Source organism: Squalius cephalus (genome assembly GCF_949319135.1).
Source record: "Squalius cephalus genome assembly, chromosome: 9".
Classification (NCBI taxonomy): Eukaryota; Metazoa; Chordata; class Actinopteri; order Cypriniformes; family Leuciscidae; genus Squalius; species Squalius cephalus.
In genome coordinates, this window is record NC_137130.1 from 40,082,105 (window position 1) to 40,226,283 (window position 144,179).

Here is a 144,179-nt window from a genome sequence, read left to right on the forward strand (position 1 = left end):
GAGACAGCTCTCATTAGAGTCACAAATGATTTGCTCTTATCATCCGATCGTGGTTGTATCTCTCTATTAGTGTTACTCGATCTTAGTGCTGCATTTGACACTATTGACCACAACATTCTTTTAAATAGACTCGAACATTATGTTGGCATTAGTGGAATTGCACTAGCATGGTTTAAATCATACTTATCTGACCGTTATCAGTTTGTAGCAGTAAATGAAGAGATGTCTTATCGATCACAAGTTCAGTATGGCGTACCACAAGGCTCAGTACTAGGACCGTTGCTGTTCACTCTGTACATGCTACCATTAGGAGATATCATTAGGAAACATGGAATTAGCTTCCACTGTTATGCTGATGATACTCAGCTCTATATTTCTTCAAAACCTAACGAAACTTACCAATTCACAAAATTAATGGAATGCATAGCTAATATAAAAAATTGAATGACTAGTAATTTCCTACTACTAAATTCTGAAAAAAACAGAGATTCTAATTATTGGACAAAAAACGTCCTCACGTAATAATCTAGAATACTGTCTAACACTTGATGGCTGCTCTGTTAAGTCTTCGTCGTCAGTTAGGAACCTGGGTGTGCTCTTTGATACCAATCTTTCATTTGAAAGTCACGTGTCTAGTATCTGTAAAACTGCATTTTTCCATTTTAAAAATATATCTAAATTACGCCATATGCTCTCATTGACAAATGCGGAACAGTTAGTTCATGCGTTCATGACCTCAAGGCTAGATTATTGTAATGCTCTACTGGGTGGTTGCCCTGCACGCTTAATAAACAAACTACAGCTGGTTCAAAACGCAGCAGCTCGAGTTCTTACCAGAACCAGGAAGTATGACCATATTAGCTTGGTTCTGTCAACACTGCATTGGCTGCCTATTAAACATCGCATACATTTTAAAATATTGCTGATTACTTACAAAGCACTAAATGGTTTAGCTCCGCAGTACTTGAGCGAGCTCTTAACGCATTATAGTCCTTCACGTCTATTGCGATCTCAAAATTCCGGCCAGTTAATAGAATATCAAAATCGACTGCTGGCGGTAGATCCTTTTCCTATTTAGCACCAAAACTTTGGAACAGTCTTCCTAACATTGTCCGGGAAGCAGACACACTCTGTCAGTTCAAAGCTAGATTAAAGACATATCTCTTTGACCTAGCATTCACATAACACATTATAGACTTCTATAATTCAATGTTAGGCTGCATAGATTAGGTCAGCTGGAACCGGGAACACTTCCCATAAATCCTGATGTACTCGTTACATCATAAGAAGAATGGCATCTACGCTAATATTAGTGTCTTTGTTTATCCCGAGGTTTTCCCGCAGCCTGCCGGATCCAGACCGTATCCAGATCTGACAAAGGACTTTCGCCTGGACCCGATGACAACGCAGTGCTGAAGTGCCAACTAGTCTCTCCCTATGGAGGATCCCTTTTCCACTCTACAGATAAAGCATCGTCGGGAAAATTCATTTCGCGTACCTACCCCGAAGTGACAAAATAAAATAAAATTCTGTATCAAAATGTATAAGGAAAGACCAGTAATTTGTTTAGGATTGGTTTGTAGGGAATTACAAACCTGCGTACATATATTCAAACGCACATAACTATAGAACCAATTCTTAATGCGCATGTGAACGCCATCAGCATTTATCACAGGTTCGCGTTTAAAGTCTGTGTAGAGAGAATGGTGTCGTCTTAGTGGCCCCTAATTTAATAACAAATGATCGTTGCGACGGAAGCAAATCAATCAAAACTAACTTTAGCTGGAAAATAACTTTATTAAAGAACCGCTATAAAGCCAAAACAATCTCTGTTACCTTAAATTTTACGCTTATCTCTGTAAAGCTGCTTTGAAACAATCTACATTGTTAAAAGCGCTATATAAATGAAGCTGACTTGACTTGACTTGACTCTTACAAGGTGGCTAATTCATACGAATTTGTACAATATGTATGAGATGCCATGAGATCGGATTTCCCATATTTATTTAGTGATCATTTTGATGTTAAACCCACTATTGTTTTATATAGAATTGTTTTAGTTTATACCAGTGGTTCTAAACTCCAGTCCTTGGTTCCGCTGGTTCCTATTCCGCTGGTTGAGGTTGATTTAGAAAGTAATAAATAATGAAATACTTTCTAGAGAGAGTAATTAGTACAGTGATCTAATTACACTGTTGAATAGGTAATTAGTAACTACAACAAGCTCTCGTAGGTTGAATACTGGTAAAGTGGGACAATGGGTAAGAAATGGGTTTTACCAGGATGGGTAAAAGACATTTAAGCTTCTTAATTTATATCTTTACATATGCTTTAATTACTAAAATAACTAAATCAACACTGAGCTCATCATAAGTATGTGATAAAAAAAAAAGGTTTTGTGGCTATGACATCACTTCCGGGGGTGGGGCACACCATATTCAACAAACTTTCAGTGAACCGTGATTGTAAGTAAAATGACACAGCATTCTGAGATGAATAATGTTGAGGTTATAAAAGTAAAAAAAAAAACCTCATGGATCGTTTATGATTGTTATATATTTTGTTATAGGATGTGTAAAAGTTTTTTTTTTTTTTAAGCGATTTTGACACTGTCCCAGTTTGCTAATAGAGCATTGTTAAAATGGGACAGGGTATTTATGGTAAACTGGGACAACCATTCCAATAATTCTAATGGGGGAATTGAGTTCCCTTGTGTATCTCAGAAAGTGTCACATTACCAGAATTCTGTCTCGTGAGGCGCTTGACAGTAGCTGAACACCATGCCTTCTGTAAACGCTTGGTTAGCTTGTGTCATGAAGTCGCTTTTCAATAACTCATGGGTAAATTTCAATGATCAGCAGCCATGTGCTGAACGGCATAGCAGGCTAACCATGGCAAGGTAGGAAAAAAATCGGGAAGGCACATTAGCAACAGCCATCTTAATGACCAACGATAGCGAAAAAATGCCTAATCTTCGTCATCAATTTGTGGTTTCTGACAGGAGTTAATAAAGCACACTTCATCTATCTTGTTTACTCATCACTTCAATGGTTCTGACTTCCTCTTTGAAAGGAGAATAAAATCCTACCCACAAACACAACAAAAGACCTGATTTTTTACCTCATACAGTAGTTTTCTGGGTCATAACATGTTAAAGAATATCAAAAAGACATTTTTGTAAGCTTGTTTACTGCTGCAATAAGTTATGTGTTGGAATGTGAAAAAAAGAGAAAAAAAACGTTTCTTTAACTTTGTGGGCCCTATTTTAACGATCTGAAACGCAAGTTTCAAGCGCGAAACGCAAGTAACTTTGTGGGCCGGTCTTGGGCGCTGTTGCTATTATACCGGTGGGATAAATGACTCTTGCGCCCGAAAATGGGTTGGTCTGAAGTAGCTTCATTACTCATAGGTGTGGTTTGGGCGTAACGTGAAATAAACCAATCAGAGCATCATCTCACATTCCCTTTAAGAGCAGGCGCGCTTGTTCCATGGCGGATTGCTATTATAACAGCGGATTTGCCAGACGCTCGCCAGGAGCGGTTCACAGCCGAGGAGGCCGACGTTCTCGTCAGGGCCGTAAAACACAGAGAAGTGACATTGGGGATGGAGAAACATACCAAAATTAGCTCCGGTTAAACAGGTGTATGATAATTTGGGTAAATGTGTAAGATAGATCTATGCCTATTTTTTCACATCTTCATGGACACCACAATGATTTCCCTCGTGTGTTAATATTTTTCCTTGTAATAATGTATGGTTTTCTAAAAATGAAAACTGCTGCTTCTGTGTGTAGATGAGATAAGCAAAGTGTGTTCGCGTTGTGCACACGCTAAATTGATTATGGCCAAGCATGCGCCTTTAAAATAGCATATGAATAACATGCGCAATGCACCACTAACTTTAGACTAGGTTTTTCCTGGTCAGTGGCGGAATTGTTTTCTAAACCTGCAAAATAGCATCAGGGAACGTTTGCGCCGGAACACGCCTCCTCTTTTCGCTGAACCGCCCCCGGGAGCGCAAGTTAATTTCCTAATTTACCGATGTGCGTCTGTGGAGGGAAAAGTCCGCTGTGCGCGGGTGCAAAATAGGAATGATACATGCGTTGCTGTACAAAGTCAATTGCGCTGGGTGCAAGATAGGACCCTATATGTCACATGTTCACACTTTGCTTTCTGTTTTCATTTAACTGGTGTGTAAAAACGAAACAAAAAAACTGGTGTTCCTACACAAAATATATATAAGATATTGTCTGGGATTACTATGTGTTTTAGTTCTTTGACATATTTTTCAGTTTGTTGCTATGGTTTCTCTTTGATTTGGTTATGTGTTACACCTGTTTTTAATGTGAGTAATGTATGTGTCACCACAAAGAGTTTTAGACAATACAAACTTATTTTTGCAGTTCCTAATAAAATTACTGGCCAACTAATGAAAAACTTTGTTTTGATTTTCTCAGCAAATATTTTTATTCATATACAGTGCTTGGTAAAAGTTAAATTTAGACCCTGTGTACAAGCCAGTGAGGTCAGATTTTGTCATTTCTTTCCTTCTGTCTCATTTATTTCTCTGTCCATTCTTGAGCTTCACATATTTTCTTCATTGATGAATCCCCATCATTCAGAGCTCCAGTAGTAGGTCAGCAGGGAAGAAGCCCAGTTTACGGCCAGTGCTTACTTTCAGATATCCATTCACCTCTTCTCCTTTCTTCACCACAATCTACAAAGCAGAACACAGTTATAAATCTGAAAAATCAATCGGTGATCAGTCAATAAACTGCCACTTAAATACATTTCGATTCGGTTCCTTTACACTTAAATACAAATATTAAATAGGCAGACCAGATTTTTAGATTATCAAAGGGGACATACAGAGGTATTCCAGTTGAATTATTCAGGGGAGGGGAGAGGAGCGCATAAAAACACTTTTGCCATTTCTCAGGTTTAGCTTGCTATATAATTTGAGAAGCTTTTTGCAGTAAGACCTCAATGTGCGCTAACTCTCCCCAACACTTTATTAATAATAGTGATCCACATGGCAATCACTCATCCCTCTTCAGTCCTCACCACACAGACACACACTGACCTGATCTTTCTTCAGGGTAATCTGGCCCATCTCTCTGTTTCCCACGAAGGAGCGTTTCACTTTATATACCCTCTCGCCTGCTCGCACCCTGATGATGTAATTCATGGGCAAGTAGCCTGTCTTCTCACCAATCTTACCCTTTGAGACACACATAGACACAGTTTAAAACTAGTGGGCTGGTGTTTACTTTAAAGCCTAGGTCTGAAGCCCTGCTCACATACCCCTTTCCACCAAGGCAGTGCTGGTGCTGGTTCGCTTAAGTAGCACCAAAACATTGCTGGGCTAGAAGTAAGAACCGCTTGCGTCAGGGGCTGGGGGCGGGGTTACCGTGACCAACAAGACGAAAAGAAACTTGTGACCGCCATTTTTTAAATAGCAGCTAATCGAGCTAATAGCAGCTCGATTGTAATCTCCGTCTATGCAAGGGTTCGAGCTGCACGAACGCGTTGGATTCGCTGTGTTTGGATGCCGATGTAGGTTCGCAAAGCCATGAGCATCAATGGTAACGCAACGACTACGATTGTTGATGGAAGGCTTGTTCGAGATGCATCAGAGCAGCGCAGACGACCGGAGGTGCGGGAGTGTTTGGAGAGCACACGACTCCTTGTGCTTTTGGATCACTTTCGCAGTGCTTTGATGTCATGCGCCGATCGGTCTGCGAGAAGCCGAACCATCTCGAACAAGCCTGATGTGTTTGTGTTTGGCGCTGCCATACTAGCGTTGCTGGGCAACATGAGATGTATACAGTGATGTAAGATCTGGCTCTGTGGCGGCTCTCTGGCCTGTGGAAAGGCAAACCGGTTCTTAGAAAGCTTGTCAGTCGAACCAACACTGAACTGGCAATAGCTCTGGCTCTGAACTAGCACACGGTTCTTGCTGGTGGAAAAGGGGTAATAGAGACCCAAATGTACTGCAGAGTTTAGTTCCAACCCTAATCAAACACACCTGAATCAGCTAATCAAGCTCTTCAGGATCACCTGAAAAATCACAGACAGGTGAGCTGAAGCAGGTTGAAAACAAACTTTGCAGGAGTGAGTTTCCCGAAAGCATCATTAGCCAACTATGGTCGCAAGTTCCGTCGTTATCAGCATAGTTTAACAAGTCTGTGTTTCCCGAAACCATTGTTCCAATGAACATTTGCAAACAGCATTGCAAAGTTGTGTGTTTGGAATGACAGCTCTCGACCTGTGGTTAGAAGCAGTTTCTTGTTTGCATGACATGTGGACTCAATAAATCATTATCTTAAGAAAAATAAGCAAGCTGACATTCAGTACAATCTATATTTTATTTCGAATACATATATATTTTGTATCTTTTATTTTGTAAAAATATTTAAAGCACAGTTTTTGATGAGTGTGCATGTGTGCACGTGCTCTAGTACGCAAGAATGAGCCTATGATTGAATCTGGAAATAAAGCAAAATAATAGATAAAAATGAGAAATTGTCCTCATATGCCATGTCTGTAATTTATAGCAAAACATCTAGCATTAATTCGATCTCAAAGAAGTCATTACTCCACAACCTGCATGACATTATTACCAATGTGGTTGAATGACAAAATTGCGACAATATACAGTTTCGGGAAACAAGCGAGACTCAAGCGAGATCATTGTGGTTTGCTGCTGCAATGATCTCATGTGAGTGACAGTTTGCCCCGCCCTTGCACCAGTAAACACTTCATTAGAGAAGAGAAGTCACTCCAAGAGGGAGGGAAAGTTATTTTGATTGAAGATTACAAGGGAACATGAATTTTTGGAAAATTATGTTCACGGATAAATCATTTATAAAAAAAAAAAATACTGCACTATTTCAACAACAATAGTCAAATTTGATTTCATGATGATTTTAAAAGGTTTCAAAAGCTTTAGGTTACTTGCGTAACCCTGGTTATCTGATAACATGAGTGAGGTATCTCAATAGTATGACGGTATGACGAATCATAACAAAACATCATGACAACACGATTACATTTTTCTAGCATGATGCTAACATGATTACTATGTTGCTAGCACATTTTTACTTGTTTTTTATCATGTTTTAACCCTAAGCTAATTGCTATTAGCATGTAGCTATTCACTGCTAGCATGTGTAGCATGTTGGAAGTCCTGTTTGTTAACTTGCGTCAAAAGAGCCAACCTCAATCTCTATTGTCTATGACAAATTCATCAGAATAGGAAAGGGCTTTATTCATTTTTCTACAAAACTTATTTAATTAAAAAAAATAAAAATAGGACAGTAAGGTTGTGTCAGAATAAACATTTACATATTATGAACATATGTACAGTATTATGGATAATATGAATAAAAAGGAGTGAATTTACAAAACTAAATAGTGGGAGTATTGCACTAAGAGAGACATTGGGAGGCAGCTAACTGTTGAAAGAGGAGATTGCCTGTAGGAAGAAGCTGCTCCTGTGCCTAGCCCTTACGAAAAAAAAGTATACTTCAAGTTCATTTTATGAAGTATACTTGAGTAATGTTCAAGTATATTTTTAAGTATACTTTATGTAGTAAGTATACTAATGTCAATATGTACTAGTAGTAAACTTGTAAGTGTACTATTTTAATACCGCTTGGGACTAAATTGGCCCACTTGAAGTATATAAAAGTATATGTTTAAGTGTACTATAAGTGTAACAGTAGTAAACTTTAAGTGCACAACTAGTTCATAATTACGTTTCTCATTTGTACTGCAAGTGAACTTATGGGTATACTAGTAGTTCACTATTGTAATACTTGTAGCAACTTTGAAGTATACTCTCAGTAAACTACTAGTTTAGTAGTTTTATACTACAAGTTTACTGAGAGTACACTAAAAGAAAACTTTCTAGTATACTTGCGGTATAAAACTACTAAAACTAGTAGTTTTCTTTTAATGTACTCTCAGTAAACTACTAGTTTAGTAGTTTTATACTACAAGTTTTCTTTAAATGAACTTAACATTATACTTATAGTTTACTATTTATATACAATTTTTGCAGTTGCAGTAGGCCTATACTACTATGTTCAAATGTTATTTTTTATACTTGAAAAATACCTTTAACTCTACTTTAATTTTAAAAACATTTTATTAGCTTGCATCCTTTTTATCAACAATTGAATGTCGGTAAGTTTCATAAAGAAAGGCAACATTTTAAACAAAATAGTTGAGAAAATCAAATTTTTGTCAAAGACTACACGCCTTGATCAGATCCAGAATGGAGTAGATCGAGTCCGACACCCCCACAGCTTCTGTCGTTTTTCCTTCATGGTTTACGCTTCATTTCATTTGGAAACATTAAGCAGTTTTGATTTACAAGCTGTTTAATGTTTGATGATCACATTATTTTACATTTGAGTGAGCAATCTTCTATCGCTTGTTTCAGCTTCTTCTTCTCCTGTATTTTGATCCGGAGATTCTGTACTAGAAGATGTGTCATAGCGCCCCCTAACGTACACCAGTGAAAACATGGGTAGCTGGAAAATTCAGTCAATGGTGGGGAAAAGTTGAATTAAAGTAAATTCCTATGTACACCAGTGGACTAAAATCCAGATACGCAGAATTAGAAACATATATTTTTTATATAAATATTTTAATCAATATTTTCAAACAAAGTTTCATAAGACTGTATATGAAAAACAATGTAAAAAAAGTATATTTAATAGGCTACTCGATCAAAAGAGTTAACACAACTACAAGCCAAGTATACTTTGAATAATTAAACTTTTAAGTATATCTCGATCAAAAGATTGAGTACAAGTATAGGCCAAATTTGGACTTTTCTCTCAGTAAGTCAAGTACACTTAAAGTAAGTGTAATCAAGTATATTTTTGAAAAGTATATAAAATGTAGACTGAAAGTATGCTTTCTTCTTTTTAGTTGAAAAGTATACTAATAGAACAATTGAATAAACTTATTTTCCATGCTTATTTTATTTGCTCTATAAGCTCTTCCACCCGAAAGTTTGTTACTATATAAAGCTGAACATGTTAGGCTAGTTTATAAGACGGTGTGTAATATTATGTTTTTTAAAAAGTATTTAATAAGCTACTCAATCAAAATAGTAAACACAAGCACAAGCCAAGAATACTTAGAATACTTAATTATACTTTTAAGTATATCTCGATCAACAAGTATAGGCCAAATATACTTAGACTTTTCTGTCAGTATAAGTCAAGTATACTTAAGTGCAATTTGAAGTATATTTCTGAGAAGTACATAAAGTATATTTCTGAGAAGTATATAAAAAGTAGACTAAAAGTATACTTTCTTATTTTTAGTTTAAAATAAGTATACTAATAGCACACTTGAATAAACTTATTTTTCGTAAGGGAGATCAGGGTTCTCCAGCCTACAGAACGGTAGCCCTCCAGGAGCAGTTAGAGACCCTTTCACACAGCGCGATGATCCCGGCAAATTGCCGGGAAATTGCCAGAACGCCTTCTGTGTGAACGCAAACACGACCCGGGATTGATGCCAAAACATTGCCGTGTTCAGTCCCGGAACGTGCGCTGTGTGAACAAAAGCCGTAATAATGCCGTGTCGTAGTGATGACGCTGAAGCCGGGATCGTTCGCCAGCTAGAGATACGGTACGTAATGCGCAAGTTTATGATCAAATCAGAGAAAAAAATTGCACAAGCGTGGTTTCTCAAGAGAGAAATCGCAGCTCATAAGCAAACTTAAGACGCTGCTGAGACATTACAAGTCACATCAATGTCACGTGTCTTTATGGGATTTTTACGGGTTGTGTGTGAACGCACTCTCTGATTGCAGAAAATCACTGGCAGTGTGAATGAACCAAAATCAAACGAACCCGGGTCAAATCCCGGGTCACTTTATCCGTGTATTCTCCGGAATCTCTGTGTGAAAGGGGCTTTAGAGACCCCTTGCCTCTGTAGTGTGAGAAGAAATTAAAATGGGAGGGTCTGAACGAAATCGAACACAAGTGATCACAGGAGATGAATTTGAAACCTTAGTAATAATAATATGAACCAATAATGTTCTAGCACTGCATGTTTCTTTGATAAGGCTCTAAGAAACGTTGTACTATGTGTTGTCATTAAACTAGGATTGGGCAACTCTGGCCCTCAAGATCCATTTTCCTGAGTTCAGCTCCAGCTCTAATCAAACCCACCTGAACAAGCTAATCAAGGTCTTCAGGTCTACGAGAAAGCTACAGGCAGGTGATTGGGATCATGGTTGAAGTTGAACTCTGCAGGAAAGTGGATCTCGAGGACCAAAGTTGCCCAGCCCTGCATTAAATGTATGGAAGAGAAAAACTGTACTCCTGACTCACTCATGTACTCCTGAACTAACCTTAACTTCTGATAGCAATCCACCACAATGAACTCACCCTCCACCACTCCTCATTAGAGTCATCCAGCACTGTGATGCGATCTCCTGGACTGAAACACACACACACACAACACACCTGATCAGGTTTAGAAATTAAACCAATTAATGAAGCATTTATGATGGTTATGACTATGCATGAATGCTATGACTGAATTGAAATATTAACGAATATGTGAATAGACTCACTGGAAGTCTAGGTCATCTTTCTCAATGGCTTTGAAGCGATACAGAGCCATATAATAGTGAGACTGACTGAACGTCTGCTGCTGCTTCTTGTTCTGCGAATCAAACACAGTCTGTTAGAGGGTTTTATTTGCCTCTTTCATGGACAGCGACAGAGAAGTGGGGGTGAGATCAGGAACCAGATTCAGATTCGGTTGCAACCTGTTAAAGAGTGTGCACTGCATGCCAGAGCACATGTCCCACAAAGTCTCTTGCAGTTAAACGAATTTAATTGGATTTTTCCCCCCAATGGAACTAAAAAATTAGGTTTCATGAATTTTTTTGACAGTGAGATGAGCGTCTACTGTTTATACACAATGCTGTCAAACGTAACTAACCTATCAAAATATGCATTTAGCTGTTTTATTAATTATGCAGGAAACATTAAAGACATATCCAAATACAACAGTCTTGTGTTATTATTCCTCTGCATTGTGGTCAATAGAAGTCTGGTTATGACATGGTTGTCACAACAGTGTGGGAAAAACTTCAACTCCACTTAAACTGTTCAGTGAAACTGTGCATAATTTGTCTCAGATCATCTTTAGACCATGAAAACAGGCCAGAGTAATCACGTCTTTGACCACTAGATGGTGTTGGTCCCAAGCTTCTCAGTTTCCTCCAGGACATGATGGCCATGTAACAGAGAAAGTTTTCTAATAATATGCCAGTGTTTTATGGCAAAATACAGGATTTTAGAAATCAAAATGATCTATTAGAGACGCTAAAGGGTTTGAGAGATATTTTCCATGTTCTCTATCAGTCTGCCTTATTTCAATGATTGACACACAAATTACATTTAATTTAAACAATAGAAGCTTATGCACAAGAACAAAGAGGTTTGTTGAGCAAGGAACAATCTTCTGTGATTACCTATGTGATGTCCTATGTGTGTCATTCTTTGTTTAGATTAAAAAAAAAAAAAAAAATCTTTGTTTAGATGTAAATAAAAACCTGTTCATCATATAAAGTGATCATATCTCTTTACAAGACTTATATTATATTAAACTGCTCGATACATTTGAATTCATAACCTTTTTGGATCTGGTAGGTTTTGCTTAGCTAGATTTTTAAAGCCTCTCAGGTTTCATTACAAAAACTTTCATTTGCGTTTCAAAGATTAACCAAAGTCTAATGGGTTTGGAACAACATGATGTTGACATAATTTTCATTTTTGGGTAAATTATCCCTTTAAGTCTCTATGAAATTCTGGTCTCTAGATTTGGCTCAGGTTTATAGGATTTTTAGTCTTTTAGAAAAGAAATAGCACACCTCTCCTCAACAAGCCACACAATTTGAGGTACAAATCATGCCCATAGCACAAATGTTGTAGTGTGAGTTATGCACTATAGTTTAGTACTAGGGGTGTGTTCAAATCCTTAACCCATCATATAACCAATAGTATTAGTGATACATGCTTTAACAAGCACCACTATTGACAACTAAAACTACCCAACAAACACCATATAACAGGACAATCTGAACAGCACACACATATACACCCGAACTCATAAGGGAATCATAAGCTGGAACTAGAAACTTTGAAAATGCTGCATAAAGTTGACAAACCAGTCCATGCAACCTTTGCTCCTGTCCTTACAACGTTTTTGACATTAGTACAGCAGTATTTTACCTTGTCATCTGCTGCTGTTTTGTCTTTCTTGTCTCCATCTTGCTTTCCTAACAATAAAGGATGAAGTGTGCCCATTTAACATGTCTTTTTTTTTGGTTTTGATTGATTCAAACTGCCTTTGTTTCCCACAAAAGAAAAAAAACAGAATTAACAGGCCAATCTCATATTGTGTCTCATGTTAAGTCTTATGAATTTAGAACGACATCAGGATGAGTAAATGGTGACTTGTCATTTTTTGGTAAAAAAATCCCTTTAATAATTAACAGAAAAGAGGGATCATATAAAATTGCATGTTGCTTTGGTAACACTTTATTTTGATGGTCCCTTTTGAACATTCATGTCAACTAACTCTCATTAGAGTATTAGAAGACTGTCTGCTTAATATCTGCAAACTATTGATTGTGATGATCCTCCAACAGACATTCAATTGACTATGAGTAACTTTGCAACTACATGTCAACTTATTCTAACCCTAACCCTACCAGTCTACTAATATTCAACTAATACTCTAATGAGAGTAAATTGACATGTAGGTGCAATGTTCACACCACAGGAACTAGGAACGATTTTATTTCTAGGAACTGCTTTTGGAGGAAATAAATGAGCTCCTACTTCAGAGTCGGGTCTAAACCAGCACTATAGGAACTATCCGTGACATTAGTGTTCGCTGATTGGCCGAACGCACACGAAACACCAGCACCCGACACTTTTTAAAAAGCCTTGTAAACACACAGATTATAGCCTATATGTTTACTCCACAAACTAACTCTATGAACATGGAAAACAGTGATAGACGAGCCTCTCAACCTTTACTCTGAGGAGAAAATCCAACACCACTTTGGACCAAGCAAAACATGTATGTCTCCTCAGCTAGCAAGACTGGAAATGGTAGCTAGTTCCTATAACTGAGTTCCTATAACTACCGGTGCAAAAGCCCCTCATCTCAGGGAAATAGCAGAGAGACTTGAGGTGGAGATGAGCTGGCCAGAGGGGCATCAGAGAACAACACTTGGACCGTTTGAGGATGAAGAAACACTGAGAGAGCACCTTCAGTCAACTGAAAAGAGATTTTTTCCTGCACTGGTCACACTGGATTCTCACACATGGAAACCCATGTGCTGAATGGATTCCTCTACTCCAGGTACTAACGCTAAAAGACGTTTTGTGCCTCTAAAAAGTGCTTTTGACCTTCTTTTTGATCTGAATGGTATTTGGAAAACACAGATTTGTCCCACCGTTATATTAAGCGTGCTATTTGGCACAGGGCCTAAGTTTTAGCCCGACTGCAATCCTCTCTTGCCCAGGGACTAACACCCTCTGACCTCATCATGGACCCTAGACTATACTTACTTACAGACCACATATATTCCCACAATACATCCTGAAAACTTCAGTTTCAGCTTGGCTGCCTTTTATCTATGGCCCTTTCCCAAATGGCACACTTCATATGCACTTTGTTCTAATGGACTTACAATGGCTGCTGCATACGTGTGTCCATTAAGTCCACAAGAGTGTAGGGTGTCCCATTTGTCATTTTAGTTTTCAGAAGAGCGCCCACCTTTGCGGTCAATATGCGAATCCCTCGATGCGCACTTTTGCCGAGCTTCTTCCCGACAGTCGAAGCGGCATTACATCACGAAAGTGTGCACTCGTAGGAAGACCGCGAGTGTTTGGGGTGCCATATGGGACAGGGCCCTTGTACTCAAGGACCCGTGCTGTGACTGTTTTGAAAGAACAAGAACATTTGTGTCTGTCGTTTTAAGAAAATCATTTATATTATATGTATGAAATGAAGAGAAAATTAATCTGTTTAGGAACATCTGACGTGTTGAGGAGACATTACATGTTTTGAGAGAACATTCCCCAGTCTCTGGAGAAATGTGTAAAGAAAACTACACAAAAAATAGTAAACTCCCCTTCGCAACCAAGATTCCATTTTCAAGGAAGATATATAGAGTATACCAGCATATAAATTCTACAATGTAAAAGCCACAAAACAAAATTGATTTAATTTGCCACCTAGAGACTGCAGTTTCAGCAGTAATTTAAATGAATGAGTTATTACCCTAAATTACTGTTGCAAGCTTGATGCGAAAACATTTTTCTACTCGCATGTAATTCGCAGTCCCGTGGATTCCTAATAAGATGACTGCATTTCAACCACGGAATTTCGCTGTAAAGGTAACAAACAATAAGCAACACCTGGTTTAACTTACCCTCACCAACCTCTTCATCCTCTTTCGGTTGTTGAGCTTCCTCTTCCTCCATCATCATCATCATCATCTAATGAAAGGAAGGATGTTCATTACATTCTTCATAGAAGTGAGGGCTCAGGCATATGCGGGATTATTCTTAAAAGCAGAACACGTCACTTACGTTCTTTTTGTCTTCAGACCCTTTCTTCCTCTCTTTGTTGGCCATGATCACACCCACTCTCAGTGTGTCAAACACCGGATCAGTGCGGTTCTGCTGACCTACACGTGCAATTTAAATTCTGTAAGTATCGTTTCAATGTGTTCAGTTTATTTTTAATAGATTTCATCATACAGTCATTTTAACAGCATTTACCTTCACAATAATCTTTAAACATTGTACAATATAGACATACGTTATTTTTATCAGACATTCAAAGATTTAATTCTGTTATGTGTACCAAATTTTTACAGAAACATTCTAGACTTTCTGACTAGCACATAATTGTCTGTGCTAATGTAGGTTGTTATACTTTGTTTGTGTGTTATATATGCATGCATCTGAGAGCTCTAATGAAACCACTAGCTCTGTTCCCTAGCTAATAAAAATATGTTCTAAAAAAATGTTGGCCTATGTTCCCATTAAGTTATGAAATAGTTATTTCTGAATGTTCTCTGAACGTTTAAAACTTACCGTTTTTTTAAATGCTTTAATAAACCTTTTTTTACTTGGTTATGCAAACTTTAAGAAAACATTCCATTTTAGTATTCTTTAAACATTTTGGGAACATTACTTTTAAATGTTCTATAAACATTCTGAAACAAGTAGTAACATTTAAAAACGAAACGAGAACGTTCCTGTTAGCTGGGTCAGTTCTGTGTTCAGAACATGCTTGAAATTCCCCAAATACTTTGATTGGATTATTTGTTTCCCTTCTTTGTTTAAACTCTGCTTGTTTAATTAATTATCACCAAGAGTATTTTCATGTCAAAAAATAACTTTCATTATACATTATACTCACCGGGGTTATTGATCTCTTGATCATAGAGAGGAGAACTATATGCCCGTCTGAATCCAGGAGGCTGACAGGAGGAGAGATATTAATGAAAAGATGAAGCTGACAATGTGATTGTCTCATATATGTATATTAGAAAGCATATCGAATGTCATCTCACTATTTTTCCAAAGCATCTCTGGAACTGCACATATGACTGGCACGAGTGGTGAATGTTGGTCTTGCAGTTTTTGCAGCGCAAGGCAAATTTATTATTGACTGAAAGAAGAGGAACAGGAATCAGTTAGATCAGTAATTATATCACAATAATATCGTATCGCGAGTTCAGTATCGAAATCTTGACATGATGGTATCGTTACACCCGTAGTTTGACTCACACCCGCTTCCTCTCACTCACTCCGGCTGAATAATGTTGGTGTTTATGTCCTGAATTTCAGCTCGGGGTTGCGAGTATTGTGCATTATTACAGTCATTCCCGCAGGTTTTTCGCTCACACCAAAAGCACGCGCACCGCTGATCTATATAAGTGGCGCGCACATAAAGCTGCTTCTCAAACAGCTCGCGAGTACCAAAATGATTTTTTCAAGGTATCAAAGTATTGACAAGCCTATAGGCATTACATTAAAAGTGGAAAATTGTGTGCATATTTAAAAAATATATTTTTCAAATATTTTTAATATTTAAAAATGATTTGCAAATAGAGATGAATACATCAGCTAAGATTGCCTGCACAAACACAGATCATCGCCTCGTTGTCATAACGACAGATAGAAGAACTGCATAATAACATTACCTTCCAAAGTATCTCAATCTCAGGAAAATGGTATTACATTAACTTAGCGAATGTCTCCGGAAGTGTGGATTCTTTGGTAAACCAGTTTCAATTCGACACAGGCACAAACAGATGATAACAGTAAGATATGGACCAGCTAGTAATGCCATAATGTATAAGTAAGCATGTTAACATACGTGTCCTTTATCCCTTTATCCCATTGGATAAAGACACGACTGCTTTACTGACTCCAGTGGAAGCAGAATATACAAGAGATAGAAAAAAATCACTATACGGATATTACACACATACAATTTCTTCTTGTTTTTGGAGAATATTTCAATTTTATTAGCAATGATGGAGTGAACTGTGAACTTACGAACAATCATTCGTGCGCAGACGTCACAGAACTTGGGTTTCTTGCAGTAGTGGTCCTTAAATTTGTGCGGTTTGTCATTGATCTGGATCACTGGCTCAGGCGTTGGAGGAGGAGGAGCCTCTTCTTCCTCCACCTCTTCATCATAGACAAAATACACCTGAGGAGGACAGAACGTGAGATGTGTGTCACGTGACACACACACACACACACAGAGAAACTCACACACGTACAGTGTTGTCATCCTCCTTTACGACATTGTCTGGCGCCGGAGGATTATCATGAATATCCAGCGAATCTTTATCCTCGAGTCTGAAACACAAGCAGGATTTAGATAGTTACACACTTATATAATGTTCCTGAAAGACGATATAATCTGTGGAAACACTCACTGGTCATATTGAGCCATAAATACAGCGTCTTCAGTCCGTCAGCAGAGCTCAGCACCTACACAACCATGACACATTAGCTGGTTTTATGAATAAAACTTTCAAAAGTGACGATATTAGTAGTCAAACTCAGTGGTGGAGAGCAATAAAGTATTTTAACGTTGTTACTGACTGTAAATTTTTACATTAAAAGTTTCACTTATCTACATACCAAAGTAAAATATCATACTTTTTACTCTACTAAAAGACATTCTTAACGTAAGTTTGGGAGGAGCCAAATCATTCAGTCCTGTCAATCAAAAAAGAGAAAAACACTGTGAAAACACATTAACATCTCACTGAATGAACAACTTTATTGAGCTTCATGACATAGGCCCACTCCCGGTTTGCTCACTATTTTCTGGTTATTTGTGTTTATACATGTCTAACTCCACTTTAAATGAGTGATCAGAAGAGAGAATAAACATTCTGAATATTACTGTGTAATAAATATTTATACTCTAATATTAAAGGGGTGATATAATGCCCTTTTCACAAAATGTAAAATAAGTCTCTGATGTCCCCAGAGTGTGTATGTGAAGTTTTAGCTCAAAATACTCCACAGATATTTTTATATAGCATGTTAAAATTGTCACTTTTTGAGGGTGAGCAAAAACACACTGTTTTTGTGTCTGTCCCTTTAAATGCAAATGAGCTGCTTCTCCCGGCACAGGGGGCGGAGCTTCAACAGCTCGTGTCCTTTTACCTCACACACACATGCACTGAAAATGTCAGAAACTGTTTCAGCCTTTTATGTTCAAACCGGAGTCAGACAATGATGGGGAAGAAATGACAACATGTAGAAGCAACAGGACATTTCTGAATGGTTAGTTGATGAATTTAGGTAGATTATGTGTAGTTATCTTCTAGTCATTGATAAGCATATTCTGTCTTGATAATCTATAAATCTTGTTCCAGGGGGCGGGGTTTATGTAAATTGTAGGGTTAGTGATGTCACTAACCCGGGAGGAATGTTGTGTAGTCTCTACCAGCCGTTTGTTGTAGTCCTTAAAAAGTGATTTCTTTAAAAGCAAATCTCTCCCTTTGCTTTGAACTTTGAGCGTTGTAACTTTGCAGATATTGTTTATGCTCAAACAGCAACATTACACACTAACTAAAGTTAGAAAAGTGAAATCATACTCAACCACCCCTTTAATACTCTAATATTCTATCTTAAAAATACAGTGGATTAAAAGTTTTAAAACTTTAATTCAGACCAAGCCAATCCGAGAAAGCAATGGATGGTTAACACCGTAACTGCATTTCACCATTACTCTTCATAACGGATGTCTTTAGCAAACATTTAATCGCAGATCATAAAATCACAGAAGGTCCAAAGCTATGAAGTGTGTCAAAGAAACAACTACACACTTTAAACACTGCAATGTTAAAGAGAGGATTGAGAGATCTGACGAACACACACATCACCCTTTCGTATGATTTATTAAATGGATGTTTGAATCTCTATTTTGTCTATTTGTTTCATTGACAAATATCACTATATCACTATATGTAAAACGTAGATGCAATGCTGCCAATGATAACAGGGTGGTTTGAAATTAATTAAATATGTTTAGCAGCATTAAATATATTTTAGCACAATTTACGTCTCTTCTTCCAATTTGTAATTTTTATCAGCTGCTTAATTTTTAATGTGATTTAGTCAGAGTAAAAGCACGGCTAACTTGTTAATAAATTAAATCAATATTTGACATTTATAATAGAAAAGTCATTGCAATTGTATGGTAGAATTAATCATCAAATAGTTTATTGTTTTAATCCACTGACCTAAAAAGTAAAACTTAATTAATAAATCTCTGCTTGTAGGTGTGCTGAACGTTGTTACCGCCTGTTATGACACAATAATTCAATCAAATTCAATTCAATAAACTTTATTAATCCAGAGGGGAAATGTACACGTCACAGCAGCACACACCACACAGTAATTATAATAAATAAAAAATATTCACAAAAACAACCATTATTTTCCAGTATCAGTTCAGCAAGGCATTATGATTATATACAACCAAAAATCCAGTGTCATGTTCAGTGTATAGGCTATTTTAGCATAAAAAATAAAATAAAATAAAAACATCTGTTTTTTATTTTTTTTATTTATACTATATGTATGTTGTCACCACATGTTTACACAAATTTGTATTTTTTAAATCATTGTATGGTATATTTTGTTATTTTTACTTGTTGCCCACCTGAATGATCAATAACTCTGATATTTTAGATAGCTATCAGAGGAAAATAGTGTAAAGTTACAAAGAGATTTAACTTTACTGTCTAACAGCAAACTAAAGTCTGGCTTACAAGTATCAGTTATTTATATATTTATTCATGGCTTTCAGTTGAACTTTTAGGGTCCATATCTCACTATTAACAATGACTTCTGCCTCAATAAACCCCTTATTACTGCTTAGTTAGTAAGGTAGTTGTTAAGTTTAGGTATTGGTCATGAATGTGGTCATGTAGAATAAGGCATTAATCTGTGCTTTAAAAGTACTAATAAACAGCCATTATCCTAGTTATATCCATGCTAATAAGAAATTTGTCAATAGTGAGAATTGGATGAATTGTTACTGAACTTTTCTTTCATTGTAATTGCATTCCTGGTCATTAAATGTGTGGTAATTGTTAGTTGGTAAACATTACATTGTTACATTATTTTGCAATAAAAAGTGGTTTTCCCTCAGAGCTTCTTATGCTCCTCCATAACTGTATAGACAACAGACAAGTACAGCATATTGCAGAAGTTTATGTATCATAACATAATGAAATATTTGTCCAATCAAATACACTAAGCATTTTAATTTCACACACACACTCAGTTTCTATTTCTGGGCTGGAAACACTATCTGAGTCCAACAAAATTAGTATCTCACTAGGCAGAGTTACAGAGGAAAATATGACGGATGTTTTCTAGGTTGCATATAGCAAATATATTTCAATAGTCACACTTAAATGCACACATTCTCAAAAGAGGAGTGAAGCATGTGACCTCAACTAAGATGATTAAATATACATACCTGTTAATGATGATTTGCTTTACTATAATCTGATGTCTTCAATGAGTTTTCAGCCAATGAGATGTTGTCCTACAGCAAGTTTGCATTAGATTTAGAAGTTAATCTGAACTCACTAATAACCAAACTAGTCTGAGCTGAGGAACAAACACTTGTGCATGTACGTGTGTGTGTCACTGTGAGTGTTTTAAACAGATGGCAGATGACGAAGAGAAATAAGACCCTCTCTCTCTCTCTCTCTCTCTCTCTCTCTCTCTCTCTCTCTCTCTCTCTCTGACAGACATGCACAAATGTAGTCAGTTCAAGTCATTCACAGATTCACTGCAGGCCTGTGAGTTTGTATGTATAACCGGAGCTGTAACAGAGAGGCCAGAACAATAACAGAGAATGTGTTATATATATTTAACATAAAACAAAACAAAAAATGCACTAATAGATCAAATCATAGGTTTTATTTGAAATAAACTAATTACAAAAGTCTTTAATTTTGTTACAAGCAATTTAATTCATTGATTTATTTTAGTATTTTAGTTCTATTTTGGTATTTTGATGCCTTCATTGGACAGGACAGTCAGGAAAGCTCGGGGTGGACGGAGAGGGGAACTCGGGTCGCCTGAGGCACAGCTGCGCTATATTTGTCAGAGAGCACTAACTTTTTTAACTTATACTTTCTACAGAATCAGAAATGTAGCATCATTTGTAATTATACCTTCATCAATACACTGTAAAATTAGTTAAATGTTAAAATTACTGTAAAATAACGGCAGCTGTGGTTGCCAGAAATTTACCGTAAAAAATACAGGAGCAATATTTTATGCTTTACAAAAAAACTTATTTAATTATCTGATATAATGTTAACTTCCCAACCTTTGAAGTACTGATATATGTTTTGTACCTTTGTAATACACTGACAACCAGCAAACACAGTTATTCACCGTATATAGTACGGAAACTTTCTTTTAATCAATTAACTGTTTTTCACCATAGCATTTTTACCTTTAACATCATGATAAATGTTCTTTACACTCAAGCCAAAATGTTACATAATGTAAATCAATTTAGTAATGTTTTTGAAATGTCACCATAAAGACAGCTAAATTAGATATATGACAGTACAATTTTCACAACTATATCTTATCATATCATATAGGTGTCACGTGGTGGTTGCAAGGTAAGTACCAAATGCAGCAGTAAAAGGTGTATCAACAATGAACTCAGGAAAACACGAACACGGAACAGAACAACCATCCAAACTGAACCAAACACAGGGCTTAAATACACAGGGACTAATCGAGGAACGGGTGACATTAATATATATGTATGGGCAAAATGTAAGCTTAGACATTCCTGGTCCATCACCACATTTCCTTTGTCCAGCGAATCCAGACTTGCGCTCGATGTAAAAGACCAACAGCCTGGTGTTCTTGTTCACAATAATCAGTCATGAAATAATTTGGATTCCAGGCATCATTACATTTTTTAATTAAGGCCTCAGAGATCGCCATGGTGGATTCATTTTCAAAGATGAACTCTGCAACAGGTTTGTAGCCAACATTTGTCCTGACAACAACTAAAAAAAGGGGCAAGGTTTGGTATGTGGCATCCAGGAGAACCATGTCTCCATGACGTTTAATAAGTCTCTGCTGTTCTTTTGACAGATGTACAAATAAAAATGTGTTCTGCATGGTGGACTCATTTTCTTCACTTTTCACACAATCACCATCTTGGGATACTTTTTTATTGTCTATGATTTGGGCCTTTTCTGAAATAAAAATGTGCAGTCGGGTCATTATCTTTCCATTTCTGCAGCTTTTTTTCCAAATTAAGCTGATCAAGACCAGAGTACCTTCCCGCTGCTAAAGCCAAATGCACATGGTTTTGAATGGTATGGCTAGTTGGAAAGTAGCACTGATCATGTGACTTTGGGAAGTGTTCAGTGTTCACAAACTGCCAAAGCACCTTTTAAAGGAAAGTAATTCCTAATAACAAATACTCTTGAATTTCTTTCTTCTTAAAGAGGGAGGATATATCTTGTGTATCTGCTTTCTGCTGGAATATTGTGGTGTTGGTGAGGGTCTCAAGTGGTAAGCTGATGTGAATTATTAAATTTTTCTGTAGAGCCATTTTCAGAGTCTTCATAATGATTTGTTTCCACACTTTTGAAGCTCCTTTTTCAACTCTTAATTTGTTAAATCTGGAAATAAAATAAATGCTTTGTAGGAACATAATTAATTGCAACAGTTGCTAAACAAACAAAAAATCCTAGTTGCAGTTATTGAAGGCGGGATATTAGATACCGTGGAAGAGATAAAAGATCATTGAGGGAGTTTTTCCTTTCTCCGCATCATCTTAAAAATAGATGTTTTTCAATGCCAGCAACCATCGCTTAATCATTAGGCTTGAGATAGGCATTGAAAAATCAACATAGCTGTGATCATTTCAGATTCAGTCAGTGTATTTTTACAATAATGAAATTGTAGCAATATTTTAAACATTTGTACATGTCTACTTAATGCATGATTCAAGTAAACTCCACTCTGGACAGAAATTCTTTCCTCAGTGTCAACTCCTGGCTCTCCCAGGAAGGAGATTTTCAAGGGATTGACAGGGCTTTCTGTTTTTTGACGTTTCCACAGCTTCAGACCTCTCTCAACCATGTTGTCTCGTGACACACCGATTTCAAATGTCTTTGTGGTGTTTATCTGTCCTGCTGCATGACGATCACATCCTCTTCACTGTAATAAAAAAATATATATTTTATGACCTTTCAAAGCGATGAAGTCAGGTAGGTTACCATGATATACAGGTGCATCTCAAAAAATTTGAATATTGTGGAGAAGTAAAACATTCTTTGTAATTTAATTCAAAATGTAAAACTTTCATATATTTTATATTCATTAGACACTGCTGAGGTGTTGTTGAAGGCCAGGTTGCTTTGATAGCAGCTTTCAGCTCACCTGTATTGTTGGGTCAGGTGTTTCTCATCTTCCTCTTGACAATGATTCTCTATGGGGTTCAGGTCAGGCGAGTTGGCTGGCCAATCAAGCACAGTAATATCATGGCGAGCAAACCAGTTTGTAGTAGTTTTGGCAGTGGGCAGGTGCTAAATTCTGCTGGAAAGGGAAATCGGCATCTCCATAAAGCTTGTCAGCAGATGGAAACATGAAGTTCTCTAAAATGTCCTGGTAGACGACTGCGTTGACTTTGGACTTGATGAAACACAGTGGACCAACACCAGCAGATGACATGGCAGCCCAAATCATCACTGACTGTGGAAACTTCACACTCGACTTCAAGCAAGTTGGATTCTGTGCTTCTCCACTCTTCCTCCAGACTCTGGGACCTTGATTTCCAAATTAAATGCAAAATTTACTTTCATCTGAAAAGAGGACTTTGCACCACTGATATACAGTCCAGTTCTTTTTCTCTTTAGCCCAGGTAAGACGCTTCTGTTGTTGTCTCTGGTTCAGGAGTGGCTTTGTTCTAGGAATGTGACAGTTGTAGCCCTTTCCCAAAGACGTCTGAGTGTGGTGGCTCTTGATGCACTGACTCCAGCTTCAGTCCACTCCTTGTGAAGCTCTCCCAAGTTCTTGAATCGGCTTCGCTTGACAATCCTCTCAAGGCTTGCTTGTGCACATTTTCCTGCCACACTTTTTCCTTCCAGCCAACTTCCCATTAATATGCTTCGATACAGCGCTCTGCGAACAGCCAGCCTTTTCAGCGATGACCTTTTGTGGCTTACTCTTCCTTGTAGAGGGTGTCAATGATTGTCTTCTGGACAACTGTCAAGTCAGCTGACTTCCCCATGGTTGTGGTTGAGAGTACTGAAGTTGACCGAGAGATACACGCTATTTATACTATATGAATGGTAATTTAATCAAGTTTGAAATTAAATATTCTAATATTTTGAGATAAGTTTTTTTTTTTGTTTAGTTTTTTTTTTTAGCTGTAGGCCGTAATTATCGACATTAACATAGAAATAGGTTTGAAACATTTTAGTTTACATGTTTTTAGTCTAGTATATATTACATTTTCACTTTCTAAAATAACTGATAAAAAATGTGCACATTTTCAAGATATTCTAATATTTTGAGACGCACCTGTATGATCCAAATCTGAGCACAGTAGTTTTTTTCTGGCACTCCATCTGGGCTAAGGTTTAGAAAAGCAAAACGATATTAATTCATGTATACAGTATACTCTGGGTTTTAACACACTAGTTTACTGAAACACTTCAGCAATAGTGTAAACAAAGATTAAAGAGATATTACACCCAAAAACAGTCACTCAACCTCATGCCATTCCAGACCCAGAGAAACACAAGTATTATTATATTGTATTATTAAACACTTTATTATATTTTGGCCTGTTCTTCATATAGTGATCATGTCACTTTTAGGTGTTTTATAAGCTTTAATGCGAGTCACTATTGCATGCAATTCTAATTCTGAAACTGGAAATGTTCCTGTGCATTTTGGGCACGGGGCCTCAAGTGACTACTATTTTGTAAAACTGATAATTGACAATGTTCGATTTAGCTTTTGCTTGTGTACAATCTGAGAGTGATGCTTAACATTGGATGATGTTGCATCAGTTTAAGATCTAAGGTTTTGCCTTGAAGATGTTGCCTCCTCTATCAACGCCAAGGGCCCTATTTTAACGATCTGAAACGCAAGTATCAAGCGTGAAACGCAAGTAACTTTGTGGGCGGATCGGGATAAATGACTCTTGCGCCCGACGCTAATCTAAAATGGGTTGGTCTGAAGTAGCTACATTACTCATAGGTGTGGTTTGGGCGTATTGTGAAATAAACCAATCAGAGCGTCATCTCACATTCCCTTTAAGAGCAGGCGCGCTTGTTCCATGGTGGATTGATATTATAACGGCGGATTTGCCAGGCGGTTCACGCGCGTGATAACATATGCGCGTGAACTCGACAATCGACTACTGTGGACTTTGATCGAAAACAGGAAGAAAATACAGGTATGTGCGCTGGCTGAATTAACATCACTTTTATTAATATCTTTCACATCTACTGCAGTCAGATTCACCGTGTTCACTCTGAAGGAATCACTCACGTCCTGTGCACTTGTAATGACACATCAAGGATGTTAAGAGGCTAAAAGCAGGTTTAAAACTTGCCCCATTGAAGTCAACAGGGTGCAAATTTTAAAAAGAGGATAACACGGTGTAGGCAACACCGATTTTTGTCGTTGTTCTCTGTACTGACAGCACTCCAAATTTACAAAAAAATGAGCTCAATGTTAAAATTGACCGGAGTTCTCCTTTAAGGACAGGGTCCTCTTTCCTAGACCTGCTCCAGCTCTTCAGATAGAGATGGGGATGAAAAGGATTTATAGCCCAGAGAAGACACAGAAAAATGTGTCAGAGAAGACACAAAGGTTTTCTGTGCTTTTGCCATACTGGGTCATACTTTTTGGTCATACTGGGAAAAGGGTTTAGATGCAAAATGATAATTATTAGATGATTAGATGCTACTATGTGCATGCTGTGCAGTGTGTCACCCCTAAGCGCTTCGGCGTTCAGAGCAGATTTCCTAAAAGAGCAAGCACGGGCACTTTTGTTTTGTGGTCGCGACTCTCCTTCTTTAATACAGAGATACGAGTCCCCTCTGCTGTTACCCACCCTGGCACCGGTTCTCATAGCAGAGCCGTGGGTGTGGTTAACACTTTAAGAGACCTGAGGGTTACAGAGGAAGCTCTTCCGTCGGGCCAGCCACCATGGACCTCCCACTCCTTTAGCGTGCCATGTGCCATTGAGTTGCTGAATGATGACGAGGGTCCCTCTCGTAGGGCACCTTGTGTCTTGTTCAGAGTGAACCCTCCACTGTTCCCCCGAGCGCTCGCGTTGGAGCGCCCACCGCCTCCACTGTTGTTTTCTGTTTTTATAAAAATAAAAACCATTGTAAAAATGGTTGGGAAGAACACCACTCTGCTCCACTGCTCTGCTCATCCAGCACGAGTTGCCATCACACACAGTGCAGCAGGAATCACAGTTCACTGATCGCGTGACGATGGCATAGGATTTGTTGCGCAACAGAACCTTAGCGTCTGATAAATGTATTATCTTGTAGAATGCACGCTCAACAACGCTGCTCCCTATTCACAGAGTATGATCACAAATCCCAAAGTGAAAGTAAAACACAAGCTCCCTGATGTGCGCAAATTAGGCTGCATACAATAGCCTTTCTCTCAATATCAACCCTATCTCTGGACTGTGTAGTTTTGACTCTGGTCTCTGTTTGCACTTTGAATATTGAGAGAGTAGTGTAACGTCTGAAAAATGTCAGACAAGGGAGGCTCCGTTTCTGAACTTTTAATTGGATGCAAGAACAACTGTACACAAACACACCAGCCTAACTCACTCCCTCGTTTCGCTCTACCCGACCTTTCCCGAACTCACCGCCAAAAGTGCAAAATAAAACAGCAATTTCACAACAATTATAAAGAGTCTGTGCGCTACACGACTTTATGGTTTATGGTTGCACTTGCACTAATTGTTTGCACTTAATAAGACTATGAGAAAACTGTTTTTGTTATGTATACTGTTTTTATTTCTGTTCAATTTGTGGAAAGGAGTTAAATTATGAGGTCACATACAGCCTCAATCAGAAGTTCTGGAAGCTCATAATTCATGTACAGTAAGGTCTGAAGAGACTCATGTGAAATCATACAGGAGAAAAGCCAGTCAGTTGAGTTTGTGGCAAAACCTTTTACAGTGCTTGTATATTGTTGTCTTTCAATGCATTTTCATACTCATAAAGTAGAACTGAAATTATATTCATTAGAAGATTATAAATTAAAACATTTTTAAAATGCATCTGCAGACTATTTTCTAGTCATGAATTTTGTCATTGAGGATTTCTATAAAATATTGTGCCAAAATCTCGTCTCGTTCTCGTGAACCCAATCTCGTGTCTCGTCTCATCTCGTGAGATAAGCGTTTCATCACACCCCTACATATCATTATAAGGTCCTCCCCTTTGGACTGTCCCTGTCTCCCCGCCTCTTTACCAAAGTTGCGAAGGCTGCCCTTACCGCGCTCAGGGAGGTGGTCATTCGCATCTTGAACTATCTCGAGGACTGGCTCATTCCAGCTCACTCTTGGGATCTGTTATGCAAACACAGGGACCTGATGCTCAGGTACCTCAGCCATCTGGAACTTTGAGTCAACTGGGAAAAGAGAAAGCTCTACCTCGTGCAGAGCATCTCTTTTCTCTGTGTGGAGTTGGTCAGTATGACAGCCCGTCTCACCAGCTAACATGCACAGTCGATGCTGAACTGCCTGAATACATACAGCCGGTAGACAGCGGTTTCACTGAAACAATTTTAGAGGCTTCTGGGTCATATGGCATCTGCAGCCACAGTAATGCCACTCAGATTGATGCATATGAGACCGGTTCAGCACTGGCTATACGGCTGATTCCCAAGATGGGCATGGTGCAGCGGCACACTCCGTGTGGCCATCACACTGAGCTGTCACCAAACATTCAGCCCTTGGTCAGACCTTGCCTTGCCTACGCAAGTATGTGTTTTATCCAGTGAGCCTGCTCACACAGACACCGTGCAAGGTCAGGTAGGAAGAGGAGCAGGTCTTGATGGATGCACCTTACTGGCCCACCAGGATCTGGTTCTCAGAACTGATGCCCCCCTGCAACAGTCTCTCCCTGGCGGACACTATCACTCAAGCTAGGGCCCCCTCTACCGGGCACACTTATGCTTTGAAGTGGAGTCTGTGCACTGAGTGGTGTTCTTCCCAAGGGGAAGATCCCCAGAAATGCCTGGTCAGCTCTGTTATGGCAGGTCACTTGGGAAGCACAACCTGGTCAACAATTACCTGAGAGGCGCTAGAAGGTTAAATCCTCCCAGACCACGCCTCATCCCCTCCTGGGACCTTTCTGTGGTCCTTTCCGTTCAACAGAGGGCCCCCTTCGAGCTGCTTTTGTCAGTCATGCCTACCTACAATCCTGTCTCTAAAGACAGTGCTCCTGACCACTCTTCACTTTCTTCAAGAGGGTTGGGGACCTGAAGGCATTTTTGGTCAGTGAATCATGCCTTGAGTTTCAACTGGCCCCGTCTCCCGACTGCATGCAGAGCTTCGGAAGTTCAGAGCAGCACGGTATCTGTTTGGGAGATCAGCAGAAGGAAAAGGCCATCTCCAAAAAGAGGTTGGCCCACGGGATAGTGGAAGCCGTGCCCCCTTGGGGTGAAAGCTCACTCCACTTGCGGCCTTTCTTCCTCCACGGCACCTCTCCTGCAGACATCTGCGGATCTGCAGGGCTGAGCAACACCTAACACATTCACGAGATTCTACAATCTCCAAGATGAGCCGGTTACTTTCCTTGATGCCCATTTTCTGCGATTTCCCCTTGGTTTCTCCCCATATGTGTACTGTCCACAATAAGGTTTCCCTGTCGGTAAACCCGTGTCTTTCTGCTCTGCCCCATATCTGCATCGGTAGTAGCTCCCCCCTGGCTAGGCAGGACCTACCGCAGAGATCTTACACATATGAAGCACTGCCCTACCGGTCAGTCCATATGTGTATACATTACCTCCCTTTAGGCAAGGTGTGGCGTCCGTAGCGTCCCTTTCTGTTGGACTGGTCACACTTTCCCAGCATTAACACTGGTCATGGCTGAAAAGCATGGGAATTGAGGTCCGAGGCACTTTTTCCGGTAAAATGTCACGATTGAGGAACAATAACGACGACTATCCCAAGTCCATTCTATTGCTTTGGTATGGAGGACAACTGTCCTTGGGCTTATACAGGGCACTGGGTAGGTCACGCTACAGCTTGCCAGCATTTGCGTCTCCGACACTTGTAACAGTTCAGTGGTTATGGTGCTTTTCATAGGGACTCCAATACATAAGTTATCTCACTGGCCAATGTCCATTGGCTCGTTTATTTACCACTTGGAGGTGATTGGGCTTACAGGCGAGACCCTGTTACATTTATCGACATAACAGTATTGACATAATGTCTCTTTCAGGGAACAGGGGTTACATTAGTTTCCTAGACATTCAGCCGCTCTTTTAAATAGTCAACTTATTTTGAGATCATCAGGTCAACAAACTCTGTAAACACTGGTCACAGACACAGAGATGTATCATTAATTTCACCAAGCTGATTGCTCACTAAAACCACGTACACATTCATCATGTTTTTATAAAAATTTCAAGTTTGATTTTGGTGTGACAAAGCAATTATATTGAAGAGTTTTTTTACTTTTTAATGTCTTATTAAAACCATAATTTTGTTCATTCAGAACAATGAACACAAATTAACATTGCAAACACGCACAAAAATAAGAGGTTGGATATATATACACACACACACACACACACATCAAAGGTCTATAATTTTCTCAAATTAATTGGAAGCATCTTAATTTATTTGCTTTGATATTTTGCTTCACTAAAATCATTTAATCAAGGCTTTTGGTGCAAAATAGCTGGACAAAAATTAATCATCACAAATTTACGAACAATGACGCTTCTGGGTAGTCTAAAATGAACCACAGCGCCATGGGAGACAGCAGTTTCCAAACGGAAGTTATGGCAGATCTGACCATCACTTATAGACAGATTACCTAAGCCTGAAACTAAGGTATCTGCAGCTGTATACTCTTGGGGGCTCTGGCAGCTAGCTATACTGTTGGCTAATCAAATCTATTCAGTGGTATCACTAACTACAGACTGGTTTAGATGGGAGAGCATATGAAGAGAGAATAATTCAGTTCACTTGTAGCTGAGTTTATGATATTAAATTAGTTCTTAGCCAGTAAATGACCTGTTGCACGCCATCGCTGGCTCTTCTCTCAGACTAGTGACGGCCATAGCGGAAAAATGTAGTGGGTGTGACAGGTCATTTAGAAATTCCTTTTTCATCTTGGAGGGTAGAGACCGCCCAATGACAGGCAACTCACAAACAAAACTTTTCAACTCGCAAGCAAAAGATTTAGACCCTCAAAAAGACAGCAGAACAGAGCAAAATTTGTGGGTTAGTGATGAAAAGAGTTTGAAGAGCACAAAGAAAAATAAAGATTTTCAAAGATTACACGCACTGCAAATAATTTGATCAACTTCTTTATTTTTGAGCCTTAATATATATATATATATATATATATATATATATATATATATATATATATTTTTTTTTTTTTTTTTAGTTACAAAATATTTATATTTCAAACACAGTATTTTGGATTGAATAAAACAGACACAAAGGAAACTCCATATGTCAGCTCTGTCTGAATTAATCCTTGCTGGAGTATGGACACACACATTCATATGTACATGACAAAAAAGAAGTGAAGGATGCAACTAAAATAATTATACATTGACAAATCACTTTTGATGAACATGGAGTCTTGTAGGAATGTCACCTGTTCAGATGAGGATCTGACATTGGCCACATTTAACTGCGGTGTGAACGTATCTTCAATTTCACACAGATTTTCTGGTGCCATTTTAAACTGCTGGGCCATTTAAAACTCTTTCTACAAAGCGAACAAAAATATGGTCTCACATTTGCATGAATTTTCATGTGTATATGCAAGTGTGATAACAAAAGAAAATTTTGATTGCACTGATCACAATTAAATTGCCTTCCTCCAGAGGGTTTTAAATTGCTCTTTTTCATTAACTTCTTACCACACTCAGAACCTTGTAATTTCTTTCCAGAATGAGTTTGCAAATGACATTTCAGGTCTCTGTGATATGTGAAACTCAAGTCACACTGATGACACTTGTAAGGCTTCGCTCCGGTGTGAAGCCTAATGTGAACCTCAAGGTTTCCTTTAGTTGCGACACTTTTTCCACACTGAGGGCAGGTGAATGGCTTCTCTCCAGTGTGAACTCTCATGTGAATCACAAGGTTTGCTTTTGTTTTGCAAGTCTTTCCACAATGAAGGCACATGTGAGGCTTCTCTCCAATGTGAATTTTTACATGATTTTTAAGATGTGTCCTGTCTGTGAAACTCTTTCCACACTGATGGCATATAAAACAGTTCTCTCTTGAGTGAATCCTCATGTGGGTTCTAAGAGTTTCTTTACTTCTGAAACTCCTTCCACACTTATCACATGTGAACGGCTTCTCTCCAGTGTGAATTCTCATATGAATCTGAAGGTTTTCTTTTCGAGAGAAGCTCTTTCCACACAGATTGCAGGTGAAAGATTTATCTCCAGCATGAATTCTCATGTGGGTATTAAGGTTTCCTTTTTGAGTGAAACTCTTTCCACACTGATGGCAGGTGAAAGGGTTTTCTCCAGTGTGAACTCTAATGTGGACTTCAAGCTTTGCTTTTTGATCAAAACCTTTCCCACACCGTTGGCATGTGTAGGGCTTCTCTCCAGTGTGAACTCTCATGTGAACCTCAAGGTTTTCTTTGTTTTTGCAAGTCTTTCCACAGTGAAGGCACATGTGAGGCTTCTCTCCAATGTGAATTTTTACATGATTCTTAAGATGTGTCCTGTCTGTGAAACTCTTTCCACACTGACCACATACGAATGGATTCTCTTCACTGTGAATTTCCATGTGGCTTTTAAGGCTTCCTTTTTGACGAAAACTTTTTCCACACTCTTGGCAAGTGAATGGACTCTCTCCAGTGTGAACTCTCAAGTGGACTTTAAGGCTTCCTTTTTGAGTGAAACATTTTCCACACTGTTGGCAGGTGAATGGACTCTCTACAATGTGAACTCTCATGTGGGCTTTAAGACTTAGTTTTCGAGTGAAACTCTTTCCACACTGTTGGCAGGTGAATGAACTCTTTCCAGTGTGAACTCTCAAGTGGACTGTCAGGTTTCCTTTTAGATTGAACCTTTTACCACATTGTTGGCAGATGAAAGGCTTCTCTCCAGTATGAACTCTCATGTGGGCTTTAAGACTTGGTTTTTGAGTGAAACACTTTCCACACTTTTGGCAAGTGAATGGCTTTTCTCCAGTGTGAATTCTCATGTGGACATTAAGGTTTCTGTTTTGAATGAAAGTCTTTCCACACTGTTGGCATGTGAAAGGCTTCTCTCCAGTGTGAACTCTCATGTGGGCTTTAAGACTTGATTTTTGAGTGAAACACTTTCCACACTGTTGGCAAGTGAATGGCTTCTCTCCAGAATGAATTCTCATGTGGACATTAAGGTTTCTGTTTTGATTGAAAGTCTTTCCACACTGTTGGCATGTGAAATGATCTTTAGTCTTTTGAGCTCTTCTTCGTGATAAAGTATTTTCAGTCTGTGAGCAACTGAAAGGTTTTTCTTCAGTTATGAAATCTGGATGTTTCTTAATCTGGTATTTTTCTTCTGTTTCATTCAGTTCTTGACTCTCTTCTTTCAGTGCCTTCAGGTCTAATGCGAAAAAAGACAAACAACCCCAGTTCAATGGCACAAAGCAACAGACATCAAAACCAATGTGTATGCTAGATCCTATACACATTTAGCCAGAATCACTGAATCACTTGGCTTTCTTTAGGACTTGAAATCACAGATATCACAGAAAAGGAGCTTATTGAAGTTACAAATTACCTGCTTTTGGCATATGATCATGGCTACATCTCTTATAGTGCTATTCGATTTTCAACAACACCAAGGGATGGACACCATCAGTCCTGGGAGGCCACTGTCCTATAGAATTTAGTTTCATCACTAACCAAACACACCTGTTAATAATTTTCAAACAATCCTGAAGAATTAAGTTAGATTTGTGGATCTAACCACCTGATTTGGACAGCTGCCCTCCAGGAAGGTATTCCAGAAACTAGATTATGCGACATACCCAGGTAAGTTTACGTATAAGTAAACAGATAACCTCAACTTCCAGTAACAAAAACTGGGGGGGGGGGGAACAGCTTCAGAAGTATTCATACCCTTTTGATGAAGCTCCAGTGGGCATGACAGCACAGGATCATATGTGAAACAGGCGTTAGTGTGAAGAATATCCCACACGTGTGCTATAAGGATCAAATGAGTTCAGCTTTGAGAATGAAACTAACCTGTTTGTTCCTCAGTTTCTTCATGTTTCACGCGGAACACTTCTTCAATCTTTATGTCTTCATTCTCCTCTTTAATAAATGCCATCTTTATAATAGTGTGTCACGTGGATCTCAGATGTTTCTCCAGGAGTTTTCCTGTGTGTTTGGACAAAGTCATGTTTAAGAAGAGACTAATTAAGAAAAATAATTGTGTAATGCTGTTCATTTGATTTGGCATGAGGAAATATAGATTAAAACTGTAAATATTAACAAATATGTCCTTTGATATTTACCTTTGATAGGGTCGAATGGTCCTATCTTTTCAATGTTTTAGAAAGATTGGGAATTATACCACCCCTTTAAAGCAAATCAAGGTAATGCCCTTACTAGACCCCCACATTCATCTTTGACAAAGGATATTTTGAGAAAGCTATTAGGCTATATCTGAATTGTATGGGTTGCTGACATCTTATTCATCTGAAAGTTCACAGTACAAGTTGAATGAATGGAAGAAAAAAATTTCGGATGAGGATTGGAAAGCAGCTTGTACTAAGGTTCACACTACGTCTATAAATACATGACTTAAATTTATCCAGTATGAATTGTTAATGCAGACTTATGTAGCACCAGTGGAATTAAATAGATATAATAAAAACTTACCAGACATATATACAAAATGCATGGAAGATAAGAGGAGCTCTGTTTCACTGTATTTGGTAATACAGAAAGATTAAATCTTTCTGGGAAGATAGTTGGGGAAAGTTAGGCTTTTTTTTTTTTTTTTTTGCCAATCTGCAAAAACAACACTGGACTACCTTCTGAAGTTTGTCAGCTGCAACTGTGCAGGGGACTGTGACACTCTCAGGTGCTGCTGTAAAAAGCAAGGCGTCAAGCGTATTTCTGTTTGTGGGAACTGTCATGGTAACTCTTGCCAGAACATCAACCAGCCAGATGATAACAGGAGTGAGGAAGATGCAGGGGAGTTGGATGAGGTTTGTTCAATTTTAAATTGATTTAGTAAGTTTTGTTTTGTAATTGTTCAATAAAAACACATTTTATGGATTTTTGTATGGACTTGGAGTAATTTTTACTCAAAACTAATGGCTGGGATAGATTCAGCAGCCCTAAAACCCCCTAGTTAGATATCTCAAAAGGTAATATTGGTTAAAAAAAAAAAGAAAATCATTATTTTTACCCAGACCGTCTGGGCACACCAACTTTGATTGCCTCTCCAGGCATTCCCCGAGGATTTGGCCGTGGATTAATTGGGAACACATGGTAAAAAAAAAAAGCTATTGGTAAGAATTTTTTTTGCAGATTGGCCAAAAAAATGCCTAACTTTCCTTAACTAATAGGTAAGAGTTATAATTGAGAAGATTTCAAAACAAATTTTACTGGACCCTAAGCTTTTTCTGTTGCGCTTATACCCAGAGAAACAAAATTATAGTAGAAATGAGTGAGCTTATGCTCAACCAATGGTGAAGACTATTACTAAATTATATAAAGCATTGACAGATTTACAAGGAGATTCTTCTCAAGGAAAGCAGTTTGGTAATAACAATTTAGGATTGGGGTGGTTCTTATACTGGAAATAATTTTTCTGGAAAAACTTTTTTTTATAAGTCCTAAACAGAAAAAAAAAATGTAGGTAGCACAAACTGTTGGAGACAGTGTGGCTCTCAGGATTACAACCTATTTCACATATTTTGTGATTGCCCTAACATTAGATGTTTTTGAAGAGATATACACAGTATACTAGAAAAGATTCAGAAAAGATTCTAGGCACTTCAATTGATTGCAGTTTTGAGGTACTTTATTTGGGCATGTGGTACATTTTCCCCTACGCACCTGACTTAAGTTTAACCAAGTGTCCCTGACACCTGCAAAATTATACTCGAGTGACTTCACCTCTGACCGCGTTGGTTGACGCCTAAGAATTCTGAACCGCATAAAATGCCTAAGAATTATAGTTACCTGACCACAATCCAACCCCACCTAAGAGTCTCACACTGAGTCGAACGACGTCTCGTTCCTTTATGAACACTATCACTTGGGAATAAGGTATCTAGTGTTTCACTATTGCTGCGCAGCAATAACTAGACAGACTCCAGACAATGCCTTTAGATATGATTTAATCACGGCTGGAGGATCTCAGACCAATTTCAGAGAGAATCCCACCAGCAAAAATAATACAACAGTTTTTAATAGAAAAGGAGCATGGCAAAGCAGACATGATACAATTTTTTGCAAAAGATATTTTAACCCCTTGTCGTCATTACTCATTTAATTAATTTGTCATTTGAACTTAGTGCTTTCCTGATGCGTGGAAACAACCCATTGTTACTACAATGTTTAAATCTGGAGATCATTATGAAGTTAGTTATTATAGACCCATAAGCATACTGCCAGTACGCCAGTAGGTTACAGAGAAGGTTGTTTTTGAACAACTGACATCCCATCTTAACACAGTTAAGTCTGGTTTACATCGTATGCAGTTTGGTTTCAGAGTAAATCATTCTACTGAAACAGCTACTTTATATTTAATAGAGCAAATCAAATGGATTTGAGGATTTGTTGGTGCTATATTTTTAAATTTGCGTAAAGCCTTTCTAAAGTTCTCCTTTCTAAACTGTCTACATTTCAGTTTTAATCTGAAGCTTTAGCATGGATATCTATGGGATTATTATTGTGCCTTTAAAATTTAACGTAACTTTTCAAGAAATTAATGAAAATATAAATTGAAACTTACCGTATTTTCCGCACTATAAGGCGCACTTAAAAGCCTTTAATTTTCTCAAAAAACGACAGTGCGCCTTATAATCCGGAGCGCCTTATATATGGATCAATTGGTTAAAGGGATAGTTCAGGATTTTAGACATGAATCTCTATAGCTTCCCCATAAGCAGTGTGGTGCATTGACCATGACTCACCCCCGACAGCGTCCTGTGAGCCGAGCTCCGGTCCAGTTTTGGTCAAGATGAAATTAGTCCGGCAAGATTGCTGGGGTCACGGCAATAAAGCTTGTTTCTTCTCAAATCAATATGTGTTCAAAAGAGTGATATATTTGCGTCACTAAAACGTTGTCTATGGAGAGGTCAGACCTCGTAATGGCTTGGCACTATTTTCTCCCCTGTCATATCACTGCGCGCTGCCGCTACCTACAGCCAGCTGCGAGCTGCGCAGGCGCACACCACTTTTTCAGTTGTTCGGCAGTGTTTACAGCAGTGTTTACGTGCTCAGAACAGCTACACGAACAAGCTAACATAGCTACTCACCAAGAGCGATCAGTTTGTACAAGCTTTATAGAAAATGGTGCGGACTTGTGACTATCCGGACTGTACAAACAAAGATGTGGCGCTTTCTCCTCACACATTTCAAAGATTTCCTGTGGCAGATGTTGCTCTGAGGCGACTTTGGCTCATTGCTCTGGGCTTCAATGTGAACACCAAACTGGCGAAGATAAAGAAGCTTCGTAAAGATATCCTTTTGGCTGTGTGTCTAAGTCAATGTTGTCATCGTCGCTGCTGTAGTCAGACATGTTATCGTTCTCTTTACGAGCTGTAAACAAAGTGACACGTGCGCGGCTCCCAGCTGGCTGTAGGTAGCGGCAGCGCGCAGTGATATGACGGGGAAGAAAATAGTGCCAAGCCATTACGAGGTCTGACCTCTCCATAGACAGCGGTTTTGTGCTGCAAATATATCACTCTTTTGAACACATATTGATTTGAGAAGAAAAAAGCTTTATTGCCGTGACCCCAGCAAACTTGCCGGACTAATTTCATCTTGACCAAAACTGGACCGGAGCTCGGCTCACAGGACGCTGTCGGGGGTAAGTCATGGTCAATGCACCACACTGCTTATGGGGAAGCTATAGAGATTCATGTCTAAAATCCTGAACTATCCCTTTAATTGGTTGATCCATACTGGTTGTACACGGTGCTCAAGGCGCTCTGTCAAAATGTTTCAGTATGAAAAACCAATAAAAACAATTTAATAATAATAAAATATTTCAGTACGACTGGTAAACTACAAAGCCGCACCGCTTGCAGCATTACGGCTACCGTAGTCAGTAAACACCGGTACTGTGCTTACTCACAGTCCCACACCACTTGTGTGTGTATAAAGACCCGAAAAAGGCACCTTTCAAGAGACACGCTTACGACGCAGAGTTCAAGCTCAAGGCTGTCGGTCACGCAGTAGAATATGGGAATAGAGCAGCAGCGAGAGAATTCAACATTAATGAATCAATAGTACAGAAGTGGAGGAAGCAAGAAGATGACCTGCGCCAAGTAAAAAAGACTAAACGGAGTTTCCGAGGGAACAAAGCAAGATGGCCACAGTTAGAGGACAAACTCGAACAGTGGGTTGTTGAACAGAGAGCAGCAAGTAGAAGCGTCTCTACAGTCACTATTCGAATGAAGGCAACAGCGCTAGCACGGGACATGAACATCGATGAATTTCGAGGCGATCCTTCTTGGTGCTTTCGTTTTATGAAAAGACGTAATCTCTCCATCTGCACACGAACTACCGTCTCGCAGCAACTGCCAAAAGAGTACCAAGAAAAGCTGGTCACTTTCCGTGCGTACTGCAAAAAGAAGATCACTGAAAAGAAGATCCGGCCAGAGCACATCACCAACATGGACAAGGTTCCACTCACCTTTGATATTCCCGTGAACTGCACTGTGGAGAAAACGGGGACCAGTACGGTGTCTGTACGCACCACAGGGAATGAGAAGTCATCCTTCACTGTAGTTCTCGCCTGCCAGGCTAATGGCCAGAAACTTCCACCCATGGTTATTTTCAGAATGAAGACCTTGCCAAAAGAAAACTTTCCTGCTGGCGTCGTCATCAAAGCTAACCCGAAGGGATGGATGGATGAGGAAAAGATGAATGAGTGGCTGAGAGTAATTTACGTCAAGAGACTGGGTGGCTTTTTCCACACAGCTCCGTCCCTATTGATCTACGACTCCATGCGCGCCCATATCACCGATGCTGTCAAAAAACAAGTGAAGCAAACTAATTCGGAGCTTGCTGTCATTCCGGGTGGATTAACTAAAGAACTCCAGCCGCTAGATATTGGTGTCAACAGGGCGTTCAAAGCTAGACTGCGAGCTGCGTGGGAGCAGTGGATGACAGAAGGTGAACACACGTTCACCAAGACGGGGAGACAGCGCCGGGCGACTTACGCCACTATCTGCCAATGGATCGTGGATGCCTGGGCTGATATATCAGTCTCAACTGTGATCCGAGCTTTCACGAAGGCAGGAATAATCTCTGAACTGCACTGATTCGGATAATGACGAGAGGGAGCCGGGCAGGTTGGATGCCGTAGTCGCCCAACTGTTCAATTCGGACACTGAAGAAGAAGAATTCGAGGGATTCGTGGACGGGGAATGAACCGAAAAAGTGAGCTTTACGTGTTATACGTAACTGAACAATGTTGAGTTATGCACTAACGTTTGATTTAGTGGTATCAGACTGTTTCTTTTACTTCGTGTTTACTGAATTAGGGAAAAGTTCCCCTCCACGTTTGGGAGAAGAGTGAGCAAGGCTGGGAGATATTGTTAATATGCACATCAACGTTTGAACAACGTTACCATGGGAGTGAACGGAGTTGTCAGAACGCTTAATAAAGTTTGACTTTATCTGACTGTTTTGTTGACATTCCCTTTAGCACAGCTCCATCTAGTAGATGCATAACGCAAACCCAGTCAAACGTTTGACTGCAGTATCTTCTATTCTATGCGCCTTATAATCCAGTGCGCCCTATATATGAAAACAGTTCTAAAATAGGCCATTCATTGAAGGTGCGCCTTATAGTGCAGAAAATACGGTAATAAAATGTCTTTGAAACCAAAAAAAAAAAAAAAAAAAAAAAAAAAAAAAAAAAAAAAATCGCAGGCAAACATTTTGACTTCATTTTTAATACACTGCAAGTTTCACTAACTGTTTTCTCTTTTTTCTTTCGCTGATCTGTACTTATAAATTGTACTTAATTGTTTTCTTACTGGTGTAACCCTCTGAGTCTCAAAGGACCATAGTCTGCCCTGTAAATGTTATTTGCATTCTGTAACGAATACAAATTCAGGCAAACAGGTTCAAATCCCACCTTTCTAGTAGGCCAACATGTGATAAAATGTAAAAGTTTTTTGTCCAAAAAAACTATAGTAATACTATAATTGCACCTAAGGGAACATTATGAAACAAAAACAAAAACCATGTCATGACCCCTTTAATCTAGCTCCAAAGAAATTAAAATATTTGCATTATATCCGGTGTCTGAAGATCAAGATCCCAGTCATTCAAAAGTGATGTGTCATGTGTCTGAAGAAAGTAAGATTCCTGTCTAATGGGGACAGTGGATCTCTGGCAATACACCACTCCATCCTCTGGGTCAGCATCAGAATTTTGATTATGGAAAAGTTGCTCAACTCCCTGCAAAATGAGAAAGGAGAAGTATTATACTATTCTAACAATACAAAGGGCACATAACAAATTGAAGACTTAGTTTATCGATTAGTCTGTTTGAAAAGGATTTTCAGGCTACTAAATAAAAATAGATAAAAGTTATTAAAATGTCACACATGATAATTATATTATTAATTACTGAACCTCCCTATGTTCTTAGGTTTTGTACCTATGAAAAAGCAAACATTATGTAATCGAAGAAAGACTGTAATTGAATGCAGATAAGGTTGTGTAATGATTGGGCTAAATAAAGACAACACTGCCGTATAATGTTGTGGGCTCTCAATGAGCTCTAAAATATCTCTCCACCTTTTTAATAAAAACAAATTACTGACTTACCGCGAGTCTACAGCATCTCCATTATCCTGATAACGACGATTGGAGATGATATTATTTGTCTGTGCTAATTCTATGAACTCATCTCAACCATGTAGTGTAGCAGTAGATAAATACAGATACAATTAAAAAACTTTAAACTTTATATCACTAAAATTAAATAGGAAGCCGCTTACAGACGCTCACATGTAAACAACACTGACGTCTTCACTTCCAGGTCAAGAATCTGTCTATCAAAAACTCAGTAGCCAATGATAACACATCGCTGTTAGCCCCGCCCCCACGAGAGTTATGTGCCTGAATGGCGAATGAAAACTCAGGGATCGTAAACGAAAACTTCAGAAGCGTAAATGAAAACTCTGAAAGCGCATTTGTAAGTACAGATAAGCGAAAGAAAAAAAAGAGAAAGCAATTAGTAAACCATGCAGTGTATTAACCCTTTAGAACCTGAAGCTAAAATAAGTGTTTTTAACATATTTAGATTTTTTTTACTGTAAAATGCTAAAACAATGTGCTATCTTCATGTGCAAGGCGTCATCTTTTTCAGAAAAAGATTAGCTTTCAACAAATTACAGTTATTGACCATTATTGTGTGTGCTGAGTTTGTAAATAGAATTTAAATAGACAAAAATAAAAAAAACGAGAATAAATTTACTGATTTTTATTTTCGAAAATAACAGAAAAAATCATGAACGAAAGAAACGAACACTTTAAAGCTGAAAAATAAACTATAATACATATATACATATATAAAGTCTTTTTTGTGACATTGGGTTGCAATATTTTCATTTAGGACACTTTTTTTCATACACGCACACATACAAAAGCACGCATTCACAGGCACACACACATACACTTGCACACACCACATGCTTAGATACGTGAAAGAGTAACGGCCATCCTCCTCCCAAGTTTCATTAAAAATCATCCCAATCCCCTCTTCTGCTGTCTAACACTTCTTTCGCCATGTATTTGTTAATTTCTTTTATTATTTTATGCAATCCAAAACACTCTAACCTGCCGCGCTTCGTATCGCTCTGTTCAAATCCTTCCTTCCCGCACTGCTGTCATTTGCAGACGGAAAGCATGACATTACCGTAATGAGCCGTATATTGCCGAAAAGCGCATGTTGTCTACTGTCAGGGGCAATTTGAATGGTTCTGATAGTGCAAACGGTTGAAGAGTTACGGTAAAATTTATATAGCTTGCACAGCCGGTTCTAAAGGGTTAAAAACAGAGTCAAAAAATTTGCTTGCGGTTTATTTTTTCCGGTTTCAAAGACATTTTATTAAGTTTCAGTTTATAAAAGTTTGTTCAATTTTAAAGGCACAATAATAATCCCATAGATATCCTCATATGTATCAAATAGAGAACAATGTGTAAAAATGAAAGGGGTTAAGTCCTGTAATTTACAATGTACAATTGGTGTACCCCAAGGATCAGTGTTAGGTCCCTTATTATTTAGTCTGTATATTAATGATCTCCCGCAACAGTGTGAAGGGATACAAGTACAAATGTACGCTGATGAGACTGCTATTTTTACACATGCGAGAACAGCAGAGTTAGCAGCTGAGAAGTTAAAAGCTGATATGGAAAGGATTACACAGTGGCTGGAGCAATCATGTCTTAGCCTGAACACTGGTAAAACTAAAGGAATTTTCTTTAAAAAAAAAAAAATTCTCCTAATGTTGATATTTTTATTAATGGTGAATCGATAGAAATAGGCCTAGTTAATGAGTTCAATTATCTTGGCGTAATATTGGACTCAAATCTTAGTTTTAAAAAACATTTAAAGAAACTGCTGAGAAATGTTAAATACAACTTTTAAAGATTTTTTAAAAGTGGCAAATTTTAGACAAATTAGACAGTCTCTCTGTTGATGTAGCTAAGACTTTTATGCGTCCTACTGTGACATGTTGGGGTCAAGCTGGTGAAACTGACTAAACCTCTAAAATCCCTATATAAACAGACTTTACATTTTTTTGATAAAAAAAAAAAAAAAACATTTTAATCATTGTAGGATCATAGAGAAACAATTTTTTTGTTACTTTTGACAATTTTAGACTTTTTTTTTTTTTTTCAAATTTGTGTATGGTTTATAAAATCTTAAATGGCTTGGCTCCTTCTGTACCTATGTGATTTTGTTTATTTTCGTTCTGAAAACTCTGTGAGGTCCACTAGATAATCACTGGAATGCCTTACCAGAGGATATAAAAGGGTGTAGGTAAAGCTTTTGAAAAATGGCGGGAAAAGGTCTTCTGACGAAAATCATGCAGAGCTGAGCGTGTTTTCATCAGCTGGAAACAGTGTCAACAAAAAGCGCTCAGCACTCGCTCACATCAGGTTGAGCGTCTGGGGTTTTTGACGGCCAATATGTGGATGTAGTGAGTAGAAGTGGAGTGTTTCTGAATGGCAGTTTGCTAATTTGTGTTCATGTAACGTTAGTATATTAAGCTGTATGTTGGAGCGCATTTTCTCAGGTTACTGATGCACTTACGTAGTTGTTTTAACCTAATTTTCCTTCCATACACATTAAGGAAATTGTATTTTATTTTAAGAACAATTGTTTCAAAAGTTAATGCACTTTAAAAAGTGAATGTCATTTAATTTCAATAAAAGATGCAGTGCTTGATTTGGTTTATATTTGCTTATTGCACTCGCTTACACCCTCTTGTGGAGACAATACAGCACTGTTATCCTCCATTGCCTTTAGAATTTGAATATAATTTGAATTTGCTAATATTTCAGAAAGAAATTCGAATTTAGTTTTTTCAGCAATTTTGACAGCCCTGATGTGTGTGTATGTATGTTTTTATTGTTATACATATAGGTATTATCTGTGTAATTGTAATTTAGTGTTGACCTGCCTGGGGACTACGAATCCGGTACAATGCATGAAATGGAAACATTTATGTTAACAATTTGACATGGTCCATTTATAAATAAATAAATAAATAAAAATACATTACATAATTTCCCTACAATTTGATTGGTTCTTCATCTGCAAACCCTTCTGTTATTAGGTAGAAGCGAACTCTGTTTTCTTGATTACTTCACTTTGTTAATCAAAGACACGAGTTTATAAATTTAGATATCCGTCTAGTTTCATTTCCTCTTTTGTTATATCCGGACATGATTCACTAACACACACACACACACACACACACACACACACACACAGTCACAAGTTTTTGACCAAAGGGTTTGGAAACATTTAGGATACAAAAGCATATGAATATTATTCCAGCAAGAACATTATTTATTAAAAAATCCATCACACTCATTATGCCGTGGGTTTCCTGGGAAAGGAGGAACAAATAAATGTTTAGAGTAATTCTTGCATCTAGCAAAAAAAGCCATAATTAGATGCCAATATATACATAAACCTCCACAAATAAAGGATTGGATTGATGTCTTAAAAATATTTTCAATATAGAGAAAATTACATTTCATGTGAACTTTCAGAAGGATTTGTTTGTTGATTTCTGGCCCAAATGGATTGAGTATATCCACCGCTGAACTAAATACCTTTTTGATATAGATTTATTGTATGTTTGTTGTTGTTGTTGTTGTTTTATGAGTGATGCGACTACCGCCCCCTTCTTTTGTAAATAGTTTCTGTGTTGAACTTAAAGAGATCCATTGAGGTGTTTTGAGTCATTGTCCATGGAGGTGAGAACGACTCGACATGCTTCCACAGAAATACACAAGGCGGCCACACTAGCGAAAGTTGCGGGCAATATCTGTGCATTATTCGGGGTAACTACTGTGGAAACTGGTAAAATAGCGTCAAGTTAAGCCTTGCACGTGCATCACACTGTCAGACATGACCGACTGCCTTGTTAAGCTAAACGGTGCGTTGTTTCATGACTCAAATGATGCACTTGGGAATAACGAAAGCTGAGAGCTGATAAAAAATGAACTTCAAATATCTGTGAACTGTGTGGCCTGTCATGTAAGGACTTTACTCTGGATGCACCAAAGGACACAAGACCAAAATTAGGCAAAAATATCCATGGAAAAAGTAGACTTGGTGATGCCCCTCTTTTCCTCTTTTGCATTTATTATTATTTATTTATTTATTTGTTCCAACTTATATTTAGTTAGAGTGAATAAGAATGTGAAGCATTTATTCCCTTGTATACACAGAAAGTTTGATTCCTCTGCTAAACTCCAGCATACAGAAGCTGCTATTTTTAGTTTGTCACATGCAAGATTAACATGAAGTGGAAAACTTTACAGGAGGAAGTGTTTTCTCTTAGACAAATCAAGTTAAAATTAAAGGACTGTGTTAAAGCTGATGTAAATTTAAACTATTATTAAACCCATCGTATGTTGCCATGGCATGAGAGTTAGGTATTAATATTTAATAAAGAGATTAACTATCATTGACAAATGGCTTAAAAAAAATACACTGTATATTCACACAATTACGACTCTCTGACTGACTTCAATACAAAACAATCATAAAGCTGTTAAAGACATCTCAGCTGTTGAAAAGGATAATTGATGTATTAGATGTGTGATTGATTTTTTATTTTTTTATAGATTCAAGTGTGTTGTATGACTCTGTATCCCCCTGTTGTTATTGCAATAAAAATTATATATCACACAAAACCACACCTGCCACATTTTGACCCTAATTTCATAGTGACAAAGTTGGCAACCCTACAAGAAAACAACTGAAAACTAGTAGTACAAATTAATTAATTTATAACATTTGTTTTTGTTTTGTTAAAGTTATAATTGTTCATGTCTGTGTTCTCGTTACAGTTGATGTCAAGCGCTTCAAAATAGTGCATCATTTTGCGAAGCAATCGGTTAAACTGCCTCGGAGTTTGTTTAAAAAATATCCGTTTCTGATATTAATACTGTCAGAGACCGAATTCGTGTTTACGATAAACTGATCAACGATACATGGAGCGAAATGAGACGCAACTTTTCTGTTACTTTACTCACAAAATACCACTCATTAATGTTAGACAAAGCATTACAATGTTACATTCAATAACAACTTATCCATTTTGCAGATATTGTAAAAAAAAAAACAGAAAATAGACAGAAACTTTGAATGTGTAAAAACACAAACCTTTCTTTTCGCTTCAGCCGAATGACAGCAGGCGCAGGAGCGCGGCGCAGCTTTATGACGTCATATCGCCAGACCAAAATAAAAGTCCTGTTCAATCTCCTAAAAATCACAAAAGTTTACAAATAGTAAAATATATGTCAGAGGAATTCAGAGATTATTTCTTGGTGCATTTCAAATGAAATTGTTAAGAACAACTAATGAAATAATGTAAAAATCTTTCGAAAGGCAAAACGGTAATGCTTGGACACAGAACCATTTATAAAAAAAATGTAAAAAAAAATTTTTTGCTGCCTTAAACTTGGCTGTGTAAGTCATATCAACTTAAATTTTATTAAACTCACTTTAAAAAAAGATGAAAATTGCCTAACTTGTTTTAATGAGTTAAAGTACTAAAGTAGTGTAAAAACATGTTGTCTTGACCTGTTGATCATATGATGACCTGGAGCAGATCTTCCACCTGTTGTTCCTGATGCGTCCAGTCGAGGTAGAAGGAAACACGGCGAAATAACATCATTAAATCGACGCTCGAAAATTACACATTAATAATTGTCCCATCCATAGACGTTGAAATATTTAACGTTACAGTAATATCTGATAGACAGTGTCATGATCTGCACAACGGATTAAAATATCTGTAGATATTCACTGCTGGTCTTCATACATAGCCTAAAGGAGTTTTTGTGAATAAAATGTGTAAAACACATAGTTGGACAATGTAATGATATGTGATCTACTGTAGAATAGTTAAATTCACCGTGGGGTTTCATATACAGGAGATTGAGTGATATACATGATGTTGTGAATTTATATATAAAGTAACATTAATTAACCATATTTATTTAGCCCTTCAGACAAACAGTGTAATCATATGGACCCTCGATGAAATATCTGCTGTAGTGTTCACTATTGGTCATACAGCTACAGAACAGTGTCACACATGAAGACAAACACAATTCATCCCCTTTTAAAATTCCCGAGGGCCATTTAGCCATCGCAGGAGAAACAGAGCACTTTTTTGTGAAGAAAAATATTATTAACACCATTTATTAAAAACATAAAGTAGGATGAGTCCCTTATGGCTTGTCACTCTTCTTTAAATTTTGTTGAATCCTGTCAAAATTCTCCCGCTTACTGAAAAGAAAATAGAAAAAAAAAGAAAAAGTTGGATAGTGGAGAAAATGGCTATTTGTAAATAATGTCATGTTTGACCATTCTTTTCCTCTTTTCGGACACTCTGCTTATTACACACACACAGGGACGCGCAGCAGCACACACACGTCAAATATTAAAAATAAAAGGATTACAATGTAAAAGATTAATATTGTGTACATAAAGATATGGTGGAATCCGGCTTGTCCCATAGATGATCTATGCTTTAACCTCTCTTACACACACACACACACACACAGCTTTAACCTCAAATACAAGCAGATCCGTTTGCGCGCTGGAGACGCGATCAGTCTTTCCGTTTGCAAATTCCTCCATGTAAACAGTGAATCCGCCATGGCGCGAGCAGAACTAGCTTTTAAAGGGAATGGGAGATGAGACTCTGGTTGGTTTATGGCACGTTACGCCCAAAACACACCCATTACTCATTAAGAGAATAGAGACAACCCTTGTCCTATCGTTAAACTAGCAAAAGTGGATTCGGACATGCCCTAAGTGTACTTTAGACCATGTGCTTATGCTGGGTACACACCAAAAGATTTTTTACATCTTATAAGATTTTCAAAATGTGATAGACCACAAACATGAGGACAAAAAATCCTAGATTTAAGCATTTTGCTTCTATAGTGTGTGTGTGCCATGATGTGACAAAGACAGCACACACACACAAACAGATTTTCAACCGGAGTCTCGACTGTGTGTGAACACAGGAAATCTCGCAAAATCTCGCAAGACCTCAGAATAAGCATGGCGGACGATATGCAGGAAGAAATTGCGATGATAGTGTTTGGAAAGGTTTTACACGACACGTTGTATAAACATTCGTGCTGTTGCCACAAATCAACAAGCTGATCCTCCATCTCTGCTGTCCACATCAGTTTCACTTTGTGTTGCGCCATGACTGCGTCTGTTATGCTTCCGTCTTCCATCATCTCGCTTTCTGATTGACACTCTTAACACACCTCACACCAAGGGAAAATCTGATAAGATAATCTGTAGAACCATCAAGATAATCTGGACATAGCTATGATTGTCGGAAGGGGGAAAATCGCCCCAAAATCAGCCCGATTATCTTTTGGTGTGTACCCAGCATTACTGTCACAGTCCAGTACTACCATCAGTACTACATTTCCCAGCATCCCTCCTGGTCCCCACCTGCTGCAGATCTTCACCAGTATTCTGATTCCCTGCACCTGCACTCCCTCATCTACACACACTAGCTGTGTCCCAATTCACGGGCTGCATCCTTTGAGCAGTCTTCAAAGGACGCACCGAGACTTGTTTAAAGGGGAAAGTATAGCCGACTGTGTCATCGCGGCACATCGAAGGCTGTCCCAATTCGAAGGTGCTTCGAAGGCTCCTTCAAAATGCAACCTGCAAATGCGTCCTTCTTTTCCCGTGAATGCAGGATACACCAGAAGGATCCTTCGCAGCCTTGCCTACCCCAGAGTTCACTGCGTGCCAGAGATGAAATTGCCAGATTACACTTTTAAATGTAACTATTGGATTTCAATTTAATCGAGTAATCTTATGTGTCTAATGATAAAAATGAAAGAAAAATATATAATAAAGGTTAAAATGATGACTTAGATGTTACCAGCATGTGATTTTATATAGGCTGGTTTATAACTCTTTAGACTTTACTATGTAGCCAACATAAATTGACCATGGTGAACATTTTTAGATTTTGTTTTTAGGCAGTCCAGCACAAATGTTACTGCCGCTCGTCACAACGGCTGTCACCAGTTGTTAATGAGACAATACATTTTGTTAGTGTCATTTTCCAAATAACCAGTGGTGGATGAAATATATTTACTCTGTATTTAACCCCCTGGGGTCGGCGGTATCGCCGGCGATACCAGCTCGCTTTTTTTTCTTATCAGTTCAAAAGAAATTAATTTTGCTCTGTTGACTTTGATATTACAAACAAAATTTCATACATCAATCGATTCTGTTAAATGTGTATTATTTTTGTGTATACTCACAATAAAAACAAAGTGTTGTGCTTTTTGCCAAATAAAGAAAAATAAATGTGATGCGAGTTCTGCCTCCTCTCTGCCAGTGTAGTCCATTCTGAAACGCGTCCGAAAATGAACTGTAACTCAGCGAATACTCAGTCAAACAGGCATACAGACGCACAGGCATGAAGCTTGAATTCTCTTCTTTTAAATGAAGTAATTTATATAAAAAACAAATATTCTCATCTTGTGAAATCTGTATTAAAAGAGAGCGATTCCAGTCGAGCTCATTAGAGCTCATTCAAATGTAATGTGACCACGCCCCGGAGAGCGCGCGCTATTCAAACGCAAATTCTGAGAACCATTTCAGACCTGTGAAACGCCCACATCAGCTGTAAACACAGCGCGCCGCGAGTGAGGCATAATATAGCCTACCTAATAATCCTGGAGAAAAGTTTCCTCAGAACAGTGCTGATATGAGGAGCAATAGATCCCGCTGAGGAGTGAGGTAGGCTAAGTTATCTTTTCTCAAGTGTTAATGTGGAATAACGTTATGGAATAACGTTAGTGTAGGCCTATGTAAACCGCAAAAAGATGAATCGTGTTTCTATAATATGAATCGCATTTCTGTGAGATGAATGAAGGGGACATATTTGTAAAGACTGTTTAGCCTAAATATGAATCGCGTGTCTGTGTGTGAAAGAATAAACTGCTTTAATCAACTAAAATGCTTTGCTATACTGAGATGAGTAAAAATCGACTGAAATATGTTGAAATAAAATGTCTTTGTATAAGCAACGTATTAAACTGCAAATTAACATTTATATGCCCTAATATTTCATAAAAACAACGTTAGTCAGGCGAAATATGAAAGACAACATTTTGTTGACTAGATTTGGGTACAGTTTTTACTGTAGAATATACTGCCACATCAAATAAGCTTTTGTTTAGCAATTTCTGCTCATATGTTCTATATATATATAATACTATTTTTGTCAAAAATAAAGTCATAAACTAAGATGTTAGATGTTCCAATGTTATATTCAAACTAATGAATACATATGATAAAATGTAGGCCTATAATCATTTTTTTACAAAGAAAGAGTACACTTGAAATATTATTGAAATTGTAATTATTGTTGTAATTGTAACCTTTTTAATAAAATAGCAAAACATATTTACAAGATAGATGTAAGCAAAATCTTAAATGGTCAATATAAGTCTTCTTCTAAATATATCTTTTGTCCTTGCATTCATTCTTGGCTCAGTCAGTGTCACACCTGAATGAATGGCTCATTATACAGAGTCATTACGCATAATGGGTGGGACATTGTATTCTCAGGTGTAAACTACTCCTCCTTCACGCCCCCCTCGCATATTGGCTTTCCAAAACCTGTCTTACACAATTTAAATCAATGTATTGTTTTATTGTGAACGATAAAGCAAGACTATTTTCAAATAATTTTGAAGCCAGAACTCGAAGCGACAACATCCATTAGTCAAAAGTCTTGTGGACACATATTTAGTATGTTTTTTGTGGTCTTATTTCAGCAACTTTCATTTTTATTTTTTTCAATAAACAACATTATTCTCTTAAAAATACAAACATCTACATGCATGTTGCTCGCATATTATGGTAGCCCTGTTTGTGCTATATAGGAGTGAATTTACACCTTTGCCATTAACATGTTTATAAATAACTAAAAAAAGCACAAATGTCAGGGCATGTCAAAACATCCCAAGGGCCCCAAAAACACCCCAGACCCCAGAGGGTTAAGTATACATTTGAAGTAGCCTACTTTATATTGTTATTCAACTCTACTTAATATCAGAGGCAAATATTGCTTCTTTTTATTTTACACATGGATATTAGATTTTGATATTAGATATTGTTTAAAAAAATATGAACAGTATATAATAAAAACATTAAAGATATGTCTCTTCTAGCTCAGGGATAGGCAACGCTGCTGAATTTAGCTCATAGGACAGTTTTGCATGTTCAAATAATTTATGGTTTGATTTTTGAGTATGTGAGATAATTTAATTTATTCTTCCTCCTTTCTGGGAACAGTGATTGGCAGCCCACGCCTGAGTCAGGCCTGCAAACCTGTTGGTGGACAGTGTAAATATGCACTGATCCCAGATGATGTCTCGCCGGCAGAGGCTTCACCAGGGTCTCTATTGTTACACCCCTCCCGGTCCAGCAGCTCCACCAGAATCTCCTTACTCAGCTCAAAACAAGAAAAATGTTTTCTTCATATCTGTTTTATGTATACTGTTCATTTAAATTTGTATTTTGTTTTTTCTTTGTCTTATCTAAATGTAACTTATCTTGTAAACATGTAGCCTAGAGAACAATTTTTTTTTCATTTACAAATTAATTTACATGACAAAAATAAATGTAGTCTTTAGAATAATTCATTTATTACATTTGCAAGTTATAACTTGCATTACAAAAACTTGCATATAAAAAAAATGCAAAGAAATATTTTTTTTTTGTTTAATTTAAAAATATAACTTTTAAAAGAAATGTATCGTATATATGTATCGTATGTATAAAGCACATCCTGCCCCAGCGGGACATCTCTGCTACCAGGTCACTGTGGGCTGGACCTCAGCCTGCTCGTCGCCAAGGGTGTCCCCCTGCAGCATCTACACCAGCTCCGGGGTGACCGGAGTCATCCCGTCCACCCAGTCGAGCCATCCGCGGGAAGGTGATGCAGCCCGTCTAGGCCCATAAGCCCTCAAAGAGTACATCAAAGTGGCCCTGATATGGGTGACCCAGAAATGGAGGGAGCTGTTCTAAACCAGGAGATGGTAAACGCACCACTCCTTTCCCCGGAGGAGGACCAGCTGGAGAATCTTCAGGGGTTTTTTATTCCCGGTACTCACTTTCTCAATAAACGAGCAGCTTTCTCAACCTTTTGGCCATACTGGGTATGTGCTGACAGTGAGCGACACTCCACTTCCTCATTCTCAGCCACCCTTTCATTCACCACAGGCGGGAAGTTTGCGTTTCAAGGAGTCGTTGCTTCCTCACGCCTCCCTAGTCAGTCCCTCACTGGACCCACGGAGCCAGGTAAGTGTCACACCAGAGTCACTGCCTCTACTTCAGGACGTTATGCTTCCTGGGTTAGGCCCCAGCACTCCTTTCTGTGGAGGGTCAAGGATATCAGTACAAGGTCCCCCCCTTTGGGCTGTCTTTACCAAAGTTGCAGAGGTTGCCCTTACCCCTCTCAGGGAGGTGGGCAGTCACATCTTGACGACTGGCTCATTCTTACTCACTCTGCTCAGGCACCTCACAGCCATCTGGGGCTTTGGGTCAACTGGGAAAAGAGCAAGCTCCATTCAGTACTTGGTCAGACCTTGCCTTTATATGGGCCGGAGTGGTTTAGAATAAGTGTTCAGACATGTTGTTACAACAAATGCCTCCAGAACGGGATGGGGCTTTATGTGCAATGGCCGTGCAGCTCCTGGTCGGGACCTTGACTGCACTGACATACCAAGTGCCTGGAGTTGCTGGTAGTGTTGTTCGCTCTGCGCCGGTTTCGACTGTTGCTTCAGGGCAAGCACTTGTTGGTCCGCACGGACAACATTGCGATTTTTGTGTACATCAACCGCCAAGGCGGAGTATGCTCATGTCTCGTAACAACTCCTCCTGTTTAGTCAGCATTGGCTGAAGTCGCTGCGCACCATTCACATTCCAGCGAGTTCAAGCGTTCGGCCAATGCACTCCATCCCCAGGTGGTCCAGCTGATCTGGGAGTTGATTCAGAGATGCACATAGGATCGTGAGATCCAAAAGATCCAAAGTGGGCTTCTTAAGAAGAGGCTGAACAACTGCTTGCTTAAAACATGATGGAAAAATACCTGTAGAAAAACTAATGTTCACAATCAATGTAATACTCCGATAAAAATCAGCTGTCTCTCCAAGCAAACCGGAGGGCAATATATCCCAACTAGAAGCTGAGCAATAATATAACTTATATCAGTAAACAAAGCCAAATCAAACTCATCAAAAGTGTTAACACTAAAAGAGTCATCCCCTACCCTTCCACCCAACACACAAAACCCTGACCTAATGTCTTTAGTCTTTCTGGTAAAAGCACTTAAAAGCATCTCACAGCATTCTGAAGACGGAGGTATAGTGGATTAAAGCATTTTGAAACCTAAGAAGTGAAGCCCGTAAAAAATCTGATGTGAGATCAGCGATTTATTTATCTTCCAAGTCCAAGTCCATTCTGCCTTCCTACATTGCTGTCTACAAAGACGAGTATGTTAATTTAACCAAGGCTGATGATTTGCCTAACGACTCATAATCATATAAGGAGCAACTGAGTCCAAAACATCCAAAACATCCCAGACCACACCTCATCCCCTCCTGGGACCTGTGGTCCTTTCCGTTCTACAGAGAGCCCCCCTCGAGCTGCTTCAGGCAGTCATGCTTACGATCCTGTCTCTAAAGACAGTGCCCCTAACCGCTCTTGCTTTCTTCAAGAGGGTGTGGGACCTGAGACCTCTCACACTAGCAGCGGCCGGAAAAAATAGTGCGCGTGGCCTTTCCCTTTCTTTGAGTGACCAATAGAAAAAGATCTTGCAACCTGGTAGAGATTGCCCACTGAGAGGCAGCTTCACTCGCAAGCAAAACTTTTCAACTCGCAAGCAAAAGATTTAGACCCGCAAAAAAAGGCAGCAGAAAAGAGAGCAAAATTTGTGGGTTCATGACGAAAAGTGTTTAAAGTGCACAAAGAAAAATAAAGATTTTCAAAGATTTACACACACTGTGAATAGTTTTGTCATCAACTTCTTTATTTTTGAGCCTTGAGAAGACTTTTTTGCAATCTTTTTTTTATTTATTACAAAATAATTAGTTTTACTCTCAAACACAGTATGTTGGATTGAATAAAAAAGACACAAAGGAAATTCCATATGTCAGCCTTGTCTGAATTTGTATTTGAAACACACACATTCATATGTACATGACAAAAAAGAAGGATGCAACTAAAATAATTCTACATTGACAAATCACTTGTGATGAACATGGAGTCTTGTAGAAATGTCACCTGTTCAGACGAGGATCTGACATGAGTCACATTTAAAAGGTAAGCCGGTATGAATGCATCTTTTATTTCACAGATTTTCTGGTGCCATTGTAAACTACAAGAATATAGAATATTCTGAACAAGAATATGGTCTCACACTTGCATGAATGTGTATCTGTAAGTGTGATAAAATAAAATAAAATTATTACACTGATCACAATTAAATAGCGTTCCTCCAGAGAGTTTAAAATGTATCTTTTTCATTAAATCCATACCACGCTCAGAACCTTTTATTTCTTTCCAGAATGAGTTTGCGAATGACATTTCTGGGGCCGTATTCACAAAGAATTTTAAGGCTAAAAGTAGCTCCTAACTGGCGAATTTAGGAGCAACTCCTAAAAATAATGGGCGTGTCACTCGTAACTTTAGGACTCCTAATTTTTTTGACTTAGAGTAATTCACGAAGCATTTTAGCCCTAAAAGTAGCACCTAAGCCTGGAACAGCTTAAAAGAAGTCGAGAGGACTCCTAACTCACTAAGACCTTCACAAACCACTTTTTGTGGCATTTCACGTTGCGATGTTTTGAAATGCGTATGCGGCGCTACAGGAGCTTCCAATCGCGAGGGAACAATTTTGCATTGTAGGCATAACTAGGGATGCAATAACGCCACCAACAACAACCAAAACTAGGCTACTCATTGGATGTAAACTAATTGTAATGTTTCATTGTGAATCAAATTAAAATGTTCTTCTCTTTGCAAACGTAGGCAGAGGCATATAGTGACAGATGAATTCAATAATGTTGCAAAGATATTGCATCAATACATATGTTTCATTAGGCTACTAGGCTATTTGTTTTGCCTTACTCTTTATTCATTTAGGCTATTTATTCAGTTATTCATCATCTTCCGTCCTTCACACTACTTGTGTAGCGCACGCATTCTCTGACCTGTCACCTGTCACTCATCATCGTAGGGGAGGTGTTAGGAATCATTCCCGCGTTACAATCATCAGCCAATCAAGGTGGTCACTTCAGTCAAGCTCGTGCATGAGTAATGACGTCATCCATAGCAACGAAGACTCACTCTTAGTTTAGTTGTCATTTTTCTTTACTAAGAGTAGGTCTGAAAGGCGTTGTGAATAACTTTTAAGAGAAAACTCCTAGCTAAAATCTTTTAGTGCAATTTAGGAGTACTCCTAGTGGTAAGATAAAATCCTTTGTGAATACGGCCCCAGGTCTCTAAGATATGTGAATCTCTTTTCACACTGAAGACACTTGTGAGGCTTTGCTCCGGTGTGAAGCCTAATGTGAACCTCAAGGTTTCCTTTCAGTGCGAAACTCTTTCCACACTGAAGGTATTGAGGAAAATTGTCTTCTCTTAATTTATGTTGTGGGGAATTGTCTTAAAGGGTTAGTTCGCCCATTTAAGTCAAGTCATCTTCATTTATATAGCGCTTTTAACAACGTAGATTGTTTCAAAGCAGCTTCACAGAGATAAGCGTATAATTTAAGGTAACAGAGATTGTTTTGGCTTTATAGCAGAGTTAAGTTATTTTCCATCTAAAGTTAGTTTTGATTGATTTGCTTCCGTCGCAACGATCATTTGTTATTAAATTAGGGGCCGCTAAGACGACACCATTCCCTCTACACAGACTTTAAACGCGAACCTGTGAGAAACGCTGATGGCGTTCACATGCGCATTTAGAATGGGTTCTATAGTTATGTGCATTTGAAAATACGCAGGTTTGGAATTCCCTACAAGCCAAGCCTAAAAAAAGTACTTGTCTTTCCTTATAAATTTTGATAAAGAATTTTATTTTATTTTGTTGCTTTGGGGTAGGAACGCGAAACGAATTTCCCGACAACGCCTTATCTGTAGAGTGGTAGAGGGATCCTCCATAGGGAGAGACTAGTTGGCACTTCAGCACTGCGTTGTCATCGGGTCCAGGCGAAGGTCCTTCGTCAGATCTGGATACGGCCCGGATCCGGCAGGCTGCAGGAAAACCTCGGGATAAACACAGACACTAAAATTAGCGTAGATGCCATTCTTCTCATGATGTAATGAGTACATCAGGATTTATGGGAAGTGTTCCCGGTTCCGGCTGACCTAATCTATGCAGCCTAACATTAAATTATAGAAGTCTATAATGTATTATGTGAATGCTAGGTCAAAGAGATGTGTCTTTAATCTAGCTTTGAACTGACAGAGTGTGTCTGCTTCCCGGACAATGGTAGGAAGACTGTTCCAGAGTTTTGGTGCTAAATAGGAGAAGGATCTACCGCCAGCAGTCGATTTTGATATTCTAGGTATTATCAACTGGCCGGAATTTTGAGATCGCAATAGACGTGAAGGACTACAGTATAATGCGTTAAGAGCTCGCTCAAGTACTGCGGAGCTAAACCATTTAGTGCTTTGTAAGTAATCAGCAATATTTTAAAATTGATGCGATGTTTAATAGGGAGCCAATGCAGTGTTGACAGAACCGGGCTAATATGGTCATACTTCCTGGTTCTGGTAAGAACTCGAGCTGCTGCGTTTTGAACCAGCTGTAGTTTGTTTATTAAGCGTGCAGGGCAACCACCCAGTAGAGCATTACAATAATCTAGCCTTGAGGTCATGAACGCATGAACTAATTGTTCCGCATTTGTCAATGAGAGCATATGGCGTAATTTAGATATATTTTTAAGATGGAAAAATGCAGTTTTACAGATACTAGACACGTGACTTTCAAATGAAAGATTGTGACTTTCCATTTAAGACATGAAGTTGTATGCAATCCTTACCAGCACTATAGTGTATACACACTGACCCACTCTGTGGTCACCTCCCTGGTCAGAGTTCTGGCCGCTGGAAGTTTTTCAAGAAAGTATTCCCGGTTAGTTTCCGGGGCCTCAAAACTGTGTGTTTTTAACGCCAAAGGGATACCTTTATGAACCGGAGTATACCGATGCCGAACTTCAGCAGATGGAGATAGAACGGGAAGAGAGAGAGCGAGAGGACAGAGATAAAGTTGTCCAAGTTGATGCTGGGCCCACAGCTGTAGCAAGAGCCAGGATGAAAGACAAATGGTGGTGCACTTGTTCAAATTGTCAAGTTATGCCAACAGAAGCTATTGCTGCCACGAATGGGAACTCATGCCACAGATGCAAAACCCATCGATTGACGAGGAGGCCAACTGCATTACAGGTCTGTCTGCATTAGGCTACATCCAAATTGTTTTCTCAGCAAATTGTACCTATATCCCTATAGACTGTTTTTATATTAGACCTCTTTTCGCGTGATTTCCACTGGAGTCTAAACATTGTTTACTGTACAGTTTAGACATGGGATCATAAAGTTAGTAAATATAACGTTAGAGCTTACCCGTGGTACTGGTACAGCAAAACTCTTTAAAATCTTTTTTTTTTTTTCCTCCTTGGTTGGGGATGTAATCGTCTTCGCTGAAGTGAGCACTGCACACACGAAAATCCTTGATTCTGGATATTTTAGCTCCCGCAGAGTAGCCGATGGCAACCAGCCAAAGCTGTCTCATATTAGCTATATCCGAAACAGGAAAACGATGGAATCTGAACAGTGATCCCGGCACATTCTTGTGGTCACAACCTGGGAATTTACAAGTTCGCACCATTGTTAATTTTCTACTTTTTACGTCGTTGTCATTCGATTGTGTAAACACTATGGAACAGCTGATCAAAACGTGCGCACTGTTGACGTTGACAGCAGCGCGGATTGATAGAAATGGAAAGAAAATGGTGCCGATTAAAAACTGAGGTATGAATTTTGTCTGGCGTGTTTTTTGTGATGTAAATTAATCAAGCTTTGAAACGCATATAAATTTTTCACGTAAAAACGCACAGTTTTGAGGCCCCGGAAACTAAACGGGACTACTTTCTTGAAAAACTTCCAGCGGCCAGAACTCTGACCAGGGAGGTGACCACAGAGTGGGTCAGTGTGTATGCACTATAGTGCTGGTAAGGATTGCATACAACTTCATGTCTTAAATTGGCGAACTAACCCTTTAAGCTCAGGAGTCAGAGTTCCAGAAAGCAGAACTAGACTTTATTGATCAGTCACATAGGCCATAATGCCTTACAAACACATCTGGCTTTTTATTGTATTCAAACTAATTCTACAATTGTTTTCTATAGAATAGAGAAAATATTTCAACAAGGTGAATCCAATCCAGTGTGAAATCTCATGTGAGCCTCAACGTTTGCTTTTCGAGAGAAGCTCTTCCCACACAGATTGCAGGCGAAAGATTTCTCTCCAGTGTGAAGTTTCATGTGGACATTAAAGTTTCCTTTTTGAGTGAAACTTTTCCCGCACTGTTGGCATGTGAAAGGCTTCTCTACAGAGTGAATTCTCATGTGAACCTCAATGTATGCTTTGGTTTTGCAAGTCTTTCCACAATGGAGGCACATGTGAGGCTTCTCTCCAATATGAATTTGTACATGATTCTTAAGATGTGTCCTGTCTGTGAAACTTTTCCCACAATGATGGCATATAAAGCTGTCCTCTCTTGAGTGAATCTTCATGTGGTTATTAAGGCTTACAGTAAATCTGAAATTCTTTCCACACTGACCACATACGTACGGCTTCTCTCCAGTGTGAATTCTCATGTGGGCATTAAGGGTTGATTTATGTTTAAAACTCTTTTCACATTGAGGGCAGGTAAAAGGCTTCTCTCCAGTGTGAATTCTCACGTGGACTTTAAGCCTTACTTTTTCAGTGAAACTTTTCCCACAGTGTTGGCAGATGAAAGGCTTCTCTCCAGAGTGAATTCTCATGTGGAGTTTAAGGCTTCTTTTTTGAGTGAAACTATTTCCGCACTGTTGACAGGTGAATGGACTCGCTCCAGTGTGAACTCTCAAGTGGTCTGTCAGGTTTCCTTTTCGACTGAACCTTTTTCCACACTTTTGGCAAGTGAATGGCTTCTCTCCAGTGTGAATTATCATGTGGACTTTAAGGTTTCTATTTTGATTGAAAGTCTTTCCACACTGTTGGCATGTGAAATGACCTTTAGTCTTTTGAGCTCTTATTTGTGGTAAAGTCTTTTCAGTCTGTGAGGAACTAAAAAGGATTTCTTCAGTTGTGAAATCATGATGTTTCTTAATCTGGTATTTTTCTTCTGTTTCGTTCAGTTCTTGACTCTCTTCTTTTAGTGTCTTCAGGTCTAAGGCGAAAAAAAGACAAATAACCCCAGTTTAATGGCACAAAGCAACAGAGATCAAAACGTTTAGACATGTAAAGCATCAAAACCAATGTGTATGCTAGATCCTACACACATTTAGCTAGTATCACAACTTTTTCTCAATATTGTTAACCCTTGTCTTTCTTTAGGACCAAAATACCTTTAAGCTAGCAATTATCAAAATCCTTATAAAAAAAATTTATCATATCACAGAAACTGTGCTTTTTGAAGTTACAAATGACCTGCTTTTGGCATATGATCATGGCTACTTATCTTCTAGTGGTATTAAAGCCCCCCTGTGTTTAAAATCAAGCTTTTAATGTTGTTTATATGACTATTTGGTGTTTTTAATATGCTTTAAGACAAACCATGTATACATGCATAAGTCAACTCCATTGCTGAGAATTTCCCCCTTAAATCTGCAGTGAACCAAATTTATATTTATAAAGCATTATTATTATTATTATAACAACAAACCAATGTTTATTGTCACAAATCTTAAAACCAACATTTTCTCATCACACACATCATTGATTGATACTGGACATATTCTGTATAATATAAATTCTGAATTCACAATAGCTCAATAGGTGGTGATATGCACTAAGACGAGCATTGGCATGGTTTATGTCTCATCTATCAGACTACTACCACTTTGTTTGTGTGAATGAAGACACAACCCTTTAAACACAAGTATGGAGTGCCACAGGGCTCAGTACTAGGTCCTTTGTTTCTTAGGTTTTTTAGATCTTCTGTTTCTCTGCCAATGATATATATTCCTCACAACCTGAAGAAATGGCAGAACTCTCCAACTTTCCCCGCCATTAATGGAAATTTCCGTCATTTATGACACAACGACGAACTACAGGACGTTTTTCTCAGCTTTTTGCTCAAAATATTGCTTTTTTTTATGAAACTTACCCACATTCAAGTGTTAATAAAAAAAACAATCCATGAAGCTAGAATACTTTTTCATATATTGATAATTGATATACAATATCATATATTGCATGATCAGGTATTTAAACAACAACATATTCTGGGGGCCATTAAATTTTGTGAAAATGATTAAAAAAAATGCTGGCGGGCGGTGGGTGGAAACTTTTTTTTTTTTTTTTTTTTTAAACACTGGCAGGGAAAGAGTTAAAGGTCCCATGACATGCTACTTTTTGTAGGCTTTAATATAGGCCTTAGTGGTCCCTAGTACTGTATCTGAAATCTCTTTCCAAAAATTCAGTCTCGGTGCAGAATTATAGCCACTACAAGCCAGTCCCAGAATGAGCTTCCTTCAGACAGGCCGTTTCGGTGTCTGTAGCTTTAAATACTAATAAGGAGGAGAAAGGCGGCGCAAGGTGGAGGGTGGTTGTGGCCTTGACCATCTTGCGCAACGGTACCGTGGCGTGCATGTTTACGTTGGATATAGCAATGGCACGAAGACACGCAGTCGTTCAAGCATTTCAGTTTGACCCAGAATCTGATCCGGATGGAGAAGCAACGGATGAAGAAGTTGCAACTCAGCGGCTCCAGCAGGACGTTTCCGAATGGTTAGTTTAAAATATTATGTCTGGATACGGTACTTTATTCGGATGGTTTACAGTTATTATCATGTAGCTAACGCTAACCTACTGTTGCCTTTTCATGAGAGATATGTGACGTCTGTATTTATCTTATTACAATTACATCAAGCTCTGCGATCTTGAAATGCGGATATCGCGCGTGCCATAGAACCAACAGGAAAACGGTTATCCAAATAACAAAGAAGTGTACAACACTCGCGTTACAGTGTGTGTATTCACACACATAAACTGCATAGCTAATGTTACAGCCACATTCTACGTGTAACAATCTAGGTAACCATAAACAGTAAAGCAACACACTAATATATCATTAGTTGACTTACTTGTCCGAGGTGTGTAGCTGAGCCAAAGAGAGTGATCCAGACTTTAGTTTCAGACGTTCAGCAAGGCCAGCTCTGTATTGACCCTTCGGTGTTCATTTGTACATCCAATTATTGAGCAATTTTTATGCTTCGCTCGCTCAAAAGCCATGATATCTCTCGTGGACAAACTAAAATCGCACGCGCGTTCCTACTTCCTATGGCATTTTCTCATGGGCGGAAAATATTCTCTGGCCGGGCAAAGCAGAGACAGGGGAGGTAACATTTCCTCCTTATGATGTCATAAAGAGGAGATTCAAGATCAGCGCGTATGAGCCTCCATTTTCTCAAAGGCAGAGAAAGATAGCAAAAGCTCGATTTACACCGATTGAAATTTCTAGAAACTTGGGGACCGTATATAGGCTAGGGGAACTCATATTAATGTTAAAAAACCTCAGAAAGTGAAAATTTCATGTCATGGGACCTTTAATGATACTGAAGATGGGATAGCCAGCAGTTTTTATATTAAATTCTTACAAGACAACGTTATTCATTATTAGACCAAAAACATCCACACACAAGATTTTAGATATCCATGAATGTACTGTTTCATAGTTTTCTACAGTTATAAACCTGTAATGTTGACAGCAATCTGAAAATTTGGAAATCACTTTTTTGTTTACTCTTAAATGTTACAGGGTTAATAAAATAATCTGTAGTTGGTCTAAAATGAAGTGGCTAGATTACTAGATCCAAACAGTAGGATCACATCAGTGATCTACAATGATTTTATGTTAGGTCTAGTATCAGTTTTAACTCTTTCTAATTGCTCTTAATTGCCTAGGACATATCTTTGTTGTTTGTTGCTATTGTCTGCCTGTGTTTCTTTAAGGCTACATTTACACGACAACAACGTAGAAGTTTTTCCTTTGGGTTTTCCACGTACAGATGATACCATTGTCAAAACGATCCCCATTCACACGGATCCATGTAACTACTAAAAACGTAAACCCGCAATACGTATGTGCATGACGGAAATTTCTGCAATTGCGTAGGTAAGGAGGAGAACATTGATTCATGAACACGTGCGCAGTAACCACATTGCTGAATGGGTAATTGGTGAGCTTGTCTGTGTCACAGGTTTGAAATGATATATGTTTGGAAAGCATTTTGGAACCAATGTTTTTAAAGTATTATTGTCGTTGACGAACGGGGGATCGACAGGAGATAAAATTATGGAACTAAGAAATAAATTAAAATTAAGGTTTGAGGGGTTTGGGTAAATTAACAATGAACATCGAATGGTTGCTCATCAACTGATCCATTTTGCTATGCTTGAAATTATAGAATTGCGAGGATGAACAGAGCGCTGATTGTTCTGGTGGTGTTTTCTGTGTGACTACCTGAACAGAGGAGAAATAATCAGTTGCTTAATACTTCATGCGAGTGACAAACAAAAATCTAAAGGTATGGGTTCAGATATTTCAATGTTTTCGATAAGGAGGGAATTTGTTGGCTATTAATAGCTGGGCACTGCTGACAATAATTAGTCTGTAGATAAATGGGTATGATTGAGAGGAAGATTTACTTGTCAGGTCCACGTAGAGAGACACTGCGGTGCGTGACGGGCCTGAAAATGGAGACAATGTCCTACATTTCTGAAAGGCAGAATTTGAAAGAGTGCGATTTGGATTTTAAATCCTGCTATATGTTCTGCTTTATTTATGAAATAATTGCAAGCATAAGACCAGATTAGACGTCTGAGGAATTGCATTAGTTTGGAGGAAATTGTCCTGCATTTGTTGATGCAATAGACTGCAGTGGAGTCATTGCAATATGATAATGATAAGCGGAGGGAGAAATCAGGAAGTAACACGGTTTAATCGAAAAGGCTGCGAATGTTTCGGTAATGTAACAGTTGAGACATCAGGTGACATCAGTGATTTTAGGCATCCTCCTTTAACCTCTCGAAGCATTAGATGTTGTACTGTTGCAGTCTGTCTTGTCAAATTTGTTTTATTATAAATGAGCACGCTAGCGATGTAGGAATGGCATGATTAAGACATCTTTTTTTAGATTCTGATCATGAGGCGAAGTTTGTAGCATCACATCATGCGGCCAGCTTGAATCGCAGATGCGGTTTACTTAGCCAAAACTGAGCAGTTAAATCCTCAGAAATAAGAAGATGTGGTAGCAATGACTTACTTGTGCTTTTTTTGTATAAACAGTCTAAAAGGAGAAATTACGAATTATTATTATTAGTCACATTTATTTTGGATTGTTTTTCTTGAATCATGTTTATTTATTGCACAAGCAATGGTGACATTAGCATGAAAGTGTTCATACACTGGTTTAAGAACATCCCTAAATATCATCTTGTGGGCTTAACACAGAATTGACACGAGAGGCGTTCTCTCTCGCACGGTTTGGAAGTGGCTGGAATGGCAATAGGCGAGTGTATGTTGTAAACAAACAATTTGTAGAGGTCTGTCAAAAGGCAGCCATAATAATTAACAGATTTGTACAGAAGCATCTGATGACCAAACACTAAAGGCAGATTCACTTGTTGCTAAAAGTTGCTAAATGACGTTGTGAACAATTGCAGCTAGCATCTTAACTTAAATGTGTTTGTCTATTGCTAGGCACCTCTTTCCAACTCTCTCCATAGAATGGTGTGCTGCTGCTGGGCTGGTTAGCAGTGGTTTCCTCCATTGCTTTTCTCAGTCACAGTGCAGTGTACACTGCCACCATCAGCCTTGATTCCCCCAGTTCCGCAAAACCCATTCCTTGATGAATCATAGATTTACAAGCAAATCATTTTCATCTTCACTGTCCAATGAGCTGGTATCAGCAGAAAAGGATGGCATGGCTTTAAAGCTGTATGCTGCTGTGGTTCCAAACTGTTGCAGAACTTCACTGGGTAGCTTATGCTGGTAACAAGCATCACCAGCCAGCTTCAATCCATACCGCACAAGGAGTATGTGTGCAGTGACAGTCTATTTCTTAACTTTGACTTGACCACACTCATTTGGCTGAACAGCCGTTCAACCTCTGCATTCGAGTGTGGCAAGGAGAGGAGGCAGCCAGTGCAGCTTTGCACAGTTCTTCGAATGGTTTTAACCCTGAAGCGTCTGTGTAGTTATACACTTCGCTCCAAAACTCAGTGGTATTTTCAGTTGATTCCCACCTCAATAAATGGATATTTCTCCATTGGGAAACAATTTTGTCAATTGACTGTGGCTGGTACCCCAGTAGCTCAGCTACTTTAATAATTTCATTGGTGCCTTTATTGTGTTTTAGTGTTTCCTTAACACTGAACAGGGCCATGTTTCGTAAGGTTTCGAGATTGTCTGGGAGCCTTCCTTGCAGCTCCTTGCTTAGAGCAACAACATAGCTGATGCATCGTCTCCGAATGACTTTTTCGTCCTCTGGCGCAAGGCAAGAAAAAGTACCCAAGATATGGTGCTGGACTGAGATGACCATCAATGGCTTCCTTCAGGACATTGATTTTTGCCATAGGGTTGACTACTCTGCTACAAATTGATGATATGAGGTGTACCAGATTGTCTAAAAGCTTGACAGGATCTGTATGTTCTCCCTCAAATGACTTCACTGCATGAAGTTCAGACAGAATTGATTTTAAGAATGTAAGGTAGACATAGTCCATGTACGTGGCATGGAGCACATCTGCCATGTAGCAATGCTCACTGGCCTTGGTCAACTCAAAGTGGTGTTTCAGTTCTTCCCACTGGTCCAATATACGAGTTACCACACCTTTTTAAGACTACACTTTTCAAGAAACTCAACTATCGCCTCCAAATGTTGCTGAAAATTGCCAAATAAATTAAAAAAATTGCTAAATTTGTTGCTAGGTGCTTTTTGAAAAGAAAGTTGCAAGGGTAGTCTGAAAAGTTGCTAAATCTAGCGACAAAATTGCTAAGTGACCAAACCGATTGGGAATCTCAAATAGAAAAAAATGTCAAGAGAGCCCAGAGTGATTTGCGTTCACGATGAACATGTTTGTGAAACGTACCGGTAGCTGAAAGCAAACCGCACTCAAACCACCAGGGTCTGAGATCTTTGGAGTGCTCCACATATAGGAAGAAGGCATGAAGATAATGGAGGCGACGCAATGGGTGTGTTTTTGGGGCAAGGCTGAGTAAATCATCAGTGGGTAAGAGTGAAAGACTAGTTCAAGGAAACTGCTCACTTGGCAGCCATTTTTGCAACGTCACTGGGCATATATTTCAGGCATCCAAGACGAAGTCCTATCTATATAGTCAGGAAGATCTTAAAGGGTTAGTTCACCCAAAAATGAAAATTATGTCATAATTTTCATCACACACGACCAGCGTCGGCCAATAGTGAGCCTACGTGTGACGTACAACCCAGAAGTGCTACGCAGTTATACTACGTGAAAAAACTCGAGGCCCAGAGAGAAGGAAATGAATAGTGGAATAAAGTCGTTATTGTTGTTGTTTTTTGCGCACAAAAAGTATTCTCGTCGCTTATAAACTTAAGATTGAGCCACTGGAGTCACTTGGACTACTTTGATGATGTCTGTATTACCTTTTCTGGACATGGAAAGTATACCGTACATACATTTTCAATGGAGGGACAGAAAGCTCTCGGACTAAATCTAAAATATCTTAAACTGTGGAAGATGAACGGAGGTCTTACGGGCTTGGAACGACATGAGGGTGAGTCATTAATGACATCATTTTCATTTTTGGGTGAACTAACCCTTTAACTAGCAGAACAGAACAAGCATATTAGTGTGAATTAGAGATCAAACTACACTGAGTTTTTTGTAAGAAGAAAATTTTTACATAGGCAAATGTAAACAGTATACACTTAAACTGAGCGCGAAACTTCTTATGATGTCACTCTAAATTCAACATATAACAAACAGTAATGCACTCAAAATGTAGAAAATATACAATATACTCGACTTTACTGCAAGCCAAGAGGTCACGCCATGACGTATCCATCTTCTACAATCGCTATTTTAAAATGAAATAGGCCTATTGCTTTAATTGGAAAAAAATAATAATAATACAATTGGAAAAATGTCTTATTTTCAAAAGGGGAAAAATTATAACAATTAATGTGTAAATATTTACAAGTACCATAAAATTGTCTCAAAACACATAAATTATTATTTTTTACTGAGGAAAAAGTCACATTTCAGCCATTTGGTCCCTTTTGACACTTGTCTAATCATTGAGTGATTAGACACACAAGTGTTGCAAGATGTATACACAAAAGAAAAGGAATTGGAGGATGTTTCATCGTCTGTTGGTGTGAATGGCAAGTTAAAATGAGTTTATGAAACTAAAGTTTCACATAAGAGAAGCATCACGTTTAACTGTTTTGCTGTTACCACAACACGTCTTATGTGAAAGCACAATGAGCGTGTGCTGCTCCTGCACTGCATACGAACCACAACACACACTGAAAACGGATCGTGTGTGAAACATGCGTTAGTGCGAAGAATATCCCACATGTGTGCTATAGGCAGTGGCGTAACAAGCCAACACTGGGCATTATTTATTCAAATAAATTCAAGATAAAGTAAAATGCAATCAGACTAAAAGTAGTAAAATGCGATAGGGGGCCCAGCTGTCAATCAGTATCTTCCAGTCAATCGGGCCCCTGATTGGGCCGGGCCCGTAAACAACCGCGTACCCTGCTTACCGAGAGTTACGCCTGTGGCTATAGGGATCAGATGAGTTCAGCTTTGAGAATGAAACTAACCTGTTTGTTCCTCAGTTTCTTCCTCAGTTTCTTCATGTTTCACGCTGAACACTTCTTCAATCTTTATGTCTTCACTCTCCTCTTTAATAAATGTCATCTTTATAATAGTGTCACGTAGATCTCAGATGTTTCTCCAGGAGTTTTCCTGTGTGTTTGGACAAAGTCATGTTTAAGAAGAGAATAATTAAAGGGTAAGTTCAGTATTTTACACTTAAAGCCCTGTTTACAGATCGTTTCTGATGAACAATCCTTCCTAAAACGCATTAAACTTTCGTTTACAAAGACGTGAAACTCACCGAGTGGTCAGGGGTGTTCACTGATATGCTCACACAAAAATCGCTGCAAAAGATGCTTTCCAACAGGTTTTATCGTAGTTTTTGTCCAACTCCATTGACTTGTATTGAATGTGCTGTGAGGTACGGTATTACCATAGACAGTATATAAACTGGACACAGCGACCCCATTGGATTCAACGGAGGAAAGTGAAGTCAATTAGAAGCACTAACTTCCTGATGGCTGAGCGACTGCGCAGACTCAAACTGAGCTTGACGACGTAGATGTGACGTGAGCAAACCGTCTGTCTTCTAGTAGCTGTGCCGAGAGAAATCTGAATCATTCCCTTCCCAAACTTGCAGAGACGGAGAGCGTGAGTAGGAGCTGTCCATGAGCTGGAGCAGGAGAAACTTTTGCTTAGTATTCTGACTAATTATTTTGTCATTTTGCCTCCACGTCCCCCCGATTGCCTGTGAGCTTCTCCTCCTGTCCATATGGTAATCTCTCTAATGTGCGACAGAGAGCGCGTGGCTTTGACGCAATCGTTAGCCTATTTTTACAAAAACTGCATCTACGGGGCCATAACGTGATACAAGGTAATGGAGCCTTTTATACATTTTTGTGTTTCTTTAGAAATAAATAATGGACAAATGGAGTCTTTAAACGCCTCAGATGTAAAGTTATTCGCTGTCAAAGTGACGCCAAAATGAATGGGAGTCAATGGGATGCTAACAGCAGGTGATGGTCTGATAGCCAATGGCGGCGCCCGGGGAAGCATCAACATAATATGAAACCCTGACCCCCTGGGTATTACTCCGCCGCTTCTTCTTCTGCTTCTTCTGTGTATTCAATGAAATGCCAGCGGTTTGCTTGCAATTGGCAAAGGTGCATTATCGCCACCAACTGGGCTGGAGTGTCTATTATTCAAGCTCTCGACGGAAGAATCTACGGGTGTGAGACGTTTGGAAAAATAGCTCCACAGTTTTACAATGAATGGTAAAACACCTGTTGAAAAGCATCTTTTGCAGCGATTTTTGTGTGAGCATATCAGTGAACACCCCTGACCACTCGGTGAGTTTCACGTCTTTGTAAACGAAAGTTTAATGTGTTTTAGGAAGGAGTGTTCGAGTGCACCTATACACCCAGTCTACTGGTGGGGGGGAAAGCGAAAGAAACCTAAAATTCTCGGGACAGCAGCATTTGTCCAAATTTTAATCTTAACCGATCTATTTCATCAGAAACGATCTGTAAACAGGGCTTTAAGTGTAAAATACCGAACTTACCCTTTAAGACTAATTAAGTCAAACTTTAGTACCTTTAAACTTTAGTAAACTTTAGTTTGTAGTCAGAGAACTGGAAAGGGAGTCAGTCAGATTGAAAGTTAATTGTATGATTAGGCAAAAAAAAAAAAAAAAAAAAAAAAAAAATCCTGAGAACTAGTGGTACAAATTAATTAATTTATAACATATATTAAAGTTTTCATTTTTCATGTTTGTGATCTCGTTGCAGTTACACTGTTGCATTGAACAGCAGCACCGAGCACTTTACTACAATGTCACGTTCAATAACAGCTTATTCATTTTACAGTTATTGTAAAAACTATAAAATAGACAGAACGGTTTGTATCGAATTAGACACTTTAAATGTTAAAACCCAAACCTTTCCCCAGCCGAATCACAGCAGGCGCAGGAGCGCGGCGCAACTTCATGATGTCAAATCGCCAGACCAAAATAAAAGTTCCCGCTGCTGTGTCTAAAATCAAATCGAAATTTACTGTAAAAAATAAATAAAAAATAAATAAATAAGATCAGTAAGCCATGACAAAAATGTTTTTACAATACTTTAACTCGTCAAAATAAGTTCCGAAATTTTCAACTTTTTTAAAATCAGTTTAATATATTTTTTTTACTGTGTATAAATGGTTTCTGTACCCAAACATTACAGTTTTGCCTTTTAGAAAGAATCTCACATTCTTTCATTAGGCAGTAAACTCTGAAACTGATAAATAAACTCTGAATTCCTCTGACATCTATTTTACTATTTGTATGTACATTTCTATGCACTTTTGTGATTTTAGACACAGCAGCATGAACCTTTATTTTGGTCTGGCGATATGACGTCATAAAGCTGCGCCGCGCTCCTGCGCCTGCTGTGATTCGCCTGAAGAAAGGTTTGTGTTTTCACACATTGAAAGTGTCTAATTAGATACAAACCGTTCTGTCTATTTTATAGTGTTTACAGTACTGTAAAACAGTACCATAAAACGAAGATGTTATTGTACCATTGTAATGCGTTGTCTAACATTAATGAGCGGTTGGTACTTTGTCAGTAAAGCGCGTCCGCGCATGAATAACAGAAAAGTTGCGTCTCATTTCTCATGTATCGTTGATGATTGATCAGTTTATCGTAAACACGAATTCGGTCTCTGACAGTATTAATGGGAGAAACGGATATTTTTTAAACAAACTCCGAGACAGTTGAACCGATTGTTTCGCAAAATTATTCACTATTTTGAAGCGCTTGACATCAACTGTAACAAGAACACAGACATGAACAATTATAACTTTAACAAACCAGAAACAAATGTTATAAATTAATTAATTTGTACCAGTTATTTTTGCCTAATCAGGTCATTAACTATCAATCTGACTGATTCCCTTTCCAGTTCTCTGACTACAAACTACAAAATTTTTTATTCTCTACTAAACTTAATTATTCTCTTCTTAAACATGACTTTGTCCAAACACACAGGAAAACTCCTGGAGAAACATCTGAGATCCACGTGACACTATTATAAAGATGGCGTTGATTAAACAGGAGAGTGAAGACATAAAGATTGAAGAAGTGTTCAGCGTGAAACATGAAGATACTGAGGAACAAACAGGTTAGTTTCATTTTCAAAGCTGAACTCATTAGGGCTGGTCCGAATACCATTTTTTGAGTTTCGAAGCTTCGGTAGTAATGAACACCGAATATTCGAAGCTTCAGAGAGAGGGGGCTGAACATATTCTTCTCTCTAATAAAGGCAGGAATCTCTATGCATCGGTATGTCAGTTTGCATTTTGATTATTTCGAGAACCGTTCATCCAATCGACTTCACAAGGGAGTGCATGTCGCATTTGGTGCAATATAGACACGCGAGACGCAACACGCTCAGAATTAGTCAACTTTTAGTAAACTACAGAACAGCGCGAGTGGCGCACCTCACGCGGGCAGGGCTTATATGCCCCGAGAACGGACACTGTCTGCACTAGTGATATAAAACGCACACACACAGGTCTGTTAACTTAAGCAATACTTTTAAGGTAGTCTAATATTTTTCTGACTAACAAATTACTGACACAGTAAAGGGTAGATTTAAATAAAAGAAAAACGAAATTGAAATAAAGAAAAACTAAATATAAATAAAGAAAAACGAAATTAAGTTAAATTAAAAACGAGATTAATTTAGATTGATAATAACGGGTAAAAAGGTTAATACATTTTGTTTCTATTATTCTATTTTCCACAAACTCCAACCTGTTAACATGGGAGCCGAAATAAAAACACACACGCTGCAGCTGAGACGCTCACGCCATGCAGCCAGTGTGTCACCGGCCTTATTCAAGCGCGAATGAGAACCGTTTCGCGGGGGATCCCAGGTGTGCAAAAAAAAAAAAAAAAAAAAAAATATTCGAATGTCAAATTTTCAAATCGAATACCAACCCACCGAACGAATATTCGAATATTCGGGTCTAGCCCTAGAACTCATTTGATCCTTATAGCACACATGTGTGGGATATTCTTCACACTAACGCCTGTTTCACACACGATCGGTTTGCAGTGAGTGTTGTGGTTCGTATGCAGTGCAGGAGCTCATTGTGCTTCACATGAGACATGTTTGCAGTGTGTGCTACTGATCCGCACCATTAAATATAAACAGTGTAATTAGGGATGCATGATATATCGGCCACCATATCGGTACCGATATGTAAATGCTCATTTTTAATGTTATCGTAATTGTTCCATTAAGAAAATTAAAGCTGATAAATAATGTATTATTTCCTTCAGCTGAGACACTTTAGATGTGCTCTATTTGCCATGATGGTTATTAATTGCTTGAAATATGATTGGAATCACTATGAAAAGAAAAGTACAGTAAAGTGCAACATGTGCAGCGCAAATCTGTCATATCGGCTTCATAACATTATAATGAAAACACGACTGTAAAATGATGTGAATTCTTTGTTCGCCTGTGTTTTCAGAGGTTAGGTTAATAAGTTGTAAATTATTTGTGTTTAGTTGCTGTGTTTCAGCTCATTTTACGGGAAGAGCGCACAAAAGGAGTGTTTGGGACATGGCTTTTATAGTGAGCCTTTTGTTTTTGTTATCAGGCTCTAAAAGTATATAACATTTTGGATTTATCACGCAATATAAAAGTATATAACATTTTGGATTTATCACGCAATATATTGGTTATCAGCTTTCGATTCTAAAGACCTATCGGTTAACGTATTTATCTATTTACAATTTTAATTAGGCAAGAAAATAAGTGGAAAAAAAGATCCATTTGCTAAACAAATTAAGTCAGCTAATTTGCACAGCGATGCTATGGAGGAAATACTGAAGGATTATGAGTTTATATGTGCCGCTGTGATAGATGTCGACACTGGATTGGAACACGTCATGAACAGCTGGCTATCAGCTAATGCGAACTTGGCTGACGTGGCCTGCCTGAACTAACGCGATGCTTGAGATTTATCTTACTACTAGTCTCATATAGCCAACAAACTAACACATAGAACAACATTATAACTTTCAACACACTCAAATGTTTAGTATGATAGTGTAATGTTCGACCAAGTGAAACAGCGCTGCGTTACCTCAAGTTGAATTCGTCAAATAAACTGACCTCTAGCGGCAAAAAAAAAAAAGAAAGACTTTAACCTGTTAAGCTGCAACCCCACTTTTGAAAAATCCCCAGAAATGACATACCCAAACTGAAACAGATACAGTTCATGAACCCTTTGTACTAAAAGCACAAGTATGATCTCATTTGAAAGCTGACACCTGGTAGTTTATTGTAAATGTAGAATTAATTATTGTCATAATGAATTTTTTAAAAAAAAATAGCTTCAAAGTTTTGTAAAGTTATTAGAAATTTATTTTTATGAAACATATTCATGAAAATAAAATTGAAGTTGGCACTGTAGCAGTCTAGAAATGCACTGCAGCTAAAGCCACATGTGTGACCATGTTATATTTAAAATCTGAAAATGATAAGTCTAAAACTCTGTATTTAGTTATATGTTTTTCAAGATCATGTCAAATTACTTTATTTTGATTAGACTCTAAAAATGCTACTGATGTTTAGTCTTCTTCTAAGCATCTATCCAGTATATTGTCTCTATTGTTTTGTGGTGCAAACGATCCCCATTCAGTCTCAGTCTCCCCCTGCACACATTCACACCTCTCCAGCCTGGTTATGGCTCTAAATATGCATTTCTTTTGTCTGCATTATAGTTACTAACGACTGGCTATTCACAGGCTATTCATAGGGTTTTAATCCCTAATTTATTTTATCTAAGTTCTCACTTCACAAAAAACTGTTGAAACTGTATCAAATGCACTAAAACATTTCAGTAGCTGCTAAGCATTCCTTTTTAGAAAAAAAAAAAAAAAAACATAAGAATAACAGGTGGCAGGTGCACCTGGGCTAGCTAGCATGTTAGCTTAGCACACCATCAATATACGACCATTTATGAGATTAAAACCATGTTTGTGCTCCAAACTTACTTTTATAACGCAAGTCGAGTGTTTTAAATAATCTTCTGTGATCTAATTTGGCTTCAGATAAAAAAAAATCAGACAGAAAACATATTATTTATAGTTTTCTGCACGATGATAAAGTCTATATCGATTAGCATTACATTATACATATAATCTATTATTATGAAAATACCTGGCATGGCTTGAAGAACACAGGCAAGTCAAATATCATTGCAATCATGTTTATTGTCTTCAAAACGTCAGTATCTGCATATTACAGCGATCTCTGTAGCTTTGTGTGTATCAGTGACGTCCTGGAATGTCACATGATCATGGCTCTTCTTCATGTTCCATATATGGACTATTATTGTGCATATAGCGCCCTCAGGCTATTGGTATGAATTGAAAACACACATCTCAGTAAGAAGCGCTCATAATTATCACATCGACGCATTTGGGTATAAATTCAATAAATATTATTCCTGTCTATAGAAATATGATGTGAATGTATGAGAATATATCAATATTTCTCCAAGTCTGCACATTTTTTAGCTAAAAGCCCTGAGGGACGTTGTTTTGTGTATCGCTGTCATGACGACAGCACGGGAGTTTTTTATGAATGGGAGCGGCTGACGCGCATAATTCATATTAAAGGTATCGACTCATTTTTTAATTTCATAACTCCTGACACAAATTAAGACATAACTGCCACTATAAGTTTCTCAGAATACAATAGTAGTCAAAAACTGAAACTTGAGTCTTATATCTTTTTAATGATGTATAGTTTGTCAAGGTATAACATTAAATCTGATAGTAAATTTGAACTAAATAAAAAAAAAAAAACGCTTCAGTGCGCCGACGCACTGGTGAGGCTTAACAGGTTAAAGGGGTCATGAACTGAGAATTCAAATTTTCCTTGATCTTTTGACAGTTAAGAGGTCGTTACACTATAAAAAATATATAAAAGTATAAAAGATAGAGGGGCATGCAGCAAAGCCAATAATCTATATCTAGAGATAAAAGATATCTATACAGTAGCAATAGCAGAATTATTTGTATCTCTATCTGTATTCAGATAAAACCAAATGTGGGTGGGACATAAACCGCTTGTCTAAACGACATAAGCCCATTTAAGTGTAATTTCCTTCATCATTTGCACTTAACAAATATGCCTTGGATAATTCATATCAAATAGTTTTTTCTTGTTTATTACAAAATTTAAAACATTTTAAAAACAATTTATTATTGTGTTATATACAGTATTTGACACATTTTGATAATGAAAACAATAATACTGAATGTTACATAAAAGTAAATTAGTAATAGTTTTAATAGAGTATGATTGTCTGTTTTCCAGAGAAACTGGATTGCTCTCCCTCATCAATCATATTGCTTTTATAAGAAATTGCCTCTATTGGTCCGAAACTACAAAACAACAAGAGAAACCATTATAATCATTGATGCTGTCTACACTGAATGTGCCACAGTGCGACAAGTGACCGACAACAATCTGATAAATGTCCCGTTCTATTCCTTTCATGCTTTCAGTATATCACACGCCTTCTCACTGCCACGGAGTGAGACAGACAAGCATCAAATTGTATTTCTCTTCCAATATTTAAAAAAAAATTAAAATGGTAGGAAATGTCTGATACAGTATCTTAGTCGATGTTGTTCTTGACTTATAACCATTGCTGTAAAGCTGTATCTTCCAGGCTCTCTTCAACAACTCTTCTCCAATCAGGACATGCCAACAATTAGGGATCAGTTCAGACACCTGAATGCAATCAGCCCTGTCACAAGAAGAGGAAGAACAAACATATAATAAAGGAGACACAGGCAGACAATAGCTACAAACAACAATTTTATGTCCTAGGACGTAAGAGCAATTAGAAAAATATTAATACAAATAAAAACAAGACATGAAAACATGTCTATGAAAACATGAACATATTAAACATACTAAAGCAAAAATAATTTACAACATTCTATTACAATCTTGTTCTCATTATAATGCTATGTATATGAAAGATTGGCGCTACACATCTTGCACATAATTACATTTTTTGTGATTACAATTATCACTGCGGGATTTCAAAGCCATAACGAGAAACAACTTTAAATAAAACGTAGGTATACTGTTAATTAAAAAATAATAATAATTAGAACAAAATAGCACTGCTGCATTATCAATATCGTCAATGATTTTGAAAAATAATAATGATGTTGGGTATTGCAGTTAAGGTGAAACTGAAGAGTGAATAAACTCTGGTTGCTAAACTGCAGTGCTTTCATAGCTGGTGTCTCAACCAAACGTGTCCTATATGAGGTTAATCAGATATAGACAACATAAAAGTAATCTTACAACCTACATCTGCACACAAACTTGACCGTGCTGATGTTCTCATAATGTCATGTATCTGACAGATCAGCACTGCACATCTTGCACTAACTGTATTTCATGATCTTAAAATGCCACTATTTCCAATCAGAAAAATAGACAAATGTATTTTTTGAAAGTCAGGGCAATCATCGTTTTCATGATCGATCATCGCTGACATGTCCGATTACTTGTGCCCATCCCTAATTTATATGCTGTTTAATGTTGGTGACCGCGTTATTTTACATATGCATCTGCTTGCATATATTGCTTGTTCCTTAGAGTTAATACACTCTGATAATTTGGAGAGTTTGCATTTTCTTCAGGTTGTGAGGAATTATATCATTGGCAGATGAAAAGAAGTAATAAAACCTAAAAAGCAAAGGACCTAGTACTGAGCCCTGTGGCACTCCATACTTGTGTTTAATGACGTGTCTTCATTCAGATAAAGTGGAGTAGTCTGATAGATTATTAAGACATAAACCATACTAATGCTTGTCTGCATATCACCACCTATTGAGCTATTGTGAATTCAGAATTTATATTTATACATAAAATGATCAATGATGTAGTTTGTTGTAAATAATGCTTTATAATTCTAAATTGCATATGATTATAATATTGAGTTTTGCATATTCTGTGCTGTCGTGCCCACTGGAGCCTCATCAAAAGGGTACGAATACTTCTGAAGCTGAGAGACATGTGAACTTGTCCTTATATACCCTGAAAGTTACAGTTTTTGATTCTAGCTAAATGTGTGTAGGATCTAGCATACACATTGGCTTTGATGCTTTACATATCTAAAAGTTTTGATGTCTGTTGCTTTGTGCCATTAAACTGGGGTTATTTGTCTTTTTTTGCCTTAGACATGAAGGCACTGAAAGAAGAGAGTCAAGAACTGAATGAAACAGAAGAAAAATACCAGATTAAGAAACATCATGATTTCACAACTGAAGAAAAACCTTTCAGTTGCTCACAGACTGAAAAGACTTTATCACAAAAAAAAGCTCAAAAGACTAAAGGTCATTTCACATGCCAACAGTGCGGAAAGACTTTCAATCAAAACAGAAACCTTAAAGTCCACATGAGAATTCACACTGGAGAAAAGCCATTCACTTGCCAACAGTGTGGAAAGTGTTTCACTCAAAAACCAAGTCTTAATGCCCACATGAGAGTTCACACTGGAGAAAACCCTTTCATCTGCCAACAGTGTGGAAAAAGGTTCAATCGAAAAGGAAACCTGACAGTCCACTTGAGAGTTCACACTGGAGAGAGTCCATTCAATTGCCAACAGTGCGGAAAAAGTTTCACTCAAAAAGGAAGCCTTAAAGTCCACATGAGAATTCACTCTGGTGAGAAGCCTTTCACCTGCCAACAATGTGGAAATGGTTTTATTCGAATAGCAAGCCTTAAAAGCCATATGAAAATTCACACTGGAGAGAAGCCTTTTACCTGCTCTCAATGTGAAAAGAGTTTTAAACATAAATCAACCCTTAATGCCCACATGAGAATTCACACTGGAGAGAAGCCGTTCATATGTGGTCAGTGTGGAAAGAGTTTCAGATTTACTGTAACCCTTAATCACCACATGAGGATTCACTCAAGAGAGAACTGCTTTATATGCCATCATTGTGGAAAGAGTTTCACAGACAGGACACATCTTAAGAATCATGTAAAAATCCACATTGGAGAGAAGCCTCACATGTGCCTTCATTGTGGAAAGACTTGCAAAAACAAAGCAAACATTGAGGTTCACATGAGAGTTCACACTGGAGAGAAGCCCTACACATGCCAACAGTGTGGAAAGAGTTTCGCACTGAAAGGAAACCTTGAGGTTCATATTAGGCTTCACACCGGAGCGAAGCCTTACAAGTGTCTTCAGTGTGAAAAGAGTTTCACATATCATAGAGACCTGAAATGTCATTCGCAAACTCATTCTGGAAATATATTACAAGGTTCTCAGAGTGGTAATAATTTAATCAAAGAGAGCAATTTCAAATCCTCTGGAGGAAAGCTATGTAATTATGATCAGAGTAATAAAAAAATTATGTTATCACACTTACAGATACACATGAAAATTCATGCAAGTGTGAGACCATATTCTTGTTCTCTTTGTAGAAAGAGTTTTAAATGGCCCAGCAGTTTAAAATGGCACCAGAAAATCTGTGTGAAATCAAAGATCCGTTCACACCACAGTTGAATGTGGCCAAAATTATATAGATGTATATTTTTAGGCTTACCATTTAAATGTGGCTCATGTCAGATCCTCGTCTGATCAGATGACATTCCTACAAGACTCCATGTTCATCACAAGTGATTTATCCTTGTTCAGTTATTTTAGTTGCAGCATCCTCTTTTTCTTGACAGCCTACAGCCTTATTCCAAAATGGATTAAAATTCATTATTTTCCTCATAATTATACAAACAATACCCCATAATGACAACGTGAAAGAAATTTGTTAGAAATCTTTGAAAGTGTATTAAAAATTAAAAAGAAATCACATGTACATAAGTATTCACAGCCTTTGCTCAATACTTTGTTGAAGCACCTTTGGCACCAATTACATCCTCAAGTCTTGGCATACCTATTTTTGGGCAGTTTCTCCCATTCTTCTTTGCAGAACCTATACAGCTCCATCAGGTTGTATGAGGAGCGTCGGTGCACAGCCATTTTCAGATCTCTCCAGAGATGTTTAATCGGATTCAAGTCTAGGCTCTGGCTCGGCCACTCAAGGACATTCATATACCCCTTTTCCACCAAGGCAGTACTGGTGCCGGTTCGGAGCCGGTGCCTACTCGTGAACCAGTTCTTTGTGTTTCGACAGCCAAAGAACCGGTTCTCTGCCAGGAAAATTGGTTCCAAAGCAGCACCAAGTCTTTGCTGGACTAGAACCGTTCTTTTACCACGTCATGCTTACGTTGGGGGCTGGGGGCGGGGTTATTGTCGAACTTCTCAAACGTAACCTTCGTCTATAGTAATCCAGACGAGCAGCACAAATGTGTTCTAAACATCTTCTGACCCCAATATAGGATCGCAAAGCCAGGAGAAACATTTGCAGAAACACGATGTAGTCCGCCATTGTAATTGTTATGCTTGAAGTTGGCGCAAGCGTTTCTGGGAAAGCTAAGACGTATGGCAACGTACACAGTGACGTAATGACGTCGTTCGCTGGGCTCTCTAGTCAGTGGAAAAACAAACGGGTTCTGAGAAGGTTCGCAAGTTGAACCAACTTTGAACCAGCACCAGTTCCGAACCAGTTCTTTTTTGGTGGAAAAGGGGTAACCGAGTTGTCCCGTCACCCCAGTCTGAGGTCCACAGCACTCTGGAGCAGGTTTTCATCAAGGATGTCCCTGTACATTGCTGCATTCATCTTTCCCTGACTAGTATTCCAATTCCTGAAGCTGAAAAACATCCCCACAGCTGATGCTGCCACCACCAGGCTTCACTGTAGGGATGGTATTGGGCAGGTGATGAGCAGTGCCTGGTTTCCTCCAGACATGACGCTTGCCATTCAGGCCAAAAGGCACCTGAAGGACTCTCAGACCATGAGAGTTCTTCAGGTGCCTTTTGGCAAACTCCAGGTGGGCTGTCATGTGCCCTTTACTGAGGAGTGACATCTGGCCACTCTACCATACAGCCCTGATTGGTGGAGAGCTGCAGAGATGGTTGTTCTTCTGGAAGGTTCTCCTCTCTCCACAGAGAAACGCTGGAGCTCTGTCAGAGTGACCATTGGGTTCTTGGTCACCTCTCTGACTAAGGCCCCTCTCCCCCAATCGGTCAGTTTGGCCGGACGGCCAGCTCTAGAAAGGGTCCTGGTGGTTCCAAATTTCTTCCATTTACGGATGATGGAGGCCACTGTGCTCATTGGGACCTTCAATGCTGCAGACATTTGTCTGTGCCTCGATACAATCCTGTCTCGGAGGTCTACAGACAATTTCTTGGACTTCATGGCTTGATTTGTGCTCTGACATGCACTGCTAACTGTGGGACCTTATATAGACAGGTGTGTGCCTTTCCAAATCATGTCCAATCAACTGAATTCCAATCAAGTTGTAGAAACATCTCAAGGATGATCAGTGGAAACAGGATGCACCTGAGCTCAATTTTGAGTGTCATGGAAAAGGCGGTGAATACTTTTGTGAGTTTTTTTATTTTCTTTTTATAAATTTGGAAAGATTTCAAACAAACTTCTTTCACGTTGTCATTATGGGGTATTGTTTGTAGAATTCTGAGGAAAATAATGAATTTAATCCATTTAGGAATAAGGATGTAACACAACAAAATGTGGAAAAAGTGAAGCGCTGTGAATACTTGCCAGATGCACTGCACACATGAATGTGTGTGGCTATACTCCAGCATGGACTAATTCACACAGGGCTGACATGGAAGGAGGAGCTTTGGTATTTTAATCTGTCTCTTTTGTCCATTTTCAACCACTTCTGTCCTGATTTCTTCGAGGGGAGGGGTCTATGGTTGGGTAAATGTATGGGCTTTTTTCAATCTCTTGACCTAATGGGCAAAATAAGCTTGCGCAATTAACATATGAACACGGCCAGAGACAATGGAAAAACACGGCGAACAGCAGCTTTCTTTTCTGCTCTGTTGATGCCGAATGCTGTGAGTGTATGTTAGCAACAAGGGATGTTGAGAGAACATTGTGCTTGGTAACCTTGTTTTTCTCTTCAAACCAAACTTGGGTCTTCAGCCAAAAAAGTTTAAATCCGTTCTGGCTAGCGCTCTTCCCATAATATTTACGCATTAGGTCAGTAGGCAGTCTTTAGTGGCTGTTTGAACACATCTGACCACATGAACGTTTATACTATGAAAGCAATCCGATCTAATGCGATTTCAACTACCTCTAGAAATGGTTGAAAATGGAAAAGCTCAAAACGTTTAAGATTTCGTTTACACCTGTACCAAAACACGTCTTAATACCTGGTAAAAAACAGGCGGCTTAGTGAATGCGTGTGTCAGACTGAATTGATTACTCTTAGAATTGTTCTTTGAGTAATTATGTATTATGCCTGAATTGGCCTCTAATTGTGTAATTGGCATGATAAATGTTTAATTGACTATTAATAAATTGTTACATTTGAATTTATTCTGTCTTACTCTGAAATTATTAACTTAAGTAGATTGTGTTACTGCAAATCTGCATCAGGTTAGTAACGTTCTAAAGTCCAGTTTTGAGTGGAGCGAGTTCCTGCTAACACTTGGCACTGGTTTAAGTGTACTTAGACTGTAAAGGCTAAAAAGGGAATTCTCTATTTAGGACAACTGAATGCTGAGTAATGTAATGTAACTCTAGCTAAGTGTAATTTGTTGGCTTATATCTGTAGAAGTGGTCATGACCTCTGACTAAACAGGTCTATGGGGCCTAAACAAAATACTTTTAGATAGAGCAAGCAAGGAAATGGCCTTCTAAATAGTATAGTCAATAATCTTTGTCTAGTGATCAAGACTGACGATGGGATAGTTGGGATAGTTTGTGACTATGGGATCCGCGTAAGAACGGCAAACGCGACACCCTAAACCAGTGATCTCAAACTCAATTCCTGGAGGGCCACAGCTCTGCACAGTTTTGCTCCAACCCTAATCAAGGTCTTCATGATTACTAGAAACTTCCTTGCAGGTGTGAGTTGGAGCTGGTTGGAGCTAAACTGTGCAGAGCTGTGGCCCTCCAGGAATTGAGTTTGAGATCACTGCCCTAAACAATATTGGTATCCAAATGAACAAGTACAATAAGAGTGAAGAGTTAAATAGAATAATCAAATATCTTAAAATTAATACATAATCAATATGTATGATTAGTTCCTTGTTAGAAACACAATCTAAATGTAGTCATTATTTATTCAAGGGGAAAAAAAGTTGTTGTTTTTTTAACGCTGAATAGACACTCATTATACCTTCACTCACACAGTTAACTTCCATCATTGGGCCGACGAGTGGTTCCTCATGTGTGAGGGTGCGTGTTTTCAGACTTCTTAATGTTTTATGCCGCTTTACCCCAACCTTTATGCTTGTTCCTTAGAGAATTCAGTGTGACTTCAGGGTGTCCAATCTTGCTGAGTTTAGAGTGAAAATTAGTCCTCTTAATCTTTAGGTAGTGTTTCCATTATTCATGGTCTGTGCGAGTTCCTTTTTCCCCTCAAGCAAGGGTGGGCATTTATCAGGGCTTCAGCTGCCTGATCAAGCTGACTAACAGCGACTATACCTAAAGATCTACTCAGCCATGCATGTATTAATGTTCAATCTTCATTTTGGTGGTGGAATAAGTAGCATTCCACTGTTGCTGAACTCGGTGTCAGCTTTCTGAAGCTGAATTTCAGCAGAAAATTAATAACGAGGGACTACAAAAATTTGAGTCCAAGAACCGGTTCTTGACTCAGGAGACATAACTATGACCGTCTCAGAGCTACTGCAAAAGGAGAGGCCAGTTTGTAGCAGGGCAGAAGAAAACGAATGAAGTGGTAATTCAGATTTAGAAAGAGAAGAGATAGATGATGTGCAAGAATTTGCTGGTGAACAAGATACAGGAGCTACTGCGGGAGAGTTACCAGAAGGAGATGCAAGAGAAGAAAGCCAGTATAGAACTGCTAGTATAGATCCGGAAAATGTGATTGAGACCGGAGCCCCTGCAGGGGAGTTACCTCCATAAGCCAGCATGGAACTGCTGCAAATAAAGAGAATGTAATATCAAAACTAGTGGTTTTGAATTGTCCTACAGATCCCGCCCACATGCAGACATTTAATATTAATTATAGTGACAGATATATTGAAATGTGTGAGAAAGTCGGACCTTGCCAGCCTGTTATGACATAACTCAGACGGCCTTTCCTGAAAAGATGGTACACGGATCGCCCATGGTTGGAGTATTCACCCAAAAATGATGCCATGTACTGCTTTAGCCGTCACATTTTTCTAAGAGAAGAGAAATTCAAGAACAAAACAGCCTAGAAGACAGTAGGCATAGCCTAGATACATGGGGGAGTGCCATTGGAAAAATTAAAGAGAATGCCAGCGCGATAAGTACGGTGAGATAAAACATATACTCCAAAAAGCTCTACAAGCTGCTTTTGATACATCAGATATTCAGGGGAAAGAAACGAGAGAGAGAAAGACAAAGGAACAGGGAAATCCTAACACGTTTGATTGATATCACCTTGTATCTGGCACGACAGGGGCTAGCTTTTAGAGGAGATGAGTCAAGCTCAAGTGCCAACCAGGCAACTTCCTTGAACTTGTGAAAACATTGGCCCCGTATGATAGTGTAATGAAGCTGCATTTGGATGCCATCCAGGAAAAACAAGCCTCCATGAAAAGACCCTAAGTGTCCCTTCTCTCAAACAGGAGCCAGAATGACAAAGTCCTTAGGTATGTTCATTAGGAGGGAAATACAGAATGAAATCAAAGATGCTCAAATCTTCTCTCTTCTTCAGGAGAATTGACTTGACTTGAAGAAGAGGGGCAAAGGATATGATGGAGCTGCAATCATGGGTGGAATATACAAAGGTCTACAGTCCCGGATACGAACACACAATGAAAAGGCTCTTTATGTTCATTGCCAGGCACACAGGCTTGAATCTGGTCCTGGTTGAGAGTGCAAAGTCTAATATTCACTTTGTGACATTTTTCTCCTTGGCTCCACAAAGAGGCACACAGTATTTTTAAAAATGCCAGCAGTCCTTGTATCCTGGTCAGCGTGTTGTTGAGTGGCAGAAGTTGTTTGGCCTGCCGAGAAAGATCCGGACGAGGAGCCCGGACTGGTTCGAGCTGGGGCGGACTGGTGGTGCCTTTCTTATACCAACGTGGCATGTATGCACAAAATTTGTTCAAACATTATCACAAAGTTATTCCCGGATAATACGTAACGTCAGCCAGATAAGCTGATGTTACTTTCTTTACTGCACAGTTTACGGTTCCATTGCTTACTACTGTGGCACGCTAATCACAAAGACCATACATCGCTAACTGTGTGCTCAATGTCTTGTAGACAATATCGCCTAACAGTCTACCGACACTTTCTCAAATGGGTCCTGCAAGGTGAGAGATTGGGTAGAGGCCGTTGTGTCGTTCTACCCGCTTGTGTCGTGCAGGCAATCCGATTGAAATATCCAGCTCCAGATGGCCAGTACTGCGGGCACCAAGAAGTTGAGGACGCTCAGGAGGAATTATAACTTTTGTTAATTATATTATTTTTGTTGTTGATATAATTATTTAAATAAATGGATCACAGTCATTCACGTTGTTGTCCTTAATAGTGTTGTTCCAAATTTATGTTTGATAAATAGTTAGGCTATTGGACGACCAACTTTTCACAAGTAGAACTAGTAACCTACTGTTGCCTTTTATGACAATAGATAGAAAAATAATGGTCATGCCTACATTTTTTATTCTTATTTTGCAAGTCTAAATTGTATTATAAGTTATTTGCTAAATCAGTTTCCTCTCAAGTTTATAATGTTGAACTTTAGTGTAGACAGAAAGAATTGATTAAGTTTTTTTTATTCACAGATTTAAGAATTGTGTCATGGGTAGACAAGAAATTAAAATAACAAGGGCATACTTATAAAAACTAAACAAGATAATAGCTAATTTAGCTAAAGCTAATAATTTATATATACATCCAGTATCTGCAGAATATAAAAAGGCACAGATGGTGTTGTACCAGAACAGTAGTGAGAGAGATGGAGATTGAGTTGGATGCTATGTGAAGAGGTCTCAGAAGTAGCTTTTGAACAATGCTTTGGCAGTCTCTTTTGATGGTTTTGGTAAAGGGGCAATGTTGGGTGGCAAATCAGGTTGTGGCAGGGTGAGTGAGGAGGTTGGGTTTTGGAACTTGATGTTCGGATTGTGTCTACTTTCCAGGACTCTCTCGATGAGATCTCCGACAAACTTCGTTGTGTGTGGCGTGAAGACTTTTTTCAATATCCATTGCTTAGACTTCTTGCAGTATACTTGATTGAACCGTGCTTCTCCTGTAAATGAGGAGTATAATAACAATGAAAATATGAATGAAGATTTGATTGTAGTAGAGTTCTCTCCCCAATTAATATATTTGTATATAGTATGCATATATTATATATAATATTATACACTTTTTAGAAAAAGTATGCCAATTCAGTTAGCTGTTAACATTCTAATTTTGGTTATTATACTATTCGAAGAGCGTACATGGTAACAAACCTGTCACTGTGGTGGCTTGTTTCCTTTTTACAATATTTTCATTATGGTCGAGGATGGCAAGGTGGGACCTCTCTCTCATTCCATGGGATGAGAAGGCCTGCCGCTTGGGGAGGTATTTCAGCATAGCACTATTAAAGTTCTCCAGTGGCCCTGTGTGCAATAACAAATAGGAAAAGAGGATGGATAGGACTAATTAAAACATGTTGACTAGATAGAGAAAAATATTCAAGAGTAAAAGCGCATCTATTCTCACAAGTATGTTTGAAGAGTGCCATATGGTTGAGGTCTTTCTAGAGCCTTTGGTTTAGGACCAGCGACGACCGGGCCTGAAATGCCACTGAGTGTTTGTCAATCCATATCCGCATCCTCTGGTCCTGGGCGGTAAGAGGAGGATGGTCACACTAATGCAGTTTTCCATCATCATCTCTCCACTCGTGTTCGTTGCAAACTTAGTGTGTAATGAATTTCCACCAGTTTTTCAGTGCATGTGTGAAAGAAAAGATTTTAAATAATACTAACGCTAAAAAAGACACAAATCAGATATAAATTTTATTGCAGCTTATGATACCTTATGTTCCCCTTACTTGTGGCACATGTTTACCACATGTGGTTTACGACAGACCTGTGAAAGATATTGAAATTAGTCATTTCAAACCTTTAAAACCAATGGAACTTCTGCAAGATTACAAACCAACACTGACCTGCCATGCGAGAAGGATTGCTTTGTCCTTTTTTTCCCCTTCATCAGCATTTTATTCCAGAAACCTGTGTTCGTAAATGCAGCACAATTTTGGTCAAACACCAAAATTTTCCATTTATTTATGCATTGTCCACATTCACCCTCTCAGAGCCATTTATATCCACCTTTTAGTTCAGGTTTATTTAGCTATTATTTATTTACTTTTGTTCAACTATGTATATGATAACGGAGTTAACCTCACACCTTTCACACCTCACCTGGCACCAAAGCTTTGCTGCCCTTAGCCAGTGTAGACGTGTGGGTTGTTTGTTGTTGTGTGTTACGAGCCCATTAAATTAATTAAAATGGAACATCATAACATATAAAAACCACTGCGATCCAGTGACGGTGCATAAATTATTTATTTATAAATAATTTAAATGATAGATAATTTGTCATAAACAAAGCATGGTGGTAAAAAAAAACACAAAAACAAACAGAAAGAAAACCCTGCGCACACATATCTACCGGAGAAATATCACTTGCCTACCTCCCGTTCGAAAATCAAAGACAATGTTCTCCGTGAGTCTTCCGGGTTCTCTAACTGCTGCCCTAACTAAACCTAAACTAAATAACGTAAAAACCCAACACCAATTACCACCAGCTTTAAAATAATGTTATAAACTAAATCTAACAAACATGAGTTCCACACCAGGAACGTGCTTATAGGAAAACACGATCATCGGTTCGACACGGGGAAACTCCATGAAGAGGCATGACGATCGAGCCAAACACACGGGACACCTCGGAGCTCCGCTCCGTCTGCCACCTGAAGCGGAAATGAAGTGAGAGTCAGAGAGAGAGAGCGGATGGCAACAAAGGCATTTTAAAGCAGTTGCGCCGCCCACAATCAGCAATCGGCGAGACGTCACGTGACCTATAGAGGAAACAGAAACAATGCACAAAACAGCACGAACACTGTTCCCATTTTGCTTGGCAGCGTAACACCCCCACCCTTAAAGAAAATAAATTGGGGTTTAAGTCAACAACTTAATAAATATTTACAAATAAACACTTACAAACCCACATTCAGCAATGGCTCCAGGAACCTGCTAAACTGAACAAAGGGACAAAAAATACAAATTAAAGTGCAACAAGTACGTTTTTTTTTCATACCACAATTTATTTACCATACTTTCTATATCAAGCACGAGACAATGCATCGGCGACTACATTGTCACGTCCTCGGATGTGCCTAATCTCCATGTTGCAGCCCTGTAGAATCAAGCTCCACCGCATTAAGCGCTGATTAGAATTGCGCATGCGATCAAGAAAAACCAAAGGGTTGTGGTCTGTGTAGACCACAACCGGACATGCAGCACCTCCCACATAGACCTCAAAGTGCTGAAAGGCGAGCACAAGAGCAAGAGCTTCCTTTTCTATGGTCGAATAAGCACGCTGACAACAGTTAAACTTGCGTGAAAAAAAACAGACAGGGTGTTCAAGACCATCCCCGTCATGTTGTAGAAGAACAGCTCCTGCTCCCAGATCACTCGCGTCAACAGCGATGGAAAAAGGCCGAGAAAAATCAGGAGCGGCTAGCACAGGCGCAGTAGTAAGCAGTGCTTTAACAGACTCGAAAGCAGCTTGACTCCGTGGAGTCCAGTTGAAGATCACCTTCGAACTAAGCAAATCGGTGAGAGGCGAGGCAAAAACAGAGAAATTTTTACAAAATGACCGGTAGTAACCTACCATGCCAAGAAAGCGGCGGAGTTCGCGACGAGTGGTTGGAGGAGGATAATTCACAATCGCCTCAACTTTAGACTGGACAGGACATACCTGCCCACGGCCAACCACTTTACCCAAATACACCACAGTGCCCTGGCCAAACTCGCACTTGGCTAAATTGATGGTTAAGTTAGCTTCTGATAGTCTGCGAAACACAGTAGAAAGATGGGCCACATGTGAAGACCAGGTGTCACTATAGATGACCAAATCATCTAAATAGGCCTCGCAATTAGGCACATCTTCAAGAGCGCCGTTGATAAGCCTTTGAAAAGTGGCGGGAGCGTTGCGAAGGCCGAAGGCCATGGCGGTATACTGTAGGAAGTGATCGGGTGTCACAAAGGCTGCGATCTCTTTGGCACGGAGGGTCAGCGGAACTTGCCAGTAACCCTTCAATAGGTCAATTTTACTGACAAATACAGCTGAACCCAAACGATCAACACAATCGTCAACACGCGGTAATGGGTAGCTGTCAGGTTTTGTAACGGCGTTCACCCTCCTGAAATCCGTGCAAAAACGCATGGAACCATCACTCTTTGGAACCAGTAAACAGGGCGAACTCCACGGGCTATTACTAGACTCTGCAATGCCATTTTCCAACATAAACTTCACCTCATTTTGAAACAACAACCTTTTATGTGGATTTACACGGTAAGGATGTTGTTTAATTGGGCATGTAGCGCCCACATCAATGTCATGTTCAATTGCCGTTGTCCGATGAGGCACATCAGGAAACAAATTCTCATATTGCTTAATCAGAGAGATTAAATCATTACGTTCTAAGGTGGACAAACTAGACAAAATAGATCCAGATCATTAAGAACCTCAGAATTCTTCATTCTCCCTTCAATAACCTCCCTCGAGGGAATACGACCCTCATCTTCAAGTAAAGGACTAGTCACAGCACCCTGTTGTACTGACGGAGACGCGTTTTCAACTTGTGCCGCAACCGCCAGTGAAGAAACAACTTCAGCACCACACTTCTTGGACAGCGCCACTTCTGTTGCGCGAACATTATTTCTGACAATGGAAGTGCAAGGCGACTTGAGTTCAGAAATTGAACTTTCTCCACGATCACAAAACAACTTCAAACGATTAATGTGACATAGCGTGGTCTTTCTCCTTCGATCGGGAGTGGAGATGACATAGTTTAAATCACTCACTCGTCGTTCGATACGATAAGGACCACTGTAACGAGCCTGCAAAGCAGAGCCCATCCCAGGAATCAACACAAGAACTTTATCACCAGGACTGAAACTTCGGGAAACAGCCCTCTGATCAAACCTCTGCTTCATTCTCTTCTGACAGAGACCCAAGTTATCTCTAGCCAACTGACATGCACGACTGAGCCTACTACGCATATTGGACACATAATCCGACAAACTGGGACACCCTTTAGGCTCAGCAAGCCACGACTCTTTCAACAGCTTTAAAGGTCCACGAACCGTGTGCCCGAAAACCAGCTCCGACGGGCTAAAACCCAAACTCTCTTGCACTACCTCGCGAACAGCAAAAAGAGCAAACGGAACACCTTCATCCCAATCACGCTGGAACTCAAGGCAGAAACACTTGAGCATACTTTTCAAAGTTTGATGGAACCTCTCAAGTGCGCCTTGAGTCTGTGGACGATATGGGCTGGATGTAACATGGTGGACCGCGAGCTGGCGCATAGCTTGTGCAAAACCACGGGACATAAAATTAGTACCGCGGTCAGTCTGAATAGTTTTTGGTAGGCCAAAAAAAGAGAAGAAACCCATCAGGGCTTTAATGATGACAGGAGCTGTGATCTTACGGAGCGGAATAGCTTCTGGAAAACGAGTCAAGCTACACATTATGGTGAGTAACCATTGATTCCCAGTCTTTGTTCGAGGCAATGGGCCAACACAGTCCAATATAACGCTTTCAAAAGGCTCAGACGTAACCGGAATCGGCTGTAAAGGCGCAGGCGGAATCACCTGGTTAGGTTTACCAGTGATCTGACACAAGTGACACGTTCGACAATATCTCACGACATCTTTCTTAATACCTGGCCAATAAAAATGGCGTAAAATTCTGTCAGCAGTCTTATTTACGCCGAGATGACCCGCAAAGTGATGGTCATGAGCTAAACTCAAAACCTCATCACGAAACGAAACTGGGACAACGATTTGAAAAAAAACTCTCCACTCATCTTGCGCTGAGGCCATAAGAGGTCTCCACTTACGCATTAAGACACCATCTCGTAAAAAATAGCCATGCGGCGAATGCTCAATGTCTTCCTCAGACATAGCTTCCGAAAAGAGAGAAGACAGAGACGGGTCAATTTTCTGTTCCTTAATAAGCTGCTCTCGACTCATAGAAAAATTAGGAACATCAGAAGAAAACGACAGTGAAACAGAATTTCCAGATAAGTCACGATCGCTTGAGAGTGAAGGTCGAGCAATAAAAGTATCACTAAGATCAAGTTGATCCTCAATTTCATTCTCTTTTCCGTTTCTCGCCATAGCACGAGTAACGACGCTAGAAGAAAAAACTTCAGGGAAATTAATTGACAGGTCATCAGTACATATTTTTGGGGATACATGAGACACTATGGGGCAAGGCAAAACTTTTCCACCACACAAATCGTTACCAAGTAGCACCGCTACATTTTCGATAGGCAAGGAGGGGCGTACGCCCACAGAAACCTTGCCAGTAACTAAGTCAGAGCTAAGAGAAATCTCATGCAGAGGGACGTTAACGTAACCCATTTCGAATCCACGTACAAGAATACTATCACCAGTGAAAGTTTTATCACTAAAAGGCAACACATCTTGTAAAATAAAGCTCTGTGAGGCGCCAGTATCACGCAGAATTTTTACCGGAATTTTTAAGTGCTCACTAGACTCACCGGGCAAAGAGACAAAACCATCCATTATGAAAGGTGCAAAACTGCGATTGTCAGTACGAGTGTCGTCCCTACTCACAGGCATGTTTGAGACACACAAACCCACTTCTGATCTATAAGCCGATTGACTCGCTACCTTATTTTTGCGCTTTAGAGAATAACAGTCAGCCAGAACATGACCACGTTTCTTACAATAAGCGCAGATCGGAACTGTAGCGTTAGACCCCGACGGACGGCGGTCTGGAGAGCGGGCAGAAACAGGCACGGTTTCTCTAAACACCTTAGAAACATTTGAATGACTAGAAACGTTTTGTGAAAATTTAGAATTAGAAGGAACACGCTTATGTGTGAGTACATACTCGTCAGCAAGCACGGCTGCACGAGCTGGCGTCAGATTCTGATGCTCACTAACATGAGTAGCGACTGTTTGAGGAAGACCGTTTTTAAAATCTTCAAGAACCATCAAATCACGAAGAGACTGGAAAGTTGTTACTTCTTGAGAACTAAGCCATCGATCAAATAGCATTTCTTTTTCTCTAACATACTCGACATATGTGAGAGCTTCGGGTTTATGATAACTACGAAACTTTTGACGATAAGCCTCTGGCACAAGAGCATAAATGCGTAAAACAGCATGTTTGACTTTTTCGTAATCTGTTGCGTCTTCGAGAGTTAATGAGGAATAAGCTTCCTGTGCTTTTCCAGTGAAAACACATTGCAACGTCATGGTCCAAATTTCTTTGGGCCATTTAAAAGTCAACGCTACGCGCTCGAAATGTGCAAAAAACGTATCAACTTCGCTCTCATTAAAAGGTGGAACGAGACGAATGTTACGAGTTATGTCAAATTGATCTGGCTTGAACGAAACACCAGCCTCACGAGCCTTCAGCTCAAGTTCTTTAATTCGTAATGCCTGCACAAATTCAAGATCTTTCAATCTCAATTCGTGTTCTCTTTTTTCTCGTTCTCGTGTTGTCTGTCTATCAGCCTCAAATCTAATTTTTTCGCGTTCCCATTCAATTTCCTTTTCTTTTAACTGTAAACGTTTCAATTCTAGAGCTGCTTTACTAGGTGAAGGAGAAGAGTCAATAGAAAGACGTTTACCCTGATCAGGCGACGTAGATACATCAGGAGACACTTTCCAAAACACTCCAAGTTCTCGCAAATCTTCAATAAGCTTATCCTGAAGCTCAGCCTTGGAAGGGCTACCACTCACCTCAAGTTTATAGTGGCCAGCGATTCCAACAAGGTCATCACGCGTTACAGTTAATAAAATATCCTCTGAAGGAGCACAAATGAACGCGTCTAAATCAAACATTGCGAGTGACACAAAATTCCCTAAACGAGCGAAAAAAATCAAGAAAATACACACAAAAAAAAACATCACCGAAAATCTACGGCACAAAAAGAGCAAAGGGCTATCACAACAAACTAATGCGCACTCACAGCGCGCAGTGCGACCACCCCAGAAAAAGATTTTCACAAAGGGAAAATCGGATTTATTCAAAAATGCCCCAAAAAGAGACAAATATAGTTCAAAACCCGGCTAAACGAGCCCCCATTTATGTTACGAGCCCATTAAATTAATTAAAATGGAACATCATAACATATAAAAACCACAGCGATCCAGTGATGGTGCATAAATTATTTATTTATAAATAATTTAAATGATAGATAATTTGTCATAAACAAAGCATGGTGGTAAAAAAAAACACAAAAACAAACAGAAAGAAAACCCTGCGCACACATATCTACCGGAGAAATATCACTTGCCTACCTCCCGTTCGAAAATCAAAGACAATGTTCTCCGTGAGTCTTCCGGGTTCTCTAACTGCTGCCCTAACTAAACCTAAACTAAATAACGTAAAAACCCAACACCAATTACCACCAGCTTTAAAATAATGTTATAAACTAAATCTAACAAACATGAGTTCCACACCAGGAACGTGCTTATAGGAAAACACGATCATCGGTTCGACACGGGGAAACTCCATGAAGAGGCATGACGATCGAGCCAAACACACGGGACACCTCGGAGCTCCGCTCCGTCTGCCACCTGAAGCGGAAATGAAGTGAGAGTCAGAGAGAGAGAGCGGATGGCAACAAAGGCATTTTAAAGCAGTTGCGCCGCCCACAATCAGCAATCGGCGAGACGTCACGTGACCTATAGAGGAAACAGAAACAACGCACAAAACAGCACGAACACTGTTCCCATTTTGCTTGGCAGCGTAACATTGTGGTTAAATAAAAAAACTAATAACACCTCTACAATGGCTGAGTTCAGCAAGGCTGCACAGATCTGGTAGGGGGTGAGGAGTGACACAATGAGGTGTCCTGAGAAGTGTGGAGAATCGCATGCGTGCGTTTACAAGATTGGTAAAAAACACATACCTTTGGCTGTGTGCCAAATGTCAAATTCGTGCTGGATATTAGGATATTGTTCCCTTATTGTCTTACGTATTGATGCGGAGCGGTCCGTAGTCATCACCTCCACGTCAAGGCCCAAGTCCAGAAGCTCTGTCATTCTCCTTCTAAAACCCAGTGGCTCCATGGCTCCAGAGCTAGTGGCCTCTGTAGACTAAAGATTCAAGTTTGATAAGTTTGATGTTATCAAAGTTTTCAACATAGCAGCAGTAATTTTCCATTATTGTGATTCTGCATCCATTTATATGTATGTTACCTGCACCAGTTCTGTGTAGTATCTCCTTTGTATCATCTAACATAAACGTGTAGTGACAGTATTTCGCATTGAAACCTGGCGAGTCACATCGGCCATCACCCGCCAAGTGTGGCCGCTTCCTATCCTCCTGTTCCAAATAAACTCTTGCCAAGATTTCTGTTATTCTTTCTTCATACAAGTTCTCAATAGCAGGGTGCAAATATGTGTTCTGGATGGCATAAAATGTAGTTTGTCCAATCATTTGGACACCCATGGTTTTGCAGCAGTCTGAAAGTTCTGTGTATGTTCCACCCTTGAACAGAACGGCTGCTGCAGAAAGGAGATTCACCTCCGGCATTCCTCTAACATCAGGTGAAGATGTCCAAGTCCTGAATGGCCCCCAAGACAAATCCATTTCACCTTCCTCTGTGCCCCAGTATCACAGATGACCTTTGAAGAAATTGGTTTCCCGCACATCTGGCAGAATTTGAATAGTGACATGAGGCTGGATTCATTGACAGTGATCTTCTTTTCATGCCAGTCCTTTACACCTTCTTCTTCTGATGATGACGATGATGTGGGGGGGATGGTTGACTCAAGCTGATAGCTTTCGTCGGTTGGGCAAACTTCAATGCTGCTGGCACTCCTATTGAGGCCTCCAGGTGTACTTGGGCATGGTGACTGTAAAATCAAAAAGAGGTTTCTTTTCCGTGTTAAATTCCACTAATTTCAACCATACATTAGTTTCAGAATTCCGTTAGAGACAATATGCTGTACAACCTTACAAACTGTGCTGCTTGGATGGGGTAGGTTTCTTGACTGGTGTTGACTCGACGACACCAAAGCAGCAGCAGACACTGTTGGCAGAGGCGAACCAACATTGAGTGGGGGCCCCAGGCAAAATTAATCAATGAGGCCCTTCTAAAATATTTTTTTGTAAATATACCTTTGTTACCTAGAGATATAATTATACAACATACAAAAAGTAGTCAAAACACATCTAACAGAACATAAATTGTTTATTGTTTACAACATTAAAGTACTTATGTTTTATCAAGATACTATCATTCTCAAGATACAGTACATAAATATTCATATTTATAATCTATTGTCACCTTAAAAACGCTGCTTACGAGCCTTAGCTACGGCAGATGCTGTCACTATGTCCTCCATATCCAAAGACCTTTGAATGCTCTGTTCAATGGAAATTAGTGCAAGTGCTGAGAGCCTCTCTTGGTTCATTGTTGACCTGAGGTATGATTTAATCAGCTTTAAAGCTGAAAAACTTCTCTCACCAGAGGCAACGGTGACAGGAAGAGTTAGAAGCAGACGAAGAGCAATGCTCAAGTTTCCATACAAATCTAGAAGTTGCTCCTTGAAGATGTAATCTAACATGTCACTTGGTGAAGTAGATGAATGATCAGGAAAGGTATGGACAGCAGCCCTGACCTCCATAACCAAATCCTCTGAATGTATGTCATGTAAGGCTCTTTCCAATTTTTTGCAGTTGTCTTCGAGTTGTCCATTATGCATTGCTTCTCTCATGTTTTCTTTTGAGAACAGAAAACTATACATGGCATAATCATCCTCCAGCTTACAGAATCGGTCATTGAGACTTTCAATGGCTGTGTCAACCAAGGGCAGAAAAAAATCTCTTCTGAAAGACTCTTCTGGTGTGGATTGTTTTTGATCTCTGCCCTCATATAGGAATTGCCGTGATGTTTTGCGTTGTCTTTTCTCAGGCAATGTCATGTCAATATATAGAGCTTCCGCTATCTCTCTTGCATCCGTTTGACAAGCAGCAAGTCCACTTTCCCTGAAATTATTCAAGTATGTTTGCACTCCCTGAGTTTCCTTTTTAAGTGTTCTAGAGAAACACTTGGGCTTTGAAGTATGTTGCTCACATGGTTAATCTGATACAAGACATTGTACCAGATTACCACACACAGGACAAAACGGCAGGGGCCTCATGTATCAATCTTGCGTACGCACAAAAACTTTGTGTACGCCAGCTTTCACGCTCACGGTCGGATGTACTAACAGTGAAATTAACGCGAGAATGTGCGTTCCTCCACGCCAATTTCATGTCTGGCGTACGTACATTTCTCATTGTTTTTGTCCGTTGGCGACTCTTACAGGCAATGAAGTGAAGTTGCAAACATTACACAACGAATTGTTCTACAAGTCTATCACACCACTACCTGTGGGAAGCATTGGTATTAGTTAGCAATTTATAAAATAATTGACATATATTGTCACACGAGGCTTATGGGAATATTCTATCAATTATGCAATTAAGTAAGAACATATAAAAGCAAATGCAAATTGATACAACCCTTAGTCTATGGCAATGGCAGCTTTGGCCTTATTAGAGGACATTGCTAATGGCAGAATCTGAAGAGAACGAGTTTTTAGGGACCACAATGATTTTCTGGCACAGGATGATGACTGGCTTATCAGCCGTTTCAGATTTCCAAGGGCTATCCTCTTGGAGCTCTGTGCTGAGTTGGGTCCGAATCTAGAGAGAGAGACAGCGAGGAGCCACGCAATACCCGTTCCCTTGCAGGTGCTGACAACACTTGGTTTTCTGGCAACTGGTTCTTTCCAAAGGGAACTGGCAGACCGCTCAGGAATAAGCCAGTCGTCTTTGAGCTGCGCAATGCCAGCGCTATGGGTCGGGATCATCCGCATGTCTACCAGGTATATAAGGTTCCCATATGATGCAGTTGACCAGCCAAACATTAAAACGCAATTTGCAGCGATAGCTGGTTTTCCTAATGTAATCAGAGCAATCGACTGCACACACATTGCTATAAAGGCGCCATCTGAAGAAGAATTTGCATATGTGAATCAGAAACATTTCCATTCAATAAATGTGCAGATAATATGTGATGCACAAATGCGCCTAACAAATATTGTGGCAAGGTGGCCTGGGTCAACCCATGATTCATACATCCTTAAAAACAGCACGGTTGGGATGAGGCTCCAAGCTGGCAGGGTGCGCGATGGGTGGCTTCTTGGTGAGTGATGCATTTAAAGTTATGGTTCTATCTAATTGTATTTTTTTATTTTCATTTAATTATTCAACAACCCTTCAGGAGACCGCGGTTATCCACTAAAGACGTGGCTGTTAACCCCCCCTCACCAACCCACAAACTGACCGAGAGTGCAGATACAATGATGCCCATTCTCGCACTCGGTCAGTTGTAGAGCGGGCGATTGGGCAGCTGAAATGTCGGTGGCGCTGCCTTGACAGGACTGGGGGGATGCTGTTATACCGCCCTGACAAGGTGTGCCGCATTGTGCTGGCCTGTGGTGTGCTGCACAATGTCGCGCACAGGCATGGCATACCACTTGTTGAGGTGGCAGCACCGCCAGATGACCCTGACCCAGGACCAATGTATGTGCAGAACAATCAACAAGCCATTCAGGCCCGTCAACATGTGATTGCGACAATATAAATGGTAATCGGATACAAAGTTCATTTTTTGACCAATTCCTTTAATGAGTGGCTTATGTCTGTGAGTGCATCAGTGATATTTTTCAGGTGACTGTTAATTTCTCCGATGGCCATAACGATTTGCTGTTGTGACTCCAGAACAGCATGCGTCAAGACGCGGCCAGACGGACAGGCCTCAGCACTGGGGGGAGCACTGGAAACGCTGGGCACAGTGGTCGCTGGCTGCTCAGGAGGGGCGGATTCCAAGTGCGTGCCAGTGGATGTTCCGGCTCCATATGAGTCTAAATAAACACAGGCATATGTTAACTGTGATTTGAGTCTGTTCCTGTCACGGTTCATGAATCAGCTGTCTCATGCTGATGTGTCTGTGTGAATGTAATTGTGTGGGTGTGGTTACTCGTTGTGTTGATTAGTGTCTCCAGCTGTCATCAATCCCAGTTCCCTTTATATGCCCAGTAAATTCCCTCTCATGTTGTCAGATCGTTGTGGTTGTTCCTCGGTGTGTGTCCTGTTCCTGTGCCTCGTCTGCAAAGTTCTTCGTCTGGATTTCGTCAGTTTCTTCGTGTCGTCTGGATGTTCCACCGTTCCTGGTTGTTCACTCGGGCACGCTGTTCACCGCACCACCACCGGATCGCCATCTCGTCCCTGTTTCATTTCCACCTGAGTGTTTGTCCCCAACCTGTGTCTACATTTGACCATTTAATAATAAACTGAGTTTTTACTTGCATCTTGCATCCTCCTGTTATTTCCTCACAGTTCCTTATTAATGGGTACATGCATTTGCCATAAATGCAATGGATACGTAAAATCTCTGGTGTACTTTTGGTCAGCTACATTGCATGCATTTGAAAATTAAAAAGGTAAGCTATGTGTACCAAAGTAAAAACAAATGAGAAATTGGTTACCTTCATGGCAGTCCTGTAGTAAATCCGAGTCTCCCACAGCAGCAGATACTACTCCAGAGAGTAAAGTGTCACGCATAATTGAGGCAACTCTCTGCTCAAAGGGTGTAAGTTCATCAACCCCTTTACCACTGCCTGTTCTGCCCACACTTTGTCGGTGTGCAGCAGTTCTCCGTTTAACGTCCACCTTTATATCAGACCATTTCTTTTTAAGGTCATTTACAGTGCGACTTTCAGATCCCACCGCATTGATGGCATCAGCCAAACTCTCCCACTCATATTTTTTTCCTTTTGTTATTAATTCCGGAGGACAAAGTTCCAAATAAAAAATTCTACCTCCAATAGTAGCACCTCCAATTCACTTTCTGTAAAGTTTCATTTCTTGCTGCTTGCTTTAGCCATTTTCTTACTGCTTTCTTTTGGCAAAGTGGACTCATTACCATATTTAAATTGATTTAATTAAGGGAGGAGACTGGGTGGGGCGTTGTGCTCGTGCATGTGCACTCAATTTTACGTTAATTGGGATGTACAAAGACAATATGCGTGGGATCCTTCATACGCAGAGATTCATACATGTTTTTTTTTTGTGCGTACGCACATTTACAGCTTTGAACGTACACAATGTTTTAGTATAAATTCAACGCAAATCTTTGTACATGAGGCCCCAGGTCATTAGCTCATTCTGAATGCTGTTCACTATGGACATTGTCTCCAAGTCTTTCTTCTCCACAGCAAATTTCTTGAGGGCAGACAGGGCTTCCACAATCTCTGGCAGCTGGTAATGAACCACCTTGCAACCGTCTACTACAGTATCGCATCAGGCAGTGCGTTGCAGTGTCCCTAAGGAAAAAATTGATTCATTCATTGCTATAGAAGAGGAAGAATTTGTTAAACTCGTTAAATCATCTAAATCGACAACATGTATGTTAGACCCTATACCAACAAAGCTACTGAAAGAGATGCTTCCAGAGGTCATAGATCCTCTTCTTAATATCATTAATTCATTTTTGTCATTAGGATACGTACCAAAAACTTTTAAGCAGGCTTTGATTAAACCGCTTGTTAAAAAAACGCAACTTGATCATACAGAATTAGTCAATTACAGGCCGATCTCGAATCTACCTTTTCTGTCAAAGATATTAGAAAAGCAGTATCCTCACAACTATGTTCCTTTTTAGAAAGAAATGATATCTCTGAGGATTTTCAGTCAGGATTTAGACTGTACCATAGTACTGAGACTGCTCTAATTAGAATTACAAATGATTTACTCTTATCATCCGATCGTGGTTGTATCTCTTTATTAGTGTTACTTGATCTTGATCTTGGGTTTATGCATTTGATACTATCGACCACAACATTCTTTTAAATAGACTCAAAAACTGTGTTGGCATTCATGGAATCGCATTTGCATGGTTTAAATCATACTTATCTGACCGTTACCAGTTTGTAGGAGTAAATGAAGAGATGTCTCATCGATCACAAGTTCAGTATGGCATACTACAAGGCTCAGTACTAGGACCGCTGCTGTTCCCTCTGTACATGTTACCCTTAGGAGATATCATTAGGAAACATGGAATTCGTTTTCACTGTTATGCCGATGATACTCAGCTCTATATTTCTTCACACCCTGACGAAACTTACAAATTCACAAAATTAACGGAATGAATAGCTGATATAAAAAATTGGATGACTAGTAATTTCCTACTACTTAATTCTGAAAAAACAGAGATTCTAATTATCGGACAAAAAACTTCCTCACGTAATAATCTAGAATACTGTCTAACACTTGATGGCTGCTCTGTTAAGTCTTCGTCGTCGGTTAGTAACCTGGGTGTGCTCTTTGATACCAATCTTTCATTTGAAAGTCACGTGTCTAGTATCTGTAAAACCGCATTTTTCCATCTTAAAAATATATCTAAATTATTTAATATGCTCTCATTGACAAATGCGGAACAATTAGTTCATGTGTTCATGACATCTAGGCTAGATTATTGTAATGCTCTACTGGGTGGTTGCCCTGCACGCTTAAAAAACAAATTACAGCTGGTCCAAAACGCAGCAGCTCGAGTTCTTACCAGAACCAGGAAGTATGACCATATTAGCCCGTTCTGTCAACACTGCTCTGGCTCCCTATTAAACATTGTATACATATTAAAATATTGCTGATTACTTACAAAGCACTAAATGGTTTAGCTCCGCAGTACTTGAGCGAGATCTAAACGCATTATAGTCCTTCACGTCTATTGCGATCGCAAAATTCCGGCCAGTTGATAATACCTAGAATATCTAAATCGACTGCTGGCGGTAGATCCTTTTCCTATTTAGCACCAAAACTTTGGAACAGTCTTCCTACCATTGTCCGGGAAGCAGACACACTCTGTCAGTTCAAAGCTAGACTAAAAACACATCTCTTTGACCTAGCATACACATAACACATTATAGACTTTTATAATGCAATGTTAGGCTGCATAGATTAGGTCAGCCGGAACCGGGAATACTTCCCATAAACCCTGATGTACTCGTTACATCATAAGAAGAATGGCGTCTACGCTAATTTTAGTGTCTTTGTTTATCCCGAGGTTTACCACAGCCTACCGGATCCAGGCTGTATCCAGATCTGACGAAGGACCTTCGCCTGGACGCGAAGACAGCGCAGTCCTGAAATGTCAACTAGTCTCTCCCCTGTGAAGGCCTCCTCCCCTCCCTTTACCTATCTATAGATAAAGCGTTGTTGGGATAATTCCGGTTCGCGTGGCTACGTGGAAGCGATAAAAATTCTGTATTATTAATTTTAAGGCCAGACAAGTAGTATGAGGGTTGATTTGTAGGGAAGGACTACACGCTTGCGCACATATATAAAAACGCACATACCTATAGACTGAACTCGTAATACGCATGTGCACACCATCGGCGTTCTCACTGGTTCGCGTTTTTGAAGTTTGCGCAGAAAGAACTTAAGAGTTTTCTGTTAAAACGGTGTCGTGTTAGCGGCCCCTAAGTTAATAACTAAAGATCGTTGCGACGGAACTGAATCAATCTAACTTTAGTCAAGTCAAGTCATCTTCATTTATATAGCACTTTTAACAATGTAGATTGTTTCAAAGCAGCTTTACAGAGATAAACGTATAATTTAAGGTAAAAGAGATTGTTTTGGCTTTATAGCGGTTCTTTAATAAAGTTATTTTCCAGCTAAAGTTAGTTTTGATTGATTCGCTTCCGTCGCAACGATCATTTGTTATTAAATTAGGGGCCGCCAAGACGACACCATTCTCTCTACACAGACTTTAAACGCGAACCTGTGATAAACGCTGATGGCGTTCACATGCGCATTAAGAATTGGTTCTATAGTTATGTGCGTTTGAATATGTTCGCAGGTGTGTAATTCCCTACAAATCAAGCCTAAACAAAGTACTGGGCTTTCCTTATAAATTTTGATACAGAATTTTATTTTATTTTATCACTTCGGGGTAGGTACGCGAAATGAATTTCCCGAAAACGCTTTATCTGTAGAGTGGTAAAGGGATCCTCCATAGGGAGAGACTAGTTGGCACTTGACTAGCTGTCATCGGGTCCAGGCGAAGGTCCTTTGTCAGATCTGGATACGGCCTAGATCTGGCAGGAAAACCTCGGGATAAACAAAGACACTAAAATTAGCGTAGATGCCATTCTTCTTATGATGTAACGAGTACATCAGGATTTATGGGAAGTGTTCCCGGTTCCAGCTGACCTAATCTATGCTGCCTAACATTGGATTATAGAAGTCTATAATGTATTATGTGAATACTAGGTCAAAGAGATGTGTCTTTAATCTAGCTTTGAACTGACAGAGTGTGTCTGCTTCCCGGACAATGGTAGGAAGACTGTTCCAAAGTTTTGGTGCTAATAGGAAAAGGATCTACCGCCAGCAGTCGATTTAGATATTCTAGGTATTATCAACTGGCCGGAATTTTGAGATCGCAATAGACATGAAGGACTATAATGCGTTAAGAGCTCGCTCAAGTACTGTGGAGCTAAACCATTTAGTGCTTTGTAAGTAATCAGCAATATTTTAAAATTTATACGATGTTTAATAGGGAGCCAATGCAGTGTTGACAGAACGGGCTAATATGGTCATACTTCCTGGTTCTGGTAAGAACTCGAGCTGCTGCGTTTTGGACCAGCTGTAGTTTGTTTATTAAGCGTGCAGGGCAACCACCCAGTAGAGCATTACAATAATCTAGCCTTGAGGTCATGAACGCATGAACTAATTGGTCCGCATTTGTCAATGAGAGCATATTAAATAATTTAGATATATTTTTAAGATGGAAAAATGCGGTTTTACAGATACTAGACACGTGACTTTCAAATGAAAGATTGGTATCAAAGAGCACACCCAGGTTCCTAACCGACGACGAAGACTTAACAGAGCAGCCATCAAATGTTAGACAGTATTCTAGGTTATTACGTGAGGAAGTTTTTTGTCCAATAATTAGAATCTCTGTTTTTTCAGAATTTAGTAGTAGGAAATTACGAGTCATCCAATTTTTTATATCAGCTATGCATTCCGTTAATTTTGTGAATTGGTAAGTTTCGTCTGGGCGTGAAGAAATATACAGCTGAGTATCAGCTAATTCCATGCTTCCTAATGATATCTCCCAAGGATAGCATGTACAGAGTGAACAGCAACGGTCCAAATACTGAGCCTTGTAGTACGCCATACTGAACTTGTGATCGATGAGACATCTCTTCATTTACTGCTACAAACTGATAAGTATGATTTAAACCATGCTAGTGCAATTCCACTAATGCCAAGTTTTCTAGTCTATTTAAAAGAATGTTGTGGTCGATAGTGTCAAATGCAGCACTAAGATCAAGTAACACTAATAGAGAGATACAACCACAATCGGATGATAAGAGGAAATCATTTGTAACTCTAACGAGAGCTGTCTCGGTACTATGGTACGGTCTAAATCCCGACTGAAAATCCTCACAGATATAATTTCTTTCAAGGAACACAGTTGTGAGGATACTGTTTTTTCTAGTATCTTTGACAGAAAAGGCAGATTCGAGATCGGCCTGTAATTGACATTCTGTAGGATCAAGTTGCGTTTTTTTAACAAGCAGTTTAATCATAGCCTGCTTAAAGGTTTTTGGTACGTATCCTAGAGACAAAGACGAATTAATGATATTAAGAAGAGGATCTGTGACCTCTGGAAGCATCTCTTTCAGTATCTTAGTCAGAATATGTTCTAACATACATGTTGTCGATTTAGATGAATTAACAAGTTTGCGAAATTCTTCCTCTCCTATAGCAATAAATTAATCAAATTTTTACTCAGGGAGACTACAATGCACTGCCTGATGCGATACTGTAGTAGACGGTTGCATAGTTATCCCTGATATATCCCTGATATTATCAATCTTATAAGTGAAGAAGTTCATAAAGTCATTACTGCTGTGTTGCTTGGAAACTTCTGGGCTTGAAGCTTTCTTTTTCGTTAGTTTAGCCACCGTTTCAAATAAATACCTAGGATTATGTTTATTTTCCTCTAATAGGGTTGAAAAATAAGCAGATCTAGCAGCTTTTAAAGCCTCTCTTTACGCAATCGAGCTCTCCTTCCATGAAATCCGAAATACCTCTAGTTTTGTTTTCTTCCAGCAACGCTCCATTTTTCTGGCTGCTCTCTTAAGGGCCCAAGTGTGCTTGTTGTACCACGGCGTTGGACTATTTTCTTTAATCTTCTTTAAGCGCAACGGAGCAACTGTGTCTAAAGTGCTGGAAAAGAGAGAGTTAAAAGTTTCTGTTGCAATATCAAGCTCTTCTAAGCTATCCGGGATGCTGAGATGATGAAACTGGAACTTGGAACTGAAACTTTAGCTGGACGATAACTTTATTCTAGAGCTGCTATAAAGCCAAAACACTTTACTTTAATTTCCTATTATCAATGTAAAGCTGCTTTTGAACAATCTACATTGTAAAAGCGCTATATAAATGTAGCGGGTAGGGTGGTTGAGATGGGAAGTGTACCTTTAAGGCCTGCTCATTGGCACTGATTATTTGGATCAAGTGGCATAAGTGACATGTCCCTTTAAATGTCCCTTTAAGGCAGGAACAGAAAAACATTAATGCGGTGTGAGTTGAAGAGTGAGCCTCTTGGTGTATCGGCTGTTTAAATGGGAGAACGTGAGTCTTTTTGGAGGGTCATGCCTATTTGTCGTTAACACTAAATTCATTGAAGTGCCTAACACGGCTCTGTTTGTTTGTAGTTTGGTTTGGCGTCTGCGTGTATGGTGACCAGTAAATGGTACCAGCAGTTATGAGTCTACAGAAACTTGCTCACATTATAGCGAGTAGTGATTCTACACTGGTTTGCAGCAACGTAAGTAACAAGAACGTGAGTCTTTTTTGGTCCGTGTACGTTTTGATAGTTTGTTTTCCAATTTGAAATGAAATAAGCAGGAACGAGAAAACGACCCCTTTATTCGTTTTTTCGTTTTTTCAAAAAAACGAAAAAACGAGATTTCGGCTTGATTTTTCGTTTTTTAGTTCACAGGCAAAAAACGAATAAATTACTTCAAAATTCGTTTTCCACATGTGGGCGGCCTGACACGCCCCCTTCCGCCGATTGGTCAAGCAAATCTGAGCATGTGACGTCATCAGTTGTCGCTCAGGTCAGGGTCTGTTCAACAAAATAATAGTCCTTTACTATGGCTACAGATTCTTAAACTGTACAGGGCAGGTCCGGGCTTTCTTCTGTGCAACTTTACGCGTTTCACAGAAATCTTTACATCAGAAATATTAATTATTAGTCTGCCACCAGCCTGTTTTATTTAGCTGTGTGTGGTGAAGCTGCGCTTGACAGCGCCGAGTGGGAGAGGCTCACTGACCAATGTTCAGTCAGCAGTCAGAACTTTTCTTTTAGACGCTCCGTTTTGCCACGGGATGGTGATTGCAAATACTGTAATGCCAATCGGCTGAGGGTGGGTACCGATGATGGTGAAATACATTTTTACTGAAACTGTAATCATATCCGCGACCCGTGAGAATGAGACAGATGATTGACAGGACGATAGCGGAGGCAATTAAAGGCGCAAGATAACTTCTGTTAACAAAAACATAAATAAAAAAAACTGTTTAATATAAGTGACTTTGTCTTTGTTTTATTGTTTTTGTTGTTTTTAGTCAAATAATTGTGAACCACAAACTGAGCCTTCGTTTTAAAGGGCAATTTCCAAATATATTTTATTTATTTGTTATAATATGGGTATTTTATAATACAGCATAAATAAAAACAAGCACACGTAATATGTATGCCTATAGGCTAAACACCACAGTTTTTTGGTTTTGTTTGTGTGAACTTTTATCCCCAACCATATTTCTTCATGGGCTCCACGCCAGGGGTCACGCTCAGCACCCCTACTTCCCATGGTACTAACTGTAATTAACAGTATGCTGACCCAGTTTATATGTAAAATCTTTGGTAGGCTATATGTAATCTATATGTAATATCTAAAAACACTTTACAGTGTGATGGAAATAAACTTTTCTTAAAGCGTCTTGTATATCACCACAGATTTATTGACACCCTTCTATCTGTGTTATATACTGTATACTGTAATAGACAATTGTCCTGCAGAATGAGCTGAAAACGTGCTGTCAATTTCCACCAAGAAGAGTTCCAAAATGCTTTGAAAATCTTAATTGATCCTGTTTGAGTTCATACTTAATAGTTTGCCTTACTGTTCTCTGAATTAACACAAAGTAGTTATTAGTAAAGATGGGGGAAACTGGATCAAGTTCCTGTGGAATCAATGAATGTTCTTGATGGCATGCATTGTTTCTCGTTTTTATTGTTTGATTATACAGCCAGGACTGGACTTCCGTTTGGGTTCCACCAGTAAGTGATCCTGCCTTTATATGTGTGTGTATATATATATTAACATAATTAATATATATATATATATTAATTTTTTTTTCATGGTATAATTATGTAATCTGCTTATTGTGAGCCTAAATGAGTAAATTGTCAAGTCAAGTCAAGTGTATTTGTATAGCGCTTTTCACAATACAGATTGTATCAAAGCAGCTTCACAGTATTAAATAATAAAATAATTAAAATAATACAACAAGGTTTGTTTCTAATGGAATTTATTGATTGATAAAATTTAAATTAAATATCCCCAAAATATCCCCAACTGAGCAAGCCAAAGGCAACAGTGGCAAGGAACCGAAAAACTCCATCAGGTGACCTAATGGAGAAAAAAAAAACCTTGGGAGAACCCGGGCTCAGTCGGGGGCCAGTTCTCCTCTGGCGTTTATGAACTATAGACCGGATTTAACTGTAAGATTAAAAGTATTATATGAATGCCTGGCTGAAGAGATGCGTCTTTAATCTAGTTTTAAACTGGGAGAGCGAGTCTGAGCAACGAACAGTATCAGGAAGACTATTCCAGAGTTTTGGTGCTAAATGTGAAAATGCTCTCCCTCCTTTGGTTGATCTGGATATCCTAGGAATGACCAAAAGCCTCGAATTTAGTGATCTTAAAGAGCGCGATTGATTATAGGGCGATAGAAGATCGGTTAAATAGACTGGAGCTAAGCCGTTTAGGGCTTTATAAGGCAAGGCAAGGCAAGGCAAGTTTATTTATATAGCACATTTCATACACAATGGTAATTCAAAGTGCTTTACATACTATTAAAAATAATCAGAAGAAATAAGAATATACAAAACAGTTTAAAATAAAGAAACAAGAAAGAACTAAAAATAATTAAAACAGTTTAGAATAAAGAACAGTTTAAAATAAAGAAACAAGAAAGAACTAAAAATAATTAAAACAGTTTAGAATAAAGAACAGTTTAAAATAAAGAAACGAGAAAGAACTAAAAATAATTAAAACAGTTTAGAATAAAGACTAAAATAAGACACAGTATAAACAGTCGGACAAACAGTGACACAGTGCTCATTCATTAAATGCAAAGTTAAACAGAAGTGTTTTGAGTCTGGATTTGAATGTGACTAATGTAGGAGCACATCTGATCTCCTCTGGAAGCTGGTTCCAGCTGCGGCTGGCATAATAGCTAAAAGCAGACTCTCCTTGCTTAGAGTGAACTCTTGGAACTTCTAGCTGATGTGATCCTAATGATCTGAGTAATCTGTTGGGTTTGTATTCCGTGAGCATATCTGCAATGTATTGAGGTCCTAGGCCATTAAATGATTTATATACTAGTAATAATACTTTAAAATCAATCCTATAAGTAACTGGCAGCCAGTGTAATGACCTGAGTACTGGTGTGATATGATCATATTTTCTGGTTCTGCTAAGAATCCTGGCGGCAGCGTTCTGTATGAGCTGCAAATGTTTTATGGTCTTTTTGGGAAGGCCAGTGAGGAGTCCGTTACAGTAATCCACCCTGCTGGTGATGAAAGCATGCACTAGTTTTTCTAAGTCTTGACTGGAAACAAAGCATCTAATTCTTGCAATATTTTTCAGATGATAGTATGCTGATTTAGTTATTGCTTTGACATGACTATTGAAACTAAGGTCTGACTCTAAAGACACACCAAGATTCTTGACCTGATTTTTAGTTGTTTGACCTTTAGAGTGAAGGTATGCGTTCACCTTGAGAACTTCATCTTTGTTTCCAAACACAATGACTTCAGTTTTGTCTTTGTTTAACTGTAGAAAGTTTTGGCACATCCAGCTGTTGACTTCATCAATGCATTGAAGCAGAGAGTCAATGGGGCTGTAATCATTAGGCGATAGGGCTAAGTAGATCTGTGTGTCGTCTGCATAGCTGTGGTAAGAGATTTGGTTCTTTTTCATTATTTTGCTCATTGGGAGCATGTACAGGTTGAACAGGAGTGGCGCAAGAAGTCAGTAGCAATACCTTATAAGTCAGTAGCAATACCTTGTAATTAATACGGAACATTATAGGTAACCAATGCAGTGATATTAAAATCGGTGTTATATGATCATATTTTCTTGATCTAGTAAGAACTCTAGCGGCTGCATTTTGGACTAACTGTAGCTTGTTTATTGAGGATGCAGGACAACCAGCTAATAAAGCATTACAGTAATCTAGTCTCGAGGTCATGAATTCATGAACTAGCTTTTCTGCATCAGAAACTGAGTGATCTGATGGGGATAAAATTGGTATTTAATCATTATCAGGCTGACTTGCCACCGACTACTGGTGTTTTTTTATATTTTGAAAGTAGTGTTTCATGTTGTCACTTCACATTTAATAGCCTCTTAGAATGAAATTGCTATGCAGATTCACAGTGCCTCCTTTGAGCTGCATTAGACAATGTGTAATGTACATCTAAATGCAGGGTCAGATGCTGCTTCTGTGCCACCTATACTGCAAAGCTGGGTGTTTGTTCATACAGAGTTAATCAGACAGCCTAAAACCTCTTACGTTGTTGATTTAAATTTAAAAAAACAATTCGACATTTGCTCGCAATGTTTTTCTTACAAAAAACCTCATCATTCTGCAGGACAATTGTCTATTACAGTATACAGTATACAACACAGACATTGTTCATATTACATATTCATATTCATTCTCCGATCACAGACTTCTGATAGATACTCTAATGGGTAGAGAGTTGAGATTTTTTAGTTGGAACGTCAAGGGCTTAAACCATCCAGTTAAGAGAAACAGAGTTCTTGCTCATCTTCGACAGCTCAAAGCTGAGGTTGCTTTCTTGCAAGAAACCCATTTTCGCATCGCAGATCACAATCACCTCAATCGGGGTTGGAAGGGGCAGATTTTTCATTCTTCTTTCCAGGCAAGGGCAAGAGGTGTGGCTATTCTGATTAATACGAATGTACCCTTTCTCCCAAATGATATTATATCAGATAAGAATGGTCGTTATATAGTTGTTGTAGGCACACTATGCAATAAGAATGTAACTTTAGCTAACTTTTATGCTCCTAATTTTGATGATGTCAGTTTTTTTAAACATACTCTCTCTCTTATTCCCGATCTAAACTCGCATTCTCTTATACTTGGGGGGGACTTTAATTGTTGCCTTGACCCAGTGCTGGACCGTTCATCATATAGACCATGCGCTGCAAACAAATCGTCCATTTTTCTAAATAATTATTTTTCTGAATATGATATTTCGGATATGGCCGCGTTTGTACCCGAAAAAAAAGAGAGTATTCTTTTTTTTAAAATGTTCATCACTCTTACTCTCGGATTGATTACTTTGTTCTGGATAATGATTTAATTTCTAGAGTTCAGTCTTGTGCATATCAAAGTATTATTATATCTGACCATGCTCCTCTTACTCTTGATCTGACCTTTCCAAATTTGCCTTCACCTAGGAGGAACTGGCGTTTCAATACTTCACTCTTGGCAGATCAAAAATTTCACAATTCAGATAAAAAATTTCACAAATCAGCGGAAGTTTTAGATTCAACCGTATGGGAGGCCCTTAAGGCATATATTAGAGGCCAAATTATTTCATACGGTGCTAATAAAAGAAAGCTCTCTAAAGAAAAGCAAATTTCACTCACTAATGATATTTCAAAATTAGATGAACAATATGCTAAGTCTCCCACGCCAGATTTGTATAAGAAACGTCTTAAACTTAAATCAGAGCTCGACTTGCTTTCAACCAATGAGATAGAGGGCCTTTTGAGGAAAACCAGGAGTGTTTTTTATGAAAGTGGGGAAAAATCCGGGAAAGTTTTAGCTAATCAGCTGCGAGGGCTACGTGCTAAACAAATTATAAGTGGTCTTCATCTAGATAACGGGGAGGTCACAACTGATCAAAATATTATTAATGACAAGTTCAGAGATTTTTATTTTACTTTGTATACATCTGAACCCTCTTCGCAGGGGGACATCGAAGATTTTCTCGGCCGTCTAAATGTCCCTACTTTATCCTCGGATTTTCGCAACCTTTTAGAGGCGCCTATTTCTCAGGAGGAAGTGGCGGCTGCTATCTCTTCTCTACAATCTGGCAAAACCCCAGGACCTGACGGCTTTTTCGTCAGAATTCTATAAAAAATTCTCAGTACAACTTGCTCCTTTTTTGACATCTGTTTTTTCTGAGTCTCTTAAGACTGGGACTCTTCCTCCAACGTTAACCCTCTGGGGTCTAAGGTGTTTCTGGGGCCCTTGGGATGTTTTGACATGCCCTGACATTTGTGCTTTTTTCAGTTATTTATAAACATGATAATGGCAAAGGTGTAAATTCACTCTATATAGCACAAACAGGGCTACCATAATATGCGATCAACATGAATGTAGATGTTTGTATTTTTAAGAGAATAATGTTTATGCGTGGTTATTGAAAAAAATAAAAATGAAAGTTGCTGAAATAAGACCACAAAACTCATACTAAATATGTGTCCACAAGACTTCTGACTAATGGATGTTGTCGCTTCGAGTTCTGGGTTCAAAATTATGTGAAAATAGTCTTGCTTTATCGTTCACATAAAACAATACATTGATTTAAATTGTGTAAGACAGGTTTTGCTTGGAAAGCCAATATGCGAGGGGGGCGTGAACGAGGAGTGGTTTACACCTGAGAATACAATGTCCCAATACAATTATGCATAATGAGCCATTCATTCAGGTGTGACACTGACTGAGCCAGTGCAAGGACAACAGATATATTTAGAAGAAGACTTATATTGACCATTTAATATTTTGCTTACATCTATCTTGTAAATATGTTTTGCTATTTTATTAAAAAGGTTACAATTACAACAATAATTACAATTTCAACAATATTTCAAGTGTACTCTTTCTTTGTAAAAAAATGATTATAGGCCTACATTTTATCATATGTATTAATTAGTTTGAATATAGCCAACATTGGAACAGCTAACATCTTAGTTGATGACTTTATTTTTGACAAAAATTGTATTTTATATATATATATATATATATATATATATACACATGTTAGGGTTGTGCCGATAGACGATAGTAGCCTATCGTGTATCGATGATAGTCAGAGATATCGCTGCTGGCAGATGCCTTTGACGATATCAATACGATAATTGGCTCGTTTTCCCATTAATGTATTAAATCATTATTATTATGAAGCTAGTATTGTTATTAAATTAATTAGGAACTACAATTAATTTGCCTTGCCTAAATTCATAAAGACATCACCACATAACCACACTTGCGACATCACCGACAACCTCAAAGAAAATGTTTTTAAAACAGACTAAAAAACTACATCCCACAACTAAATTTAATTGCAAGGTGATCCATTCACAAATTGTCAAGAGTGCTTGTTTTAACAGACGCATCATTCTTATACAGAGCCAAGATGAAGACGGCATTGTTGTTCGTCAGTATTTTGTTTCCATAGCACATTAACAAATCATTTAATGACACTAATAACACTAAAAACAATACAATTACTAAATATTAATGATCATAATAATATCAATAAAATTATATAGGCCTAGGCCTAATAAAAGTCTTTAGTTAGCACAACTCTGCCATCTGTGAAAATCAAAAGCAATTTCAAACACTTGTTTAACAAGTTTTTCACTTGATTAATTTTTTTCACTGTCAAAAATGTAAGTCCACAAGAGAAATATTAAGCCAGTAAATTAAGATAGTTGCTATACCGTTATATCCACCGTCGTCTCTGAGAGAACGCGCCGTTAATGCAGCGAAAGCTCAGTCCGTTTCTGCTTTCATTTTCAGGGAATGAGCGCGTTTACATGCACGTTATTCGATTATGCTGAATAAACTGACAAAGCATGTGGTCATGTAAACGCATTAACCCGTTTTCCTTTATCAGAGTCAAGTCATAAGTTTAAGCCGTGTTATTTGGGCTTATTGAAGTGCGGTGCGCATATGTGAAGTGCATCCAGACAGAGAGAGCACTGGTAGAAGGACATATAATCGCAGACTCCGACTCTTTCTTGACCCAAGAAATTATTAAAACGTGTTCTCATCTCGTGCAGAAGTAGGCTACAGTAAAAATGCTGCATCTGTAACGGCATGAGAGGATATTGTGTATCCGTAAATTTCCCGCTGACATGTTGAAATACTCCGAGTCAGATACAAGAATGATTAGGATCTTTTTTTACCTCACTATACCGGGAAATAACCTGATTTAGCCTTTTAATAAACACTCCATATTTGCTAGCAAATTAGAAGTAAAAGAAGTAATAAAACAAGCAAATTGATGAGTAAATAAGCAAGTTAATAATCAAATAAGTAAGCCCCGCCCCCCTCACGATAATATCGTGTATCTCCGATCTCACAGGCTGACGATAGGACGATATGAAAATGGAGCATATCGCCCAACAATAATACATGTACATGTACATATATATATATATATATATATATATATATATATATATATATATATATATAACATATGAGCAGAAATTGCTAAACAAAAGCTTATTTGATGTGGCAGTATATTCTACAGTAAAAACTGTACCCAAATCTATCAACAAAATGTTGTCTTTCATATTTCGCCTGACTGTAACGTTGTTTTTATGAAATATTAGGGCATATAAATGTTAATTTGCAGTTTAATACGTTGCTTATACAAATAGCCTACATTTTATTTCAACATATTTCAGTCGATTTTTACTCATCTCAGTATAGCAATACAGTTTGCTAAAACATCATCATTCATTCACACACAGTCAGAAACGCGATTCAAATTTAAACTGTCTTTTTGCGAGTTGTGGTAAACAGCGCACATCTCTGCCGTTCACACTTGAGAAGGAAAAAAAACATACTACAGTATTCTCAGGATGCTTGCTCCTCGAAATACCAGCACTTCTGAGGTACATTTTCCATTATTATTATTCCTCACAGCGCCGCGAGACGGTGTAAAAAAGTACCATGATCTGATTAAACTTGTGTTTTCTCGAGCTGATATGGGGGCGTTCACAGGTTTGCGTGGATTGCCTCAGTCATTTGCGTTTGAATAGAGTGCGCTCTCCGTGGGCGGAGTCACATTAAAAATAATTAGATGAGATGAGAACGACTGACATCTCGCTCTTTTCTTACAGATTACATGAACTGAGAATATTTGTTTTTTATATAAATTACTTAATTTAAAAGAAGAGAATTCAAGCTTCATGCATGTGTGACTGTATGCCTGTTTGACTGAGTATTCGCTGAGTTATTGTTCATTTTCGGACGCGTTTCAGAATGGACTTCACTGACAGAGAGAAAGCAGAACTCACATCATGTTTATTTTTCGTTATTTGGCAAAAAGCACAACACTTTGTTTTTATTGTGAGTATACACAAAAATAATACACATTTAACAGAATCGATTGATGTATGAAACGTGTTTGTAATATCAAAGTCAACAGAACAAAATTAATCTCTTTTGAACTGATAAAAAAAAAAAGCGAGCTGGTATCGCCGGCGATACTGCCGACCCCAGGGGGTTAAATCAAGCCTGTATCTCAGGGAATGACAACTGGAGGCCCGCAGGCCAAAACTGGCCCGCCAGCAATATTTTCTGGCCCGCCGGATTATTTTGGAAGTCCTAAATGCTGCACAAAACTCTTCCACTACTTGAGAAAAGCCGCGCGCCGATTTCACCGCCGCATACTGTGTGAAACGCCTATAGGGAATAATGCGGCGCGGGATTACATTTTAAAGTATAACTGTGCGTTCACACCGGACGCGAATAGCGCGTCAAATTCGCGCCTGCCGCGTTAAGCCACTTGTCCACCAGTGTCCGATCAATTTTTGTTCCGACGCGACGCCTGTGACGTTTTCGCTGCTTGGGGATGTACTTTAAATATGAAACCATAGCAAACACAAATTCTCGCCGCCGAGTTTCCATTGGCTGCTGCCCCGCGTTTTGACGCTCTCATTTGCATAAAGTATCCACCGAGATACTTTTTTGCAGCACCGCTGTTGACCAAATCGACGCGACGCGACCCATCATGCTTTGCGGGGGCGTTTTTGCTGCCTGACGTAGTTCCATAGGAAATGAATGGGCTTTGGCGTCGCGTCAGAAATCGAGACGCTGGTGGACAAACGGCTTTATACGCTTGACCACTTTGTTTCCATTCGCGCGTCAAAAGACGGTAGCGGTCAGAACTCTGATGTACTTTGGACGGAGCGGGCGGTCTGACTGACAATAGCCCACTCCCGACATCTTTTTGAGTGATAGACTTTGTCCTATTTAATTTATGTTATTTATATTTCATAATTTTTTTCTGTGGCATTTTTTTCTCTGCTGACAGTAGGCTACAATGTTAAAATAGCCTAATATTTATATTGACACAAACACAATTTTTGTATAGCATTTATAATTAATTATAGGCTACTTAATCTCCTTCTTTCCGTTAGAGACATTTGAATGTGAGATCTAAACGAGATCTAAATTTTGCAGACCCGTCAGGTCGGGAAATAAAGCGGGTGAACACAGAGTGTATTTTAAGCAGTTGCTGAATAGAACCTTGTGGGAGCGGGACGGAAAAAAAAAACAGTCCCGCGCAGACCTCCTTAAACCTTAGGTGTGTATGCGTGTGTCCCGAATAAATAATAATAATAAAAAAGGAATAAAGTAAAAAACTCGGACTGTAAGCGAATGAGGCATGATTGCTATTCACACCTTTATTAAAATGGCTGTAATCTGTTACCACAATAGTACTTGATCTGTTTAAAATGATTTCCTTGATATATGCCTAAGGTGTTAAATTAAAAATTAAAAATCTAAATTAAAATGTGTCTAATCCAGTAATGAATTTTTTCTATTTTTTATCTGAGCACAATCAGGAAATCAGAAAACCCGTCGTTATTCGTTTTTTTTTTTTTTTCATTTTAGTTCAGGAAATAAATAAAAACAAGTCGTTTTTCATCTTTTTATTTTTGGTTTTAATTTGAAAAAAACGATTGAACGGATGATCCACGGACGGTGACAGACCCATCATATTCCGTGATTATAGGCCTATTAAAGAGTATTTAATTTGTATCCATAGGCCTACTCTGTGTAGCTGGCCCGCCATCTACTGGCTAAAAAAATATTGGCCCGCGGCCAAAGTTACTTGCCGACCCCTGCTGTATCTCTTTATTACTTAAAAAGGATAAAGACCCCTTAGACTGTGCGTCATATAGGCCGATTTCTTTGCTCAACTGCGACGTTAAAATTTTAGCGAAGGTGCTTGCTTCAAGACTTGAAGATGTCCTCCCCACTATCATCTTTCCTGATCAAACAGGGTTTATAAAAAACCGTCAATAATTTTTTAATATCCGCCACTTACTTAATGTGGTATACTCTCAGCATCAGGCCATTCCAGAATGTGTTGTTTCTTTAGACGCAGAGAAGGCGTTCGACAGGGTTGAGTGGGAGTACCTTTTTTTTAGTTTTAGAAAAATTTGGATTTGGCCCAGTCTTTCTCTCTTGGATTAAATTACTTTAAAGTGCTCCCTCTGCAGTAGTCCTAAGCAATGGTCTGTACTCTAGGCCATTTAACTTGCATCGCGGAACTCGACAGGGCTGTCCGCTAAGCCCACTACTATTTGCTTTAGCTATTGAGCCTTTAGCAATCGCCCTACGCCAGAGTCAGCAGATCACTGGAATTACCCGTGGTGAGACCGTGCATAAGGTAACTCTATATGCAGACGATCTACTGCTTTTTATATCAAATCCACAAACTTCTTTACCCGCAGCTCTATCTTTGCTTGAGGATTTTGGTCCGTTTTCTGGCTACAGGCTTAATCTGCACAAGAGTGAACTTTTTCCAATTAACAAGCTAGATACGCAATTACAGTATTCCAACATACCACTGAAACTAGTCAAAAATAAGCTCACTTATCTTGGGGTCTGTATCACTCGTCATCATAAGCATCTTTTTAAACATAATTTTGGCATGCTTCTTGAACTGATTAAGAAAGATCTTTCTAAATGGTCACCTTTAAAGATTTCCCTCATTGGGTACATTAATTCCATTAAAATGGTTGGTGCTTCCTAAATTTCTTTATCTCTTTCAGTGTTTACCTTTATTTCTTCCCCTGTCTTTTTTTAAATCTTTGGACTCTGTTATCTCTTCTTTCATTTGGAATGGTAAGCACCCTCATCTACGCAAAGCATACCAAGGAGGCAAATTTCCCTTCCAGCACTTCTTGAATCTAATTTACAGTTGACTTCTTGTTCTTCTGTCGATTGCCCAGTGGTAAAACACTCGTTGAGGATTTGGATCCAATTCAGGAAATCATTTGGTTTTAGGGATCCCTCTCTTCTTAGCCATGTGTTCCGTAATCATTTTTTTTTCACCTTCGATGCAGGATGGTTCATTCAAGAGTTTGTCTCACAAGGAGATAAAATGTTTCAAAGATTTATTTGTGAATAATGTATTCGCTTCTTTTGAGCAATTAGTATTACGTTTTGGTCTTACCGAGTTCGATTTTTTTTTAGATTCTTGCAAGTAAGACATTACGTTAAGTCACTTGTACCAGACTTCTCAACGATGCCTTCTGAAAATCCTTTGGATAGGTTCCTTTCATGTAACGTAATAGCTAAAGGCTCAATTGCTATTATTTATAATTTAATGATAAATCTGGCATCTTCATCCCTGGATAGCATTAAAAGAGCTTGGGAGGAAGACCCTGATAGACCACTCTCCGAAGACACGTGGAACTGTGTTCTTAGACAAAACCACTCATCATCAATATGTGCTCGGCATTCGCTTATACAGTTTAAAGTAGTACACAGAGCTCATATATCCAAAGTTAAACTAGCTCAAATGTTTCCTGGTATTAACCCTATGTGCAATAGATGTCAATGTGCTGAGGGAACGTTAATTCACATGTTCTGGACATGCCCCAATTTAGAGCATTACTGGTGATCCATATTTCTCACCCTTTCTGCAGTCCTTCAGCATAGATTAGAGCCAGAACCTCTGGTGGCATTATTTGGAGTCGCTCCAGAGGAGGTATGGTTGTCAGCATCAATGTGTAAGGTCCTTGCTTTCTCTTCCCTGATCGCACGTAGAGCAATATTATTAAAGTGGAAAGACCCCTTGCCACCCACTCACACTCAATGGATCAAAGATATGATGTCTTGTCTCTGCCTCAAAAAAAAAAGGTATTCGGTAAGAGGATCGGAAAAACAAATTTTTAAGTTGTGTTGATAAGTCTGTTTAAATAATGCCACTACTATGGACACTTTATTAATTTATTATTATTATTATTATTTTATTATTATTATTATTATTATTATTATTATTTTATTTGTTTATGTATGTATGTATGTATTTGTTGTATTTGGTTGGAGGTTAATGTTTGTTAGCATGTTTGTATGTATACTCGGTTTTTACAATTCCATTTTGATTTAATGGACAGTATGGACACTATTCTAAGGGGTGGGGGATTGTGAATGTGATTTTATATTGTTAAAAACAATAAAAACAAACTTTAAACGAATAAAGAGGAGCTTATAAAAGGAGGTTTTATCTAGTGCTAAGTTAAATATTACTGGCCAGCCGAACATTATGAGAGTGAAAATATAAGGAAAACTCTATATCTCAGCCTCCTCATTGGGGAATGCCATTTTTCCCCCCCTATCTCCACACTGAGGTGTCGAGATCGTGGAATAAACCGGTTTCTATTTATGTGTTTAATCCCTAAACTTCTACTATAGTAATGTTATGGGTATTAAGTATCATGGTATGACAGTGCCTCGGGTTAAAGAGACGCTTGCGAGCTATCTCTCTCCCGGGTCGGCGTCATCATAACCCCGACGTTACCCACCAGCCATCATAAATAATAGATACATATTATTAGGCAGCACTGGTGGGTAAAGTATATAAGGACATGGATGAATGTGAGGATGTCAGCACTGACGCTATTCGAGAATTGCGTCGCGCAACAGATAAACTATACTGGGGAGGGACGGTTTTGAGAAATCGTTTCTCCTCAGCTTCCTCTGGGGGGCGACTCTCTGAGGAGGGTCGCAGCGCTGCCAGTTCGGTTGTTTTCCTGCTGGTGGCCACGGAGTGATATACATATATATATATAGTGAGGAAAATAAGTATTTGAACACCCTGCTATTTTGCAAGTTCTCCCACTTAGAAATCATGGAGGGGTCTGAAATTGTCATCGTAGGTGCATGTCCACCGTGAAAGACATAATCTAAAAAAAAAAATCCAGAAATCACAATGTATGATTTATTTATTTGTATGATACAGCTGCAAATAAGTATTTGAACACCTGAGAAAATCAATGTTTATATTTGGTACAGTAGCCTTTGTTTGCAATTACAGAGGTCAAACGTTTCCTGTAGTTTTTCACCAGGTTTGCACACACTGCAGGAGGGATTTTGGCCCACTCCTCCACACAGATCTTCTCTAGATCAGTCAGGTTTCTGGGCTGTCGCTGAGAAACACGGAGTTTGAGCTCCCTCCAAAGATTCTTTATTGGGTTTAGGTCTGGAGACTGGCTAGGCCACGCCAGAACCTTTATATGCTTCTTACAGAGCCACTCCTTGGTTATCCTGGCTGTGTGCTTTGGGTCATTGTCATGTTGGAAGACCCAGCCTCGACCCATCTTCAATGCTCTAACTGAGGGAAGGAGGTTGTTCCCCAAAATCTCGCAATACATGGCCCCGGTCATCGTCTCCTTAATACAGTGCAGTCGCCCTGTCCCATGTGCAGAAAAACACCCCCAAAGCATGATGCTACCACCCCCATGCTTCACAGTAGGGATGGTGTTCTTGGGATGGTACTCATCATTCTTCTTCCTCCAAACACGTTTAGTGGAATTATGACCAAAAAGTTCTATTTTGGTCTCATCTGACCACATGACTTTCTCCCATGACTCCTCTGGATCATCCAAATGGTCATTGGCAAACTTAAGACGGGCCTTGACATGTGCTGGTTTAAGCAGGGGAACCTTCCGTGCCATGCATGATTTCAAACCATGACGTCTTAGTGTATTACCAACAGTAACCTTGGAAACGGTGGTCCCAGCTCTTTTCAGGTCATTGACCAGCTCCTCCTGTGTAGTTCTGGGCTGATTTCTCACCTTTTTTTAGGATCATTGAGACCCCACGAGGTGAGATCTTGCATGGAGCCCCAGTCCAAGGGAGATTGACAGTCATGTTTAGCTTCTTCCATTTTCTAATGATTGCTCCAACAGTGGACCTTTTTTTCACCAAGCTGCTTGGCCGTAGCCATTTCCCCGTAGCCCTTTCCAGCCTTGTGGAGGTGTACAATTTTCTCTCTAGTGTCTTTGGACAGCTCTTTGGTCTTGGCCATGTTAGTAGTTGGATTCTTACTGATTGTATGGGGTGGACAGGTGTCTTTATGCAGCTAACGACCTCAAACAGGTGCATCTAATTTATGATAATAAATGGAGTGGAGGTGGACATTTTAAAGGCAGACTAACAGGTCTTTGAGGGTCAGAATTCTAGCTGATAGACAGGTGTTCAAATACTTATTTGCAGCTGTATCATACAAATAAATAGTTAAAAAATCATATATTGTGATTTCTGGATTTTTTTTTTTAGATTATGTCTCTCACAGTGGACATGCACCTACGATGACAATTTCAGGCCCCTCCATGATTTCCAAGTGGGAGAACTTGCAAAATAGCAGGGAGTTCAAATACTTATTTTCCTCACTGTATATAATATTTAGTTTCTGATGTAAAGAAAAATAAGATAAAATATGTCTGTTCTTCTGGACGCTCCGCTTTCAAAAAAACGAAGAAATAAACTCTTCAGTGGCGTTCCAGAGGTTTCTTCCTCACCGATCTAATGTTCCTGAGACTGCAGGGCGGGAGCAGTCTCAGCCTACTGAAGCTCCTCGCAGCATAGAGTGTGGCAAAACAGAGATTCGCAATTCAGGCTCATCCACAATCGAGGGGGACCTGGGTGGCGGTCGCAGTCTAGCCAGTTAGAGATATGCAAGATCTGAGGAGTGTTTTATCTCTAAAATAGCTTGGAAGAAGAAGCCCTGACGGCGAGGCTGCAGGCTTCTGAGGGTGGTCCCCTCCGGGGTAGGGACAGTTTTGAGAAATTGTTTCTCCTCGGCGCCCTCTGGGGTGCGACTCTCTGAGGAGGGTCGCAATGCTGCCAGTTCGGTTGCTGGTTCGCCATTTCAGGACACCGAGGTGTCAGTGTCCCCAAACAATCCTCCGATGAGGGTCGTAGAGCAGTCAGTTCGGTTTCCCTGCCAGTTCGCCGTTTCAGGGCACCGAGGTGCCTGCTTTTTCCAACGATCCTCCTAGGAGGGTTGTAGGAACAAAGCTACCTAGAGGTAGGCAAGATCTGAGGACTGTCGTTATATCTAATAAAACTTAGACAAGAAGTCGTAACGCTGAGGCTATCAGGCTTCTGAAGGTTCCTCCGGGGCAGGGACGGTTTTGAGAAATCGTTTCTCCTCCGATCTGATCCTCCGAGGAGGGGAGTAGAACGGTCACTTCGGTTGTTCCCTGGCGGTTCGCCGCTTCAGGGCACCAAAGTGACTGTTCAACCAAATCCAGAGGCCAGTCTCGAGAGACTGGTTCCCCTAATAGAATTTCTGACAGCGTGGAAACTACTGCCACATATTTCTCAGTGGGTCCTGGTGGGCCCTCCAAAAGGGTTTCAGAATTCAGTTCGGTTCTCGTCCGCCCAGATTTCTAGGGGTCCTCCCCACAGTGGTGGACCCCGAGCAGGCTCTGGTTATGGAGCAGGAAGTTCTGACACTTCTGCAAAAGGAGCTATAGAAGGGGTTCCTCCTCCCAGCAGACAGTCAGGGTTTTACAGCCGTTACTTCATTGTTTTCCGAAAGAGGATGAGGGGTTGCGTCCTATTCTAGACCTGCGTCAATTAAACAGCAGGTTTCAGAATCTCAAGTTCAAAGTATGCTTACGCTAAATATGATTATGTCACAGATTCAGTCCGAGGACTGGTTTGTCACAATAGACTTGAAGGACGCGTACTTCCATGTATCTATCCATCCTCATCACAGGAAGTTCCTGAGGTTTGCTTTCGGGGGCGAAGCATACCAGTATCGGGTTCTTCCCTTTGGCCTAGGTTTATCACCCCACACCTTTACAAAATGCGTGGATGCAGCTCTGGCTCCTCTGAGACTCCAGGGCATTCGCGTATTAAATTATCTCAACGATTGGTTGATTTTAGCTCAGTCCGAGCAGATGGCAGTTCGGCATCGAGATGTCGTTCTGTCTCACATAAAGAGGTTGGGGTTGCGGCTCAACGCCAAGAAGAGTGTGCTCCTCCAGCTCAGAGGACCACTTTTCTGGGTGTTTTTTGGGATTCGACAATAATGCAAGCACGTCTGTCTCCTGCACGCATTTCTGCGATTCTCACAGCCGTAAAGGGGGTAAAACTAGGCCAGTCATTCACTGTGAAACAGTTTCAGAGACTGTTGGGGCTCATGGCAGCTGTGTCCAACGTAATCCAAGATATAATCCAAGATATTTGAAGACGTGGCGGGTCACGTGATGTGGTAACAAGCGGAGCATGCAACGTCTCGTGCCCTTGCAAATGTTTGTTCGTGTCTAAAACATTAAACCTAACTCTCTCCTAAAAAACTCATCCAAAGTGGTGAATCTAACTTACTGGACTGCATGCTGCTGAGATGATGTGACAATGCCAAAAGCTAAAGCCGTGCAAACCGACTCAAACGCCGAGGCGGTCACTATGACGTCCCTCACCCACTTGCTTGAATCTCATCGAACCGCCATCTCGGTTCTGCATTCTGCTCTTGAGACCAAGTTGAATAGTGTCATAACTACCGTGACAGAACACGCTGAAAAACTTGAAATTCTTGAGAATGAAGGTGATGCACGAGAGCAATGTCTGAAGGCTGCCAATGAAGCTATCATGAAGCTCCAGACAGACCAGGCTAAACTAGCAACAAAAATCATCGATCTCGAATCACGCAGTCGGCGCAACAACATCAGGATTATCGGTGTACCTGAATCTGTGGAGGGGCCACAACCGACAGCTTTCTTCGCCAAGATGCTCGATGAGGTATTTGGAGAAGTCCTCGATTCGCCTGTGGAGTGTGAACGGGCTCACAGAGCCTTGGCTCCCAAACCTCCACTCAACCAGCGACCAAGACCGGTCATTATTCGACTCCTTAGGTTCCAGGTAAAGGACAAGATCATCCGCCATGCACGGTCCATGAGGGGAAGGTTGAAATTCATGGACCATCCTATCCTTGTATTTGAGGATTATTCTCCAGAGGTTGTGGAGCAGCGGAAAGAGTTTAAGATGATCATGTCGGAGCTGTATGAGCGAGGATTCAAGCCGGCCCTGCTCTACCCGGCTTTACATCAAGATGGAGTCGGGAGGTAGGAAACATTTTCCCTCGGTAGCTGAGGCTGAAGCTTTCATTGACTCATTGCCTTCGCGGAACACCTAGACTATAGTTTAATTAAATCCATATGACGAGGATGGCAGGCCACAGTTAATTATCATCTGAGTAACGTTTTAGAGTTGTATGCCGTTCTCTATTGACAGCGGACAGTGGTGATCGGTTTGCCTCTACTTCTGCGGATCATGGCCGAGACTCCTTCTATAATGACTTGCCTTTAATAGCCTAACGTTACTTTCCTTTTCTAGATGGAGAGGTGAGAGACTTTTCCTTTTCATTTCTATGAGACCATTTTATTTATTATTTTGTTCCTTTTGCGAGTTTGCGCGGATGACTGCGGCGTAGTACAAATTGTTTTACACAATGTTACTGGATTACTTATGTGTGTGTGTGTGTGTGTGTGTGTGTGTGTGTGTGTTGTGTATGCGTGTGTGTTTTTGGTTGCTCCGAATGTATTTGCGACTATCACCGTGTATCCCAGAAAACTCCATGATCAAACTTTACTGGGTATATTATGAGTTTTGATGATTTTAATATCGTTGGAGATTCTCAGTTCTTCATTGATATGGGTGGAAATACTACTTGTAATGTTTTTGACCCCGATGACCTAAAACCATTAAATGATATATATAATCATTCACTGTTACATTTAAATATCAGAAGCCTAAACAAACATCACTCTGATTTAGTTTCCCTACTATCTGACTCAAGTTGTCACTTTGATGTAATTGGGTGTAGTGAAACCTGGCTTAATGAATTTTCAAATGTAGAGTTACTGAATCTGGATGGATACAATCTACATATTAAGAACAGACCAAATAGAACAGGTGGAGGGGTCTGCCTTTATGTTACAGTTTTTTACAATCACTTTGCTACTATTTTCAGAACCTTGATGTAATTTTTCAAAACTCTAGACACAAAACTCAAAACGGTTATCACTTGTAGCACAGGCTGTCTAATGTTCAAAACTTTGCATTGTGCATTCACATCTTTAAAGAAATCTTGCACTTGCACAATCATTGGTTCAAAAAACAAATTTACTGTGAAATACCATTGAAACATAACTATAGATCACCCACACACAAGCAACCGATAGTTTCACTGTGTCATTGTTCGTACAATCATTAAATATTGTAGAACAAAATAGGTGATACAGGTTTCATTATGGCACTACATGTACAGTAAATACATCTCTGTAAAAGTACTGCATGAGTAGAGAGAATACTACAGACACGGTGGAATCATTGAACAAAGTTTGTAATATATTGATGCAAAACACTACAGTACAGTCACAACACAGGTTTATTTGAATCAAAGCAAAAATAATTAGCTATGAAATAGAAATAAAAGACAGTACTGTAAAACATCAAATGCAGTGTTCCTCAACTTGCTTGCTTGTACAAAACAGGAGTTATTATCTATACAGTGCAGTACTGTCAATAGTCTGAAAAGGTGGTACAGTATTTGGGACCATAGACACAGTGTCTGATGAAGCATTATGATAAAATATTAGGCTACATCCATGGATATTGTAGTCTAATTGGTTCATGCTCCACGCTAATTGGTGACAAACAATGAATCTCGTTATCTTGAAACTTTCATGATTTACTGTAAACATGGAAGATTGTTTGTCTGTTTCCATACAACTATGCATTAAGAGTAATGCAACAGTTACTTATCATTTTGAGCAGTTGTATCAATTGATAGTTAGATCATTGTAAGGAAATGAATAGACACTCATTTGAAATGTAATGTGTGAATTGCCTTTTGAAATAGTAGTACTTTGATGTTAAGTTGTGTCATATTGAACAGGGGATTTTTGTTGAATGAACAAATTATCTAAGTTTTATGTGTATTGTATCCAAGCAATTGAGAAAAGGGTTAGAGTTTTGAAAAATGTGCATTTTGATCATTGGTTGTGAGTTTTGTGTCTAGAGTTGTAAAAAATGACATCAAGGTTCTGAAAATAGTAACAAAGTGATTGTAAAAAACTGTAAGAGTACTCTCCAGGTAAAAAAAATTGATTTTTTCTTAGAGGATGATTTTTGTGAGTCTTTATTCATTGAGATTAACAATTATGATAAAACATTTATCGTTGGTGTACTTTACCGTCCACCCAACTCTGCTCTTAACACATTTCTTTCTAAACTGGAAGATCTACTACATAAACTGATTAATCAAAAGAAAGATTGTATACTTCTTGGGGATTATAACATTGATATTTTTAATGAAGATGGGGCAAAACATAACTTCATGAACACACTGCATTCCTCCTCTTTTTTCCCCACCATAAACAGATTTACCAGAGTAACATCTACATCGAAGACTATTATTGACAATATCATTACTAATATTCAAAATACTAAGCTGGGGACTGGGATCGTGCAGTCTGACATCACTGATCATTTTCCCATTGTAATTTTTTGGGGTTCTGGAAAATTAGTCTCTCCTCCACTTACTAAAATTAAAAATAAAATCATTAATGAGAGATCCTTACAGCATTTAACTGCTAACTTACAGATCAAGTCGTGAGCCTCTGTCTATGACAGCAGGACTCCGGATGCTGCATATGACAGTCTGATAAAGATCATTCAAGATTCCATTAATGACACAATCCCTGAGAATACTGTCAAATGTTGCACTACTCTCCAGAACCCTTGGATTACAAAGGGAATTTTGAAATCTATTAAATGTAAAAGTAGGCTTTATAAATTGTATATAAACAATCCTTCTAGCTTAAATAAAGATAAATATATTACCTATAAAAATAAATTAGCACAGATCATAAGAAAGACTAAAAGAAATCATTACACAGAACTTTTAAAAGCTTCACAAGGGGACAGCAGGAGGTCATGGAATGTGTTAAATGAAGTTCTCAATAGGAGATATAAACAGACTGTTCTACCTGACCTGGTTGATCCTAAAGATGATCTGGCACTGAGTTTTAATAATCATTTTGCCTCAATGGGTGTAAATCTGTCGGAAAATATAAGTCAACCGAAGAATGTCAACTTTAAGCATTTTCTCTCTGGAAATTACATTTTTTCATGAGACCAACAGATAGTACTGAACTCCTCAAAATCATTCTTGACTTAAGGAGCTCAAACACTACTGGTGCAGATGGAATATCTAGTAAGATTATGAAGGCCATTGCGAACATCATTGTAGAGCCAATGGCTCATTGTATTAACCTTACTTTATCTACTGGTAATGTACCTAAAATGACAAAAATCGCTAAGATAATTCCAATTTATAAATCGGGCGACCAAAATGATATGAACAATTACCCGCCAATATCAATTCTACCCACTTTCTCTAAAGTATTTGAGAAGGTAGTATATAATAGATTAAGTGGCTATCTTGACAAATTTGATATTCTAGTTCCGTCTCAATACGGTTTCAGGAAAAAGAGTACAACCTGTATGGCGATACTTGACCTTATTGAGCAAATTAATGACTGTATTGAAGAGGGAAAATGTGGTGTTGGCATTTTCTTGGACCTATCAAAAGCATTTGATACCATTGATTTTAAAATATATTTTTGCACAAATTGTATCACTATGGTATCAGAGGTTTAGCACTTGAATGGTTTAGAAGTTATCTATATGAAAGAAAACAGTATGTCTATGTCAATGATTGTAACTCTTCCTGTAGGCCTATAACCGTTGGGGTCCCCCAGGGCTCTATCTTGGGGCCACTTTTATTTATCTTATATATAAATGACTTTGTAAATTCATCTAAAATATTCCATAAAATCATCTTTGCGGACGATACTAATTTGTTTACATCACATAGTAATCCAATTATTCTTCAAAATATAGTAAACTTAGAACTAATTAAAGTCGACAATTGGTTTAAATGCAATAAACTGTCATTAAATATTAGCAAAACCAACTACATAGTATTCAAATCGACCAATAATTTTCTTTTTAAAAACATCTAATCTCTGCCTGATCAAAATAAATGAACAATTGATAAAAAGAGTGTTTTCCACTAAATTTCTGGGGGTCCTCATTGACGAATCTCTTACATTTAAATGTCATATTGATCATCTTGTTAACAAACTTTCAAAGTATGTCGGCTTGTTTTATAAGATCAGACATTTTCTCCCTCTGTCTGCTCTTCTTGTGTTGTATAAAACTTTGTTTGAACCACATCTTAATTATTGTAATGTGATATGGTGCAACACCTATACAATGAACAAGAGGAGTAGCTGGCCGCACACTGATCAACTCAAGACTTGAAGTCTACAAAAGCATATTTTATTTTTCAAATTGCATTGTGCAAATAAAGTGCAAAGTGCATGTGGATTAAAAACAGACTAGACACCAGCAAACGTTTCAGCACATTGCTATCTTCAGTGCTCATTTAGCTAACAACATTCACCCTTTTAAAGCAAGTCAGCAATTAAGGATAAACAGCTGAATACAATCATCTCAATCTCAATTGTCTCAAGTAGAATTACAAACAGATATAAGTTTCAAATGAGCAGCTTCCAATGATAATACAGCATTGTAGACATACAGAAAGAAAGAATGTGTTTTACAAAAAACAGGAAAATTCAAGTTCTTCATTCATGCCTTCAGGAAATAAAGTTTTAAGTTCAAAGATCCAAAAAGCCTCCCTTTGCAATAATTTTCTATCTCTATCTCCACCTCTCCTGTGGGGTAGAATCCTCTCGATGCCCAGGAACTTCATGTCAGACAAAGAATGGTTAGCAGACTTAAAATGACGAGAAATTGAAGATGTATCATCCTGTCTCCTAATGGCACTTGTGTGTTCAATCATTCTTGTGCGTAATGCACGTGTAGTTTTGCCAACATATAGTTGTGGACATGGACAAATGATAATGTAAACAACATATGTACTCTTACAAGTAATCAGTTGTCTAATCTTATACGTTTTTAGTGTACGAGGATGTGTGAATGATTTACATTTGACATACTTAGTACAGGAAGAGCAATTGTGACATGGAAAATTCCCCTGGGCATCGACAAGAGTAGTTGGAGATGAGATGTGGGTGTCAGAATGGACAAGCTTGTCCCTCAAATTAGAGCTCCTGGAAGAGACAAAAAGTGGTTGTTCACTAAATACATTCATTAACTGGGGATCACTTTGAATAATGTGCCAATGGTTATTGATAATGGTTTTGATATCATTACTCAGTGGACTAAATGTGGATTTAAAAATGCATGAAAAATTCTTATTTCTTTTTTTCATAGTCAAGTTTCTCTCCTCCTGTTTTTGTAGAGTGGAAACCTTTTCAAGTGCAGTATCAAGCCACTGGTTGGGATAGCCTCGTGATTTAAAGTCCATATACAAGCTCTGGGCTTTAGACTCAAAGTCTTCTCTCCCCGAGCAAATGCGGTGAAGTCTCAAGAATTGGCTGTAAGGTAAACCTCGTTTTAGGGGCATTGGATGAGCACTACTAGCATGAAGGAGACTGTTCTTAGCTGTATCTTTTCTATAAAGAGAAGAGACTATTTTATTGTCCACAATTGATATGGAAGTGTCCAGGAAATTGACATCAGTTAGCCCCACATGATATGTAAATTTAATGGAGGGCCTAAGACAGTTCATGTACAAAACAAATGTTTCAAAATCACGTGCAGAACCTTTATAAATGACAAAGCAATCATCAATGTATCTCTTAAACAAAATAATATTGTCCAAGAAAGGGTTATTATTGAAAGCATATTGGTCCTCTAGGAAACCCAAATATAGATTGGCATAGTCAGGAGCCATAGTGGCCCCCATGGCGGTGCCCTCAACCTGCAAATAATATTGATTTTCAAATAGGAAATAGTTTTTAGTAAGTACCATTTCAGCCATTTCAGTGATAAATTTAGTCGGAAGACCCTCATCATCAGTGCGCAAATCAAGAAAATGTTCTAAAGCCAGTAGGCCCTCATGATGTGGGATGTTAGTATACAATGAGGTCACATCCATGGTTGCTAATATCGTATCACAACAAACATTTTGCAGAGTTGCTAGACATTGCAGGAAATCAGCGGTGTCTCTCAAATAACTAGGAAGAGAAGTGACTAAAGGTCTCAGAACAGAATCAACAAAATTTGAAAGAGGTTCAGTAAGACTATTGTTTCCTGCTACTATAGGTCGTCCCGGTGGATTATCCAGATTCTTATGTACCTTGGGTAAGATGTAAAAGACCGGTCTAGTCGGAGAACGATTCAGCAGATATTGCTTCTCTTTATCAGAAATTAATTGATGGGCATGTGCTTCCTGAACAAATTTCTCGACATCAACCTGAAACAGAGTCGTGGGATCTGATGGCAAAACTCGGTAATAGTTAGTATTATTGAGTTGACGAAGAGCCTCATTATTGTGGAAAAAAAGAAAAAAAAGAAATAAGAATTTTTCATGCATTTTTAAATCCACATTTAGTCCACTGAGTAATGATATCAAAACCATTATCAATAACCATTGGCACATTATTCAAAGTGATCCCCAGTTAATGAATGTATTTAGTGAACAACCACTTTTTGTCTCTTCCAGGAGCTCTAATTTGAGGGACAAGCTTGTCCATTCTGACACCCACATCTCATCTCCAACTACTCTTGTCGATGCCCAGGGGAATTTTCCATGTCACAATTGCTCTTCCTGTACTAAGTATGTCAAATGTAAATCATTCACACATCCTCGTACACTAAAAACGTATAAGATTAGACAACTGATTACTTGTAAGAGTACATATGTTGTTTACATTATCATTTGTCCATGTCCACAACTATATGTTGGCAAAACTACACGTGCATTACGCACAAGAATGATTGAACACACAAGTGCCATTAGGAGACAGGATGATACATCTTCAATTTCTCGTCATTTTAAGTCTGCTAACCATTCTTTGTCTGACATGAAGTTCCTGGGCATCGAGAGGATTCTACCCCACAGGAGAGGTGGAGATAGAGATAGAAAATTATTGCAAAGGGAGGCTTTTTGGATCTTTGAACTTAAAACTTTATTTCCTGAAGGCATGAATGAAGAACTTGAATTTTCCTGTTTTTTGTAAAACACATTCTTTCTTTCTGTATGTCTACAATGCTGTATTATCATTGGAAGCTGCTCATTTGAAACTTATATCTGTTTGTAATTCTACTTGAGACAATTGAGATTGAGATGATTGTATTCAGCTGTTTATCCTTAATTGCTGACTTGCTTTAAAAGGGTGAATGTTGTTAGCTAAATGAGCACTGAAGATAGCAATGTGCTGAAACGTTTGCTGGTGTCTAGTCTGTTTTTAATCCACATGCACTTTGCACTTTATTTGCACAATGCAATTTGAAAAATAAAATATGCTTTTGTAGACTTCAAGTCTTGAGTTGATCAGTGTGCGGCCAGCTACTCCTCTTGTTCATTCTATATGCCATTGGCTCTACGCACCTGAAGTACAAGGACCTGCAGTACCAGAACTTTTTTTCTGTTTGGAGCGCTACATATTTTTTCTAGTGCAACACCTATACAAGTCATCTTAAAAAAATTATATCATTACAAAAGAAAGCCATACGGGCTCTTTCCTGGTCAGAGATAAATTCTTCTTCATACCATCTATTTTATCGATTTGAGTTATTAAGAGTAGTTGAGCTAAATAAATATCATAATGCTTGCCTTATCTTCCAAATTGTAAATAATCTGAACTCTAGATTAAATAGTCTTATTCCTATCTACAGCCCCCAGCATACATACCAAACGAGAACTAAATCACTAATATATGGTAAATATCGCCGATATTTGCGCACTAGTATGAGTGTTGCATGTAGGGGGCCCCAGATTTGGAACGGGATCGATGATGACATTAAGGTGTTGCCCTCTATCTCCAACTTTAAAAAACAACTAAAAAATTATTATTTATCAACTTATATTAATATATAACTGCTTTCTCATGGACTACTGGGATGTATGAGCATGAATGTATGTGTATGTACTGTATGTATGTCCTTGTGCGTTTTTCTTGTGTGCTCTGCTATCATCGTCTGGTACCAGGTGGTGACCATGTACCTTTACCATACCACCTTTCTCTTGTAAAATTACGGGCCCCCACCCATAAGCTTCTCTAGCTTCTTTGGGGGACCCATTCATTATACCTATTTGATTTTGTTCCAATGAACTGCATTATTATGCTTTTGGTATTTTGTGAAAAAATAAATGAAATGAAATGAAATGAAATCACTTTTGACATTCTGTACATGAGACGTCTGCAGTGGTTGCTAAGGACCATGGGGTTTTCTCTGAGGGGAAATCCATTTCGGACGATCAAGGTCACGCGGCGATGCCTTCGTGCCTTGGTCATGTGGAAGAAACCTTGGTTCCTCGGCCAGGGCCCAGTGCTGGGGGCTTCTTGTCGGTGCGTAACGCTTTCGACGGATGCTTCCCTCACGGGATGGGGGGCGGTCATGAGTGGCCACTCGGCGAAAGGTCTTTGGCAGGACCATCAACGTTCTTGGCACATAAATCGGCTAGAAATAATGGCGGTATTTCGAGCTCTCAAATACTTCCTGCCAGACCTGAGAGGTCACCATGTGCTTGTGCCATGTGCACGGACAACACACTGATGGTCCCGTATATCAGAACAGATATCCTGTTGAGGCAGGGGCTGAGGCCCGGGGAATAGAGACTTCACCCCGAGGTGGTGGAGCTCCTTTGGGAGAACTTTGGTCAAAACTCAAGTCTACCTTGCACATCGTTTTATACAACGCATTGCCCTATGTGGTTCTCCCTGACGCATCCTGCTCTGCTTGAACTGGATGCAACGTATTTAGTGTGGTTGAGGTGTGGCTGCTTCGGGTTACCTAAGATAGGTTGCCCTGCATCTAAACAGATATTGAGCAAGTGAGTAGTTGAGGCTATCTCATTTGCTTATGAAGCAGCCGGACAGCCTTCACCTTTGGCCCATTCTACACATTCTTCACCTTTGGCCCATTCTACCAGGAGTATGGCTGCCTCTAAGGCTTTATTATCTGGAGTTTCACTCTATGACATCTGTAATGCGGCAGGCTGGTCCTCACCGTATACATTTGTTAGATTTTATGACTGGGACCTAGGCTCCACTCCACGACGCAATCACGCAGGGCGTTTCCACCGCGTCTCAACGCAGCATCTTGTTCCCTCTCAGGGAACCAGGGTGACATACGTATCCTGAGACGTTTTCTAGTTTAGATATCCAAATTGTGTGTGTTCGAGCGCCCCTTAGGGGTCACATAAATGAAGATGACTTGACTTGACTTCAGAGGTAGAGGCATCCTCCAATAGCTGTGAAGAGTTCTTGAAGTTTTTCACTGAGAAAATTGACCACATCAGAACACAGTTCACTCCTGTTGTATCTGAAACACCACAACATTTCACCATTGATAAAGCAACTTTGGACCAATTCCAAGCAGTGTCCTACACTGAACTATGGGACATTGTAAAGCACATGAAACCATCAACAGCTCCACATGATCCTATCCCTTCACAGATTATCAAAGATGCTTTTAACGCTATTGGTCCCTCCATTCAAATTATTCTTAACTCCTGCCTTGCCACCGGCACCGTTCCTTCATATTTCAAGCAAGCGGTTGTCCAGCCTATGCTAAAGAAACATAATCTGGATGCAAAATGTCCTAATCATTTCCGGCCTATCTCTAAACTGCCATTTATCTCTAAAATTTTGGAGAAGGTGGTTTTAACACAGTTGCTTCCATACCTCAACTTAACAGAGATCCTAGAGCCATTTCAATCTAGGTTCAAAGCCCATCACAGCACTGAGACAGCCCTGTTAAAGGTGACTCGAATGGTGATAATGCCATTCTGGTCCTGTTGGATCTTAGTGCTACATTTGACAATGTAGACCATGGTATATTACTGGAGCATCTCGAACAATGGGTTGGCATTAAGGGTGTAGCTCTTAACTTGTTTCACTCCTACCTCCACCAAAGATCTTTTTCAGTATCCATAGGCCAGTATTCTTCATCCTCTGCCCCTGTTTCTTATGGTGTCCCCCAGGGATCCATTCTGGGCCCAGTACTTTTCTGCCTTTACATGCTCCCCCTAGGTAACATCATCAGAAAATTCAATATTTCATTCCATTTTTATGCAGATGACTCCCAACTGTACATCCCACTTAAATCCGGCAACTCTATGCAGCCTCTTTTAGACTGTTTGAAAGAAATTAAAATCTGGATGGCTAACAATTTCCTTCAGTTAAATGATGACATAACGGAAGTTATTGTTTTTGGCCCTTCAAAATAAAAAAAATTCCATCCCTGCCAACCTTGACCCCCTTGCCCCCTATGTTAAATCCCATGCTGGGTGTTATTTTAGACTCCCATCTTAACCTGCACAAACAAATATCATCTGTTGTAAAGACTAGTTTTTTATCAATTAAGAATAATTTCCAAACTCAAGTCTGTTTTGTCATCGAATGATCTGGAAAAAGTCATCCATGCCTTCATAACCTCCTGCCTAGATTATTGTAACACTCTCTACTTTGGTCTTCCGTTGACACTGGTGGCACGGCTTCAGATTGTCCAAAGTGCAGCGCCTAGGCTGCTCACAAATACAAAAAAGCGTGAACACATTACACCTGTTCTAGCCTCCTTACACTGGCTTCCAGTCCAGTCAAGGATACAACTTAAAATACTGCTGATGGTTTTTAAAACTCTTAACGCCCTGGCCCCCAGCTAAATAGCTGGTATTACAGTTTTTTTTATTCGTTTTGGTACTATTATCGCAAGTATGTGGTAAAACCTCACAACTGTTAGTACAAAACTCAAAGCAGATCATCAAAAAGTCTGTTTTTTCAAACATGTAATCACATGTTCAATTGACTAAGTACAACGCACAAAATTACACATTCACTTTTTCACCTCACCTAATCAGTGTGTCATCAAAGAAACACCTTTCATATGAAGTAATTGTCGTTCACAATGCAATGCTCACGATACTTTTGATATGCTTCTCATTTGATTTGCGTAAATACATTTGACCAACACTTAATCCAACTGATCTTAATGGTTAATCACAGAACCATTTGGTAAACCTATAGATTTTAATTTCAGCAATATACAGTATATGGATTTTGAGAACTATAAATAAAATGGTTGTTTGTACAAACATATAAATGACGTGTAACCACACATGATGAATACTCGTTATTGCTAATTGATTTCACATAGTGGTAACCACAATTGGTCACCATATATAAAAGTGGGTGTAAACACTGGCAATTTCTTTCAACATGGAGCAGGATAGACAGCAAGGAAGAGGAAGAGCTCGTGGACAAGGGATCCGTCAGAGAGGTGGGCATGGGCACCAACAGAGAGGTCAGAGAGGTGGGCATGGGCACCAACAGAGAGGTCCGAGAGGTGGGCATGGGCACCAACAGAGAGGTCAGAGAGGTGGGCATGAGCACCAACAGAGAGGTGGCCATGGGGCCCGTCAAAGGGTTGGTCATCAGAGAGAGGGAGGCAGAACTGTTGTCTCTAATGAAGTCCGGGCCATCATTGTTGATCATGTAGTGAACCGAGGCCTTACTATGGCAGAGGCTGCCAGATTAGTTGATCCAAATCTAAAAAGATCAACTGTCAATTCTATCATCGAACTTTTCGCCAAGAAAACCGGTAAGTGTGGAGGATGTAAACTATTACATTTACAGTAAATTGTAATGCATGTAAACTCATCAGACATGTTACAGTATTCGTACAGTATGATCTATTGACAGTATACTCTGTTCTATGCTTAGAATTGACAGAAAACCCCACAGTGGTGGCCGTGGCCGTGTGCTGACCGACCAGCAAGAGTGGGCAGTGGTGGAAATGGTGAGGGCCAGGAATGATATACGGCTGTCAGAAATAAAGCAGGCAATTGAGGAAAACAATGACACCTTTGCCAATGTGGCATCCATCAGCCTACCAACAGTAGGCCGTCTTTTAAAGAGGCACCAGGTATCAATGAAACACATTTACCTGCTGCCTTTTGAGAGAAACAATGACCGGGTGAAACAACTAAGGGCTGAGTATGTTCAGGTACTGCACTATATATTGTATTACTGTTACTATTTGATGCATCACTTACGTCATATGTATATTGGAACAACACTGTAAAAAGAACTAACCAAAATATATTTTTTAGAGGGTTATGGTGCTTGACGCTGATGTGAACCATCACAAGTATATTTTTGTTGATGAAACGGGCTTTAACCTGGCCAAAACTCGTCGCCGTGGACGGAACATCATCGGCCAACGGGCCACTGTCCAAGTGCCTGGACAATGTGGAGGAAACATCTCCATGTGCGCAGCTATCTCTGAAGATGGTGTCGTAGGACGTAGGCCATTACTTGGCTCCTATAATGCTGCACATCTTATTGAGTTTCTCAATGAAATTGAGCCGGCCTGTCAAGGTGAAGGGGTCACCTATGTAATTGTGTGGGACAATGTCAGGTTCCACCACGCAGAGGTAGTTCAAGCATGGTTTCAGGCCCATCCCCGATTCATGACCATCTACCTGCCTCCATACTCTCCTTTCCTCAACCCTATTGAGGAATTTTTTTCAGCATGGAGGTGGAAGGTCTATGATCGTCAACCCCGTGAGCGTGCCACCCTCCTTCAGGCCATGGATGATGCATGTGATGACATCAGTGTAGACCAATGTCAAGCATGGATTCGTCATGCCAAAAGGTTTTTTCCAAGGTGCATGAACAATGATAACATTCATTGTGATGTGGACGAGAATCTATGGCCAAATGCTCAAGACAGGCTTGATCCAAATTAATGTAATATGTGCACTAAATGTTATGTTTTGTTCTCATTTAGTTACATTTCATTATAGAAAGTATACCTATGTTACAATTATATCTGAAAAATAAAAACTAATTTGCCAAAGTGATTGTAGAAGATGTCTTCATTGATCCTTCACTTGATTACACATAGGATGGATATTTTGGAAATTATAGATTATGTAAATGTTGGGTAATGTAAGTGTATTGCCTAATGTGAAAACTCGGTAATCTGTCTTTTATAGTACCGTAGCATATTAATTTTAGCACTTCTAAGGCCGATTTGAAACATGTATCTTGCATTGTTTGCTGTTGGATGAACTGATTGTTAAAAGTACTAAATTGAAAGAAGATCATGCTGTTGTGTTTCGGTGATTAAACCAAATGTTCTCATTACATATTACAAAAATCTTGTTTTTGAAACGATGATTAGGTGGACTGAAAACACATGCAACTGACTGAAAGCATTACATCAGGTTTTGAAAGAATGACTAGCTGCGTTACAAGTGTGATCAGTTTGGATATTTGTACAAAGAGTTTTGAGAATGTACACCTTACTTGTGAAAATAGTACCAAAGCGAATAAAAAAAAACTGTATTCATCCGCATGTAGCCCCCAGGTCCCTCAGATCTTCCAGTCAAGGTCTCCTCCATGTCCCACGGTCCCGGCTTAAGAAAAAAGGTGAAAGAGCCTTTTCTATTGCTGGCCCTCAGCTGTGGAACCAACTGCCACCTGACATAGAAATGCCTCTTCAATTACAGTTTTCAAAACCAGGCTCAAAACTCACCTATTTAAATTGGCCTTCCCTGTGTTTTAACTGTCTTACCTTAGCTGTGTTTAAATGTGCTATAAAAATAAATTTGACTTAATTACTTACTTAAAGAGGGCAAGCTTTACCATTAAACTAATCTAACTGTGCGCATGCATTTTAGACACTTACATTGTTCTTGCTCCATCCATGCAATAACTGCATCTGTCTTTGAGCCGAGTTTTCTATTTACTTCAACTGCTCAGTGCTCTGGTAATATCAATAGTATGACCCATTTCAGGAGTGACCAAAATTATGATTTAAAATCAGAATATGAGCATAGCTCACTTATATTCACTTAAATATTGAAACGTTAGCGATACTGGTTCAAAAAGAAAGTGCCAGCGATTGAATGTCAAAGTGTGGTTTGAACGCTCCGCCCCCCAGCTGAACTGGAAGTTTCGATTGGTTTTGCACCCGAGTCAAATCTGTCTGCTGCTGGCTGAAGCGCTTCAGACCTGTCTATTATTGGCTGAAGCATTTCAGACCTGTCTATTATTGGCTGAAGCATTTCAGATCTGTCAGTTATTGGCTGAAGCACTTCAGATCTGTCTATTATTGGCTGAAGCGCTTCAGACCTGTCTGTTATTGGCTGAAGCGCTTCAGACCTGTCTGTTATTGGCTGAAGCATTTCAGACCTGTCTGTTATTGGCTGAAGCTCAGGGATCCACCGCAGTAATTTGAAAAGGCCCAGCTCACCGTTGCCCAGTCTGCACTTTTGTCAAAGTACTTTTTGGTGAAAATTAAATGTAGCGAAGTTAAAATCTTTATTTTTATTCAACTCAAGTAAAAGTTCAAGTACCACAATTTAATTATTTGAAAGTATTTGTAATTACTTACTTTCCGACTCTGGAACTGTACACACTTTTAATGGCGTACAAGTGTAGTAATTACGATGCAGTCTTCCTGATTCTCAATAATTTTTGAATGACTGTCTGAGACTGACATCTAGTGGACGTTTTATGATCTGTGACTTTACAGCAGGATTCCTCTTTCTATTCCTGGAGAGACACAACAGGGTTTCATTTCAGCTATTACTGAACACACCTGAATTAACTAAGAAAGGTTTTTGCATTTAAAATAACATCCAGGTGTGTGGGAGTATGGTTGAAACTGAACTCCTCAGGAATACGGCTGTCCAGGACCAGGAAGGAAGAACCTGCTTTACAGACTTGCAGATAAACCTGTTTTGCACACGTCACTCAAACACAGAACCAGGAATCACATGATTTCAGGGAAAGAGAAACTGAAGTGCAGTTGAGCTGTTGTGTGTCTCATGCAGTAAAATGGCAGAAGCCAGAATTTCAGTGGATCAGAATAAGTTCCTGTGTTCAGTGTGTCTGGATCTCCTGACGGATCCAGTGGCCATTCCCTGTGGACACAGTTACTGTAAGATCTGTATTACAGGCTGCTGGGATCAGGAGGATGAGAAGAGAGTCTACAGCTGCCCTCAGTGCAGACAGACCTTCAGTCCAAGACCTGCTTTAGCTAAAAACACCATGCTGGCTGAACTGGTGGAGAAACTGAAGAAGACTAAACCTCCTGCTGACTGTTACGCTGGAGCTGGAGATGTGCAGTGTGACGTCTGTACTGGAAGAAAACACAAAGCCGTCAAGACCTGTCTGGTGTGTCTGATCTCTTACTGTCAAAGTCACCTTGAACAACATGAGAGTTGGTTTAAAGGAAAGAGACACAATTTGACTGATGCCACTGGACGACTGCAGGAGATGATCTGCCAAACACATGATAAACTCCTTGAGGTTTTCTGTCGCACTGACCAGAAGTTTATATGTGTGCTGTGTACGATGGACGATCATAAAAACCATGACACTGTATCAGCTGCAGCACAGAGGACAGAGAAACAGGTATGAAACTACACACTGATGAAATAATGTTGACACTGTTTATATTGGCACCATATGATCAGGAAACATCATTCACACTGCAGACGTCACAGAAGTGAACAGAAGCTGCAAGTGGACTTTCACTGCTGAGCGTATTTGAAGTATTTGAATTTAACTTAACAGAAAATATGGTGAAAATACACTGTAAACATTGATCAACACAAACTTTTGTAAAACAGGCTTTAATGAAGAAATAAAATAAAAATAAAATAATGGAAAATATTTTGCAGGGGTGACGTACGCTTTCTTAGTAGCTTCCCCCAGACTGTGGAATGCTAGTTAAAAAAAAAAATTGCCGTATAATCAATGAGGAAGTTTTATTGCATTGTGTTTTATTTATTAAATTGTATTGTTATGTTTTTATTGTGCAGCACATTGGTCAACCTAGGTTGTGCTTAATGTTGCTATATATAAAAAATTTACATTGACAAAATTGACATTGTTCAGTAAATCTGACTCCATTTGAACTATATAGAGCCGCAGGTCTGTTATGCAGCTGAAACACTGTCATTGTGAAGCTTTACATCTGAGTCAGTTTCACTTTTATGAAACTGATGCTTGCTGTGTTAAACAGGCCTTATGCTTCATGTAAATTCATGTACAATGGTGGTAACTGATCAATCATCCCTTCAGGAGTTTGAACCTCCAGCCATTGGTTATTAATTCTACTGTTACTGGATTCAACTCTTCACATGATGATATAGTGACAGTATAAGGTGCCATCTGTGTTATTGGTTTGTGCTGCAGAAGCAGCTGAAGGAGACGCAGAGGTCGTTCCAGCAGAGGATCCAGCAGAGAGAGAAAGATCTTCAGCAGCTGAGAGAGGCTGTAGAGGCTCATAAGGTGAGTCTGCAGAAGAAGAGAAGTTTGAGAAGTCTCAGTCAGGACTCACTGAAGCTCACTGTGTGATTGTGGTGTGTGTCCTAACAGCGCTCTGCACACACAGCAGTGGAGGACAGTGAGAGGATCTTCACTGAGCTCATCCGCTCCATTGAGAGAAGCCGCTCTGAGGCGACACAGCGGATCAGAGATCAGGAAAAGACTGCAGTGAGTCGAGCTGAAGAACGACTGGAGCGACTGGAGCAGGAGATCAATGATCTGAGGAGGAGAGACGCTGAGCTGGAGCAGCTTTCACACACACAGGATCACATACATTTCCTGCAGGTAACAGAGATCGAGAAGAACAGGATCATAGTGGACTTGAGCAAGAGACTCTCAGAGAAACATTTCATGAGAGCAGAATGAGCCGCTGACTGAAGTGTTGATCTGTGTGTTCAGTTATTATATAATCATCAGTCAGACTCTCATCTGATAACCTTTTCAAAGAGACACTTACAAATGCAGGAAATCTCAGGAACTCTCTCTTCTTGTGGTGGGGGTTCGAGGGCAAAAAGGGGGCTTATCTTAATGAATTATAATAAATTAACAAAACTGTACCATTCACACTCCGACTATGCCACCCAGGGAATTTCACCCAAAAAATTAGAATGAGCCCCTGCAAAAGGCATACACAGGTTTGTATCACTGATAAGAGTCAGAGACATGGGTCATCGTACAAAAAATAAACTTTATTGACAATTCTTAAAAAAAGAACAATGTTAAAATAAATATGGAGCACTTTGTTCCAACCCAACAGGCCACTAAGGGTTTAGGACAATGTCAAGGCCAGGGACGAGGGCTTACCAAAGCCCCTTTCACACAGAGATTCTGGAAAATACACGGATAAAGTGACCTGGGATTTGACCCGGGTTCGTTTGATTTTGGTTCATTCACACTGCCAGTGATTTTCCGGAATCAGAGAGCGCGTTCACACACAACCCGTAAAAAATCCCGTAAAGACACGTGACATCGATGTGACTTGTAATGTCTCAGCGGCGTCTTAAGTTTGCTTATGAGCTGCGATCTCTCTCGAGAAACCACGCTTGTGCATTTATTTCTCTGATTCGATCATAAACTTGCGCATTACGTACCGCTTCACAGCTGGCGAACGATCCCGCGCTTCAGCGTCATCACTACGACACGGCATTATTACGGCTTTTGTTCACACAGCGCGCGTTCCGGGAGTGAACACGGCAATGTTACTAGGTCCCCAACCCGGCATCGATGCCGGCATCAATCCCGGGTCATGTTTGCGTTCACACAGAAGGCGTTCTGGCAATTTGCCGGCAATTTCCCAGGTTCAAAGCGCTGTGTGAAAGGGGCTCAACAGAGGCAGAAAGTTAGACCATACCACCCGCAGATAAAGGATCACTGCAATTCACTGTGCACACACACGCACGCACGCACACACACACACACACACACACAGGTGTTAACACAACACACAGTGACGAAGATACCATCACCCAAATAAGCTAGTCCTTTACCCCTGGTGCTCAGGCCCTGCCAACACACACAAAAAGATGCACATCAAATAAATCATCACTTTGAGAGCTGGGTTGATTATCAAGCTCAATCAAAACACAAAGTAACCAAATTCAATTACTGCAACTAATGAGACAATAAACAGTTGCTGAAACAAAACCACAATGCCAACAAAATATATACACATAAAGAAATCAACAAAGGAAACAAAATACCAACTTCAGTCAAACTTATGAATCAATCAAAGTCTGCAACTGAAGGAAGCAGGTAAAACAAAATTAAAGAAAACCCCCAAAATATAATTAGATTTAAGAAGAAGTAGACTGTTCAAACTTTAGAAAAAGAAAAAGCAAATACAACTGAAGAGAGCAAACAAAACAAAATTAAAGAATCAAATAAATTGGAATGAAAGAAAAAAAACAAAAATCACAATCCAGACTCTAGCACTAATCTTGTAATATCAAATCAAAAGAAACTAGAAACAATATAAAGGAGCCAAAGAGAACAAAAAATATTAGCTGAAGCCCCAAATTTGAAACAGGACAGCACTGCAGCCGTGAATGAATGTGTCACGGGGTGACAAATAAGCCCGGGACGATCCCCGCTAGAGAAACGTCCCTGTTGAGATTTGGGAAGTGAAACACCGTCCCAAAGCCGAGTGAGTGCCTGTCGCTATGGTAACTAGTGGCGGATTGACAGCAGGTGTGGGTAATTTGCGCTGAGCGTTTGAATGAGGCCACGCTAACTCATGAGAGTATAAAAAGTCAGAGGAAGAGAAAGTTGGGGTTGTTCCTCTCCTGCTTGTGGTGCTTTTGTTCCCGTTTGGATGTGGCTGGCTCCTGTTGGGAAGCGTTTCTCTGAAGTGGGTCGTTGAGGGCTCGTTGCGAGGAAAAAGGAATGTCGTGTGTATGAGGAATTGAAGACGGAGAGAGAGAGAGGGAAAGAGGGAAGTGCATCGTCTGGATGAAAGAGCGAAGATAAGTAACCGATTATTGAATCTCCTACCACACGTTTGATACTGAGATAGATGTGGGTTGAAGTGCTTGGAGTGTACCGTACGAATATCACTGAGTGAATTAAACTGATTCTCTGCCATTCTTATCTCCTCTTCCCGTTCGGATGGTGAAGCGAATCCAGTTTATGCCTATGAAGAAGTGTTTAAAATCTCCTTCCTCTCACTGCCGATCCTTTGCTCTTTAAACCGAGACCCAGGGTGAGTGCTGGCCTTAAGTACACTTAATGAGTGGATTTGCAGTGTTTGAATTGACGTTTCTTCTCTTTCCTCGCGTTGTATATTGGAGTGGAATTCCTGTGAGTGTGTGAAAGTCTGCTTTTAACTGCCGTGCGCTCGCCCAAGAGGCAGGCTGGTATATTGTACATCTTCAGAGCTTGGAGAGATCGAGTACGTCCAACTGAGGAACGGTTTGGGAAGGACAGCTGGCGTGAAGTCCTGTTTTCTCCACGACATACATAAGAACATTATATTGCTGTGTGAAGTATTGACTCTGTCTGCCCTAGAGAAAGCCCAGCCCAGTCTGTGACTGTGAGTTCGCTGTAGCCCCGAAGCCCACCTGTATGGTGTGGAGTCCCTGTCTTCTCCGCGACACATGTGAGAACGTTATATTGCTGTGTGAAGTATTGACTCTGTCTGCCCTAGAGAAAGCCCAGCCCAGTCTGTGACTGTGAGTTCGCTGCAGCCCCAAAGCCCACTTGTATGGTGTGAAGTCCCTGTCTTCTCCGCGACACATGTGAGAATATTATATTGCTGTGTGAAGTATTGACTCTGTCTGCCCTAGAGGAAGCCCAGCCCAGTCTGTGACTGTGAGTTCGCTGTAGCCCCGAAGCCCACCTGTATGGTGTGAAGTTCCTTTTTCTCCACGACATGTGAGAACATTTTATTGCTGTGTGAAGTTGCGATTCTGTCTGCCCTAGAGGAAGCCCGGTTTAGTTGGTGACTGCGAGTTCGCTACAGCCCTGGAGCCCACCTGTCGGGTGCGAATCACTCGTCCGCCCAAGATACCCACCTGCACACTATTGACTGCTGTGAACTGTCTCCCACTTGAAAAGAGGAGAGGAAGCTGTGGCCATCCACTCACCGGAGAACTCACCCGTCCAATCCACCTCCCATTGTGTACCCGATACCAGCTGGAGAAAGGAGCCCTGTTAACCTACATACCGTAAGATACTTACTTGCATACTATTGACTGCTGTGAACTGTCTCCCACTTGAAAGGAGGAGAGGAAGCTGTGGCTATCCACTCACCGGAGAACTCACCTGTCCATCACCTCCCATTGCGTACCTGATACCAGCTTGGAGAAAGGAACCCAGTTAACCTACATACCGTAAGATACCTACTTGTATCCTATCGACTGCTGTGAACTGTCCCCTACTAGAAAGAGGAGAGGAAGCTGTGGCTATCCACTCACCGGAGAACTCACCTGTCCATCACCTCCCATTGCGTACCTGATACCAGCTTGGAGAAAGGAACCCAGTTAACCTACATACCGTAAGACACCTACCTGTATCCTATCGACTGCTGTGAACTGTCCCCTACTAGAAAGAGAAGAGGAAGCTGTGGTCATCCACTCACTGGAGAACTCACCTGCTCATCACCTCCCATTGTGAACTTGATACCAGCGTGGAAGGAGCTTGGTCGATCTACTTACCGTAAGATATCTACCTGTATATTATTGACTGCTGTGAACTGTCCTTCACTTGGAAAGAGGAGAGGAAGCTGTGGCCATCCATTCACCGGAGAACTCACCTGTCCATCACCTTCCATTGTGCACCTGATACCTGCTTGGAGAAAGGAACTCTGTTAACCTGCATACCGTGAGATACTTACCTGTCCGGTACTCCTTACTGGGAATCGCCATCTGTGGGGAAGACTGTGTCTGCTTGCCGTCTTGGACTCCTCCCTGGACGAGGGAGAGAAGAAGACTTTTAGATTAGGATTACCAATTGTTTTATTCTTAATAAAATTTGTTACTCTTTACTCCTTGACTCTGGTCTCGTCTCTGGCACGCTCCTCAAAGTGTTCTGGGTCTAGGGGTGGGCATAGTCTGGTTCGGCCCATCCCGACCTGTGACAAATGCGAAGCACCCTGACTGGAATGCAGTTATGGGCCTTCACAAACCTATAAACAAAATTAGACTGTTACTCTGCTAGATTCATTCTCTCCTAACCTAATGTATGTACACGTAAAACTAATACATACCGATCGTCGAGAGAATGAGTCAATGCTTTATCAAGAGACAGTGAAACCGTAGCTTTCTCTGGCGAGGACCAGAGCAGAGAAACAACAGCAATCCAGTTACTGCATCAAGTTCACAACTGAGAAAGGGAATAGATTAGGTAACATTCTTAAATACAGAACAGTGCTTCGAGAACGCACACATCATTCCACTAAGAACGATTAGTGAGAGATTAACAACAAATTCTCCCTACCTTCTCCAGTGTCCACATCCAGTTCATGCAAACAGCGATTACACAGTAACAAGCTTGTATTGTGGAAGACGGAAGCATGCTGTCCAAAACTAATCAGCGTCTCTAAAATGTACTTTAGACAGAACGCACTTCTCGTAACTGAATACACTTCATGACCTACAAACAACTAGCAGTATATTCTCCTTACCGACTCAGGTGCTCGCATCTGGTTCCCAGGAAGTGGTGACGGAAGCGTGGTGACGGAAGCGTGTTAACGACGCAGCAGTTCACAAAAAGTGACGCATAACAGGTGGCACATACGTTCCTGTTTTTATACCCATCCACCATGGTTCCATGCTCTTCGGCTTCACCGTGGTTTGTCACCCCTCATATGCCCCCTCCGGCTCCACCTTGGTCAGACATTACCCTGGTTTCACCCACGGACTTCCGGACCACCCCCCTTTTGACTCCACAGGGCTCCTGCTTCCCTCTGGCTCCTCCTTTATCCTTGTTCCCAATGGATCTGCCTCACTCTTTCAAGCCCCCAGTTTCACCTCAGTCCTGTGAGCCTGTGGCTCCTTCTTGAACTTCCAGGTACAGCCCTGCACGGCCCAAAAAATCCAGCCCTGAATTTTAAAAAGCCCGACAACGTCTGAAATTTTTTAGCCCGAACCCAACCTGACCCAAGACCAACATCAATATCACTTCACGCTCTCTGACGCACGCTCTCTGATTCGCGCTGTCTCTGCTATACGCACACACACGCTACTAAGAGGTAAACTTTTATTATAGGCCTCAAACATAACTACCACCACCGACAATCATGCCCACAAATATTAATACAGACTGTCCATTAAAGAGAACCATAAGCATGCAGTAGAGAATTATATAGCCAAATGTGATCCAGCAGTAAATAAAGATTTACGGTGGCACGGCCTACCTTTTTTTTGATGTTAAGTAACTTTACTGAAGAACAACGTTTCAAAGAACTCTTCACCAACTGGCTAACATGTAAGGGTTAATGCCCGACGAGGTGTCCATTGTCAGGTATTAATGGACGACGGGGTTGCCTCTGCCGAAGTCCATTAATACCTGACAATGGACACATCGAAGGGCATTAACCCGCTTATACCATGGTCACTTGCCAAATAACACATTTTTAAAACATTAGTTTATATTTGAATTAGTTTTACAATCGAAATATCTAAAGTTTTTACAAACAATAACTTGGTTTCGGAGATATTTATAGTCCGCTCAACTCGTAGAACCCTTCAGTTTTGTTTTGATACAATAAATTGTAAACGAATACTTTGACCGCCTGTTGCTATGGTTACTCACAGCTGATATAGCCAGCGCATTTATTTCTTAATTTCGAACGGTAAACAGTCAGTTTCACCAGAACTCCTTGACTAGGTGTCCTCTATCACTTTTTAACGGACACCCTGCAGCCAATCAGAATTGAGTAATCACCCAGACCATGGTATAATAAATAATAATAAAAAATATAATAAAAAAAATCTGTTGAACTGAGTAGGCTACATGTACGTTGGTCATCATTCACTGTTTTTCGCGATTGTTGTGAAGAAGAAGAATAGCATCCACTGGTGAAGGCTTCAGGCTCATTGTTTGTTGTGGTAATCAAATCAAAACTCTTTCAAAATGCAGCTTTTCCCGAAGCATTGGGAACTTTTAGTAACTCCCCACGCTCCAAATTCTCTCTGATGCTCTGCATGGTCAACTGTCACCTAATGCATTGTACGCGTCATGTTACTCACGTAATCGCATATTGCATTGCCTATTTATAATATTATCAATATAACAATATTTCATACAGTAGCCTGTGCTCTGCGCGTATATTATGGGCATCATGAAAAGAGAGAAGCTAAATGAGCCCGAGTCTGACCCGAGCCCGATCTGTAAAAAAAAAAAAAAAAATGGCTCGAGCCCGTCCCGAATGGACTCAGTGTGAGTGAGCAAATGGCTTTGTCGGGACCCTACAGGCTTGCAGACCTCTAGTTCCAGGTCAATGGTATTGCCCTAGGTCTTTGCACTTCGGCTCGTTTGGTTCCTGGTCACACCCCGGCTCCAATGTGGCTCTTCCTCCAACCGTGGACTCCTCCTCCACCAGTCTCTCCATGGACTTTTTTGCCAGAGGGTTGTGGCCCCCATCCCACTACTTACTGAAGGAGCATAGAGCTAAGATGGAGCCGATGGGTCAACAGGCCAAGGTGGAGTAGTGGGCTTGGAGGTCAGAGGTGGAGCCAGAGAATCCGTAAAACAAATACTAGTTTGGTTTCTGTTCCTGTGTTTAGTACCTTTGTCATATGCTGCAATTAGATCATCATCTCATTCCTTACCTTTAAAGGAGCTGTATGTAAGAAATGTATTTCAATTAATCATAAAATGGCCCTGATATGTCACTAGACATTAAGAAATCATGTTCATTTCAAATACTTATATCACTGACAACAGTAGTATGGCCAGGATATTGTCATTTAAAAAGTGAAGTTGCAGCCCTCAACTGATGTTGATGTTGTCATCTTGTGTTTTGGCCTGAAGTTCCACCCTCCACCTATCTCCCAATCACGAAGTCAGTAGTGTTTCGGCATCTGGGTTGCCAGCTCTGCTGTAGTTACCACAGCTGCAGCTCCTTGTAGCAGCCTACTTTCCTGCTGGATCCTGCAGCATATCTGGCAACCTCGAGTCAGGGGGGAGGGGGAGGGGATA

General features: G+C 39.4%; 4 protein-coding genes across 9 annotated transcripts in view; 2 read left to right on the forward strand and 2 right to left on the reverse strand.

Moving 5' to 3' along the window:
* Window positions 1–3,973: 3,973 nt before the first annotated feature.
* Window positions 3,974–20,274, reverse strand: stac3 (SH3 and cysteine rich domain 3). Its single transcript, XM_079882234.1, has 13 exons — window positions 20,094–20,274; window positions 17,023–17,077; window positions 16,864–16,942; window positions 16,634–16,790; window positions 15,643–15,740; window positions 15,489–15,549; window positions 14,651–14,748; window positions 14,491–14,557; window positions 12,275–12,321; window positions 10,606–10,697; window positions 10,418–10,469; window positions 5,083–5,220; window positions 3,974–4,716 (listed from the first exon to the last, which is right to left on the reverse strand). Exons 2-13 carry the CDS (start codon window positions 17,037–17,039, stop codon window positions 4,618–4,620), a joined length of 1,005 nt encoding a protein of 334 aa, XP_079738360.1. The 5' UTR covers window positions 17,040–17,077; window positions 20,094–20,274; the 3' UTR covers window positions 3,974–4,617.
* A 10,009-nt stretch (window positions 20,275–30,283) lies between these two features.
* Window positions 30,284–67,954, reverse strand: LOC307164942 (uncharacterized protein). Of its 3 annotated transcripts, XM_079882171.1 has the most exons (4): window positions 67,894–67,954; window positions 33,097–33,231; window positions 30,764–32,452; window positions 30,365–30,609 (listed from the first exon to the last, which is right to left on the reverse strand). In XM_079882171.1, exons 2-4 carry the CDS (start codon window positions 33,179–33,181, stop codon window positions 30,581–30,583), a joined length of 1,803 nt encoding a protein of 600 aa, XP_079738297.1. In that variant the 5' UTR covers window positions 33,182–33,231; window positions 67,894–67,954; the 3' UTR covers window positions 30,365–30,580. The 3 variants fall into 3 exon arrangements, with proteins under 3 accessions (XP_079738295.1, XP_079738296.1, XP_079738297.1); XM_079882169.1 differs by having other exon boundaries at window positions 30,284–32,452; XM_079882170.1 differs by lacking the exon at window positions 67,894–67,954 and adding an exon at window positions 67,550–67,607 and having other exon boundaries at window positions 30,284–32,452.
* Window positions 67,955–68,349: 395 nt separating this feature from the next.
* LOC307164963 (uncharacterized protein) lies at window positions 68,350–79,457 on the forward strand. The gene is made up of 3 exons (XM_079882204.1): window positions 68,350–68,404; window positions 68,986–69,118; window positions 75,229–79,457. The coding sequence occupies exons 2-3, from the start codon at window positions 69,034–69,036 to the stop codon at window positions 76,560–76,562; spliced, it is 1,419 nt and encodes a 472-aa protein (XP_079738330.1). The 5' UTR covers window positions 68,350–68,404; window positions 68,986–69,033; the 3' UTR covers window positions 76,563–79,457.
* Window positions 79,458–134,981: 55,524 nt separating this feature from the next.
* LOC307164937 (E3 SUMO-protein ligase RanBP2-like) overlaps window positions 134,982–144,179 on the forward strand; it is a 73,381-nt gene continuing 64,183 nt past the window's right edge. For all 4 annotated transcript variants that reach the window (XM_079882158.1, XM_079882159.1, XM_079882160.1 and 1 more), the window contains exons 1-3: window positions 134,982–135,623; window positions 136,410–136,505; window positions 136,593–136,826. In XM_079882158.1, coding sequence (XP_079738284.1) covers window positions 135,045–135,623; window positions 136,410–136,505; window positions 136,593–136,826 — 909 coding nt within the window. In that variant the 5' untranslated portion in view covers window positions 134,982–135,044. The remainder of the gene's footprint in view (window positions 135,624–136,409; window positions 136,506–136,592; window positions 136,827–144,179) is intronic.

Bases quoted from the DNA above. Each gene is read 5' to 3' on its own strand.
- stac3 (XM_079882234.1), bottom strand. The intron at 15,741-16,633 runs GTAAGTTCACAG...CTCTTCTTTCAG, and splicing joins CTGCGCACGAATGATTGTTC to TCAATAATAAATTTGCCTTG. The intron at 5,221-10,417 runs GTGAGTTCATTG...TGTGTCTCAAAG, and splicing joins CTAATGAGGAGTGGTGGAGG to GGTAAGATTGGTGAGAAGAC.
- LOC307164942 (XM_079882169.1), bottom strand. From the start codon at position 33,181: ATGGCATTTATTAAAGAGGAGAATGAAGACATAAAGATTGAAGAAGTG. The intron at 32,453-33,096 runs GTTAGTTTCATT...TTTTCGCATTAG, and splicing joins AGAAACTGAGGAACAAACAG to ACCTGAAGGCACTGAAAGAA.
- LOC307164963 (XM_079882204.1), top strand. From the start codon at position 69,034: ATGGCGTTGATTAAACAGGAGAGTGAAGACATAAAGATTGAAGAAGTG. The intron at 69,119-75,228 runs GTTAGTTTCATT...TTTTTGCCTTAG, and splicing joins AGATACTGAGGAACAAACAG to ACATGAAGGCACTGAAAGAA.